Source organism: Heterodontus francisci, chromosome 4 (genome assembly GCF_036365525.1).
Source record: "Heterodontus francisci isolate sHetFra1 chromosome 4, sHetFra1.hap1, whole genome shotgun sequence".
Taxonomy (NCBI): Eukaryota; Metazoa; Chordata; class Chondrichthyes; order Heterodontiformes; family Heterodontidae; genus Heterodontus; species Heterodontus francisci.
Window position 1 is genome coordinate 92,535,323 of NC_090374.1, and position 129,168 is coordinate 92,664,490.

The 129,168-nt window shown below is 44.3% G+C and overlaps 1 protein-coding gene across 1 annotated transcript; it reads left to right on the plus strand.

Moving 5' to 3' along the window:
* Positions 1–6,783: 6,783 nt before the first annotated feature.
* On the plus strand, positions 6,784–73,356 carry LOC137369145 (cysteine dioxygenase type 1-like). Its single transcript, XM_068029868.1, has 5 exons — positions 6,784–7,010; positions 43,613–43,690; positions 44,544–44,698; positions 59,595–59,764; positions 67,773–73,356. Exons 1-5 carry the CDS (start codon positions 6,841–6,843, stop codon positions 67,797–67,799), a joined length of 600 nt encoding a protein of 199 aa, XP_067885969.1. The 5' UTR covers positions 6,784–6,840; the 3' UTR covers positions 67,800–73,356.
* The last annotated feature ends 55,812 nt before the right edge of the window (positions 73,357–129,168 follow it).

Consider the following 129,168-nt stretch of genomic DNA (forward strand, 5'->3'; position numbering starts at 1 on the left):
GGTCTGGTTAAACCAGCTGGTCACATGACTAACTGGCTGGTCCAGAGTTTTTGAACTAGCCACAGGACAGTTTGAATTCAGAAGGCAGTGTGCAACTGAAGCTGGAACAAGGAAGCCTCTCTCTCTCTCTCACTTTCTCCCCAAGCCACCGGATCCACGGAAGACACATAGACCTCAAGAGAGAAAAGACTCCGACATCAAAACAAGTTGAAGCGTGAACTGGGCCCCAACAAATAGCAGGCCTTACCAGCAACTAAAGACTCCACACTGAACTCAAAGGACAGTAACTAACTAGCAGATATTGTCTCAAATGTTTCCCCTTTACTCTTTCTACTTTTCTACTTTCTACTGCATGTGTGTTTATCGCATATGCGTTGTGTCACATATTTGTAGTCGTTGACCGGATTAAGAATAAGATTTCCTCTTGTGGGGCAATCTAGAACAAGAGGTCATAGTTTTAGGATAAGGGGTAGCAGATTTAAAACAGAGGTGAGGAGAAATTACTTCTCTCAAAGGGTCATGAGTCTGTGGAATTCACTACCCCAGAGTGCAGTGGATGCCGGAACATTAAGTAAATTTAAGGAGCAGATAGACAGATTTTTAATTAGTAATAGGTTGAAGGGTTATGGAGAATGGGCAGGAAAGTGGAGTTGAGGCCGAGATGAGATCAGCCATGATCGTATTGAATGGCTGGGCAGGCTCGAGGGGCTGAGTTGCCTACTCTTGCTCCTAGTTCTTATGTTCTTATGTAAAAGAAGCATTTTATCTAAATGTTGAGAGATTGCAGAGTTCTGAGATGCAGAGGGATCGTGGTGTCCTAGTGCATGAATCGCAAAAAGTTAGTATGCAGGTACAGCACATAATTAGGAAAGCTAATAGAATATTAGAATTTTTGCGAGGGGAATTGAATACAGAAGTAGGGAGGTTATGCTTCAGTTATACAGGGCATTGGTGAGACTGGAGTACTGTGTACAGTATTCGTCTCCTTATTTAAGGAAGAATGTAAATGTGTTGGAAGTAGTTCAGCAAAGATTTACTGGACTAATACCTGGAATGGGCGGGTTGTCTTATGAGGAAAGGTTGGACAGGCTAAGCTTATATCGGCTGGAGTTTAGAAGAGTAAGAGGCGACTTCATTGAAACATATAAGATTCTGAGGGCTCTTAACAGGGTGGATGTGGAAAGGATGTTATACTCCTGTTGGAGAATCTAGAATTAAGGGTCACTGTTTAAAAATAAGGGGTCACCCATTGAAGACAGAGATGAGGAGAAATTTTTTCCTTTGGTGGGTCATGAATCTTTGGAATTCCCTTCCTCAAAAGATGGTGGAAGCAGAGTCTTTGAATATTTTTAAGGCAGAAGGAGATAGATTCTTGATAAGCAAGGGGATGAAAGGTTATTGGGGGTAGGTGGGAATGTGGAGTTGAGGTTACAATCAGATCAGCCATGATCTTATTGAATGGTGGAGCAGGCTCCAGGGGACGAGTGGCCTACTCCTTCTCCTAATTCATATGTTCGTATATTAGTATGTAAAGGAAGAGAAAAAGTTTGTTGTTAATGTGTTGGATAAGACGAAGGATGAAGTGAAACTGCACAGCAGGACAACTTTGAGATGGGATGAGTCGGTGCTTCTAGAGAGAGAAGTCGAGTGTATACATATGACGGCGCATGGCACTGAGTGTGGATCTCAGGATGCGGCAAGAACAGCAGTCCAAGGAATGTTGTACATCTCAAAGATACCTGTAATTCTGGGTGGATTCAAAACATGAAGGATGGAACTTCAGTTGGAATCCACATGAAATATGTCGAAGCCGGAGAAAGTTGCTGAGGAAGGAGATGTGGCTGTGGAAACGAGTTTTGGTAGACACCAAACACCAGGAGGGAAATGGAAAGCAATGAAGGTGAACAAGGTGAAAGAGACAATTGGAAATCCAGCCGGAGAAAAGAGCAGACCCACTTCAAGGTAGGCATTCCTGGAAGAGAAGTGGCAGTGAACTAAACACTAAATTAAAAGCAAAATACTGTGGATGCTGGAAATCTGAAATAAAAACAGAAAGTGCTGGAAATACTCAGCAGGTCTGGCAGTATCTGTGGAAAGAGAAGCACTGCCTCCTGCAGTGTTCTAGTGAAGCTCAACCCAAGCTCAAGGGACAGCACCTCATCTTCTGATTAGGCACTCTACAGCCTCTGGACTCAACACTGAGTTCAACAAAGTCAGAGCATGTTTGCCATCGTTATTTTTATTTTTATTTATTTTTATTTTTTAACCAGGTGCCTGTCTTAAACTTGTTTTTCATGTTTTTCTTTCGGACAGAGCTATTCATTATACTGCCATTAACACTCACCCTGGACTAATTCTTGTCTTTTACTACAACTATTAGCACTCCCTTTGTCTTTTATTCTCTGACATCTCTGTCATTTACACTCTCCTGCCATCTTCGCTGTCACATTCCTTTCTTTTTGTTCTTCTCCCATCCCCCCTTCCACTTGCTCAAAGCCTTTTTCAACCTTTGCCAGTTCTGATGAAAGGTTACAGACCTGAAACATTAACTCTGTTTCTTCCTCCACAGATACTGCCAGACCTGCTGACTGTTTCCAGCACTTTCTGTTTTTATTTCCAATTTCCAACAGCCACAGTATTTTGCTTTTTTAAAAGTAGGGACGTTTTGCTACAGTTCTACAGGGCATTGGTGCGACCACATCTGGAGTAATGCATACAGTTTTGGTTTCCTTACTTACGAAAGGATATAATTGCATTCGAAGCAGTTCAGAGAAGGTTCATTCAACTGATTCCTGATATGAAGTGATTATCTTATGAGAAAAGGTTGGACAGGTTGGACCTGTATCCATTGGAGTTTAGAAGAATGAGAGGTGATCTGATTGAAACATATAGGATCCTGAGGGGATTTGATAGGGTGGATGCTGAAAGGATGTTCCCCTTATGGGAAGGACTAGAACCAGAGGACACAGTTTAAGACAGAGATGATGAGAATTTTTTTCTCTCAAGAGGGTTGTTAGTCTGTGGAATTCTCTTCTCCAAGAGCAGTGGAGGCGGGGTCATTGAATATTTTTAAGGCTGAGTTGGATAGATTCTTGATTGACAGGGGAGTCAAACATTATAGCAGGTGGACAGAAAAGTAGAGTTGAGGCTACAATCAGATCAGACATTATCTTATCAAATGCAGAACAAGCTCAAGGGGCCGAATGGCCTACTCCTACTTCTAATTTGTATAGTGGCTGTGCCTTCAGTTGCCTCAGACCTAAGCTGTAGAATACCTTCCCTACACCTCTCTGCCTCGCTTTCCTCCTTTAAAACACTCCATTAATCCTACCTCTTTGACCAAGCTTTTGGTCATCTTACCTAATATCTCCAAGAAATGCTGGAACCACTCAGCAGGTCTGGCAGCATCTGTGGAAAGAGAAGCAGAGCTAACGTTTCGGGTTAGTGACCCTTCTTCGGAACTGACCCGAAACGTTAACTCTGCTTCTCTTTCCACAGATGCTGCCACACCTGCTGAGTGGTTCCAGCATTTCTTGTTTTTATTTCAGATTTCCAGCATCCGCAGTATTTTGCTTTTACCCAATATCTCCTTTTGTGGCTTAGTGTCATACTTAGTTTTATAATGCTTCTGTGAAGCACCTTGGAAAGTTTTATTACATTAATGCAGCTATATAAATCTAAGTTGTTGTTTTAATCATTCCAACATTGGTGGCCGTGCCATCAGCTGCCAGGGCTCTACGTTCTGCAATTCCCTCCCTAAAACTCTCTGTCTCTCTTTCCTCCTTTAAGACACTCTTAAAACATCCTTTTTTCACCAAGCTTTTGATCATCTGTCCTAATATCTCCTTATGTGGCTCGGAGTCAAAATTTTGTTTGATAACATTCCTGTGGAGTGCCTTGAAATATTTTACTCTGTTAAAGATGCTATAGAAATACAAGCTGTTGTTGGTGTACTATAGGGAGACGTGTAACAAAACTCTAAATGATCTCATTACATCGCGAATAAAAATAGAAAGTGCTGGAAAAACTCAGCAGGTCAGGCAGCATCTGTGGAGAAAGAAACAGAGTTAACATTTCAGGTCTGTGACCTTTCATCAGAACTGGCAAAGGTTAGAAAAGAATTAGGTTTTAAGCAAGTGAAGGTGGGGGTGGGGAGGTTGGTGGGGGAAGAGAACTAAAGGGAAGGTGTGTGATAGGGCAGAGGGCAGGAGAGATTAAATAACAAAACTGTCATGGGACAAAGACAAAGAGCATGTTAATGCTTGTGTGAAAGACAAAGCATTAGTCCAGAGAGAGTGTCTGAGAGAGACAGTAGTCTTGACTACACATCCTCACACCCTGTTTCCTGTAAGGACTCCATCCCATTCTCCCAGTTTCTCTGTCTCCGACGCATTTGTTCTGATGATGCAACCTTCCACAACAGCGCTTCTAACACATTGGGATTGGCAAATGGAATTTAACGCAGACAAATGTGAAGGGATGCATTTTGGGAAGTTAAACCAGGGCAGGACATATACAGTGAATGGCAGGGCCCTGGGGAGTGTTATTGAGCAGAGAGACCTTGGGGTGCAAGTACATAGTTCCCTGAAAGTGGCAACACAGGGTGGTGAAGAAGGCGTATGGTATGCTTGCCTTCATCGGCCGAGGCATTGAGTACAAGAGTTGGGACGTCATGTAACAGTTCTACATGATGTTGGTTAGGCCGCATTTGGAGTACTGTGTGCAGTTCTGGTCACTGCACTACAAGAAAGATGTGATTAAGCTAGAGAGGGTGCAGAAAAGATTCACAAGGATGTTGCCTGGTTTGGAGGGCTTGAGTTATAAAGAGAGATTGGATAGGCTGGGTCTGTTTTCCCTGGAGCGAAGGAGACTGAGAGGGGACATGATAGAGGTATATAAAATTATGAGAGGCATAGATAGGGTAGATAGCCAGAGTCTGTTTCCCATGGTAGGGATGACTAAAACTAGAGGGCATAGATTTAAGGTGAGAGGGCGGCACAGTGGCGCTGTGGTTAGCACCGCAGCCTCACAGCTCCAGCGACCCGGGTTCAATTCTGGGTACTGCCTGTGTGGAGTTTGCAAGTTCTCCCTGTGTCTGCGTGGGTTTTCTCCGGGTGCTCCGGTTTCCTCCCACAGTCAAAAGACTTGCAGGTTGATAGGTATATTGGCCATTATAAATTGCCCCTAGTATAGGTAGGTGGTAGGGGAATATAGGGACATGTGAGGATGCAGTAGGAATATGGGATTAGTGTAGGATTAGTATAAATGGGTGGTTTATGATCGGCACAGACTCGGTGGGCCGAAGGGCCTGTTTCAGTGCTGTATCTCTAAATCAAAAATCAAATCAAAAAATCAAAGGGAGGAGGTTTAAAGGGGATCAAAGGTCAATTTTTCAAACAAAGAATAGTGGGTATCTGGAATGAGCTGCCTGAGGAGGTGGTGGAGGCAGGAACAGTAGCGACATTTAAGAGGCATCTGGACAGGTACTTGAATGAGCAAGGCATAGAATTAATGCAGGCAGATGGGATTAGTATAGATAGGCATTATGGTCGGCATGGACGCAGTGGGCCGAAGGGCCTGTTTCTATGCTGTACGACTCTATGACATCTTCCTTTTCCCTCAACCAAGGATTCACCGCACTCTTGTCCTCACTTTCCACCCCATCAGCCTCCATATCCAAAGGATCATCCTCCGTCATTTCCGCCACCTCCAGCGTGATGCCACAACCAAACGCATCTTCCCCTCCCTCCCCCTGTTACCATTCCGAATGGATCGATCCCTCCGCGACACCCTGGTCCACTTCCATTACCCCCACCACCTCGTCCCCGTCCCATGGCACCTTCCCCTGCAATCGCAGGAGGTGTAATACCTGCCCATTTACCTCCTCTCTCCTCACTATCCCAGGCCCCAAACACTCCTTTCAGGTGAAGCAGCGATTTACTTGTACTTCTTTCAATGTAGTATACTGTATTCGCTGCTCACAATGTGGTCTCCTCTACATTAGGGAGACCAAATGCAGACTGGGTGACCACTTTGTGGAACACCTCCGCTCAGTCGCAAGCAGGACGCTGAGCTTCCGGTTGCTTGCCATTTCAACACTCCCCCCTGCTCTCATGCTCACATTTCTGTCCTCGGCCCTGCTGCAGTGTTCCAGTGAACATCAATGCAAACTCGATTAAGCATTCCACAGCCTTGCGGACTCAACCTTGAGTTCAACAATTTAGAGCAATACTGGCCTTTTTTTTTATATTTTTCTATTTTTAAAATTATTTTGTTTCATTTTTTAACCATGTGCCTGTTTTTCCATGTGGACAGCTGTTGCTCATTACTCTGCCATTTACACTCTCTTTTCTAACCTTCGCCACTTCTGATGAAAGGTCACAGACCTGAAACGTTAACTCTGTTTCTCTCTCCACAGATACTGCCTGACCTGCTCAGTATTTCCAGCACTTTCTGTTTTTATTTCAGGTTTCCAGCATCTGCAGTATTTTGCTTTTATTTCATTACATCTCGTCTGGCCATTCGCGGTGAAATCGCTATTCATAAACAAAAGGGGGTAATTGTATGCAGGTTATTCATGAACACAGCCAAGTGAGATGGGTATTTCATTATTTATGGCAATGTGCAATAATATTGTATCATCAGCTTACATCTCTTCCAAATGTTTTATTGAAAAGTTGGAAAGTATAAATTATTCAGCAAACGGAATTTCAAATCCCCCTCGAGTGTTGGTTGGTCCTTCCCCAGCGCTTTGATTGATCCTATAAATAGCAGGAAGCCGGCTGCGAGGTTGGAGTTGGTAAAGGGAACTGTTGCTGTCAGGGAGACGGTTTATTAACAATGGAGCAGACTGAAATGCAGAAGGCTCCAAACTTGGCGGATTTAATTCGGGCTTTGCACCAAATTTTCGCTAATGACAAGATTGATGTGGACGAGGTGCAGAATCTGATGGAATCCTACAAGAGCGACCCTCGCGAATGGCTGAAATACGCCAAGTTTGACCAGTATAGGTGAGGGATTGGGGAGGGGAGAGCTGCATTGTCGCACCAGTAAAAGATTGTGTTCGGGCGAGGGCTGGAAGGATCGTTCACATCCACCCTTTCTTTGTATAAATCTGCAGGGATCCAGCGCTGGTTTACTGCAAAGCGCTGAAAGAATGTTGTAGTTTTAGAAAATTGACATGTATACGGTATTAAGTGGGGGGGTGGGGGGGGTCTGTTTTGTAAACGACTTCTCACTTTTGCAGATTGCTACATTTCACTTCACGTTTTTTTTTTGACCACGGGATGTTGCAGTAGATTGTAATGGGGATTTCATGTCCATGGGTATGATTGTTAAATTCTCCAATTCAGTCTCTGGGCAGAACTGCTAAACTCGAGTTGCTTCTTAAAAAAAGTTCTGCACTGAAGTATTTCTGGAACGTCAGTCTTGAATTGCGAAAGCACTACTGGTAACTGATCGGTATTTGCATTTCGTACTGGAACTCCTGGAAGTACCACTTTCCCTTCAGTCTACCAATACTCTCTGGGAACAGAGTAAGGCCCTCGGTAAATGTTGAACAAGGACCAAAGCAAATCTATACTCGATCAATTTTTAAAATATTGTATTGCATGAAATTCATCAGTTCTGCTGAAAAGTCACAGACCTGAAACGTTAACAACTGTTTCTCCCTCTCAACAAGTGTTGCCAGACCTGCTGAGTATTTCCAGCACTTTTCTGTTTTTACTATTTTATTATGTCAGGGTAAATATTGTGAAATGAGAACTTTACTGTGATATTGGCAGTATCCTCTTTAGTAATGACATACAAAGTGCTCATTCACTACCTCAGCCATATCCTCGTTATGAAATTAAAACTGACTTTTCATCAAAATGGGCAAAAGTTAGAAATGTAACAGTCTTTGAACAAGTGAAAGGTGGGGGGTGGGGAAGAAAGAATAAAATTGAAGGATTGTGATAGGATGGAGGGGAGAGGTTAAATGACAGATATCATGGAACAGAAACCAAATGGAGTGCTAAGTAGTTGTAGGCAAAGACAGCATGAGCCCAAAGAGTGCTAATGGCTGAATAATGAACCGATTTGTATGAAAGTGAAAACATGAAAAATAAGTTTAAGATGAGCATAGTTTAAAAAATAATTACAGAATAATGTATCTTTAAAAAAAAAACTAATGGGGCTTATGGCCTGAAATTATTGAACCCTATGTTGTGTCCAGAAGGCTGTAGAGTGCCTAACTGGAAAATGAGGTGCTGTTCCTCGAGCTTGTGTTGATGTTGACAGGAACACTATAGCAGCTAAGGGCAGAAATGTGTGCATGGGAACAAGATGGAGAATTAAAATGGCAAGCAACTGGAAGCTTGGGATCATGCATGTGGACTAAGCGGAGGTGTTCTGCAAAGCGATCACCCAAACTGTTTTCCTCCCCAATGTAAAGGAGACTGCATTGTGAACAGTGAATACAAGTGTACTAAATTGAAAGTACAAATTGCTGCTTTACCTGGAAAGAGTGTTTGGGGAGGCCTTGAATGCTAAGGAGAGGAAATAAAAGGGCAGGTATTACACCTCCTGCGATTGCATGGGAAGGTGTAGTGGGAAAGGGGAAGAGGTATCGGGGCTGACTGAGGAGGGGACCTGGGTGTCCTGGAGGGAATGGTCCTTTTGGAATGAGTGGAGGGGAAGACTTGTTTGGTGGTGTCATGCTGGAGGTGGTGGAAATGGCAGAGGATGATCCTTTGAATGTGGAGGCTGGTGGAATGGAAGGTGAAGACCAGGGGAACCCTATCATGGTTCTAGGAGGGGAAGGGGTGAGGGCAGAAGTGTGGGAAATGGGTCGGACCCTGTCAACCACTGTGTGGGGACTTCCTCAGTTGAGGAAAAAGGAAGACATTTCAGAGGCACTATTGTGGAAGGTTGCATCATCAGAACAAATCAGTCGGAGATGGAGCAACTGGGACAATGGAATGGAATCCTTGCAGGAGGCTGGGTGTGAGGAGGGGTAGCTGTGGGAGTCAGTGGGTTTATAATAAATACTAGTGGACAGGCTATTCCCCAGAGATGGAAACAGAAGTCGAGGAAGGGAAGTGTTGACAATGGACCATGTGATGGTGAGAGAAGGGTGGAAATTGGAAGTAAAGTTGAAGTTCTCCAGTTTGGGGCAAGAGCAGGAAATCGCACTGATCTACAATCATCAATGTACTGGAAAGAGCTGGGGAAGGGGGCCTGAGTAGGACTAGAACAAGGAATATTTGACATCTCTCAAAGACGGGCATAGCTAGACCCATGTGGGTACCCATAGCAACATCTTTTATTTGAAGGAAGTGAGTGGAGTTGAAGGGGAAGTTGTTCAATGTGAGAACAAGTTCAGCCAGGTGGAGGAGGGTAGTGGTGGATGGGGACTAGTTGGGCTTCTCTTCAAAGAAGTGGAGAGCCCTCACACCATCTTGGGGGAATGGAGGTTTAGAGAGATTGGATGTCCATAGTGAAGAGGAAACAGTGAGTTGTTTCCTGGCCCTAACTGTTTCCTCTTCACTATGGATGTCCAGTTTTGTCCTGAATTCTTGAAGTTTCCCCACCACTGAGGTTAAACTGGCCTGTAGTTGCTATGTTTTATCTTGTTACAAGGTTTTTGTATTTAAAAACTTAGAATGCTGTATTTTTCAAAAAACTGAAAAGGATTTTGCAGTGGATATTGCCACCTGCAAATAAACTTTTGGATGTTTTGAAAGGAAGCTGACTTTGTATAAAAGGACAGGAAATCGTGCAATTTCAAAGAAACCAGCAAGGGTTTTGACCTCCTCAGCAACTTTGAATGACAAGGGAGACTCCATGTCTGGACATGTGACCTCTTTAGAAAGGTTTTGCTTTCACTTTGGACCCTTTAAAAAGCTAGTAAGTTGGACAAAGAGAAGGTATTTGGAATTTGGTTTTGACCTGCCTGGAGATCAGAGGAAGTCCTAGAGAAAGTGTCACCTCTCTGTAAAGGAATCCTGTATTTCAAAGGTGGCAGATTCCTGTTGCCTGTTGTGTTTTAAGAAATCCTGTAATCATCTGCTATCCTGCTGCTATAAAACTGAAGACTTGTTGCTGTACCCCTGATGAAAGACCTATGTGAAGCCTACTGCAGTTGAATTTCCTTGAATGCCTACCCATCAACCTGTTCATCAACCTCGCCTGGAGATACTGAGTGGTAACTGACTATATGACTCTGGGACATCTCACCAAACTGAAGAACTTCCTACCGGAATGTGACAAACCAAGTTATTTTATTCCTTCTATTCCTATGAAACAACTGTAAACAAAAATCTTTTTCCCTAGTTAACTGTTTTTTTTTGTGTGCTTGAGGGCGAGGGAAATGGAGCTTTCCGTAATTGGGATTTACCTGTTGGTTAAGACTTATTTTTATCTATCTATTTGTTTTTTTTTAAAGAAATCTGGTCTTTTATTCTGGGGGGCAAAGTATGCAATTAGCTGTTTCTCAGTAGGTGGGAAAATTTATTCATCTGCTGTGACTTGTGGGGAAGTGGGACTGAATTAACAGTACACTTTTTTTTCCCCCTTCAGTCGTAACAATCTTTACACTTTTTTTTTGAACAAGGGTGTAACGGTTGCAATTCTCCTTTCCTCTGGCACCACCTCCAAGTCTAAGGAAGACTGAAATTATGGCCAGTGCTTCCACAATTTCCACTCTCTTCCTGCTGTATCCTTGGATGCATTTCATCTGGTCCTGGTGACTTATCCATTTTAAGTACTGACAGCCTATCCAATACCTCAATCAGTTTTAAACCCTTCTAGTGTCTGAATTGCCTCCTCATTCACCATTGCCTGGGTTGCATCTCCCTTGGTAAAGACAGATGTAAAATATTCATCTAATACCTCAGCTCCGCCCTCTGCCTCCATGCACAAATCCCTTTTTTTTTTTGTCCCTAATCAGCTGCACTTATTCTTTTTTAATTGCCCTTCTAGTATTATATCTATAGAAAACTTCGGGATTCCCTTAACCATTCAGGTTGATGGCCTGTCTGTGTATAAGTGAATTGGTAACAAGATGTGCACTTAAGACCATCACCAAAAGAGCAAAAGGAGAAATTAAAGCTTTTTTTAAGGTCAGGTCAGAATGTTTGACTAGGAGCAAGTGGTATAAGCAGAATCATGGAGAATAGCTTTTAAAAGGGATAAATGTTAAGATAATTTGAAAGAGCATGGAATAGTGTGAAGATGTTGGCTGAGAACCAATGCAGTTCAGCCTGAACTGCATATTTCAGTGCATCAAAATCCAATTGTAATTTTTGAAGTCTAAGTCCTGATACCTTTTTTGGTCTCAACTGATTTGTGTATTTCCAGTATTTTTCTATTTCTGACATTTTAACATTTGCAGCTTTAATCTTTTTTTTTATTCTAACCTGGATTTCCTATACACTTTAGATTACATGTATGAAAAATTGTGAAGTTTACTGCGAATGAATTACTAGAAGCCAAACTTTTATTGGATGACACTTTTTTGTTCAACTATTTGTATTTGTTTGTCAATGTGGGAATAAACCTTATTCTCACCCAACTAAATTGTAACACTAAACTTTCAAGTGTCTTGTTTCCACACTTGAATGTGTGGAGCTAAATACCAAAAGGGATTCACATGTGGTTTTGCTTTGCATTGAGGCTAAAGTTATACAAACATGAAGTTGGATTGGGCCTTGACTCCAGAATTACATTACAGCTTTTGGCATCATTGCAAAGCAAAACTGATGCTTTAATTTAAAATAGAATGTGGCTTCTGTCCTGCCTTAAATAGTAGCAAACAAAACTCCTTTTGAGACTGCCCAACTGAGGTTCAGTTAACTCCAGATTGAGATCAGTTTGTTGTATGCCTGCTTCCTGATGGGTACTTGCAGTTAAACATGGGGACAGATATGGAGTGTAAGGCTTGTAGTTACTAGCTTCAGGATCTTTTGGCTGCTATTTAAAAACTGCATGCAGGCAGTATCCCTGTATATGACTAACCATGGGGCGGCTGAAAAAGTTGCACTTAATTTTTGGGTCTCCTTTTCCTTGTTAGTTGCACCTCTTCTGATCTGATTCATCTTATAACTTGTATGTTAGTCTTGTTTAGTATGTTAACCCAAAGTGGCTAAATTATTAAAGCATAAAGGCAACTTAAGTTAATTGGACAATGCACTTTTTTTTTTTTGCTGGTCACCTTATGAAATAACCCTGCATTACTGATCCTTGCTGTCCATCTGTTTCCTTTTTGTGGGAGTGGTATATAGGCCACACTGTAGAAAGGGGTATAAAAATAAATAATGGCAGCTTGTCAGAAAAGTACAGCAATAATTAATTATAGGGGATTTTAATCTACATAGACTGAAAAAAATCAAATGAGCAGAAGTAGCCTAGATGAGTACATTAAAAAAAAAAAAAAAAAAAAAATTGTTTTCGGGATAACTTCTTGAACAATATGTTCTGGAGCCAGCCAGAGAGCAGGCCATACTAGACCTGGTATTGTGCAATGAGAGGATTAATTAATGACATCATAGTTAAGATGCCCCCTGGGTAGTAACAATCATATGATTGAATTTTACATTCAGTTTGAGAGGGGGAAGAATGGGCCCCAAGACTAGTATTTTAAACACAAATAATGGCAATTATGAGTGTATGAAAGCAGAGCTAGCTAAAGTGAACTGGCAAATTAGGTTAAGGGATAGGTCAATAGAGATGCAGTGGCAGACATTTAAGGGGATCCTTCAGAATACACAGAATAGATACATTCCAATGAGAGAAATTCCAAAGGTGGGACTGCCATCTGTGGTGAACTAAAACAGCTATAAGCTTTTTAAGTTTGATACTATCTATAATTGCACAAAGATGGGAACAGGTCAGAAGATTGGACAGAATATAAAAAACAGCAAAGAATGGCTAAAAGATTGATAAGGAAGGTAAAATTAGTACAAGAGAAAGCTACCTAGAAATATAAAGACATAGTAAGAGTTTCTATAGATCTTGAAAAAAGAAAAGTTAACAAAGTGAGTGTTCTCCCTATAGAAAGGGAGTCTGGGGAATTAATGATGAATAATGAGATGGAAGATGAATTGAACAGATAATTTGCATCAGTCTTCACTATTGAGGATACAAGCAACATCCCAGTATTAGCTGTAAGTTAGGAAATGGGAGGGAGGAACTCTAGAAAATTATAATCACCAGAGAAATGGTACTGAACAAATTGGTGCTGCAAGCTGACCAGTCCCCAAGTCCTGATGGACTTCATCCTAGGGTGTTAAAAGAAGTGGCTAGTGATAGTTAGTTTTAATTTTCCAAAATTTCCTAGATTCGGGGAAGGTTCCATTAGATCAGAAAATAGCACATGTAACTTATTTCAAAAAGGGAGAGAGACAGGAAACTACAAGCCAGTTAGCTTAACATCTGTCTTGGGGAAAATGTTAGAAGCATTATTAAGATCTTCTTGCAAGGCATTTGGAAGAATTCAAGGTAATCGGGCAGAGTCAACATGGTTTTCTGAAAGGGAAATCATGTTTAGCCAATTTATTGGAGGAGTTTGCTGTGGATAAAGGGGAACTGGTGGATGTATTGTACTTACATTTTCAGAAGGCATTTGATAAGGTGCCACATTAAAGGTTATTGCAAAAAACAAAAGCTCATGGTGTAGGGGGTAACATATTGGCATGGAGAGAAGATTGGCTAGCTAACAGGAAACAGACAGGCATAAATGAGTCATTTTCTGGTTGGCAAGATGTAACAAGTGGTGTGCCACAGGGATCTTTGGGGCCTGAACTTTCTACAATTTATATAAATAACTTGAATGAAGGGACTGAAGGTATGGTTGTTATCTTTGCTGATGACACAAAGATAGGTAGAAAAGAAAGTTGTGAAGAGGACATAAGGGCGCTTGAAAGGGATATAGATGGGTTAAGTGAGTGAGCAAAGACCTGGCAAATGGAGTATAATGTAGGAAAGTGTGAAATTGTCCATTTTGGCAGGAAGAATAAAAAAGAAGCATTATCTAAATAGATTGCAGAGCTCTGAGATGCAGAAGGATCTGTGTCCCAGTGCATGAATCACAAAAGGTTCATATGCACATACAGCACATAATTAGGGAAGCTAATAGAATGTTATTGTTTATCATGAGGGGAATTGAATACAAAAGTAGGGAGATTATGCTTCAGTAATACAGGGCATTGGTGAGACAACTGGAGTACTGTGTACAGTACTCACTCCTTAAGGAATGATGTAAATGCATTGGAGGCAGTACAGAGAAGGTCTACTAGACTAAAGGCTGGTTAGGGTCTGTAAATGAAGCCCAACCTGACCTAGCCCAGGACTTTTTTTTTTTTCTCCCCCCCCCCCCCCACCCCCCCACATCTGACCATCAGTTACCCTACCTTCAGTTTTTCACTTTGTTCTGCACAAACTTAAAATAACTGACCACTTTTCTAGTCCAAAAATTACATGAAGGGGAGGCAGTGGTGTAGTGGTATCACTGGACTAGTAAGCCAGAGACACAGGGTATTGATCTGAAGACATGGGCTTGAATCCCACCACACCAAAAGGTGAAACTTGAATTTAATTAATAAATCTGGATTTAAAAGCTAGTCTAATAGCCATGAAACCATTGTCGATTGTTGTAAAAACCCATCTGGTTCACTCATTTCCTTTTAGGGAAGGAAATCTGCTGTCCTTACCTAGTCTGGCCGACATGTAACTCCAGACCCACAACAATGGTTAACTCTTGCATGCCCTCTGAAATGGCCTAGCAAACTACTCAGTTGCACCTAACTGCTACAAAGTCAATAAAGAATGAAACTGGACGGACCACCCGGCATCAACCTAAGCACTGGAAACTACAACAGCAAACTCAACTGTCGATCCTGCAAAGTCTTCCTTAGTAACATCTGGGGGCTTGTGCCAAAGTTGGGAGAGCTGTCCCACAGACTAGTCAAGCAACAGCCTGACAGTCATACTCATGGAATCATACATTACAGACAATGTCCCAGACACTGCAATCACGATCCCTGGATATGTCCTGTCCCACTGGCAGGACAGACCCAGCAGAGGTGGCAGCACAGTGGTATACAGGAGGGAAGGAGTTGCCCTGGGAGTCCCTAACATCGACTCTAGACCCCATGAAGTCTCATGGCATCAAGTCAAACATGGGCAAGGTAACCTCCTACTGATTACCACCTACCACCCTCCCTCAGCTGATGAGTCAGTACTCCTCCATGTTGAACACCACTTGGAGGAAGCACTGAGGGTGGCAAAGGCACAAAATGTACTCTAGGGTGGGGGACTTCAATGTCCATCACCAAGAGTGGTTCAGTAGCACCACTACTGACTGAGCTGGCCGAATCCTAAAGGACATAGCTGCTAGACTGGGTCTGCGGCAGGTGGTGAGAGAACCAACAAGGGGAAAACATACTTGACCTTGTCCTCACCAATCTGCCTACCGCAGATGCTTCTGTCCATGACTGTATTGATAGGAGTGACCACTGCACAGTCCTTGGCGATAAAATCGTGTCTTCACATTGAGGATACTGTCCATCGTGTTGTGTGGCACCATCACTGGAATAGATCTAGTAGTGCAAAACTGGGCATCCATGAGGCACTGTGGGCCATCAGCAGCAGAATTGTACTCAACCGCGATCTGTAACTTCATAGCCTGGCATATCCCCCACTCTACCATCAAGCCAGGAGACCAACCCTGGTTCAATCAGGAGGGCATGCCAAGAGCAGCACCAGGCATACCTCAATGAGGTGTCAACCTGGTGAAGCTACAACCCAGGACTACTTGCATGTCAAACTGCATAAGCAGCATGCAATAGACCAAGCTAAGCGATCCCATAACCAACGGATCAGATCTAAGCTCTGCAGTCCTGCCATGTCCAGCCGTGAATGGTGGACAATTAAACAACTAACTGGAGGAGGTGGCTCCACAAATATCCCCCATCCTCAATGATTGGGGAGCCCAGCACATCAGTGCAAAAGATAAGGCAGAAGCATTTGCAACAATCTTCAGCCAGAAGTACAGAGTTGATGATCCATCTCTGCTCCTTAAGTCCCCAGCATAACAGATGGCAGACTTCAGCCAATTCAATTCACTCCACATGATATGAAGAAACAACTGAAGGCACTGGATACTGCAAAGGCTATGGGCCCTGACAACATTCCAGCAATAGTACTGAAGACCTGTGCTCCAGAACTTGCTGCACCCCTAGCCAAACTGTTCCAGTATAGCTATAACACTGGCATCTACCCAGCAATGTGGAAAATTGCCCAGGTATGTCCTGCAAACAAAAAGCAGAACCAGTCCAACCTGGCCACTTACCACCCCATCAGTCTACTCTCAATCATCAGCAAAGTGATGGAAGGTGTCATCAACTGTGCCATCAAGCAGCACTTGCTTAGCAATAACCTGCTCAGCGATGCCCAGTTTGGGTTCTGACAGGGCACTCTGCACCTGATCTCATTACAGCCTTGGTTCAAACATGGACAAAAGGGCTGAACTCAAGAGGTGAGGTGAGAGTGACTGCCCTTGACATCAAGGCAACATTTGACTGAGTATGGCATCAAGGAGCCCTAGCAAAACTGAAGTCAATGGGAATCGGGGAAAACTCTCTGCTGGTTAGTCATACCTAGTGCAAAGGAAGATGGCAGTAGTTGTTGGAAGTCAATCATCTGAGCTCCAGGACATCACTGCAGGAGTTCCTCAGGGTAGTGTCCTAGGCCCACCATCTTCAGCTGCTTCATCAATGACCTTCTGACAATCATAAGGTCAGAAGTGGGGATGTTTGCTGATTGTACAATGTTCAGCACCATTAGTGACTCCTCAGATACTGAAGCAGTCCATGTAGAAATGGAGCAAGACCTGGACAATATCCAGGCCTGGGCTGATGTGTGGTGCAAATGTTGCTTGCCACTTAAGTGCCAGGCAATGACCGTCTCCCCTTGATATTCAATGGCATCACCATCACGGAATCCCCCACTATCAACATCCTAGGGGCTCCCATTGGCTACTCCAATTCAGTTTCTGGTCATATAAATACTGTGGCTACAAGAGCAGGTCTGAGGCTAGGAATCCTGCAGCAAGTAACTCCCTTCCTGACTCCCCAAAGCCTGTCCATCTACAAGGCACAAGTCAGGAGTGTGATGGAATACTCTCCACTTGCCTGGATGGGTGCAGCTCCGACAACACAAGAAGCTCGACACTATCCAGGACAAAGCAGTGTGCTTGATTGGCACCCCATCTACAAACATTCACTCCCTACACCACCGACACTGTGGCAGCAGTGTGTACCATCTACAAGATGCACTACAGCAATGCACCAAGGCTCCTTTAGACGGTGCTTTCCAAAGCCGTGACTGCTACCACTTCGAAGGACAAGAGCAGCAGATGCACGGGAACATCACCACCTGCAAGTTCCCATCTAAGACATGCACCATCCTGACTTGGAACTATATCGCTGTTCCTTCACTGTCACTGGGTCAAAATCCTGGAACTCCCTTCCTGACAGCACTGTGGGTGTTCCTACCTCACGTGGACTGCAGCGGTTCAAGAAGGCAGCTGGCCACCTTCTCAAGGGCAGTTAGGGATGGGTAATAAATGCTGACATGGCCAGTGACGCCCACTTCCCATGAATGAATTAAAAATTAACATTGGAGCCACTTACCTGACCCGAACCCAACACGTCGTCGGGTTTGGGTCGTGTTGCTGGCATTTAAGACTAATACTGGGAGTGTGTGGGCTGTCTTCTGATGAAAGATTAGGCAGGCTCAGCTTGTTTCTGTTGGAATTTAGAGTAAGAGGCAACTTGATTGAAACGTTATAAGATCCTGAGGGGCCTTGCCAGTGGATGTGGAAAGGATGTTTCCCCTTGTGGGAGAATCTAGAACTAGGTCACTGTTCTAAAAATAAGGGGTCGTCCTTTTAAGACTGAGAAATTTCTTTGGCATTCTCTTCCTCCAAAAGGTGGTGGAAGCAGAGCCTATGAAATATTTAAGGCAGAGGTAGATCCTTGATAAGGAAGGGGGTAAAATGTTATGAGGTAGGTGGAAATGTGGAGTATTTAGTTCAGCCATGAACTTGTTGAATGGCGGTGCAGGCCCGAAGGGCTGAGTGGCCTGCTCCTAATTCATGTTTTATTTTTTTCTGTTCTCTTGTTTCACTCCCTCCAATTATAAGGGGCTTGCATATTTTCTAGTTCTGACAGTCTGTACCTAAAATGTTAACCTGCCTGTTCTCTTGACCTGATGGGTCAACTTTGCATTTCCAGTAAAATAAAAGCAAAATACTGCAGATGCTGGAAATCTGAAACAAAAAGAAGAAATGCTGGATTCACTCAGCAGGTCTGGCAGCATCTGTGGAAAGAGAAGCAGAGTTAACGTTTCGGGTCAGTGACCCTTCTTTGGAACTGACCCGAAACGTTAACTCTGCTTCTCTTTCCACAGATGCTGCCAGACCTGCTGAGTGAATCCAGCATTTCTTCTTTTTGTTGCATTTCCAGTAGTTGTCTTTAACTCCAGATTTACACTATTTTCATGGTGGGGTTGGACAGCTTTATGTGCAAGCAACGAGCTGCCTTAGGCGAGAGACTTTTTTTTTCTTGCCTCTTATGCTCTTAAACACAGAACAAGATCATGTTTGGGGATCGTTTTTTTTTAATTGATTTTGATTCAAATACCAGTTTGGTTACCTACTGTAATTGGATTTTTTTGAATCTGCCTTCAAACTTGCTTATGACCATCTCTTGCCTTTAATTAGAGACGAGACCCAACCCAATTTAGACTCCAAGGTTGAAAATCTGTGTTGGGATTCCAGTTGACCCCCATGTGCCTTTTTAGTATTTTCTTTTTCCGAAAGAAAACTCTAATGGCCTGTTCTTTTACAAGTTCGGTTCTCTTTGCATTTTAGCTGGCTCTCTGGCTCAAGAATTCAACAAAAGGGTGAGGGGAAAAAAATGCGTGTTTGAGATTTGAGTTGGTGCCTGCCTATATCTGGATCGGTATGAGTAGGAGCATAATATGCTGTGATCAGTGGATCCAGCAAAGGAAATTTTAGTTTTTCAAGCAACCTAAAGCATAAGGAAATGGTCTTCTAAAATGAAATCATAAATGAGCACTGCTGCATTGTGTGGTGGTACGCTTAGGCATCCCACTGTTATATTTACAAATTATGGGAATGATAGTGTAGTGGTGATACAGAACTAGTAAGCTAGAGGCCTGGACTATTGCTGCAGCAAAATGAGTTCAAATCTCACCATGGCAGCTGGTAGGAGTTGAATCACAATTAATTAATCTGGAATAAAAATCTAGTGTCAATGATCATGAAATTACCAGGTTGTCATTAAAAACTCACCTGGTTCCCTAATGTCCTTTTTTTTTTTAGGGAATGAAATCTGCTGTCCTTGCTTGCTCTGACTTAACATGCAACACCAGACCCACTGCAATGTGGTTGACTCTTAACTGCCCTCTGACATGGTCTATCAAACCACCTGTAGAAACACCAAATAAGAGAACTGGATGGATCACCTGACCCTAGGCACTGGAAGCAAAAGACACACCCTGCCCAGTCAATCCTGTAGAGTTCTCCTCATAGCATGTGGTCTGCTAGTTTGGTTCAGGCCTTCTGTGACCAGTGGGCACCATAGGGGCTGGAGTGCATCATTAATGCTGAAAATGCTATTTTAATTTGAGTTGTTTGATTTTAATAAAGCAAGCAAAATAGAAAGGGCCTGGGGTATAAAGGCCACTCTAATTTTTTTAAAAAATTAGATGGAGTGAAGCTCCCTCTACACTGTCCCATCAAACATTCGCTATAACTAATCCAAAGGAAACAAACAGGAGCTGACTCAGTGTTTTTTTTTTCTCAAACGAGTTCTCAACATGAGGATTTGTGCCTAAATTGGGAGAGCTGTCCCACAGTCTAACTGTCATACTGAATAATACCTTTACTGCCAATATCCCAGGCTCCCCTCACACCATCCTGCGTATGTCCTGTCTCAGCAGCAGGACAGACCACCAGAGGTGGTGCCACAGTGGTGTACAGGCCAGAAAGGAATGTCCCTGGGAGCCCTCAACATTGATTTCCAGGCCGCATGAAGTCTTGTGGCATCAGGTCAAACATTTGCAAGGGAAAAGGTCCTGCTATTTATTGCTTACCACCCTCCTTCAGCTGATCAATCAGTACTCTTCCATGTTGAACACTATTTGGAAGAAACCCTGAAGGTAGCAAGACTTCAATGCCTATCACCTAGTCTGGTTTGGTAGCACCACTACTGCCTCTAAGTCCTGAAGAACATACTTGCAAGACTGGGCCTGCAGCAGGTGGTAAGAACCAATAAGAGGGAGAAGTTTACTTGACTTCACCTTCACCAAACTACCTGTTGTAGATGCTTGAGTATTGGAAGGCATAACCACCACACAGTCCTTTATGGAGACAAAGTCCCATCGTCATGCTGAACACACTCCATTGTGTTGTGTGGTACTACCACTGTGCTAAATGGGATAGTGAAAACAGATCTAGCAGCTCCAATCTCCGCATCAATGAGGCACTGAGCCATCAGCAGCAGAATTGTGTTCAACCATGTGCAATCTTCTCACCTGGCATATCCCTCACTTGACAATTACCATCAAGATGAGGATTAACCTGGTTCAATGAGAATGTAGGAGAGCATAGCAGGTGCAGCATCAGGCATACCTAAAAGTGAGGTGCCAACCTGGTGAAGCTATAAACAACACAGGATTACAGGCATGCTAAATAGCAGAAGCAGCATATAGTAGACAGAGCAAAGTGATCTCTAAACCAATGAATCGAATCAAAGCTCTGCAGTCCTGCCACATCCAGTCATGAATGGTGGTGGACAGTTAACCAACCAGAGGAGGAGGCTGCACAAACCTCATCCTCAATGTCTTTTGTCCAAAAGAGAAGGTTGAAGCATTTTCAATCCTCCTTTTTTTAGCTAGAAGTGCCAAGTGTAAATCCATCTCTGTGCCTCCTGAGGTCCCCAGGATCACATGTCTGTCTTCAGCCAATCCAATTCACTCAAGAAATTTCTGAAGGCATCTGATACAGCCAAGGCTATGGGTCCTGTCAACATCTTGACTGTAGTGCTAAAGACTTCTGCTCCAGACTAGTTGTACCCTTAGCCAAGCTGTTCCAGTACAGTGACAGTACTGGCATCTACCTGATGTGGAAAATTGCCCAAGTGTAGCCTGTCCACAAAGCAGGACAAATCAAGTATGGCCAATTACTGCCCGATCAGTCTACTCATCAGCAAAGTGATTGGAAGGTGTATGGACAGTGCTATCGGGCTGGATTTAATTCTCCCCCAGGTGTCTGGGTCCATGGTGGCGGGAGGGGCCTGAAGATGCCTCTGGGAGAGGGCCTGCCATGCACCCCAATGACGGGAGGGCCCGGCCCGATATTACCCAGTGGTGGCGAGGCCTTGGGGTGGCCACCCCCCCCCCCCCCTCCCCCACTGCTTGGTAATGGGACCCCTATTTGCATATTTAAATAAATTAAAATTAATACATTAATGATACTTATGTTGCCGCCTGAGCTCGTGCTCCGATCTTCGGCTCAGTGGCTGGCAGCCCCACGCCTTTGCATCCCCGTCTGGGGAAATGAGGTGCCACACTGGGGAGGGGCAGGAGGTAAGTTTCTCAGTGCGGTGGGTGGGGAGAAGAGGGTCGAAGTGACTTCATTGGTGTAGGGGTGGTGGGAAGGGTTCTAGTTTAAAGTTTATGCAATTTGGGGGAGGGGAAGGTCAGGTGAACAAGTTAAGTGTTTTGTGGGGGGAGGGGAAGAGGGCAAATTAAGTTGTTGTGGGAGGGGCAGAAGAAATGTCACTTTTATTTACTTGTGCTGTAAATATTTACCAGTAGGGCTCAAAACCCTTTCAAAATAGTGTCAGTGCCTGGGCACAGGCAGCTGACGTCATTGCCGTGGACGGGAAGCCTGCCTCCTCCATGTGATTGGGGAGGGGCGGCCCACCCCGGCTACTTAAATGAGCCACTGCACGGAAGATTCAGCTGTTCCGTGACGTGGCCCGCTTGGGCAGGCTGCCGTTCTCTTCCATGACCAATCAGACATTTCAGCCCAGCAAGTGGCACTTACTCACCAGTGCACAGTTTGGGTTCCACCAGGCCACTCTGCTCCATACCTCCAATACAGCCTTGGTCCAAACATGGACACAAGCTGAATTCGAGGTGAGAGTGACTGCCCTTGTTACCTTGATGTCATTTTGACCAAGTGTGGCATTGAGGAACTTTACACAATTGAATTCAATGGGAATGATGAGGTGGGGAGGGAGGAGGACCGAGAAAGAGACAATTCAGTCATACCCATTACAAAGGAAGATGGTTGTGGTTATTGGAGACCAATCCATTTCAGCCACCAAACATAAGGTCAGAAGTGGGCATGTTTGCTAATGATTGGTATAAAGCTTTGCATTCACAATTCTTTAGTTACTACTTTCTTTGGCCTCCTTATCTCGAGATAATGGGTAAGCGCCTGGAGGTGGTCAGTGGTGTGTGGAGCAGCGCCTGGAGTGGCTATAAAGGCCAATTCTAGAGTGACAGACTCTTACACAGGTGCTGCAGAAAAATTTGTTTGTCTGGGCTGTTGCACAGTTGGCTCTCCCCTTACGCCTCTGTCTTTTTTCCTGCCAACTGCTAAGTCTCTTCAACTCACCACACTTTAGCCCCGCCTTTATGGCTGCCCGTCAGCTCTGATTAACGCTGGCAACTGACTCCCACGACTTGTGATCAATGTCACAGGACTTCATGTCGCGTTTGCAGACGTCTTTAAAGCGGAGACCTGGACGGTCGGTGGGTCTGATAACAGTGGCGAGCTCGCTGTACAAGGTGTCTTTGGGGATCCTGCCATCTTCCATGCGCCTCACATGCTCGAGCCATCTCGAGCGCCGCTGACTCAGTAGTGTGTATAAGCTGGGGATGTTGGCTGCCTCGAGGACTTCTGTGTTGGAGATACGGTCCTGCCACCTGATGCCAAGTATTCTCCGGAGGCAGCGAAGATGGAATGAATTGAGACGTCGCTCTTGGCTGACACGTTGTCCAGGTCTCGCTGCCAGAGAGCAAGGTACTGAGGACACAAGCTTGATGCACTCGGACTTTTTTTTTTAAGAATTAGAACATTACAGCGCAGTACAGGCCCTTCGGCCCTCGATGTTGTGCCGACCTGTGAAACCATCTGACCTACACTATTCCATTTTCATCCATATGTCTATCCAATGACCACTTAAATGCCCTGAAAGTTGGCGAGTCTACTACTGTTGCAGGCAGGGCGTTCCACACCCCTACTACTCTGAGTAAAGAAACTACCTCTGACATCTGTCCTATATCTATCACCCCTCAACTTAAAGCTATGTCCCCTCGTGTTTGCCATCACCATCCGAGGAAAAAGACTCACTATCCACCCTATCTAACCCTCTGATTATCTTTATATGTCTCTATTAAGTCACCTCTCCTCCTTCTCTCCAACGAAAACAACCTCAAGTCCCTCAGCCTTTCCTCATAAGACCTTCCCTCCATACCAGGCAACATCCTAGTAAATCTCCTCTGCACCCTTTCCAAAGCTTCCACATCCTTCCTATAATGCGGTGACCAGAACTGCACGCAATACTCTAGGTGCGGTCTCACCAGAGTTTTGTACAGCTGCAGCATGACCTCGTGGCTCCGAAACTCGATCCCCCTACCAATAAAAGCTAACACACCATATGCCTTCCTAATAGCGCTATTAACCTGGGTAGCAACTTTCAGGGATTTATGTACCTGGACACCAAGATTTCTCTGTTCATCTACACTACCAAGAATCTTCCCATTAGCCCAGTACTCTGCATACCTGTTACTCCTTCCAAAGTGAATCACCTCACACTTTTCCGCATTAAACTCCATTTGCCATCTCTCAGCCCAGCTCTGCAGCCTATCTATGTCCCTCTGTACCCTACAACATCCTTCGGCACTATCCACAACTCCACCGACCTTCGTGTCATCCGCAAATTACTAACCCACCCTTCTACACCCTCTTCCAGGTCATTTATAAAAATGACAAACAGCAGTGGCCCCAAAACAGATCCTTGCAGTACACCACTAGTAACTAAACTACAGGATGAACATTTGCCATCAACCACCACTCTCTGTCGTCTTTCAGCTAGCCAATTTCTGATCCAAAGCTCTAAAGCACCTTCAACCCCATACTTCCGTATTTTCTGCAATAGCCTACCGTGGGGAACCTTATCAAACGCCTTACTGAAATCCATATACACCACATCCACTGCTTTGCCCTCATCCACCTGTTTGGTCACCTTCTCGAAAAACTCAATAAGGTTTGTGAGGCACGACCTACCCGTCACAAAACCGTGCTGACTATCGATAATGAACTTATTCTTTTCAAGATGATTATAAATCCTGTCTCTTATAACCTTTTTCCAACATTTTACCCACAACCGAAGTAAGACTCACAGGTCTATAATTACCAGGGCTGTCTCTACTCCCCTTCTTGAACAAGGGGACAACATTTGCTATCCTCCAGTCTTCCGACACTATTCCTGTCGACAATGACGACATAAAGATCAAGGACAAAGGCTCTGCAATCTCCTCCCTGGCTTCCCAGAGAATCCTAGGATAAATCCCATCTGGCCCAGGGGACTTATCTATTTTCACACTTTCCAAAATTGCTAACACCTCCTCCTTGTGAACCCCAATCCCATCTAGCCCAGTAGTCTGAATTTCAGTATTCGCCTCGACAACATTTTCTTTCTCTACTGTAAATATTGACGAAAAATATTCATTTAACGCTTCCCCTATCTCCTCTGATTCCACACACAACTTCCCACTACTATCCTTGATTGGCCCTAATCTAACTCTAGTCATTCTTTTATTCCTGATATATCTATAGAAAGCCTTGGGGTTTTCCTTGATCCTATCTGCCAATGACTTCTCGTGTCCGTGTCAGTGCGCCATTTTCCCACACTCTCTTAGCCATTCTGGACATAGCAGTGGAAGCCTTTCCCATGCGCTTGTTGATTTCTGCATCTAGAGACAGGTTACTGGTGATAGTTGAGCCTAGGTAGGTGAACTCTTGAAGCACTTCCAGAGCTTGGTCGCCAATATTGATGGATGGAGCATTTCTGACGTCCTGCCCCATGATGTTCGTTTTCTTGAGGCTGATGGTTAGGCCAAATTCATTGCAGGCAGCCACAAACCCGCGATGAGATTTTGCAGACACTTTTCAGTGTGAGATGTTAAAGCAACATCGTCAGCAAAGAGGAGTTCCCTGATGAGGACTTTCCGTACTTTGGACTTCGCTCTTAGATGGGCACGGTTAAACAACCTGCCCCCTGATCTTGTGTGGGGGAAAATTCCTTCTTCAGAGGACTTGAATGCATGTGAAAGCAGCAGGGAGAAGAAAATCCCAAACTGAAGCAGTCCATTTCCACATGCATCAAAACTTTCACAATGTTCAGATTTGGGTTGATTAGTGGCAAATAACATTCCTGCCACAAGTGCCTAGCAATAGCCATCTCCACTTGACGTTCATTAGATTCCCCACTATCAACATCCTGGAGGTTACATCCAGAAACTAACTGGACCAGCCATATAACTACTGTGGCGACAAGTGCAGTTCAAAGGCTGGAAATTCTGCAGCAGTAATTTAATCTGATTCCCAAAAGCCTGTCCACCCATCCACAAGGCACAAATCAGGAGTGGAATGGAATACAATCCAGTAGCTTGGATGAGTGCAGCTCCTGCAACATTCAAGACAAAGCAGTCCTGCTTGATTGGCATCCCAACCACCACATTAAACATTTATTCCCTCCAGCCCCTGGTGTACAGTGGTAGCAGCGTGTACCATCTACAAGGTGCACTGCAGCAACTCCTCCAAGGTTCTTTGACAGCACCTTCCCAACCCATGATCTCTACCACCTCGAAAAACAAGGACAGCAGACACATGGGTACACTACCAACTGCAAGTTTTACTTTGTCACACACCATCCTGACTTGGAACCATATCACTGTTCCTTCACTGTTGCTGGGTCAGAATCCTGGAACTCTTTCCGAACAGCACTGAGTGTATCTACACCAAATGGACTGTAGTGGTTTAAGAAAGCAACTCTGCACCACCTTCCCAAGGGCAATTGGGGATGGGAACAAATGCTTGCCTTGCCAGCAATGCGCTCACAATGAAAGATTTTCACCAAATCTGTAAATGACCAGCAAAATACTACAGATGCTGGAAATGTACAGTTTGGCTAGCCACTGGTAGTCGTAGTCATACAGCATAGAAACAGGCCCTTCGGCCCACCGCGTCCATGCCGACCATAATGCCTGTCTATACTAATCCCACCTGCCTGCATTAATTCCATTTCCCTCTATGCCTTGCTCATTCAACTACCTGTCTAGATGCCTTTTAAATGTTGCTACTGTTCCTGCCTCCACCATCTCCTCTGGCAGCTCATTCCAGATACTCATTGTTCTTTGTGAAAAATTTACCCCTTTGATCCCCTTTAAACCTCCTCCCTCTCTCCTTTTTAAATCTATGCCCTCCAGTTTTAGTCACCCCTACCATGGGAAACAGACTCTGGCTATCTACCCTATCTACACCTCTCATAATTTTATATACCTCTATCATGTCCCCTCAGCTTCCTTCGCTCCAAGGAAAACAGACCCAGCCTATCCAATCTGTCTTTATAACTCAAGCCCTGCAAACCAGGCAACATCCTTGTGAATCTTTGCTGCACCCTCTCTAGCTTAATCATATCTTTCTTGTGTGGTGACCAGAACGGCGCACAGTACTCCAAATGCGGCCAAACCAACGTTATGTACAACTGTAATATGACATCCCAATTCTTGGACACGATGCCTCGGCGGATGAAGGCAAGCATGCCATATGCCTTCACCCTGTCTACATGTGTTGCCACTTTCAGGGAATTATGTACTTGCACCCCAAGGTCTCTCTGCTCAATAACACTCCCCAGGGCCCTGCCATTCACTGTATATGTCCTGCCCTGGTTTAACTTCCCAAAATGCATCCCTTCACACTTGTCTGCATTAAATTCCATTTGCCAATTCCTTGCCCACTTTCCCAGTTGATCTATATTCTGTTGTAACCTTAGATAACCACCTTCACTGTCTGCTATACCACCAATTTTGGTGTCATCTGCAAACTTACTAATCATGCCCCCTACATTCACATCCAAGTCATTAATATATATGATAAAACAACAGAGGGCCCAGCACCGATTTCCTGCGGCACACCACTGGTCGCCGGCCTCCAATCTGAAAAACAACCCCCCACTACCACCCTCTGCCTCTTGTCACCAAGCCAATTTTGTATCCACTCTGCTAGCTCACCCTGGATCCCACGTGTTCGAACCTTCTGGACCAGCCGACCATGCGGGACCATGTCAAAGGCCTTGCTAAAGTCCATGTAGACAACATCCACCGCCCTGCCCTCGTCAATCCTCTTGGTCACCTCCTCAAAAAAAAAACTCAATCAAATTCGTGACACATGATTTCCCATGCACAAAGCCATGCTGACTATCCCTAATCAGACCTTGCCTTTCCAAATTCATATAAATCCTGTCTCTCAGAATCCCTTCCAATAACTTTCCTACCACTAATGTAAGGCTCACCGGCCTGTAGTTCCCTGGCTTATCCCTGCTCCCCGTCTTAAATAAAGGCACAACATTAGCTATCCTCCAGTCTTCCGGTACCTCACCCGTGGCTAACAATGATACAAAAATCTCTGCCAGGACCCGAGCAATCTCCTCCCTTGATTCCCATAGCATCCTATAATACACCTGGTCAGGCCCTGGGGATTTATCCACCTTAATGTGCTTCAAAACCTCCAACACCACCACCTTTGTAATGTTAATATGCTCCAGGATATTGCTGTTCCCTCCCTTGAACTCACTAGCTTCTTTGACCTTCTCCACGGTAAATACGGACAAGAAGTATTCATTTAAGACCTCTCCCATTTCCCGTGGCTCCACAGATTACCAGACTGATCCTTAAGGGGACCTACTCTCTCCCTCGCTACCCTTTTACTCTTAATATACTTATAGAATCTTTTAGGATTCTCTAACTGATCTACCAGGAAAATCTCATGGCCCCTTTTCGCCCTCCTAATTTCCTTCTTAAGTGTACTCCTACATCCCTTATACTTCTCGAGGGACTTGCTTGATCCCAGCTGCCTATACCTGACATATGCCTGCTTCTTTGTCCTGACCAGACCCTCCATATCCCTCGTCAACCAAGTTTCCTTAAACTTGCCAGCCTTGCCCTTCAATACAACAGGAATATGCCGGCCCTGAACTCTTCCTATCTCACTTTTAAAAGCCTCCCACTTGCCAGGTGTCCCTTTACCCGTAAATAGCCTCTCCCATTCAACTTTTGAGAGTTCCTGTCTGTCATCGAAATTAGCCTTCCCCAATTTAGGACTTCCACCTGAGGACCAGTCCTATCCTTTTCCATAACTATCTTGAAGCTAATAGTTATGTCAACTGGTCCCAAAGTGCTCCCCCACTGACACATCAACCACCTGCCCAGTCTTCTTTCCTAAGAGGAAGTAGAGTGTAGCCCCTTCTCTAGTAGGGCCGTCCACATACTGCTTCAGAAAACTATCCTGGACGCACTTAACAAATTCTTCCCCATCTGATCCCTTACCACTAAGGCAGTCCCAGTCAATAATAGGGAAGTTAAAATCACCTATTACAACCCTATAATTCCTACACCTATCTCATTTCCCTACATATATGCTCCTCCAATTCCCTCTGACTATTGGGGGGGCCTATAGTATAATCCATCAGTGATCACCCCATTCTTATTTCTAACTTCTACCCGTATGGCCTCGCTGGACGTTTTACCCCCTCCCCCTGGGGATATCCTCTCTAAGTACTGCCTGATGTCTTCCCTAATCAATAGTGCAACTCCCCCTCTCCTCTTACCTCCACCTCTGTCAGGCCAGAAGCATTGGTAGCCTGAAACATTGAGCTGCCAGTCCTGCCCATCTCTCAACCACGTTTCCGTAATAGCTATAATATCACAATCCCATGTACCGATACATGCTCTGAATTCATCTGTCTTACCTGTAAGGCTTCTTGCATTAAAGTAAATGCAGTTCAGCTTACCAGACCTTCCACACTCCCTGGCCTGCCCCTGCCCAGCCTGCCTACTGGACTTGCTTTAACCTTTACATTTGTCTCAACTATCTCATCGGAGAGCCTACTACTTTGGGTCCCACCCCCCTGCCAGACTACTTTAAACTCTCCTGAGTAGTACTAGCAAACCTCCCTGCAAGGATATTGGTCCCCTTCCAGTTCAGATGCAACCTGTCCCTCTTGTACAGGTCACCTTTGCACCAGAAGAGATCCCAATGATCCAAGTAGCTGAAGCCCTCCTGCCTGTGCCAGCTCTTCAGCCACGCATTTATTTGCCTTATCCTCCTATTCCTACCTTCACTAGCACGTGGCACAGGGAGTAATCCTGAGATTACAACCCTAGAGGTCCTGCTTTTTAACGTTCTGCCTAACTCCCTATATTCACTTTGCAGGACCTCATCTCTCTTCCTGCCTATGTCGTTAGTACCAATATAGACCACGACCTCTGGCTGCTCACCCTCCCCTTTCAGAATGTTCTGCAGCCGCTCCGAGACATCCTTGACCCTAGCACCAGGGAGGCAACATACCATCCTGGAGTCTCGTTTTGCGACCACAAACGCTTATCTGCACCCCTTACGATAGAATCCCCTATCACTATAGCTCTTCCACCCCTTTTCCTCCCCTGCTGTGCAGCAGAGCCCTCCTTGGTGCCACGAACTTGTTCGTTGCTCCTTTTGTCTCCCTCCCTCACCACCCCCCACACACAGTATCCAAAGCGGTATGGTTGAGTACCCTAAATTAGAAAATTAGATGGAAAGGCATTTTTTTTTTTTCATTCGTTCATGGGATGTGGGCCTCACTGGCCAGGCCAGTATTTATTGCTCATCCCTAATTGCCCTTGAGAAGGTGGTGGTGAGCTGCCTTCTTGAACTACTGCAGTCCATGTGGGGTAGGTACACCCACAGTGCTGTCAGGAAGAGAGTTCTGTCCTTTTTATTGACTTCGTTGTGGTTGGATACAACTGAGTGGCTTGCTAGGCCATTTCAGAGGGCATGTAAGAGTCAACCACATTGCTGTGGGTCTGGAGTCACATGTAGGCCAGACCAGGTAAGGACAACAGATTTCTTTCCCTAAAGGACATTAGTGAACCAGATGGGTTTTTACAACAATTGACAATGGCTTCATGGCCATCATTAGACTAGCATTTCAATTCCAGATTTATTAATTGAATTAAAATAGCACCTTCTGCTGTGGTGGGATTCGAACCCATGTTCCCAGAGCAATACTCTGGGTTACTAGTCCAGTGACAATACCACTACGCCACTGCTCCTTAGAGCATTAAAATATTGTGTATGAGGAAGCAGCAGTGGAATGAATACATTATCTACCAAGTAATAGTAACACAGAAGAAACAAAGTATGTATGAATATCTAGAAAAGAGTTTCTTTCATGATCAGCATTAAGTTTTACCCCCATTGTGTCTGTTGGTTGTTCTACACTGTTCCAATATATTCTCTGGCCCTAACTGTATCTCCCACCATTCCCAAGCTATGTACTTCCAGACTAACCTCTCCTTTGGCATATTTTCATACTCCCTTACTCCAAGTTTGTTTTCCCTTTTGTATATTTGCTTGCGTTCATCCAGCCCCTAAGAAAGGTGATAAGGTGATGCCTCCTACACTTCAACCTCCCCACTTGGTATCTCTTCCTACATTACAATAGTGACTACACTTCAAAAAGTACTCCATTGGCTGTAAAGCACTGAGATGTCAGGTGGTCATGAAAGGTACTCTATAAATGCAAGTTGTTTTTTTCCTTTAATTTCTCAGTAAAGATAAACTCATGAGCAGAGAAGCTTCATGCAGGGAAAACAATTATGTTTTCTATATGGATTTTAAGAAAGTGTTTGACAAAGTACCACATAAAAGGCTGGTTTAAAAAAAAAAGAGGCTCATGAGATAGTCAGTGCCAGCTTAGTTAAAAAATTGGCTTAAGGACAGAAAACAGCGAATTACCCTTGGAAGTACAGAGGGTCAGAGGGACCTTGATGTACTTGTCCATAGATCACTGAAGGCAGCAGCACAGGTGTAGATAATGTGGTTAGGAAGGCATGTGGGATACTTGCCTTTATTAGCTGAGGCATAGAATGTAAGAGTAGGGAGGTTATGATGGAGCTATATAAAATGCTAGTTAAGCCACAGCTGGAGTACAGTTCTGTTCGCCATACTATAGGATGGATGTGATTGCACTGGAGGGGGCGCAGAGGAGATTCACCAGGATGTTTCCTGGGCTGGAGCATTTCAGCTATGAAGAGACTGGATAGGCTAGGGTTGCTTTCCTTAAAGCAGAGAAGGCTGAGGGGGGCTGATTGAGGGATACTTCAGTATGAAGGGCATAGATAGGAAGAAACCTTTTCCTTAGCCTTAGAGGTGTCAATAACCAAGGTGTATAGATTTAAGGTAAAGAGCAGAGGTTTAGAGGGGATTTGAGGAAAAATGTTTTCAACCAGAGGGTAGTTGGAATCTGGAACACTACCTGAAGAGGTGGTAGAGGCAGGAACACTCATAATATTTAAGAAGTATTTAGATGAGTACTTGAAACGCTATAGCATACAAGGCTATGGGCAAAGTGCTGGAAAATGGGATTAGAATAGATAGGTGCTTGATGGCCGGCATAGACACAATGGGCCTGTTTCTGTGCTGTATGACTGAGGTAAGGTTTAGGTGAGAAATGGCACAGTTGGAGAACCTAGGGTCAAGTATGAAGTTAAAATGGTCTTAAATGAGGATGTAGCTGAAGTCTGAATTTTACAGTAAAAAGTAAATGAACCTAGTTCACTTGAAATTACATACCATACGCTTGTTTGTTATGCTGAAGGGGTGGGCGGGGGGTGTGGAAGTGGGAGACTCATGGATTTTCTTTTCCATCTAGCTGACTAGTGTCAGCAGTCATGTCTCATGAATATGCAGCATTTTTTTTGTTCCAAACCTGGAATCTTCTCAACAAAAACGAGGGCTTCAATCAGAGTCCAAATCATTGTGTAAATAAACTGTGGGATATCACTTTCTGCCAGTTTGAGTAACTATCTCTTAACCCCTACACTCTTTCCTGTTTTGTGGACAGTTTGCTATCCATACTGCTACTTGTTTCTTAACTCTGTGCTCTGACCTTAGTCATGACTCTACTGTGGAAGGCCAAGATGTTGGGGGGTGGGGTGGTGGTAAAACAGGCACAGTATCATGGTGCATGATTAACCCAATTGTATGTCCATTTTATGCTGCCTGCTGTTTAGTGTGCTGCCAATAGTAACCATGCTGTTGTGTGGCTGCACAAATCAACAGGGTATCCAAAATTGAGGGGCTAGCACCACTTTGGGAGAGGTCCATTGTGCCTGGAGCAGGTGTTTGAAGTAGTTCTGCTCCTTCTGACCTGGCAAAGAATGGCACAACATGGGAGATCGTGGGCTTCAAGGCTTTTTGATGCTGCACTGGAGGCCTTGATGGAGATGTGCAGGATGAGGGATGTCCTATATCCACAGGAGGCCCTCAAGATTAAAAACTCAAAAGGTAGTTGACGAAAATGGCTGTGGAGGTTGATGCCAGGAGTCGAGCCACAAGGATCTGGAAGTTCAATGACCTCATGAATGGTTAAGATCAGTGAATGTAGCTTCAAATGCCACATCTTGCCAACTGCACCACTAGCCTTAGCCACTTCTCAATTCACCACACCCCCATCACTCACCTACCAACAATCGGTCACAACTCATACTTCACATTCATACCCTTGCACGCTTGACACTGCTGCAAGCCTCGTATCAATAGCTCTCAGCTTGTGCAAACTGCCAGCTGTTCAACCATGACAGCCACATCAAACGCATTGAAGAGTCAGCAGGTTTTGTGCAATCATTCTTACAGGACAAGGGTGGTGCATAGCTTAAGGCAGAAGGAGCTAACAGGATACAGGTATACCTGCATGTCCTGACCCTGGAGGAAATGGTGCTAGCCATTATTGGGAGGCCCATTGCTGACGCTTGGCCAGCAGAAGCACTGAAACCATGGAAGATGAGGGTATCCTCATACCTAATCCTACTTGCATCCCACCTCCATCTCATCCCACAGAGTTACAAGTTGCAGATGGTGCAAGCATACACTATTTTTTACTTTGTGCTTTTCTCCTTTCAGATACCCAAGTAGTGCAACCTGGCCAGACAATGTGAGAACAAGAAGAAAGTGAAGGCATAGCACCAGGTCAGATACTGGTACTGCATATAATTTAGAGGCTAGCATAGGGGAGGATCTGCACGTGGTGGGACACTGGGCACAAATAGCCTGTAGCCAAGTTAGGGGGAAGGATAGAACAGGTGCTAGCTTGTGGAGGATGAGGTGATACAAATTCTGTAGAGGAGTCAGATGAACACTTTTGGGACAGCGTACAGAGGAAGGCTGATGAGCATGCACAATAAAATGCTTGATGTGTTGGAAGCCTGCCAGAAAGCATATGTTCCATGCCAAAGAGCATAGAGTACCAACTTTGCACAGGGCTTTGTGCAAACCTTTTTGGCATGGAAGTAGTGGCCAACTCCATCTGCATACTTATGGACTCAACCATGATTCAACATAGTTTCCACCAGAAGTTTAAATACTACATGGAAGCTACTGCTGTTGTCATTGCTGTGGATTAGTGTGAAAAGGAGCTTGCATGGTGTTGCAGTAATCCAGCAATCTGTCCTCTGGCAGATTACTCTGATTGCTGAGGCACTGCCCTGGGGAGTAGCAGTAGCTCCAAGTATGAAATTGCTGTTCTCCCTCAGACAGCATTCATCCTTCCACCAGTGCCATTGTTGCTGCCAGTTTTCCTGCAAGCCCATATTGATGCTGCTAATGCCGAGATGGTGCAGTCCACAGCTGCTCAAGGGTTGTCCTACAAGGCCGTCAGCAGCCTTCCACTACACATGCTGCAGCTACTGGTAGCACAGCATAGGATCAGTAGAACAGACAAAGGCACAATGGGTGGCTTGGTTTGTTCATATGCAACATACTTTGATAAACTTGGTTTGAATGTTTATTTTGTGGTGGCATTTATTTTTGCATTGTGGCCAAGGGGAGACTGATGGCCAGTGGAACTGTTTGGGTAAAATGTAGGACTGCTGTTGAATTAGGAATTGGGGTTACTGGTATCGCACTTGAATAAGTTCTTCTTGGACAGCCCAGGCAGAAAGGTCTGTCTAGGTTGCCACCTCCTCATGCTCCTGAGCTGTTTGCTATATAGGTGATGGACCATTTTCTCATGATGAGGACCGGCAACATCCAGCAGGCCACCATGAATCTTGATACCCACTCTGCTGAGTGCTGCAGGGTTCCTCCAGAGTGGTCCAGGTAGTGTAAATGTTTCAGCATGCTACGCACATGTTTATGGATTTTGTCACGTGGTTAGCAGATAGCCCTTGTTGACTAGTAGCCACCCGTTGATTTGCTGTAGTAGCTCAAGTACACTGGTACAGCAGACTGCTGCAGAATGAAGGCATCGTGACTGTTGTCCTGATGCCTTCATGCATCTCCAGATAGCTACACACCAGCTGGGTGTTGGCGTGGAATCCCTTTCAGCTGCAGTAGAGGACAAAGTTGACTTGCGGCATCTACAAAGTGATATGCAGTCAGTGGCACCATGTGCCATGGAGAAGCCTGCAATCTTAGCGAAGCCATGTGCTCACTCCACCTGCTTCTCTGCAAGGTAACCACATTTCATTTTCTCGTCAATGAATAGAGAGCATCGGTGACTTCACTTACACAACAGTGGATAACAAACTGAGAAATGTTGCAAATATCTCCAGCCTGGAAGGAGCCAGATGCATAAAACATTTCTCACCAGTCACCTTGACCGACTGACAGAGTCCTGCTCTGAGGTTGCAGATGGCAGATTTGAGTGAGGAAGTCTTAATGGAAGCACCGAGGTCTCTTACACTGTTCCTGGCTGTGATTGAGGTAGAAGAATGGCTCCCTGAACATCCTAGGTGGATATGAACTCCTGCTGAGAACCCTTCACCCCTCGTCTGCAGTTTGTTCTGTTCATTTTCCAAGTCTTGCTGTATTCCAAGGGGGATGCCCACTAGTGCATCCATGTCTGGGGGGAACTGTTCTGTGTAGAAGCCTTGATCAGTAAGAAGTTCTCTTAGCATCTGCCACATGACCTCTTGTAAACTTTTGCAACTTGAAACAACTATGGAAAGCGCCAAACCTTTTGTAGAATTGAAAAACAGGCAGAAGAAATCAACCATCTACTAACCTGAAAGTAATTAATCCCTTTTAAATAGTGCTGGTGGGGGTCCTTCCTGCTGCTGAACATCTTCAGCTGTGCGAGGTTAAGAGGACTCCAGCTGGAGCTTTGAGCTCCAATATGGCAGCGCTGGTGTCAAATCAGCATTGCATGCTGATTGACGTCATGATCTGCTTACTCTACATACTCCTAGCATTCAGTGCATGCGCACTAACACTCATCAATATGGTGTGCAGCATGACTTGCCCCAGAAATGCCTTTGACCTCAAATGGCAACTGTAGTGCTCAAACGTATGTTACTGCTCTTGCCTTCCGGGAGTGGAGCGGACCTGTGGGGAGAATGCCGAGAGCGGAGCCTATAAATCAAACCCGAGGATTGAGGCCCAGTCTCTTGCCTTCTGGAAACTGAACGGCGAGGAGCTCTTCCAGAGCGCCGGAGTTTTGAAAAAAAAACTAACAGATGTCAGAGGAGAGCTGCAAGGTGATTGGTTGGTGAATCACTGCTGTTAGAGACTAGCTCTAAATAGCTGGGTAAGTATCTCCGGTAAGAAAAGTTTTTAAAGTTTATTTCAAATAAAGTAAGTGTTTTTTTTTTTAAGCGAGTTCTGTAGTAACGAGGACCAGGGAAGAAGGGCCCTAGAGTAACTGATATTATTGGACATGAAGATCTTCCAGAAGGTTTGATTTAATTTAAAGAGTTAAGTCATGGCAGGAGAGCTCAAAGCTGTGGTGTGTTCCTCGTGCTCAATGTCGGAAGCCGGGAACAATCTCAGTGCCTGAGATTAGCATGTGTGCAGGAAGTGTGTCCAGCTGCAGCTCCTGGAAGCCCGGGTTTCAGAGCTGGAGCGGCAGCTGGGGACACTGGAGCATCCACGAGGCGGAGAGTATCGTGGATAGTATGTATAGAGAGATGGTCACACCACAGGCAGGAAGGGAATGGGTGACCACTCGGCAGAGTGAGAGGTTTAGGCAGGCAGTGCAGGAATCTCCTGTGGCAATTCCCCTACAAAACAGATATACTGCTTTGGATACTGTTGGGGGGGAATGGCCTCTCTGGAAAGCATCAATAGCCCAAATTGACGCAATAGTGAGGAAAGATATTGGCTCTGATGTGGAATCTGTATGAGTAGAGCTGAGAAACACTAAGGGGCAAAAAACATTATTGGGGGTTGTATATAGACCCCCAAACTGTAGTGGTGATGTTGGGAATGGCATTAAACAGGAAATTGGGGATGCATGCGATAAAGGAACTTTTGTAATTGTGACTTTAATCTGCATATAGATTGGGCAAATCAAATTAGTCACAAAACCGGAGAGGTGGAATTCTTGGAGTGTATATGGGATGGTTTTCTGGACCAATACGTTGAGGAACCACCTAAAGAACAGGTCATCCTGGACTGGGTATTGTTAATGAGAGGAATAATTGAGTTGGGCAGCACAGTGGCGCAGTGGTTAGCACCGCAGCCTCTCAGCTCCAGCAACCCGGGTTCGGTTCTGGTTACTGCCTGTGTGGAGTCTGCAAGTTCTCCCTGTGACTGTTTCTTTTGGGTGCTCCAGTTTCCTCCCACAGCCAAAGACTTGCAGGTTGATAAGTAAATTGGCCATTGTAAATTGCCCTAGTATAGGTAGGTGGTAGGAGAATTGAGGGAAAGTGGGGATGTGGTAGGGAATATGGGATTAATATAGGATTAGTATAAATGGGTCGGCACAGACTCTGGCCAAAGGGCCTGTTGCAGTGCTGTATCTCTCTGACTCTGACAATCTAGTGGTGCGAGACCCCTTGGGGACGAGCGACCGCAATATGACAGAATTCTTCATCAAGATGAAGAGTGACGTCGTTGATTCTGAGACCAGGGTTCTGAATCTTAGTAAAGGAAACTACGAAGGTATGAGGTGTGAGTTGGCCATGATCGATTGGGAAACGTTACTTAAAGGAATGATGGTGGATAGGTAATGGCAAATGTTTAAACAGTGCATGGATGAACTGCAACAGTTGTTTATCCCTAAAATAAAAGCAAAATACTGCGAATCTGAAATAAAAACACAATGCTGGAAATACTCAGCAGGTCTGGCAGCATCTGTGGAGAGAGAAGCAGAGTTAACGTTTTAGGTCAGTGACTCTTCAGAATTGTTTATCCCTGTCTGGTGCAAAAGTAAAACGGGAAAGGTAGCCAAACCTTGGCTTACAAGGGAAATTAGAGATAGTATTAGATCCAAGGAAGAGGCATATAAATTTACCAGGAAAAACAACACCTGAGGATTGGGGGCAGTTTGGAATTCAGCAAAGAAGAACCAAGGGATTGATTAAGAAGGTGAAAATAGAGTCCGAGAGCAAGCTTGTGGGGAACGTAAAAAGTTTCTATAGGTATGTGAAGAGAAAAAATTGGTAAACACAAATGTAGGCCCCTTTATAGTCAAACAGGGGAATTTATTATGAGGAATAAAGAAATGGCTGACCAACTAAATGTATACTTTGGTTCTGTCTTCACAAGGAGGACACAAATATCATACCAGAAGTGTTGGGGAACACTGGGTTTAGTGACAGAAGAACTGAAATAAATCAGTATTCGTAGAGAAAGGGTGTTGGGGAAATTGATGGGATTGAAGGCTGATAAATCCCCAGGGCCCGATGGTCTGCATCAGAGTACTTAAGAAAGTGGCCCTAGAAATAGTGGATGCATCGGTGGTCATCTTCCAAGATTCTAGAGACTCTGGAACAGTTCCTACAGATTGGAGGGTAGCTAATGTAACCCCACTATTTAAAAAGGGAGGTACAGAGGAAGCAGGGAATTATAGACCAGTCAGCCTGACGTCGGTAGTGGGGAAAATTCTAGAGCCCATTATCAAAGATTTTATAGCAGAGCACTTGGAGAACAGTGGTAGAATCAGACAGAGTCAGCATGGATTTATGAAAGGGAAATCATGCTCGACAAATCTACTAGAATTCTTCAAGGATGTAACTAGTAGAGTTGATGAGGGGCAGCCAGTGGATGTGGTTTATTTGGACTTTCAGAAGGCTTTCGACAAAGTCCCACAAGAGATTAGCATGTAAAATTAAAGCGCATGGGATTGGGGGTAGTGTATTGTGATGTATAGAAAATTGGTTGGCAGACAGGAAACAGAGATAAATGGGTCTTTTTTCCGAATGGCAGGCAGTGACTAGTGGGGTACCGCAGGGATCGGTGCCAGGACCCCAGCTATTCACAATATACATTAATGATTTAGATGAGGGAACTAAATGCAATATCTCCAAATTTGCAGATGATGCAAAACTGGGTGGGAGGGTGAGTTGTGAGGAGGATGCAGAGAGGCTTCAGGGTGATTTGGACAAGTGTGAGTGGGCTAATGCATGGTAGATGCAGTTTAATGTAGATAAATGTGAGGTTATCCACTTTGGTAGCAAAAACAGAAAGGCAGATTATTATCTGGCCATAAACTCAGAGGGGAATATGCAGCGAGACCCTGGTGTTCTCGTACACCAGTTGCTGAAGGTAAGCATGCAGGTGCAACAGGCGGTAAAAAAGGCAAATGGTATGTTGGCCTTCATAGTGTGAGGATTTGAGTACAGAAACAGGGATGTCTTGCTTTAATTATACAGGGCCTTGGTGAGGCCACAGCTGGAATATTGTGTGCAGTTTTGGTCTCCTTATCTGAGGAAGGATGCTGTTGCTATAGAAGGAGTGCAGTGAAGGTTTACCAGACTGATTCCTGGGATGGTAAGACTGACATATAAGGAGAGATTGAGTCATTAGGATTATATTTGCTGGAGTTCAGAAGAGTGGGGGGGTGGTGGAATCTCATAGAAACCTATAAAATTTTAACAGGACTTGACAGGGTAGATGCAGGAAGGATGTTCCCGATGGTGGAGTCCAGAACCAGGGGTCATAGTCTAAGGATACGGGGTAAACATTTCAGGACTGAGATGAGGAGAAATTTCTTCACCCAGAGAGTGGTGAGCCTGTGGAATACGCTACCACAGAAAGCAGTTGAGGCCAAAACATTGTTTTCAAAAAGGAGGGATTCCTGAAGGGATCAAAGGATATGGGACGAAAGTGGGAACAGGCTACTGAGTTGGGTGATCAGCCATGATCATAATGAATGGCTGAGCAGGCTCGAAGGGCCAAATAGCCTACCCCTGCTCCTATTTTCTGTTTCTTTATTACGGACGTGAATTTGTACCATTTGCTGTCTCTGCCATCTGTCTTTCTCTCTTACGCAGTCCCTTGAACGGACATTACTTTCTTCCACTCCAGGGTTGTGGGTTCTTCGGTGAGTGAACCGTCCAATCCTGATACTCCAGGTCCCCAAGTTCATATTGAGAGGGTGGAAGATGTCTGTGCACGGGTTCTTTTAACGTGGGGTGGCTGTTGCACACCGACTACCACATGGTCTGAGCAAAGCAAGGTCTTTGTCCAATGGCAGGGATGGCTGAGATGATTGGAGACCAGGCTCCACTACACAGATGGGGACCAATACATACGCCTGGCGAGCCCGGATGCAGGCCGTGTGGATCTGCATCAGGGTGTTCGTGAAGGGGTAGATGAACGCCTGCTCCAAGGGCTCCCCAGTACTCCCTTTTTGTTAGTGCATATCACTCTGTAAACACTAATGTTTTGTTCTTGCATTGTAATTAGTGTAAAGACCAACTGTTGTAAAGTCATAGAAATAACTTCAATAACATACCAAGGCATTAGATGTATGACTGTCAAAATAACTTCCTCTTAGTAACCTTTTCTGAAAAGCATTCTAATTACTGCAGAAGTTTTTCTGTCATAGATGCTTGTTTTTAAAACTTGAGCATTTTCTGCATTGAGGTAACATTTTTTAAAGATCAAAATTAGATTTTAAAATGTAATCCTGAGAGGGGGGGTAGAAAGAGGTGAATTCTGCACTCTATTGGGTATGGGAGGGAAAGGGTGAACTCTGCGTTATGATGCGCTGTCTGCAGAGCTGGCAGCCTTTTAAAAATGGCGCCAGTACCTGCTCCTTCAACAGGTGACACCGTGAACGGCATTGCCGAGGTCGCCCTACCACATGATTTGGAGGCGGGGGGAAAGTGGCAGCCTCCATGAATATGCTAAGTAGCTGCTCGCCGCATAATCGCGCGCGGCAGCCGCCATTTCTGCACCTGCTGCCCCTCCTGGCAGCGGAACAACAAAATCCAGCTGTACATATGTGGTTCCTCCTGCCTCAAATTCGTGACTTGGCCATTCAGTGTAAACGAGGCATATTACACCGTGTGAAATTCAGGTGATCGGCGAATAGTTTTCTTCCTGGTTTCTAACAGCAAGTCTTGGAATAGCTCATAATGTTGGCTTCCGACTTCATTTATATTGAATGTTTGTATCTTTTCATGTTGATTTTTTAATCTTAATATCTTTGTATTGACTGTAATTAATGTCGCAAAATGGGGAGGTACATGTACTATTTAACTGGATTTTCATCCACTTTAAAAATACTCCATGGTGGAACATCTAATTTACATAATTACATAGTCCACTGCACAAACAGCCCATTCTGTTCAGTCGGTTTATGCTCCATATGAGGGTCCTCCCACCCACTTTATCTAACCCTGTCACCATATCCTTCTGTTCCTTTCCTTCATGTTTATCTAGCTTTCCCCTCAAATGCATCTCTGCTATTTCCCTCAATTGCTTCTTGTGTAGTGAGTTCTGTTTTACCAAACAGAAAATGCTGGAAATACTTAGCAGATAGGTTATTGACCAAAACCGTTTACTGTTCTCTCTCCAAAGATACTGCCTGACCTCAGTATTTCCTGTAATTTCTGGGGGGGTTTTATTTCAGATTTATAGCATCCACAGTATTTTGTTTTTGCCATATTCGTGACACTTTATGGGTAAACGGATTTCTCTTGATTTTTCCCTATTGGATTTATTCGTGACTTTGTTTTTTATTATATTTATGACCTCTAGTTTTAGACTCTCCCATAAATGGAAACTTTTTAAGTCTACCTTTTCAAATTCTTAAATATCTAATCAGGTCACTCTTCAGCCTTCTCTTTTCTAGAGAAAAGAGCCCAAGCCTGTTCAACCATTCCTGATCAGGATGATACCAGAACTGAGAGCATATATTTGTGAATCTTTTCTTGCACCTTTTTCCAGTGCATCTATATCTTTTTTTTTATAATAAGACCAGTACTCAGACTTTTATAATGAGACTTAGTACTAGTCTAACCAAGGTTTTACACAAGTTTAACAAAACCCAGCTTTTTAATTCTATATCTATAGAAATGAATCCCAGTGCTTTCTTTTATTTTTTTTAATGGCTTTATTAACCTGTGTTGCTACATCTTCTTGTATCGTCTGAACCCTTCGACTCCTTTGCTCCTATACCCCATTTTAGTTTTAACATCCAAGTAGTATAATGGCCTCCTTTATTCATCTTACCAAAATGCACCACTTTACACTTTATATTGAAATTAATTTCAATATATGATATATATTAAAGGCCTGCTACCCGACCCAAACCCGACTGGACCTGCCGACGTGTCTGGGTCGGGTCAGGTTGCACTTCTGGGTTCGGCATTCTGGCTTGGGTCGGGCTGGGTCAGACACTCTCTACCACAGGTAAGTGGCTGCACTGTTAGTTTAATTTTTGGACTAAAAAGGTGGTTTGTTTTGTTGCTGATCTGCACAAGCTTAAAATAACTAAGTGAAAAACGGAAGGTAAGTTAACTGACGGTTGGGTTGGGCGCAGGGAAAAATGGAAGGACTTGGGCCAGGTCGGGCTCGGGTCTTTTTTTTTTCGCAGACCCGAGCAGGCGTTTAATATATATATATTTCTGTGCAGTATTGTAGGCAGGTTTGGCACTTGCCAAGTGAGGAATCTGATTCCTGGCACAGGTCTTTGAGGCATCATTATGGAAAATTATGTTGCCTTGTTTGATCTGCATTTCAAGTAAATGCCAAATTCTGTTCATCTGTTTTGGTTGAACCTTGAGACTTAAGCTTTGAATTTCTTTTTTCAGATTTAACATTTTGAATGCCAACATTAACCTCAATTTTCCAGGTTATCTTGTAGATCCAACCCAAAATTAGTACAGTTGAGCTTAACATCAGGTAGTCTTTTCTGGAAATACCTTTTTTTGTGTTTCTGGTTTTAAAATGTGGATTTTTTTAGTTTGGACTTTTTTTGGTTCTGGCACTATAATGTAACTATAATGGTAACATAAGAATTGGGAGCAGGAGTAGGCCACTCGGCCCCTCAAGCTGCTCCGCTGTACAACAAGATCATGGCTGATATAATTGTAACCTCTGCTCCACATTTCTGCCTACCCCGATAACCTTTCACCCCTTTGCTTATCAAGAAACTTTGACTTAAAAATATTCAAATATTTTTGAGGAAGAGAGTTCCAAAGACTCTCAACCCTCCGAGAAACATTTCTCCTCTTCTCTGTCTTAAATGGATGACTCCTTATTTTTAAATAGTGACCCCTAATTCTAGATTCTCCCACAAGGGGAACCATCCTTTCCACATCCACCCTGTCAAGACCCCTCAGGGTTTTGTGTTTCAGTCAAGTCACCGGTGAAAAGAATACAAAAGTAGGGAGGTTATGCTTCAGCAATACAGGGCATTGGTGAGACCACATCTAGAGTACTGTGTACAGTACTGGTATCCTTATTTAAGGAAGGATGTAAATGCGTTGGAAGCAGTACAGAGAAGGTTTACTAGACTGATACCTGGAATGGGTAGGCTATCTTATGAGGAAAGATTGGACGGGCTAGGCTTGTATCTGGTGGAATTTAGAAGAGTAAGAGGCGACTTGATTGAAACATATAAGATCCTGAGGGATCTTGACAGGGTGGATGTGGAAAGGATGTTTCCCCTTGTGGGAGAAGCTGGAACCAGGGGTGACTGTTTAAAAATAAGGGGTTGCCCACTTAAGTCAGAGATTTTTTGAGGGTCGTGAGTCTTTGGAACACACTTCCTCAAAGGGTGGTGGAAGCAGAGTCTTTGAATATGTTTAAGGCAGAGGTAGATAGATTCTTGATGAGCATGGGGGTGAAAGGTTATCGGGGGTAGGTGGGAATGTAGAGTAATCAGTTCAGCCATGGACTTATTGAATGGCAGAGCAGGCTCGAGTGGCCTACTCCTGCTCCTAACTCGTATGTTCATCTGTTACTATTCTAAACTCTAGTGGATACAAGCCTAGCCTGTCCACCTTTTCCTCATAAGTCAACTTTCTTTGTTTACAGGTACACAAGGAATCTTGTTGATGAAGGAAATGGAAAGTTTAATTTGATGATACTGTGCTGGGGTGAAGGCCATGGCAGGTGAGACATTTAATCAAATGATTCAAGAGCCTTTTTTTTGCATTGGCTTAATACTTCACTTGTGGCTTTCCTACATTGTAGGTTTGTTTTCTCAATTTAAATAACAAAAGGAAAGTAACCTTCCAGGGTGTGTTTTATCACTGATCTTTAACAGTAGGGTTAAAGATGAAGTAATTCCAACAATAACTTCTATTATAACTTATGAACAATATTGTTAAATGTCAGATTGTGATTAAAAAATCAAAGGTCACTTGTAAAACAGGAAATTGCATGTAATGCTTAGCTACTTTTGGAGTGTTTTTTCCTCTATTTTGGGGTTGACTTCATTTTTCAAAAGTAATCACTTTTTTCTTCTGTGGCCATAACCAGCGTTGAGCATTAGTGGGCTCGTAATGTGCTGTCCGATTTCTGGCAATATCACTCTCTCGCCTTTCTGGAAAAGGGTATAAGAATGTGAAATGTGCTTGTGTGGGTTTTCTTTTCACCCTTCCCTTCAATGGAATGTGCTTGGCCTCCACTGTACTTCCCTTTAGCGCGTTTTGGGACACTGGCATGATTGCGAATCTGTTGGCTTACTTCATACCACAGTGTAGGTATTCCAATACACTGCATTAATATGCTGTCTGTTCATTGATATATTTTTGATAAATTGTAATGGTTGTAGGGGTGTTAATTTGAAAGCTGTTTGAAGATCCTAATGAAAATGCAACCAGTTTTAAGAAAAAGTAAATTATTTTTGTTACGCCCAGTGTGCATTCATCTTAATGATGTCAAAGGAGTGTTCTTATCAAGCTCAAAATTAAAATAGACCACTTTTTGTAGGTTGACTTTCTTTTTTTTTCACTTTTTATAGCAGTATCCATGATCATGCTGATTCCCACTGCTTCTTAAAAATGCTTCAGGGGCAGTTAAAGGAAACACTCTTTAACTGGCCCGATGGTGAAAAAAAAGAACTGACCAAGATATCTGAGTCAATCCTCCAGGAAAATCAGTGTACCTACATAAGTGGTAAGGCTTTCATATTCAAAGAAATCTCAAAAGGATATATAGCTGCACTGGCTGAAGATGAAACTTATAATTGATCTTGATTTGTTAAGTTTCCTGTGATTTTTTATTTTTTTATTCTCAATCTGTTTGGTTCTTGACATGCAGGAGAGCACACTTCTCGAATTGGTCAGTAGAAATATGGCCTTTACCAGTGTCCTTCAATAACCAGCTGTTAACTGTTGCAAAGCCTATCACTGTTAAATTTAATTGCCTATAAATAATGGAACATTGTATCTTTCTGAATGTGTGCACATCTGTACAAAAGCAAAATACTGCAGATGCTCGAAATCTGAATTAAAAACAGAAAATGCTGGAAATAGTCAGCAGGTCTGCCAGGATCTGTCGAGAGAGAAAGAGTTCATGTTAACTGAGTTTCTCCATAGATGTTGGCAGACCTGCTGAGTATTTTCAACATTTTCTTTTTTCTTCGACAAATCAATAGATGTGTCCAAAGCCATTTATTAACTAATACTGCATGTTGGACTTTATTCTGTGTATTGTAGGAACAGTTTCAAGCACAACAACACATTGCTCCATCTAGATGCCCCCACCCTGCACTCTTTGTACAGTATTTGCTTGCAATACCAAATTACCAGATAACCCCCAAATTACATTTGTTGACGACAATTGTTTAGTCCTTTCTTGAAGCTTTAGGTTTCTGTCCCACCGCTTGTCAGTAATTCTACCACCATTTTAGTGGGGTGGAGGAGGGGAATTTTTCCTGTATTTCTATCTTTGACAATTTCTATATTAAAGTTGCTGTAACTGCAGAAAATGCTGCATCAAAGATTAAAATCTGGATTTTGATACATTGTAAAGGTAAACTATTAACAAGAGCTTTGCTCAGTTCTTGAACTTTGTCTAACTTTTATGGAAGATGAATATGCATGAACAAGCCCATACCACCCATCTTAACTAAAGAATACATAGGACACATGCTGTGATGGGGAAGCTATTAAACTCTACTCCATATCTTCACTCCAAAGAACTTCCTGATAGTTGCCTTTCACTAACCTGAACCTGTGCCTCCTTTATTATACTTTCCTGGGTTAATTTGGAGTATTATGGATATACTGTTTCTATAACACATTAAGTCTCAAGTGTCATGCAGGCCCCCACCTGCCAAGAACGAGGCGCACATATTTTGCCACATGGACATTAAATTTTAAAATTGTTGCTGGGAAGAAAAGAGAGCCTTAAAGGGGTTGCCAAGCCCCTTGCTGGAAAGACATTTTTTGCGTACTAACAGTGTTGGAACAAAGAAACCAGTTCCTGCTTCCAATACACACACGAGACCTGGTCAAACAAGTCAGTCATGTGACCACCTGCTGCCCAACTACGAGTTTTAAATTGGAGAAAGTGTTTGAAGACAAAGCTGTTTGCTCCTGCGCTGGGAAGACCTCTATCCTGTTTGCTCTCATCTCTCTCTCCAGCTTCGGAATCCACTGAAGACACGTGAACCCCCAAGAGAGAAAGGTCTCCTACAGTGAACAAGGTTTAAGAATACTGGGCCCCAACGAAAAGCAAGATCTACCTCCAAGCAAGGACTACAGTGAGCTTGAAGCAGAGTAACAAAAATCCCTCTTCAGAGATTGCCTCAAACTTTTTTCACTTTATTTTTCTTCTCTTTTCTGTCTCTATTTGCATATGCGATAAGCATATTAAATTTGCTGTATACGCATATGCAAATGGCTAGCGTGGGGCATGGCATGTATCCGTAGGCGTTAACCGATTTCACTTTTCTTTAACCAGAAGAAGGCTTGTTTGTGCTCATTTCTTCGCCTTATAATTGGAAAGCGGTGAACAAGGATTCAGCAAGGGGGAGCTGAAACAGTGTGTTGAAAACAAAACCCTGTTACAGTAAGACCAGGTGAAGGCTGAAAGGGAACCCCTAGACCTCTTTCTCACCTAGTCATAACAGAAATTTGGCTGCTAGCATCTGGAGTTTTACCCACTGACAAACGAGAGAAATTGGAAGTGGGAAGCCAAATTGTTCCCAATCAAAAAAGAGCAAGATTTCAATACAGGTTTTCCTGTGGTTGTGTGATTGAATACTAACATGTCTGCAACTGAAGCAAGTAGCTCTCCAAGCCAGAGTGAAGTAACTTGGGATAAGTTTTAAAAACACTGGGAGAGTTTAGAAAAATGGCTGAGCATTGTGGGATCACTGTACATGGTGAGGCTAGGAAGTCTGAACTCCTAAGGCTAGAGGCCAACCATTTTTCCCTTGAATCTGCAGAAGCAGTTTTAGAAGTAGACCCAGACAGGGTATTGTTAGCAAAGATACAACTGGAACAGAGGAAACTTGAATTTGAGGAAAGCGAGAGGGAGAAAGAGAACCTTCCAGAAGGAACATGAAGAGAATGAGAGAGAATATTGCAGAAAGAATGCAAAGAAAGAGCTGAAGCAGCTTGAGTTAACTGGGGTTACTCTGCCACACCCTAGTGAAAGCATGACCAAAATGGAGGAGCATAATTCAGGGCTGGGTACAAAATTGCTAAAACTCACTCAAATAATCCCAAAATTCAGTGAAGATGTGGAAGCATTTTCTGTCTTTTTGAGAAATTGGCAAGGCAGCTAAAATGGCCTGCTGAGACCTGGTCTTCTTTACTACAAAACAAGCTAATTGGAAAAGCCCATGAGGTTTATTCCTTGTTGCCAGATGAGTGTTCATCAAATTATAAACTGACCAAAAATGCTATCCACGAGGGATATGAATTAGTACCTGAAGCCTCTCCAAGTTCAGAACCCTCAAGCAAGCTATTCAAACTTATCTGGAGTTTGAAAGAAGTAAGCAGCTGGCTTTTGACCAGTGGCTGAGGGCTCTTAAAATACAGCTCAGCTATGAGTCTCTCCGAGAAGTAATTCTGTTAGAGGAATTTTTAAAAAAACACTCCCATTCTCAATAAAGGGCGGCACAGTGGCGCAGTGGTTAGCACCGCAGCCTCACAGCTCCAGGGACCCGGGTTCGATTCCGGGTACTGCCTGTGTGGAGTTTGCAAGTTCTCCCTGTGTCTGTGTGGGTTTTCTCCGGGTGCTCCGGTTTCCTCCCACAAGCCAAAAGACTTGCAGGTTGATAGGTAAATTGGCCATTATAAATTGTCACTAGTATAGGTAGGTGGTAGGGAAATATAGGGACAGGTGGGGATGTTTGGTAGGAATTTGGGATTAGTGTAGGATTAGTATAAAAAAAAAATGGGTGGTTGATGTTCGGCACAGACTCGGTGGGCCGAAGGGCCTGTTTCAGTGCTGTAGCTCATCTAAAAAATCTAAAGACCCATGTTGAGGAGCAGCGGGTTCAGGCAGCCTAGCAAGCGGCCATTCTGGCCGATGAGTTTGGTATAATTTATAAGTCAATTTCCCAGGGGAGAACCTTTCCTAATCGCCCCCACAAATCCAAAAAGCACAAAGGGTGGGAAGGTGATCTCCACCCAGGCAGTCCTGGGAGAGAAAAGTAAGCAGGAGACACGGGGCCTTCCTCCAGCCAAAAAGGAAGGTGCTGTGAGCAAGAGTGAGACCCAGAGACCCGTGTGCTTCCATTATAATAAGGCAGGGCATAGCTGACTGCTGGAAACTAAAGGGAAAAGCGGTAGGGTTAATCAGGGCACCAGGGCACACTCGCTCGGTGAAGACAGGACCCTGATGGAAAGCAGAGAACACACTGTGGCTTTAAATGCAGTAAGTGTGCAACCCAGGAAGCTTACTACAGCCAGTGCAGGAAAGGTTAATGGGATTCCTGAAGGTTATTGGTTTAGTGTCTGAAGGGAAGGTAACCCATACCCCTCGAATGGGGCAGGCAAGCCCATCATGATTCTCTGGGATACTGGCCACTAGATTCCTTTTACTGGGAAAAGGCCTGACCTTCCCCAGAGAATGCAGTGAACACCAGAATGGGTGGTGAATGGTATTGGAGGGCAGTGTATGCCTGTACCTGTACACAGGGTGCACCTGGAGTGCAACCTAGTTTCGTGACCGGTGACTGTGGGGATTGTCTCCAGTTTGCCCGTGGACAGGGTTGACCTTGCTCCTAGGTAATGATCTGGTGGGGATGAAGGTGGTAGCCCTGCCAGTAGTGAAAGAAAGACCGCAGGAGGTCAGAGACAAGGCTGTGGTGGGAGACGGTCCCCTGCAGTTTCCCTGAATGTGTAGTGTGCCAGGCCATGATCAAATCAGCTCCCCCAGAGAAGACTGCATTGGCATTGCAGGCAGATGACCATGAGGGCTGCCTGTCTGAGACTTTATGAAAGTTGGGAGACCCAGGGAATGAGTTAAATGGATTTTCCCGAGCAGAGGCTCAGCGAGCCAACCCAGTATTGCGAGAGTTAGCACAGGCTGTCCAGTCTGAAAGTGAAGCAGAGGGAGCCCCTGATTGCTACTATTTAAATAATGAGGTACTGATGAGGAAATGGAGTTCTCCTCACAGACCTGAGCAAGGAGTGGACAGTGGTTCACCAGTTAATGGTGCCGCACAGGTACCGGGGAGAAATATTAAGAAGGGGCCCACAAGACTATAATGACTGAACATGCCGAAAGACCAAAGCATGTATAAGACAGCAGTTTGACTGGCCAAAACTCCATTGAGATGTGGTGAAGTACTGCAGGAGTTGCCACATGTGCCAGGTTGAGGGGAAACGCCAACCTACAGTAAAACCTACATCCTTAAGTCCTGTACCGGTGTTAGAAGGACCCTCCAGCTGAGGGCTGGTGAAATGTAAGGGACCCCTGCTGAGAACAAGGACAGGTGGGCATGTGGCTGGCAGAAGTTTTGAAAAAAGGGGAAAAAATGACCAAGAGGGCAGGTTAAAGGAAGTCCGGTCAGCCAACCCTAAAAAAACATTGTCGACAGGAATAGTGCCGGAAGACTGGAGGATAGCAAATGTTGTCCCCTTCAAGAAGGAGTAGAGACAGCCCTGGTAATTATAGACCTGTGAGCCTTACTTTGGTTGTGGGTAAAATGTTGGAAAAGGTTATAAGAGACAGGATTTATAATCATCTTGAAAAGAATAAGTTCATTAGCGATAGTCAGCACGGTTTTGTGACTGGTAGGTCGTGCCTCACAAACCTTATTGAGTTTTTCGAGAAGGTGACCAAACAGGTGGATGAGGGTAAAGCAGTGGATGTGGTGTATATGGATTTCAGTAAGGCATTTGATAAGGTTCCCCACGGTAGGCTATTGCAGAAAATACGGAAGTATGGGGTTGAAGGTGATGTAGAGCTTTGGATCAGAAATTGGCTAGCTGAAAGAAGACAGAGGGTGGTGGTTGATGGCAAATGTTCATCCTGGAGTTTAGTTACTAGTGGTGTACCGCAAGGATCTGTTTTGGGGCCACTGCTGTTTGTCATTTTTATAAATGACCTGGATGAGGGTGTAGAAGGGTGGGTTAGTAAATTTGCGGATGACACTAAGGTCGGTGGAGTTGTGGATAGTGCCGAAGGATGTTGTAGGGTTCAGAGGGACATAGATAGGCTGCAGAGCTGGGCTGAGAGATGGCAAATGGAGTTTAATGCGGAAAAGTGCGAGGTGATTCACTTTGGAAGGAGTAACAGGAATGCAGAGTACTGGGCTAATGGGAAGATTCTTGGTAGTGTAGATGAACAGAGATCTTGGTGTCCAGGTGCATAAATCCCTGAAGGTTGCTACCCAGGTTAATAGGGCTGTTAAGAAGGCATATGGTGTGTTAGCTTTTATTAGTAGGGGGATCGAGTTTCGGAGCCACGAGGTCATGCTGCAGCTGTACAAAACTCTGGTGAGACCGCACCTGGAGTATTGCGTGCAGTTCTGGTCACCGCATTATAGGAAGGATGTGGAAGCTATGGAAAGGGTGCAGAGGAGATATACTAGGATGTTGCCTGGTATGGAGGGAAGGTCTTACGAGGAAAGGCTGAGGGACGTGAGGTTGTTTTCGTTGGAGAGAAGGAGGAGGAGAGGTGACTTAATAGAGACATAGAAGATAATCAGAGGGTTGGATAGGGTGGATAGTGAGAGCCTTTTTCCTCGGATGGTGATGGCAAACACGAGGGGACATAGCTTTAAGTTGAGGGGTGATAGATATAGGACAGATGTCAGAGGTAGTTTCTTTACACAGAGTAGTAGGGGCGTGGAACGCCCTGCCTGCAACAGTAGTAGACTCGCCAACTTTAAGGGCATTTAAGTGGTCATTGGATAGACATGTGGATGAAAATGGAATAGTGTAGGTCAGATGGTTTCACAGGTCGGCGCAACATCGAGGGCTGAAGGGCCTGTACTGCGCTGTAATGTTCTTAAAAAAAAAAGTTAGACCCACAGCCTCCTATGTAAATGCAGACACTAGAAGCACCCCACCAGAGTTGCTAACAGCATTTACAGGAACCTGCAGAGACAAAGAGAGACCTCTAATGGGTACAGAAACTGAGGGTGATGCCTTCCCTAGTCGACTGCACGCTCCTGTGGCACTTCAAGTCTGCACACACATCTGCAGGCAGTAATATCCCATAGAACAAAGGGTAAATTAACATAGAATCCTCCCCCACAGTCCGAGGAAAAGGGAACCACCCATTCCCTGAAGTCAAAAACCTTTGCATGACTCAGCAAAGCACAGAGTTCAGGATAGACGCACCCACTACTAGCTCTCCAAAAAGGGGAAATTAAAGCAGCACTGGTACCCAGAAAAGACAATTTTAGTAAACTTTAGAGTTAAAAATTAATGAGAAATGCATTTTTTTTTTCCTTTTGTATCTTCTATTTCTCAAACATTTTAATGAAATGTGCCTTTTTCTTCAAATCACATTTCATTCCCCTGGGTGTGGTGGTGTCATGCAGGCCCCCACCTGCCAAGAATGAGGCACATATATTCTGCCACATGGACATTAAATTTTAAAATTGTTGCTGGGAAGAAAGGAAGGCCTATTACAAGGGGTTGCCAAGCCCCTGGTTGGAAAGACATTTTTTTTGCATACTAGCAGTGTTGGAACAAAGAAACCAGTTCCTGCTCACGAGACCTGGTCACATGACCACCTGCTGCCTGACTAGGAGTTTTAAATTGGAGAAAGTGTTTGAAGACAAAGCTGTTTGCTCCTGGGCTGAAGACCTCTATCCTGTTTGCTCTCATCTCTCTCTCTCCAGCTTCGGAATCCATTGAAGACAAATGAACCCTAAGAGAAAAGTCTCGTACAGTAAACCAGGTTTAAGAAGAATACTGGGCCCCAATGAAAAGCAAGATCTACCTACAAACAAGAACTACAGCAAGCTCGAAGCAGAGTAACAAAAACCCCTCTTCAGCGATTGCCTCAAACTTTTTCACTTGATTTTTCTCTTTTGTGTGTCTATTTGTATGTGCGTATCACATATGCATGCTAGTGTGGGGCACAGCATGTGTCTGTAGGCGTTAACTGAATTAGTTTGTTTTTAATAAATTTCACTTTTTTTTTCTTTTAACCTTAAAGCCTGTTTGTGCTCATTTCTTTGCCTTATGTTAGGAAAGCAGTGAACAAGGATTCACCAAGCGGGAGCTAAAACAGTGTGGTTTTTAAATAAAACCCTGTTACAGTAAGACCAGGTGAAGGCTGAAAGGGAACCCTAGACCTCTTTTTCACCTGATCGTAATACAAGTCTCTGCAGTCACCTTCTGGTTTGAAGTTCCCAAGTTGCTCCAGTGACTTAGTCCTCTGCTAAAGCTCTGTCTTGTGACTGTTTTGTGCACTAACTCTAAGGTTTCTCTGCCTCATTGATCAAAACTGGTTGCAGTCCTTAAGGTGTAATCTCCCAGCACACAATATTTTAAGCATGATGTCCTCCAATTTGTAGTTTTTTTTTCTATTAGGTGCAGGTTTTTTTCTAACTATTCATTTCTAGGATGTGGCATCACTGTCAAGGCCAGCATTTATTACCCTCAACTGACTAGCTTGCTAAGCCTTTTCAGAGGGCAGCTAAGAGTCAACCAATTTGTTGGTCTTGAGTGGCATATAGGCCAGACTGGCTAAGGATGGCAGCTTTCCTTCCCTAAAGGGCATTGGTGAACCAGATAGGATTTTATGACGATCCAGAAATTTTGTGGTCACCATTAGTGATACTAGTCTTTTATTCCAGATTTATTTATGAACTGAATTTAAATTCCCCAACTGCTTTTGTTTTTGCCTGGTATTTGCATTGTTTGCATCTCTGCAGTTATTGGACATGGTCGCTGTTGACTCTGCTAAAACTGCTGGATCTTTATCTCCATCTTTGTCTATTTTCTATTCTTGTATACTATACTTTCATATTTCCATATTAAATTTTATTAGCCACTGTCATCCACCTACATAGCTTATCTAAAATCATTTTAGAGATTTTTAGCTGCTGCCTCAAATTCAGCTATCCCCGCCTCCTTTTTTTAACTTCCACCACCCACACACCACTCCCCAGCTTATGATTGACCAGTTTGGACTTCTAAATTCAGAGTGAATGATTTTAACCCCATCTGCCCAGTGGAAACTTTGGGGGAGGTGGTGGCAGGGGTCTGCAAAATGCTCCGAGTTAGTACTTTGCTGTCTTCAATTTTTAACTTGTTCTCCTAAGCAGATACCAACCTAAAACTAGTGAGATACTTTGGCCTTGATTGAGATCATCTGGACCTGACTATAATTTTAACAAAAGCCTGAGTGGAGACACCAAGACAGATTTCCTGCCAGGCCAGTGTGGGACAGAAGAGGATCAGCCTCAGAAGAGCCAAGGAAACTCTTTTTTTTTTTTTTTTGTGGAGCCAGGCAGAGCAGGAATACTCATAGACCCACAATCAAAGCTTGGGTCCACTTAAGGCCTGGGAGTTGAAATAGCACACAAACTTCATATCCATTACTGGCCTGTACCTTGAATACCCCCAATGCTTTAAAAGTTAGTTTTAGCAATTGCCATTTTGCAGCACTCACCCACCCACAGTGAATACTATATTAAAATATAGAAATTCCCCAACCAAAGCCACATCCCTAGAGGTTAAGTGATAGCTCCATGATCTGTATTTAAATTTCCATAGAGCTTTATTTTATTTTTAAAAGTTCCCTGGAAAAAATACAAAGATGAGATCAAATTAATCCCATTGTCCACTTCACCCACCCCCACATCTCTGCTGCTTGGTTTAGATGCAGAGAATTATACCATATTTCCCAACTACAGCCAAATGGATCCTGTCCTAATGCAACACCTAGGACATCCTTGTGTTTCAGTACAGTGCGTGTGAAGAATTCTTTGTCCCTGTCATTCCCCTCTCCCCACCCTTTTCTCTTAAAAGGTAATAATGAAGAACAAGTTCCCCGTCCTGCCCAAATCTAATCATGACATCTGTCATTGTGATTATCACATCCTCCATACCTAATCTCCAGCTTTTTTTTATGGAATGCTTTCTGATCACTCAATTGTGACTGCATTTTCTTCAGTTTAATTTCACATCCCTTGCCCCTTCAAGAATTTTCATCTTGCAACCTAAAAGTGTCTCTTATTCTTTACTTCAGCTAAATTGGTTTCTGTTCCGACAGCTGTTGGAATCCTCCTACAGTATGCAACTTAAACTTTCTCCACCCATGTACCATATTGGTTGAAATACTTTACCAGTGCTCTGTATCTTCTCAAAAACAGTGTTGCTGTTTTTTTTTTTTTGGGCCTTCTCTTCAGCTTTCCCTTAGTCCAAAATTTGTTCCAAGGTCTCTGTGAACCTTTCCTCTTGCATGAGCCCTGTAGGCATTTGTTGGCCATCCTAATCTTGCTAAGTTGTATAGCATGTGGCAGAGGAATCAGTTTGGAGATTACCACCCTTGAGGTCTGATTTTCCTAGCGCTTTACAAAAACAGATTGCATTTATATGGTTTTCTAATGTGGTTAAATGTCCCAAGATCCTTCACAAAAGTATGATCAGGCTTTGGAGTCTCCTCCCAAAACTCCTCAACGTCTCCTCCTGCAAGACCTTCTTTAAAGCGATGGATGTTAATCACCCATCTTCCTATTTCATCCACTTTTGTCTCATGACATCTGTGTGGCTTGGGATGCTTTTCAGCTAAAGGCAGTCTGTAATTTAAGAAAAAAAATCATGTTAGTCTAAACTCCAACTAGCATCTAACTCGCTTCACACGAGTGTTAATTTTAGGGAGGAAAAACCTCCTCTTCCCTTATACCTTGAGAGGCAGAACTGCTGTCAAAGCTTTGTTTGCTGCCATTTGAGATTGTTCCTCAGACCCCAAGTTAAATGCTATCCATTACTGGGGATATTAACGCTTAAAATTCACGAGCCTAGGAGATGTATTCGTTTCCATTTTACATTGCAACATTTCATTTGCATTTTTAAATTGCAAAATTTATCTCGCTTGATTGGCACCCCATCCACAAACATTCACTCCCTCCACCACTGATGCGCAGTGGCAGCAGTGTATTCCATCTGCAAGATGCACTGCAGCAACACCAAGGCTCATTTTAGATGGCATCTTCCAAACCCACGAACTCTACCCCCGACAAGGACAACAGATGCATGGGAACATCACCACCTGCAAGTTTCCCTCCAAGCCACACACCATCCTGACTTGGAACTGTATCACCATTCCTTCACTGTCGCTGGGTCAAAATCCTGGAGCTCCCTTCCTAACAACACTGGTGTACCTACTCCAGATGGACTGCAGCGGTTCAAGAAGGCAGCTCACTACCATCTTCTCTTGGGCAATTAGGGATGGGCAATAAATGCTGTCCTAGCCAGCGATACCCACATCCCATGAATGAATTATAAAAAAAATAAAAAAAATTTTGTCAGGGGCCCATAGCCTTTGCAGTATCCAGTGCCTTCAGCCTTTTCTTGATATCACGTGAAATGAATCGGATTGGCTGAAGAGTGGCATCTGTGATGCTGGGGACTTCAAGATGGATCCTCTACTCGGCACTTCTGGCTGAAGATTGTTGCAAATGGTTCAGTGTTGTCTTTTGCACTGATATTCTAGGCTCCCCCATCATTGAGGATGGGGATTTTTGCGGAGTCACCTCCTCCAGTTGTTTAATTGTCCACCACCATTCATGCCTGGCTGTGGCAGGACTGCAGAGCTTGGATCTGATCCACTGGTTGTGGGATTGCATAGTTCTGTCTATCGCATGTTTACGCTGTTTGGCACGCATGTAGTCCTGCGTTGCAGCTTCCCCAGGTTGATACCTAATTTTTAGGTATGTCTGGTGCTGCTCCTGGCATGTCCTCCTGCACTCTTCATTGAACCAGGGTCGGTTCCCCCAGCTTGATGGTAATGGTAGAACGGGGTAATATGCCAGGCCATGAGGTTGCAGATTGTGGTTGAGTAAAATTCTGCTAATGGCCCACAGCGCCTCATGGATGCCCAGTTTTGCATTGCTAGATCTGTCTGAAATCTGTCCCATTTAGCACTGTGGTAGTGTCACACAACCTGATGGAAGGTATCCTCAATGTGTAGACGGGACTTTGTTTCCACAGGGACTGTGCGGTGGTCACTCCTACCAATACTGTCATGGACCGATGCATCTGTGACTGGCAGATTGGTGAGGACAAGGTCAAGTATGTTCCCTCTTTTTTTTTTTTTTGGTTCCTTCACCACCTGCCGCAGACCCAGTCTAGCTTTAGGGCTTGGTCAGTAATGGTGCTACCGAGCTACTCTTGGTGATGGACGTTGAAATCCCCCACCCAGAGTACATTCTGCACCCTTGCCACTCTCAGCACTTCCTCCACATGGTGTTCAATATGGAGAGGCACTGATTCATCAGCCGAGGGCCGGGGGGTGTGGTAGGTGGTAATCAGCAGGAGGTTTCTTTTCCCATGTTTGACCTGATGCCATGAGACTTCATGTGGTCCGGAGTCGATGTTGAGGACTCCCAGGGCGACTTCCTCCTGACTGTATACCACTTTGCCGCCATCTCTGGTGAGTCTGTCCTGCCGGTGGGACAGGACATGCCTGGGGATGGTGATGGCAGTGTCTGGGACATTGTAAGGTATGATTCCATGAATATGACTAAGTCAGGCTGCTGCTTGACTAGTCTGTGAGACAGCTCTCCCAGCTTTGGCACAAGCTCAGATGTTAATAAGGAGGACTTTGCAGTGTTGACAGGGCTGAGTTTGCTATTGTAGTTTCCAGTGCCTAGGGCGATGCCGAGTGGTCTAACCAGTTTCATTCCTAATTGGCTTTGTAGCAGTTTGATGCAACTGAGTGGCTTGCTAAGCGATTTCAGAGGGCATTTAAGCATCAACCACATTGTAGTGGGTCTGGAGTCACATGTAGGCCAGACCAGATAAGGACAGCAGATTTCCTTCCCTAAAGGACGTTAGTGAGCTAGATGGGTTTTTACGACAATCGACAATGGCTTCTTGGCCATCATTAGACTAGCTTTTAATTTCAGATTTTTATTAATTGAATTCAAATTCCACCTTCTGCCGTGGTGGGATTCGAACTCATGTCCCCAGAGCAATACCCTGGGTCTGAGTTACTATTCCAGTGATAATACCACTACACCGCCTCCATCCTTGAACAGTATTTTAGCATATGTCACAATCCCAAGAGAAGAGGTTATAATTGGTATAGTGGTACACTTGTCTGCTAACCATTAGAAATGCCATGTGATATTCTAAACTGTACCCATTTGTTCACTTATTACAGATCGCAATCTCAAAATCCATTTAGAAGTGAGCCTCAGAATTATTGTTTTAATTGGGATTTGTAGTTAGTCCTACAACCTAGTGTGTATAGAATTATTGATTTTTTTTTTTCCATATGTACCATTAGGACTGAATTAATACCTAGAGTAGATACTCTGATAAGAAAATACTGCTGGCATTAAGGAGGAGGGTGTATGAACAGTATGTACTATTGACCATGACACACAGGGTGGAATCATCGACAACGACAAAACATAGAACAAAAACTGTACAGCTCAGAGCAATGGAAAGGCAAATGTTACACATCTCTATTCGTGATCAAATCAGTGTAATGAAGTATGCCAGAAAATCTGAGTTAAATACATCACTCAGAAGATAAAAGTCAAATGGAGATGGGCTGGGCATGTTGCTTGGAGAAATAATAGGTGTGGACAAAAAAGCTAATGGAGTTACAACCAAGAACAGGAAAAAAGGGGAAATGGAGATGTGATTTATACCTAGGAACCATTTGCGTGAGACCAGCAAAGGATAGAAATAAGTGGAAAAGACATGAGCGTTGCATCCTACAGTGGATGAACACAGCCTGACTTTTGAGCTATTATTTAGGCTCAAAATCAGCTACAGAAAGTTGCTTCTTTACCTTCCTGCAACCCTCCTCCTTTAGGGATTAAAACAGTGAGGTTTTACATCGGTGTAATGTCATTACCAGAACTGACTAATTGAGATAGGCTGAGTGATTGCAGGCTAAGCCCTGACTGCTTCCTTAGCTGAAGTTATAAAACAGCTCATCCTGTCCAGGTCTCTGTTTATACACTTACTAAGCCAAAGATGCTGATTCATGATTGCTTTCTGTTTAATCCATGTGGAATACCTGGTCACAATGGGTAAACTTGTTTTGATTTTGAAATACAACCAGCAGGACTGACATCTTGAGCTGCTTAATTAACTTTTTTGGATCAACATGTTCCTACAAGTTCTCTAAATGTTACTTGTCCCCACACTTGTACCCTTTCACTTATGCTATATTTAACATGAATGGTTAGATGCTTTGTTGAGGGAGGAACAATGTGTTCTTTTAACAATGGTAACAGCATCAAGTTGCATTTATGGAGCACTTAACATGTAAAATGTACAAAGACACTTCATAGCAGCATAATCAGGCTCTAAAAGTTAAACAAAGTGACTATCAGATACTGAGAATGCTCTTTAAGCTTTTGGAGGTAACTGTCATAGTTCCTAATGTCTGAGATAAGTATTAAAGGAAACAAATGTTTGTTCCTGTTTTTAAATTAAGTGGCCAATCCAAAATTCCATGGCAGTCATTGGTCTTCTGATAAGTGGAAAGTTGGTGGCCTCAATTTCATGCTGTGCCTTATTTTGACCAGTGGTAAAACTTACCAATAGATGCGCTTGAATCTTGTTGCAACCTGTTGGGGACAGCTCTAGCATTAGTTGACACACCATTTGAGGTATAAAGTTCGAGTAATCCTCTGCATGAACCTTGTGATCAAGCTATGCAGTAAGGGTGCACTTTTTTGCGGGGTCGGGGGGAGGGAAGGTTACATTTTTAGAGGGCCCAATAGAGAAGCACATTTGCAAAGCCACAATTTGACAATCCCCTGCTACTGTGTCCAACAGATGTGAGAGTCCATTTCCTTATTTGTGAATTTTGGGGTCTTGATTAGAAAATGTTTTCCAGGTAAAGCTACTGGAAGTTCTATAATAAAAGCAAAATACTGCAGATGCTGGAAATCTGAAATATAAACAAAGTGCTGGAAATACTCAGCAGGTCAGGCAGCATCTGAGGAGAGAGAAGCAATTAACATTTCAAGTCTGTGACCTTTCTTCAGAACTGGCAAAGTTTATAAAAGAATTCTAACTCTCCACACCCACTGCTTCTTTCTCCACAGATACTGCCTGACCTGCTGAGTATTTCCAGCACTTTCTGTTTTTAGTGGAAGTTCTAGTTTGTTGCCTACATGGCAATTTTCAGGAAAATCATGGCCACCAGCTTCGTTGAAGTGGAAGAGGTTTACAGAAATGGGTTTCTTCAAGTGAGAGTATCCTTCTAGTTGCTTAAAATGAACATCAATAAGTTTTTTTTGTATTTGATTCTAGGTGTTAAATAAATTGCATGATTGAAGTTCTGAAAAAAGGTCATCGACCTGAAATGTGAACTGTTTCTCTCTGCACTGATGCTGCCTGACTTCTAAGCATTTCCTGTTTTTATCTAAGTCACATGCTGCTTTTGTCTTTAGATTCAGTTGGGTTGCACAGAGTTGAAAATGTGAGTCACACAGAGGTGGCAGTCAGCCTTCACTTGTATAGTCCTCCCTTTGACTCTTGCAACTGCTTTGATCAAAGAACTGGATACAAAAAGAAAGTGAGAGTTACTTTTTCAAGCAAATTTGGAGAAATAATTCCTCTTGTAAGTATTTTGTGCATCTTCCAGTCTATTTGGTAGTGTAACTGGGGACAAAATTGTGCCTCGTCTTAAACAGAATCTTGTGGAATTTTCTGTATTTCCCAATCCTTTCTATTTGAGCTTTTTTAAAATTCATCTTACCACTGTACCCTGTTTATTTGAAAAATGAATGCATGAATTGATGCAACTTCCCCATTACACCCTGACAGGAAATTCCAAGGGGATGCATTCTTTTGGCATTAGCATTGTCGCATCAAAAATTGAAATGATTTCATGACTACAGATTTGGTGCCGAGCTTCTGGATCGATGTGGCACGAGACGTGTGCTGTGCAGCAACGTTGTCCGGTGCCACCACGCACGTGCTGGTGCTATTTTTAAAGGGCTTCATGCCCTTCCGTTAGATTTTAATGTTTAAAGTGACCAGGTTTGAAACATTAAAATAAAATTTTATTCACACATCCAATCTCCCCTCCCACACCTCCAATGTATAATCAGTTTATTATTAATTCCCCACCACCACCCCCCCCCCCCCCCCCCCAAAAAAAAAGTAAGTTTCGGGTCACAACCTTTTTCCCCCTCACTCCCCAAACTTTAGTTACTTTAACCTTCAGCCCCCTTCCCACCATCCTCTTAAATCGTGTTTTTTTTTTTTTTGCTGTTTTTCTCCCCCCCCCCCCCCCCCCCCCAACCCTGAAAATTTCACTCCTTCCCTTCTCCCCACCAGTGTTACACCTCGGATCTCCGAACGGTCATTGCGATGAGGTAAGTGATTATTCTTTAATTATCATTTATTTACTTATGTTAATTAGATTGTTTGTTTTTTGCTGAGAAGCAGGGGTGGGGGGCTGCCTCGAGGCCTCACTGCCACTGACAAAATGGGGTGGGGTCTTCACAGCATCAAGGCCTGTGGTAGGTCTCTCCCAAAAGGATTTTCTGGGCACCCCTGCCATGACCCCCGACGTCTGGGGGCTGGCAAAATTCAGTCCTCTGTCGAATGTGTATAAAGATTTACTGGCTAGAAACTAATTTTCATCCTGATTTAAAAGGAATAAATGGCAAGTTCAGCGCTTTTCCTCGGGGCCCTGATTTTTTTTAATGCTGATTTTCACTTGTTTACACCCATTTTTATGTTTCACTGCGTAAATGAGATTGATAGGATATTTGGTGTAAACCGATATCAGCAAAATGGATGTATGAATTGGTGTAATTTGGGTATAACCCCTCTTCCTTTTTGCTAAGGCAAGGGGATGCATTGTTCTAAGTGAGTTTGGGTTTGAAAGTTTCTTTTAATAGGACTCCTGCTGGGACTCTGACCTAGTCCCAATTCAGAAATAGTGAGACCAAGTTAGAAACCAAGATCCACTGGTTAAAGAGAATTGAACCTTCACTGCATTGAAACAGGATAAAACTACTGCAATATGGTGGAAGAAAATGAATATATTGGAATTGCTATGTAGGGAAGGCAACATCAGAACTTCTTAGTAATTTAACCACTTGATCACAGAGCTCTTTTTAGCTTCTGTGAATATTTTGTCATTTTTAAAAACCCAACATTTACTTAACTTTTGCCAAACATGGGCTGAGTTTTATCAGTCCCTCGGCGAGGTCGTGGTGGGGGTGGCCTGTAAAATCCTGCTGGGAGAGGCCCGCCTAGACCCCCGACTTTGAAAGTCCCACCACATTTTTCCACCAGCGGCGGGCCCTCTGTGGCCCCCCTGCTGCTCAGTGGCAGCACCCCAATTACCATGTGTAAAGCGCCACTTACCTCTCCTGATTATGTATCCCTCCGCCTGTCGCTCCACACTTCCCCATTTTTCGCTGAACAGGGGGCTGTCATGTGCTGTCCCATTCACGAAAATGAAACCCAGATGGGACATCAGATATAGGAGTACTTGATCACAGTGCAGGTAAATCTGGGATGATCGGGGTCTCAACTCTCTCTGAAAGGGAGGTGGGAGGATGTCTGAGATTATTGGAGGAAAAGCTCTGCAGACATGAAGGGAGGTATTGCATTCCCTCCCTCTGTAAACAGTGTATGTTCTGCACCATTGTGTGTGAAGGAGCACTGGCACTCTAGTCACCCTGTATGTGGGGAGGATGCCAGAAAAGGTGGGAGTGTAAAGGTTATCTGGCTGGTAGGGGCAATTGATGCAGCTGGTAGAATCTTTGTGGTCATGCTGTGCCACTCTGAGCTATGATGGGCAATGCCATGCCATGTCACATAGTTGATCCCCATGAAAGCACCTGATGTACCCATCAACACCTGTCCTGTTGGGAACCTTCAAATAAATGAAGGATACAACTTTATTTATCACATGGAAGTGGGTTTGGCTTATCCAAGATTGTGTGATCCGCTTCTCCTGAGGATCCATATGTGCCAAAGGCAAAATCAACAAGCAGGTGCAGCCCACGTAGAGGCCCCCGGTTGTGAGCAGCAGCCCCCAAGGGGAGCTCGCTACTATAGAGCAGAGCATCTACAGGTCCCGCATTAGACTGGTCAGTAAAATGAAAGCCCATGGGATACAGGGAAAGGTGGCAGGTTGGATCTAGAATTGGGTCAGTGACAGGAAACAAAGGGTAGTAATTGACAGATGTTTTTGTGAATAGAAAGTCGTTTCCAGTGGCGTTCCACAGGGTTCAGTGTTCTGTCCCTTGCTGTTTATGGTATATATTAATGACTTGGACTTAAATGTGGGAGGCATGATTGGGAAATTTGCTGATACAAAAACTGGCCGTGTAGTTAATAGGGAGGAGGAGAGTCATCAACTCCAGAATTATATCAATGGTTTGGTTGAGTGGGCAAAAAAGTGGCAAATAGAATTCAATCCTGAGGTGTGAGGTGATGCATTTGTGAGGGCAAACAAAGCGAGGGAATATACAATAACTGGAGGATATTGAGAGGTGTAGAAGAAGTGAGAGACCTTGGAATGCATGTCCACTGGTCCCTGAAGGTGGCAGGACAGGTAGATAGAATGGTGAAGGCATATGGATTGCTTTCCTTGATTGGCTGAGGTATAAGAGTACAGAAGCAGGGATGTGATGCTGAAACTGTATAAAACACTGGTTAGGCTGCAGCTGGAGTATTGCATGCAGTTCTGGTCACCACATTACAGGAAGAACATAATTGCTCTGGAGAGAGTGCAGAGGAGATTTACCAGAATGTTGCCAGGGCTTCAGCATGGCAGCTATGAGGGAAGATTGGATAGGTGGGGTTGTTTTCCCTGGAATTGAGGAGGCTGAGGGGTGACTTAATCAAGTTGTACAAAATTGAGGGGCCTAGATAGAGTAGACAGGACCGGTTTCCTAGCGGGGAGGTCGGTTACCAGGTTTAAGGTGATTGGTAGAAGGATTAGAGGGGACATGAGGAGAAACCTTTTCACCCAGAGGGTGGTGGGTGTCTGGAATGCACTGCCAGGATCGGTGGTGAAGGCAGAAACCCTCTTTTCTTTAAAAAGGTACCTGAACATGCACATAAGGCACTGTAACCTGTGGGGCTATGGACCAGGTTCTGGAAGGTGGAATTAGTTTGGGTGGATAGCTTCTTCAGCTGACGCGGACACGATGGGCTGAATGGCCTCCTGTGCTGTATTATGTTCTATGACCTATCAGTGTATGTCAGAGTGCCAGTGTCAGACGAGAATGCGCATGTACAAAGCGGTGGTGACACATCTGTGCCCTGCTGAACGATGACCTGCACACCATGGGTTTTGGTGGACATTCTATGCCTGTGGTCCTCATAGTGGCTCCTAACCTTGATGCCTACGCAGCATTTAAGGGCCCACCGGATACCTCCTGTGGAGTCAGTCAGCAGTGCACTGCAGCATCAGGGAGGTCACTGATGCCTTGTACCAGAGGGCCAGTAAGTATGTACGCTTCAGGAAGGACCCTACCACCCAAGCCCAGAGGGCCATCAGGCCTCCTACCAGGTTATTACCTGCAGACTTCACCATTAAAGGATTCATCACAATCTAGATACAGCTGGTATGTGATCACCAGAGATGCTTCATGCAGATGCCGGGACGCCTGGATCCTGTGCCAGTCGCAGCTGCCACTGCTGTTCACTGAACTGGCTCAGATGGCGGTGTGGTTTCTTGGAGACAAGGGCTGTCCCTTGCAGACATGGCTCCTGACACCAGAAAGAGACCCCAACACTGCTGCAGAGGAGAGATACAACACCAGCTATGGAGCTACAACAACCGCCTCTGAGCAAACGATCAGCATGCTTAAAGACTGCTCCCACTGCCTGGATTGATCTGGTGGTGCCCCTGTATAATGAGGCGCAAAGGCTAGCTCCTTTATTTGCTGCTTGCTGTGCTCTGTTCTACTACACACCCAATAGGGAGCAGGCCTGGCATAATGAGGAGAGACGTCAGCAGGATCCCTCCTCTGACTTTGACTATGAGGATGCTGAGGACTTGCAAGAGAAAAGCACATGGGAGGGCACCCAAGCTTCGCTTGCAGTGCGGGCAGCGAGCTAGGGATGCACGGCAGTGGCTTATCGGACAAAAACTCTCCACTCCATAGGAACCGACATGAGCCCTGCAAGGCACAGTGTCCTCGCTCACCTGCTATGCAACAGTCCACATCTGCAACATCTTTGTCTCAGTCCCCTAATGGTTTACACATTATCCATGTTACTGCATCCGCGGAGATGCACTTGAGTAATGGTGGCATGGCAATGACATTGGCCTTTAAGGAATGCCAATGTATGCAATGATGGAAAGGGATGAGACATTAGCAGTAAATGCTGGCACACGTCATTCACACTGAAAAAAAGACACATGTTGAACATTTAGTGATAAATGTATTTACTATGCTTTTGACACTCATGCATTCCCTTTTGTGTTATGTTTTGTTTACACGCTTGCGAGTGCCCCTTATTGATACTACCTCAGTGCTAGCAGCTAGTGACTGGAGGAATGCCACTGATCTGATTGCCCTTTGACTGTGGATGACTCTGGTGGCCGTCCTCTGCATGCACGAGGCCTGGTGGTCCCTGGCTAGCTGTGGGAAACCTGCGTCAGCGCAGAATTCTCCTCAGCTGTCACGGCTGCTGGAGCTTGGCTCACGGGCAGAGGGGCCGGCTACCACATTGGAATCACCTGGAGAGGGGACCCCAGATATAGCACACCGGCTCGCTGCCTCCATCTCAGGGCTCGTTCAAACCCCTCTGCTCTCCTGGGAAGGACCGGGGCAGGGACAGTGTCCATGCCCCTGGTCCCCCTCTCTCCTAACAGTCGCTGAATGGGTGCCACAGTAGCGGCAAGGGATTAGAGGTCAGCAAGTATTAATTGATTCTGACTCACCATGAGGGCCGCTGTTGCCTCAATGGATAATGCCAGGTGCTCATGCATGTGACACGGCAGCTATCATGGCCTGGTGGACTCCATCATCCGCTCAAGGCTGCACATGGCCTGTGGCATCTCCACCTGCTGTTGCCAGTACTTATTCATCAGCTCCAGCATGCCCTGTGCTGCTGACAGCAGAGGGTCAGCAGTAGCCTGGGGCTCAGCATGGACCTGGCCACTCTCAGCCCTCTGACTGTCAGGGGTCTCCGCCTCTGTCAGCTGCTCGGGCGCCTGTGTAGTACTTTCACAAGATTGTGACCCATGCTCTAAAGCCGAACGGATACCCACCGGGGTGGCTGTATCTGTGCTGGTGGAAGGTGCGTTAGTGTCATAGGATACTGCTTCCTCAGAGGATGGCTCTTCCTCCTGAGGTGTGCGAGGCTACCTGCGCTGCCGGTGTTGGCTCGTGGTTTGTACTGGAAGACACAATGGGAAGAGGACATTTCAAAATTAGAACAGCATTGCATCACAGAACTGAAATTCAACAATGATCATCGTTCAGATCAATCGGAAGTTTGTTCACCATGGACCCCGATGTCCAAATGAGCACGGCAACTGGCTTGCTGCTATCACCAGGGCTGCCGCCTCAGCATCCATGAGCATTTGCATTTATGGTGTGCCTCCACTGGTGCAGGATGCCTCCCTCAAATGAGTGAGCCATTCATGTAGGTGCTATTCTCAGAACTTACCCTTGTCTGGTGCTCAATCATATGTTGCACCATTCATGTCACTACTTTACTCCCTGCCCAACCTCCATTTCTTCAGCATGGCAATGTCACACGTGCCACTCTGTGGGTACACCCAGTTTGAGGAGCACTGATGTGAATTGGCACTTACTCTTGCAGTTCTTAGGCCGTTCATCCTTTTATGGCACTGTACCCAGTCGTGGCGGATGGCCACACGGCTACTATCCTCCTCTGCCCCCTCCAGCCAGGCTGCCTTGGTCAGGTGGGAGGGTCTCTTCTTGCCATTGCAGGGGAAGAGGACTTCCTGCCTTGCCCGCACAGCCTGGAGGAGAGTGGTCAGGCAGGCATTCTCCATGCAGGTAAAGTTGTCTTGCAAGTAATGGAGTGATCTCTGCAGTGGAACTACTGCTTTGTTCTGTCTTCTGTAGGTGCAGGCATAGCTGCTGTGCCGGCTGCCCTTTAAATAGGCTCCCAGTACATGACCATCAGCTCTGTCAACGTCCATCACGGTGCTGGTAATATTGGGGGGGGGGGGGAGCCGCCATGCATTGCCGCTATGTTAATGAGCCGACCCACACGAAATATTGCGGCACTTCCGTATTGCACGCAATAAAATTCAGCCCAAAATCTTTGTCTTTCAGTAGTAGTCTGAAAATCGAACCAAAGTGGAAGATGCAGTATATGTTCTTGCTCAATTAAATCCCTTTAAAACATTTCACTTTCATAAAGTCCTCTGAGAATTTTATAGTGTTTTTATGCATAAATGGAGATTTTTCTGTCTAAGCTGAGGCTCATTTAACTCTTGAACATTTCATAATCTTGGTATACTATTTTCCGGTTGAGCACACTTGCAGTAATACCTGGAAACCACCTGGCCCAATGAGAAAGTTGGTGGTTCCATTTTTAAAACTTCAGGTATTTGAATTAAATAGAGAGGGGGTGAAATTTTGGGTTTCCCAGTAAATAGATCAAAATGTACACCATGTCTATACCAGAAGTTTTAATTGCTCACCAAAAGGAGGGTCAGAAAAATACAGCTGCTCCAATGACTATTACATTGAGACTGTTTTGAACTCATTCTTATTCAATTATTCCCAATTTGTTTTTCTATGCTCTTGACCAACCTGAATTAGAAAATACTATATTTTTGCTAAAATATGCCATGAATCAAGGACTCCAAGATACCTGATATTTAGAATAGCTTATTCTAACACTTGTTGAATAAATACATAGTCTTGGCCATTTTGTAAAGGAATATTAACATGCAAATAAACTAGAATATTCAAAACTATGAAAACATCAAATTAGCTTTACTAATTGTTTTTCATGTGAGTTTAACTGGCCTCTATAGTCGTCAGACCTTATTGTTTGCTACTAAATCTGTAGCAGTACAATGAAGACATTGTTTCTTCTGCGTTGAGTAATTGGAAAGCATGATGGGTGGGTGAGTGGATCGAGGCAGAAGGAAGGAAGCATTGCACTTCCACAATAAGTCCATAAAACTTTTTTCCCCATTATACCAAAATGGGTTTGCAAAACGTTTAACCCAGTAGTTCAGTTTATTGACTAGCCAGTAAAAATTGTGATTCCGACTGCTATGTTGTGGACCATTCCTGTCTCTAGTGTCCGTGCTGTCAATGCCTTGCATTGTGCCATTAAACTTTAAACATTACCTACAACATGTGTAATGATGCAAAGTCTAACTTCAAATTACCAAACCCCTAAAATTTGGGTTATCAATCAGACTACATGACTATCAAATACCCTTACTTGTTTTCGCTTAATAAAGAATGAACACAGTAACCATGGGTAAGGGACTTTGCTCAGTTTTAGCCTTGTAGTTTTTAGGAAAACTATGGTCTAAACCACTATTGGCTGTTGAACTATTCATTGTAAATGAAAGGGAAAATCTTTAACAATTCGTAATGTATCAGGTTGTCACAGTCTAATTAATTTTTTGTTTTTATGATTTACAGGCAACGACTGTTCAAGAAAACAACTGATCAATTCATTAGAACTACCAGGCCAGCTCAGTGAAATTTCTGAATATGGCAGTGTAATATTGCAATACACATGAAGCTGTACATGACCTCATTTTTGCTTCAGGCTTTTTTTTGAGGAAGAAAGAGAAACATGCAATTCTGATCTGAACGATTTATCTCTTTGTCCAGTGTTGCATTTTTAAACACTTAATCTTTATTTTAGAGTCTGATTAAGCAAACATAACCAGGCTTTTTACACAAGCAGTCTTCATGTTTCATTTTTTGGCTTGGCGGTGGTAGCGTTTAATGTATTATCAAAATAGTTTGACTGTTTCAATAAATCTATCACTTGTTACACTTGTAACAATGTGCCAACGCTCTATGAATCATAGACTTTCTCCTTTTTTAATGCTAACTGAATTTCCTAGTGTTTACCACGTTATCATGGGCTGAAAATGCCAGTATTGTTCCTTCCTTTGGCATTTGGAGAGCAATTATTGTGGTTAGCATACATATTGGTAATAGAACATGGCTACCCGACGCAGACCTGATGACATGGGTCGGGTCTCTCTTCTGGGTCCAAAATTCGGGCTCTGGTTGGGTCAGCATGGACATGGACAGGGATCAGGAAAAACAGAAATCAGAGGTGGGGGGTGGGGAAAGGAGAGGAAAGAAACAGCTACAAGTTCCGACGTAAAGCACCCGAGTGAAATTAACCCAACTCCTTACATTCTGAAATCTATCAAGTCCGGGAGAAACTGACCAGCGCGGGGAAGATACCAGTAACTGCAGTAAGTACATCAACTGAGCTCTTGCTTTAATCTATACTTGGCCCAAGGATTTAAGGTTATCTGGAAATAGGGAGATTAAACTTCCTGACCTGAGTTCTCTGAAGAGATTTTTTTTTTTTTGTTAATGACATCGGAATTTGATACAGTTCAGAAGCTTGTTTGTTACATTGCATGATTTCCTGAAGTGGATACTTTTTTTTCCTGCGAGTGCTCAGGGTTGTGGCGCCTTCGCCTGTTTGAAATCAGTGGGTTTTTTAAAAAAACTTTGACAATTGAACACTGGTACATCAACAACTGGCACCTGTACTCGATCACTGGTCTAAAGTCTGGCTACCCAACCAAATCCGAATACATGGGTCGGGCATTTAAAAAAAATTAAAGGACTCTGGTTTGAGTTGTCTGTTGGCAGGTCGAGTTTTAATTTTATACCCGAGCCAGGCTTTAATTGGTAATGTGATAAAATTATACAATATATTTTCCCGTAACAAGGCTGCTGTAAATGTACTGATTTTATTGCAAACCTGTTGGCTTAAAACCTTCACTTTCACATAACAATGTCTAAAGTAATTAAGTGTGTATATATTTTGAAAAAGCATTATAGTTGTTAGATGTTTTGGTAGTTACTTCAGTAAACTGAACTTTGACATTTCTGTATACAAAGTGCATTTAGTTTGTTCAGGTAACTGACATAAGAGGACAGCTATCCATTTTGGTCTAATTAACTATTGGTAAATAATGGTGTGTGTATATACCTAAATAAACTCCACTAAATAAAAGCTGCCTCCAGACCATCCCCTTTGGTTACCAGAGAGGTTCATTGAAGTAAGTGATGTTTCAAGGAATACGGTGGGTAGGTTGTGTTTCATCTCTTGGCATTGAGGAAAATGGATGCTTTCACAATAATGCATAATCCTAAGTGCATTTTGCTGTTGCTCAAGGGAGAAAAATACTTTCTGTCTGAACATTGTCTTTTGGAGATTAATACTCACATCAATATTAAAGCTTAATTGTATAGAATGCATGCTGACTGATGGAAAATAAACTATAAAATGCAATTTCTAAATCAAACAAAACAACTTGGTTGTTGGTAATGACCTTCTGTTCTAAGAATGCTGCAGTTTAGAATTTGTTTTTTGTACACTATTCCATTGCCTGACATGCAAATTTAACTATTACTATGTTCAATTAGGGTAACAGGATATTGCTATTGAGCAGGGGCCAGTGATCAGCCCCTCCCTCTCCCCATGCTAGCCTCTCCATTTCTTACAATTTCAATTATCAGGTTTTTTAAAGTTTTGGATGAATATGAAATAGGAAAAGGCTTTCAACCGTTTTCTAAAGGTAGGATTGTTGATGGTTAAATTCAGCAAAAATCTGCTCACTGATGCACAATTTGGGTTCTGTCAGGGCCACTCAACTCCTGACCTCATTACAGCTTTGGTCTCAATATGGACAAAAGAGCTGAACTCCAGAGGTGAGGTGAGAGTGACTGCCTTTGACAAAAAGACAGCATTTGACTGAGTATGGCATCAAGGAGCCCTAGCAAAACTGGAATCAAAGGAAATCGGGGGGAAAACTCTCTGGTTAGAGTCATACCTTGCACAAAGGAAGATGGTTGTGGTTGTTGGAGGTCAATCATCTCAGTCCCAGGACATCACTGCAGAAGTTCCTCAGGGTAGTGTCTTAGGCCCAATCATCAGCTGCTTCATCAATAACCTTTCTTTTCCCTACTCCCCCCCCACCCCAAAAATAAGGTCAGAAGTGGGGATGTTCAGTACCATTTGCGACTCCTCAGATACTGAAGCAGCCCATGTCCATATGCAGCGAGACCTGGACAACACCCAGGTTTGGACTGATGAGTAGCAAGTAACATTTGCACCACACAAGTGCCAGGCAATGTCCATCTCGAACAAGAGAGAATCCACCTCCTCTCCCCTTGACATTCAATGGCATTACCATCACTGAATCCCCCACTATCAGCATCCTGGGGGTCAACATTGACCAGAAACTGCATTGGAGTAGCCACACAAATGTTGTGGGTACAAGAGCAGATCAGAGGCTGGGAATTCTGTGGCGAGTTAACTCCCCTCCTGTCTCCCCAATACCTGTCCACCATCTACAACGCACAAGTCAGGGGTGTGATGGAATACTCCACTTGTCTGGATGGGTGCAGCTCCAACAATACTCAAGAAGCTAGACACTTCCCAAGACGAAGCAGCCCACTTGATGGGTACCCTATATATCACCTTCAACATTCACTCCCTCTGCCAGCGATACAGTGGCAGCAGTGTGTACCATCCACAATATGTACTGCAGCAACTCAAGGCTCCTTTGACAGCACCTTCCAAATGCACGACCTTTACCACCTAGAAGGACGAGCAGCAGATGCATGGGAACACCACCACCTAGCAGTTCCCCTCCAAGCCACACACTATCCTGACTTGGAACTATATCACCATTCCTTCACTGTTGCTGGGTCAAAATCCTGGAACTCCCTTCCTAACAGCACTGTAGCAGTTCAAGAAAGCAACTCATGGCCAAATAGGGATGAACAATAAATGCTGGCCTAGCCAGCAACACCCACGAATGAATTAAAAAAAAAAAAAATCCTAAGGATCATATTAACTTGCTCATGAGAAAAGCAAGACAGTGTTCCTAAAAAAGACTGTTAAGTCAGTCTTTGGGTGGAAACATTTTAAGCAGCTTCTAATCTAGAAACATTTTTTGTCATGTGAATGAGCTGGAGCACTGCTATATTAAACCATGGAATAGTTGACACATTAGATTCGTCACTGAGATGAGCTTCCAACTTTAACCATGACATTCAGGACTTAACCAAGTAAAGAGCAGTAAATGGTGTGGAGGGTAAAGTCAAAGCAAATGATAATCCAATCCCTTCAGTGTCTCAAAAGTAGTATTGCCAATGTTCGAGAGCCAGTCTCCTTGTCTGCTGCAATTGTTGCCTGATGAAACCTTTAAAAGGAGAAAATTGGGTAAAGCACCTTTTTAAGTTTTTTTTTTTTTCTCGCTTGATATTTTTCTTGCAAATATGCAACCTTGAAGCACATTTTGGGATTAAGCCACTTGTCTGTGCCTTAAAATACTCAAATGAATTCTCATCCCTTGAAGTGATTGCCTAGCATTTTGTCACTAAGGCCAGTTTGTAACATCTAGTAAATGCAACATAGTCAGTCCAGAAAGCACTTTAATGTGGTTTAACTTTAAACGTAGCAGTGGATAAATTTGAAAATAGTACTTAAACCAGTTAGTGAGTCTGTTAACAACAGGAAATATAGACTGTATCAGATGTTTTTGTCGTTGTACTTTTACACTATCAAGCTGGGGTTGTTCTCAGAGCAGGGAAGGTTAAAGGAAGATTTAAGAGGTATTCAAAGATCATGATGGGTTTTTGATATTTTCTCTAAGTTGCAGAAAGGTCAGTACAAAGAGGACATTTGTTTAAGGTGATTGGTAAGATTCAGAGGCAACAGGAGGGAACACATTATTGCACAGCTAGTTGTGATCTGGATTGCACTGGCTGAAAGGGTGGTTGAAGCAGAGTCAATGGTTACTTTCAAAACAGTTAGATAATTACTTCAAGGGGGGAAAATTGCAGGGCTGTGGGTGGAAAGGCTAGGGAGTGGGACAAATTGGATACCTCTTTCAAAGATTAAGCATGAGTTGAAAGAATGACGCCCAGAAAGAGGCCTATGATTTGTGCACAAACTTGATATCTTAATTACATCACAATCCAGTTGCTTCAAGTTTATTTTGAGATGACTGCTCTGCAAGGGACCACAGCAATCGGTCTTTACAAGAGAGTAAGGTATTGTGCAAAAAAATGAGAAATCTTAACGTGATCGTGCTGCTCTGTGATAAACTGATCAAAAAAGTGGAACTGTTATTGATTCTCTTTTCTCCCTACACCCACATGAAGACCTAAGCATCTAGTTTGTATTTAAGGAATCATTAATTTTGAAAATTCGAGTCAAAAGCTGATGTCACTCAAAGATTAAAATCTAGTTGCTACAATGCTAGAAATGTATTTTTCTTTCCCAAAACTTTTGTGAATTAGCACTGCTTGAAGATGACTGTATTAAGAATGTGGCCCAGCTGGCATGTGCTGCCTTGCTCATTTGTATACAATTAGGTGGAGCAATGAAAGTGGTAAGGAATGTTCATTAAAATTTTCTGAATGTTGCTTTGTTTGTGAGCTATGAATGACTTGTAAGAATTAGTATCTTTATGAATCAGTTCCTTGGATAAACTTTTAATAATCCTTTAAATTGTTAGCCATGATTTACCGCGGAGCAAGATTGTATGCTTTAGTACAAATTGCTGAGTGAGTGGAATGTGCCTTTGGTCACAGACATGCTCTGCAATGTAACAGTCTCTGTAAATAACAGTTAAATGCTGACTCTCTCCTCCCCAATACCAAAGATATTATGACAATAAGAAACTAATCAAGCCTATAACAAAATAATAGCTCTTTGTCCACTTGGTTTGCTAACGGTAACCTAATTAATCACCTTATTTGGGATAAGGTTAAGCCCAGAAAAGGGTATAAAAAGTAGACTCTCGAGACCCTTGGCGCGCATCCCGAAGAGGAGAAAGAGAACTGAGATCAACAGAAAACCTCAACAACCAGCGCCACAGCAACTGGGCTTCGACAGTCCAGGGTTCGACTGAACCAGCTATAACCTATTGCCGATGTTAAGTATTATCATTGTGTGTCTGTATGATTATTAATAAATTTACTCAATTAAAGACAAACTCTTGTACTTGTATTGGGTTGTGAGCAGTCATGATTCCAGGTCCATTTAAGTGCGTTAATTCTAGTAACGATTCTGTTAAGAGGGAGGAGCACAGCCCCAGGAACGGAGGTTCAAAAAGCATGCTAAATCAGTAGTAGACTGAGAGGGGAACACAGCGGGAGCAGCAGGAGTGGAGCTAAGGGGGGAAAAAAAAAATCAGTGTGACATCACGCTGATGTCAATCGAGAGAGAGCAGGGAAGAAGCGACCTATTTGGTGAGTATCTTGAAAGTGATTAAGGTCCATTCTAATCCTAATGTTTAAAACCGTAAAGGAACTAGCGGTAAGCTTAATAAAATATATTAAAGGGAAATAAAATAAATTGAATAAAATAATTTAGTTAATTACAACTTTAGATTGTAGTGGGTAGTGTTTGGAGTAGAACAAGGCCCCTAGCATAATTAGTTTTTAATTAAAGGGAGTAACTAAGTAATCTAAAGATGAGTCATGGCAGGAGATCTCACACTCATGTTCCCTCCTGCGCTATGTGGGAAAGCAGGGACTCTTCCAGTGTCCCTGATGACCATGAGAGCAGGAAGTGTGTCCATCTGCAGCTGCTGACTGCCTGCATTACAGAGCAGGAGCTGCAGGTGGATTCAGTGGAGCATCCACAATGCTGTGATCATCGTGGATAGCACATTTAGCGAGTTGGTCACACTGCAGGCAAATGCTGCAAAGGCAGAAAGGGAATGGATGACCATCAGGCAGAGTAGAGGAAGGCAGGTGGTGCAGGAGTCCCCTGTGGCCATCCCCCTCTCTAACAGATCTACTGCTTTGGATATTGTTGACGATGGCTCAGGGGAAAGCAGCAAGAGCCAAGTTCATGGCACCATGGGTGGCTCTGCTGCACAGAAGGGGAGGAGGAAGAATGGCAGGGCTATAGTGATAGGGGAATCAATTGTAAGGGGAACAGACAGGCGTTTCTGCGGCCGTTGTCTTATTGGTGCTAGGGTCAAGATGTCTCTGAGCGGCTGCAGGGCATTCTGAGGGGGGAGGGTAAGCAGCCAGTTGTCAAGGTACATATCGGTACCAACAACATAGGTTCAAAAGAAAAAGGGATGAGGTCCTACAAGCTGAATACAGTGAGTTAGGACGTGAATTAAAAACAGGACCTCAAAGGTAGTAATCTCAGGATTACGACCAGTGCCACGTGCTAGCGAGAGCAGAAGTAGCAGGAGATATTAGATGAATATGTGGATGGAGAAATGGTGTAGGAGGGAGGGATTCAATCATGGGACACTGAGGAAGGTGGGACCAGTACAAGCTGGACATATTGCATCTGGGTAGGACTGGGATCAATTTCTGTGGGGGTGGGGGGGTGGTGTTTGCTACTGCTGTCAGGGAGGGTTTAAACTAGAATGGCAGGGGATTGGGAATCTGAGCAGGGAGACAGAAGAGGGGGAAACAAAGAAGAAAAAGTGGAAGGCAGAGAAAAGGAGGGCAAGAAACTAAAGGAGCCATAGTGCAAAATAAAGCTAAGATGAATAACAATATTAAAAAGACTAGTCTAAAGGCATTGTGTTATAATGCGCGGAGCATTCACAAGATGGTAGATGAATTAACAGCGCAAATAGATATAAATGGTTATGATATAGTTGCAATTACAGAGACATGGCTGCAGGGTGACTAAGGATGGGAATTGAACATCCAGGAGTATTCAATATTTAGGAAGGACAGGCAAAAAAGGGAAAGAAGGTGGGGGTAGCGTTGTTAGTCAAGGAGGAAAGCAATGCAATAATGAGGGAGGATATTGGCTCAGAAAACCATGATGTGGAATCTTTATGGGTTAAGCTAAGAAACACCAAGGGGCAGAAAACGTTGGTGGGGGTAGTCTAAAGGCCCCCAAACATTAGTGGAGATGTAAGGGATGGCATTAAACAGGAAATTAGAGATGCATGCAATAAGGGTACAACTGTTACAACTTCCAACTAGAATATTGCATGCAATTCTGGTCGCCACACTACCAGAAGGACGTGGAGGCTTTGGAGAGGTTACAGAAGAGGTTGACCAGGATGTTGCCTGGTCTGGAGGGCATTAGCTATGAGGAGAGGTTGGATAAACTGTTTTCACTGGAACGACGGAGGTGGAGGGGCGACATGGTAGAGGTTTACAACGTTATGAGCGGCGTGGATAGTCAGAAGCTTTTTCCCAGGGTGGAAGAGTCAGTTACTAGGGGACATGGGTTTAAGGTGAGAGTGGCAAAGTTTAGAGGGGATGTGCGAGGCAAGTTCTTTACACTGAGGGTGGTGAGTGCCTGGAACTTGCTGCCGGGGGAGATGGTGGAAGCAGGTACGTTAGCGACGTTTAAGAGGCATCTTGACAAATACATGAATAGGATGGGAATAGAGGGATACGGTCCCCGGAAGTGCAGAAGGTTTTAGTTTAGGCAGGCATCAAGATCGGCGCAGGCTTGGAGGGCCGGATTCCTGTGCTGTACTGTTCTTTGTTCTTTATAATCATGAGTGACTTTAATCTGCAAATGGATTGGTCAAACCTAATTAGCAATAATACCGGGGAGGAAGATTTCCTGGAGCGTGTATGTGGCTGTTTTTAGACCAATACGTTGAGGAACCAACTAGATAACAGGCTATCCTAGACTGGGTATTGTGCAATGAGAAAGGATTAATTAACAATCTTGTGTGGGGAGGAGTAACCATAACATGATAGAATTCTTCAAGATGGAGAGTGAAGTAGTTGAATCTGGAACTACAGTCCTTAATCTAAATAAAAGAAACTATGAAGGTATGAGGCGCGAGTTGGCTATGGTAAATTGGGGAACTTCACTAAAAGGGTTGACGGTGGATAGACAACGGATAATATTTAAAGAACATGTGCATGAATTACAACAATTATTCATTCCTGTCTGGCGCAAAAAATAAAACTGGAAAGTTAGCTCAACCGTGGCTTACAAAAGAAATTAGAGATAGTATTAGAGCCAAAGAGGAGGCATATAAAATTGCCAGAAAAAGCAGCAAGTCTAAGGATTGGGAGCAGTTTAGAATTCAGCAAAGGAGGACAAGGAGGTTGATTAAGCAGGGGAAAGTAAAAGTATGAGACTAAACTTGTGGGCAACATAAAAACTGACCGTAAAAGCTTCTGTAAATATGTGAAGAGAAAAAGATTACTGAAGACAAATGTAGGTCCCTTACAGTCAGAAACAGGGAAATTATAATGGGGGAAACAAAGAAATTGCAGAACAATTAAACACATACTTTGATTCTGTCTTCACAAAGGAGGACACAAATAACCTCCCAGAAATATTAGGGAACCAAGGGTCTAATGAAAGGGAGGAACTGAAGGAAATTGGTATTAGTTAAAAAAAATATATAGTTCTAGGGAAATTAATGGGGGTTAAAGGCTGACAAATCCCCAGGGCCTGGTATTCTACATCCCAGAGTACTAAAGGAAGTGGCCCTGAAAATAATGGATGCACTGGTGGTCATCTTCCAAAATTCTATCGACTCTGAAGTAGTTCCCACAGATTGGAGGGTGGCAAATGTAACCCCACTATTTAAAAAAGGAGGGAGAGAAAAAACAGGGAATTAGAGACCAGTTAGCCTTACATCAGTAGTGGGGAAAATGCTAGAGTATTATAAAAGGATGTGATAGCAGAAATGGGATTAGACAAAGTCAGCATAGGTTTACAAAAGGGAATTTGTGCTTAACAAATCTAATGGAGTTTTTTTGAGGATGTAACTAGTAGAATAGATAAAGGCGAACCAGCGGATCTGGTGTATTTGGATTTTCAGAAGGCTTTTGATAAGGTCCCACATAAGAGGTTAGTGTGCTTTAATTTTGCACATGGGATTGGGGGTAATATATACTGGCATGGATTGAGAATTGGTTGACGTTAGGAAACAGAGAGTAGGAATAAACGGATCTTTTTCTGGATGGCAGGCAGTGACAAGTGGGGTACCGCAGGGATCAGTGCTTGGGCCCCAACTATTCACAATATATATTAATGACTTGGGTGAGGGAACGAAATGTAACATTTCCAAGTTTGCAGATGACAGAAAGCTGGGGGAGACTATGAGCTGTGAGGATGCAAAGAGGTTCCAATGTGATTTGGACAAGTTGAGTGAGAGGGCAAATGCATGGCAGATGCAGTATAACATGGATAAATGTGAGGTTATCCACTTTGGTTGTAAAAACAGAAAGGCATATTATTTGAATGGTGATAGATTGGGAAAGGGGGAGGTGCAACAAGCCCTGCGTGTCCTTATACACCACTCACTGAAAGCAAGCATTCAGGTGCAGCAAGCAGTTAGGAAGGTGGATGGTATGTTGGCCTTCAGTGCAAGAGGGTTTGAGTACAGGAGCAAGGATGTCTTACTGCAGTTATACAGGACTTTGGTGAGACCACATCTGGAGTATTGTGTGCAGTTTTGGTCTCATTACCTGAGGAAGGATATTCTTGCCATGGAGGGAGTGCAATGAAGATTTACTCGGCTGTTTCTTGGGATGGCAGGATTAATGTATGAGGAAGAATGAGAGGGGATCTCATAGAAACCTATAAAATTCTAACAGGACTAGACAGGCTAGATGCAGGGAGGATGTTCCCAATGGCTGGGGAGTCCAGAACCAGGGGTCACAGTCTCAGGATACGGGGTATGCCATTTAGAAACGAGATGGAGAAATTTCTTCACTCAGAGGGTGGTGAACCTGTGGAATCCTCTACCGCAGGAAGCAGTGGAGGCCAAGTCATTAAATATATTCAAGAAGGAGATTGATATATTTCTTAATGCCAAAGGGATCAAGGGATATGGGGAGAAAGCAGGAACAGGGTACTGACTTGGAGGACCAGTGGTGATCTTTTTTGAATGGCAGAGCAGGGCCGAATGGCCTACTCCTGCTCCTAGTTTCTATAAGTGGCGACTACAAAGGGACCTTTGCCACCAAATCGCGTGTTCTGTCTAAAAACGAGAAATGCTGGAAATACTCAGCAGGTCTGGCAGCATCTGTGGAGAGAGAAGCAGAGTTTACGTTTCGGGTCAGTGACACTTCTTCGGAACCTTCTTCCAGCATCCGCAGTATTTTGCTTTTATATACGCGTATTCTGTCTACTGATTGCGTAAATGTCCGTAGTATTGTCTGACCAATAGTTACCGTGAACAGCGATAACTTCGAAAGAAGGGCGGCAGTTTTACCGTTATTCAATCAGGATTCTTGATTCAGACACGTAAAGAACACAGTGAGGAAAATGACAAGTGACATAAAGTCAGTCTGAAAATCTTTTCAGAAGACAGCTGATAGTAAGTGTTAGTGGGGTGATACAGACTCTTGAGTGGGTGTCTGAATAAAGAGCCTATTTCCTTGGAAGTAGTAGAGTTAATTAAAGATAGAATTGATGTGAAAAGTGGAAGGCTGTTAAAGTTTTATACTTAGTTGCGTGTGCGGCGACCTTTTGCGCCCAAAGCAATGACGAGCTTTTTAAAAAAAAGACAAATGCAATTACTCCACCAACTCAGCTTGACCTCTTGCATAATCAGCTGGCGGCGTCTACTGCTGCCTTTCAGCAGTCGTTGAAAGCTGTATAAGTGGGCTCCGCTTGTCATGATTTACAAATCGCCAAAAACAAAATTAAAACTTTGGGAAACGGAACGATTTGCAATCTAAATTAGGAACAAACAAAGAACAAAGATAATTACAGCACAGGAACAGGCCCTTCGGCCCTCCAAGCCTGCGCCGATCCAGATCCTCTATCTAAACATGTCGCCTATTTTCTAAGGTTCTGTATCTCTTTTCTTCCTGCCCATTCATGTATCTGTCTAGATACATCTTAAAAGACTCCATCGTGCCCGCGTCTACCACCTCCGCTGGCAATGCGTTCCAGGTGCCCACCACCCTCTGCGTAAAGAACTTTCCACGCATATCCCCCCTAAACATTTCCCCTTTCACTTTGAACTCGTGTCCTCTAGTAATTGAAACCCCCACTCTGGGAAAAAGCCTCTTGCTGTCCACCCTGTCTATACCTCTCATGATTTTGTACACCTCAAATCAGGTCCCCCCTCAACCTCCGTCTTTCTAATGAAAATAATCCTAATCTACTCAACCTCTCTTCATAGCTAGCGCCCTCCATACCAGGCAACATCCTGGTGAACCTCCTCTGCACCCTCTCCAAAGCATCCACATCCTTTTGATAATGTGGCGACCAGAACTGTACGCAGTATTCCAAATGTGGCCGAACCAAAGTCCTATACAACTGTAACATGACCTGCCAACTCTTGTACTCAATGCCCCGTCCGATGAAGGAAAGCATGCCGTATGCCTTCTTGACCACTCTATTTACCTGCGTTGCCACCTTCAGGGAACAGTGGACCTGAACACCCAAATCTCTCTGGACATCAATTTTCCCCAGGACTTTTCCATTTACTGTATAGTTCACTCTTGAATTGGATCTTCCAAAATGCATCACCTCGCATTTGCCCTGATTGAACTCCATCTGCCATTTCTCTGCCCAACTCTCTAATCTATCTATATTCTGCTGTATTCTCTGACAGTCTCCTTCACTATCTGCTACTCCACCAATCTTAGTGTCGTCTGCAAACTTGCTAATCAGTCCACCTATACTTTCCTCCAAATCATTAATGTATATCACAAACAACAGTGGTCCCAGCACGGATCCCTGTGGAACACCACTGGTCACACGTCTCCATTTTGAGAAACTCCCTTCCACTGCTACTCTCTGTCTCCTGTTGCCCAGCCAGTTCTTTATCCATCTAGCTAGTACACCTTGGACCCCAAGCGCCTTCACTTTCTCCATCAGCCTGCCATGGGGAACCTTATCAAACGCCTTACTGAAGTCCATGTATATGACATCGACAGCCCTTCCCTCATCAATCAACTTTGTCACTTCCTCAAAGAATTCTTTGCAACAAGCCCTGGACACTCCACACCGACAAGCTGACTGTGGGCAGTGTAATCAGGAGGTAACCGCTTAAAAAAGGCTTTGGGCAGGCAGTAAGCCATTGTTTGTGCAGTAACCGGTTTGGACGAAGGTAAAGCAGACTCTGATGGTGGAGGTCCAAGTAAAGTCAGCAGGAGTAAATGATATATCTACAGACGACGTTTTAACTGAGGATTTAGGAAGGGATTTCAACATTGAGGAGGTTAGTACGCGATCAGATGAGAGCGACGAAGGAGACTGATAATGAACTATCCAATAGTGATATGCCATCTAATCTTAGTAAATATGATCCACTGGTACATCTGGTAACTCGACAAACCTGGCCGGATTTCTACCTCGCCTACCGTTGTACCCCTATCGCTCTCCGACCTAAGGGTCAATTGGGTCAGGTACCAATAAAGAATTGCCGCTATACTTAGTGAGCTGGTTAGATTATATCCATAGTTGTTATCCTTCGCATTCGGATAATGACATGAAAAGAATCCTTATTTTGACAGATTTCGATAGATGAGGGTAGTGCAGTTGATGTAGTTTACATGGATTTCAGCAAAGCCTTTGACAAGGTACCACATGGGAGACTTATCAAGAAAGCAAATGCACATGGGATACAAGGTAACTTGATAAGGTAGATTCAAAATTGGCTTAGCTGTAGGAGACAGACAGTGATGACAGACGGCTGTTTTAGTGACTGGAAGCCGGTGTTCAGTGGCGTGCCACAGGGATCTGTGCTGTGTCCCCTATTGTTTGGCATTTATATAAACGACATAGATGACTATGTGGGGGTTAGGATCAGTAAGTTCGCGGATGACACAAAGATTGGCCGAGTGGTTAACAGTGAGGTGGAGTGTCTTAGGTTACAGGAAGATATAGACGGGATGGTCAAATTGGCAGAAAAGTGGCAGATGGAATTTAATGCTGAAAAGTGTGAGGCGACACACTTTGGAAGGAGTAATGTGACATGGAAGTATTCAATGAATGGCCTGACACTGGGAAGTTCCGAGGAACAAAGGGACCTTGGCGTGTTTGTCCATAGATCTCTAAGGCAGAAGGGCAGGTTAATAGGGTGGTGAAAAAGGCATATGGGACACTTGCCTTTATTAATCAAGGCATATATTACAAAAGCAGGGAGGTCATGTTGGAGTTGTACAGAACTTTGGTAAGGCCACAGCTGGAGTATTGTGTGCAATTCTGGTCGCCACATTATAGGAAGGATGTGATTGCACTGGAGAGGAGATTCACCAGGATGTTGCCTGGGATCGAACATTTAAGCTATGAAGAGAGGTTGGATAGGCTTGGAGCAGAGAAGACTGATGGGTGACCTGATCGAGGTGTACAAGATTATGAGGGGCATGGACAGGGTGGATAGGGAGCAGCTGTTCCCCTTAGTTGAAGGGTCAGTTACGAGGGGTCACAAGTTTAAGGTGAGGGGCGGGAGGTTTAAGGGGAATTTGAGGAAGAACTTTTTTACCCAGAGGGTGGTGATGGTCTGGAATGCACTGCCTGGGAGGGTGGTAGAGGCGGGTTGCCTCACATCCTTTAAAAAGTACCTGGATGAGCACTTGGCACGTCATAACATTCAAGGCTATGGGCCAAGTGCTGGCGAATAGAATTAGGTAGATAGGTCAGGTATTTTAATGCATCGGTGCAAACTCGATGGGCTGAAGGGCCTCTTCTGCACTATTATTCTGTGATTCTGACATGTTCATCTGAAATTGTTATACAGATTAATCAGGGAAAAACCTGGATTGGAGGTTTGACAACACAGTGTTTGCCGTTCAATATGCCCTGGGAGTAAGATCTCTGAATTTGAATAAGATCTTGCACAACTGCAAACAGAAAGTGGGGAAACACCGGCCGCCTTTGCGGATCAGGTGTTTACAATATATTACCTTTTACAGGGACGAGTCAACAACTCAAAGAAAGACGCTGTGCAACAAATCCTGTTTAAAGACATATTTTTGAATGGAATACTCCCCACTATAAGACATACTTTGGGATATTCCTTCAATAGGATGATTGGGAAGATATTATCCAAGCAGCCATTGCAGCCTTTGAATATACTAAGGGTCATCCGCAAGGTGAACTAAAATTGAGAAGGCCCGTACATGTCGTTGAAGGTCCTAAGATAACTGCTTATGCGCACCCCCACCCCATACAATGCTATAATTATAATAAGCCAGGGTACATCGCCCAAGAATGTAAGGTCTGCAAACGATTAGAACAGGGAATAATGGAGGCAGATGGCGAGAACAGTACAATTATAGTTAATGTACCAGTAACACTCAACCTGTTCTGCCCCTCCTGCCATCACCCCCACCGTACACTCCAGCCCAGCCTGACTGGAAAGGAAGCTGGAGTTGATGATCCCAAATATGGCAAAACTCTCCTCTGTGGTTCAAACAATAACCCATACTCACGGCATAGGCAACTTCGGCCTCCCATAGAATATGACCCTACTTCCCGTTTGCGCCGTGGAGGGAAGCATGCCTCCCAGACCCACAGAGACCTGACAGCGCCAGGCCAGGCTAGCTCTCCTGCGGTGGAGTTCAGGAGAGATCGGCCTTCAGACCGATTGTGATGGCAGTATTGCCTGGGCGGCAGGAAATCATGCTCGTTGATACTGGGTCTGCTGCTACTATTATACACTCGACCACCTCACAAGGGCAAGCCGCCCGGGGGGGGAAATGGGATTTACATCAAAGGGGTAACAGGAGATGAAGCAAACAGTTTCGCAGGCAAGGGATTACTTTTGAAATTATGACAGCAACACCTTCAGGTTGAGGAACCACTCTTCTTCTTCTTTGGCCTCCTTATCTCGAGAGACAATGGGTAAGCGCCTGGAGGTGGTAAGTGGTTTGTGGAGCAGCGCCTGGAGGCTATAAAGGCCAATTATAGAGTGACAGACGCTTCCACTGGTGCTGCAGAAAAATTTGTTTGTCGGGGCTGTTACACAGTTGGCTCTCCTCTTGCGCTGCTGTCTTTTTTCCTGCCAACTGCTAAGTCTCTTCGACTTGCCACACTTTAGCCCCGCTGGGAGATGAAGCAAACAGTTTCGCAGGCAAGGGATTACTTTTGAAATTATGACAGCAACACCTTCAGGTTGAGGAACCACTCTATATGACCGTTAAGGATGGGTGGAGTCTTCAGAGGAGTGATACCCGTGATCACGCTGGAGCCATTGCTGATTATACAAACAGTTGTATTTGGTTAGCGGAAAAGGGATTGAGACCACATCGGGTGTGTGATTACTATATGGTTTGTCCGATTAAAAGAGTGGAGCCTTATCTCTCCCCTCGCACGCTAATCCCCAAGTTGCTGAACTTTTTTCCCCCCAAAATATATTTTATTCATAAAAATCTGTAAAAAATACATGACAAAACAGTTCAAAACAGCACCAAGTTGACATTCCAAAAAGTGCAAAGGAAATCAGTTTTCTTCAATACAGAAGTGAGTTGCCTCACAACCCTTCCATTTTACATGCCATGTATATTTTACAGCAAAACCATATTTGGTGTATACAGCCCAGGGGGGTTTTGCATGGGTCCAGCCCCTCAGTTCACTTTGGTGGGAGGACCTTACACAGTGGTCTTTCCCCATTGAGCCTTTGCTGCGGCTGCCCCAAGCTTTACTGCGTCCCTCAGCACGTAGTCCTGGACCTTGGAATGTGCCAGTCTGCAACACTTGGTCGTGGACAACTCTTTGCGCTGAAAGACCAGCAAGTTTCGGGCAGACCAAAGAGCGTCTTTCACCGAATTGATGGTCCTCCAGCAGCAGTTGATGTTTATCTCGGTGTGCATCCCTGGGAACAGCCCATAGAGCACAGACTCCTGTGTTACAGAGCTGGTTGGGATGAACCTGGACAAAAACCACTGCATCTCTTTCCACACCTGCTTTGCAAAGATACATTCCAGAAAGAGGTGGGCAACTGTCTCTTCCCCACCGCAGCCATCTCGAGGGCAGCATGTGGAGGGGGCGAGACTCTGGGCATGCAGGAAGGATCTGACGGGGAGGGCCTTTCTCACCACCAGCCAAGCTACGTCTTGGTGCTTGTTTGAAAGTTCTGTTGATGAGGCATTCTGCCAAATGACAGTCTGCTCGGGGAACCATCCAACAGGATCAACCATCTCCTTTTCGCGTAGGGCCTTGAGGACATTCCGTGCACACCACTGCCTGATGGATTAGTGGTCAAAGGTGTTTTCCCACAGAAACTTTCCCACGAAGGATAGGCAGTAGGACACAGTCCAACTGGATGGAGCGTTCCGCGGTAATGTGACCAGGCCCATCCTTCGCAACACCGGGGACAGACAGAACCTCAGTACGTAGTGACACTTGATGTTTGCGTACTGGGGCTCTACACACAGCTTGATGCAGCCGCACATGAAGGTGGTCATCAGGATGAGAGCGACGTTGGGTACATTTTTCCCGCTGTTATCCAGAGGTTTGATCATCGTGTCCCCCGGGACGCGGTCCATTTTGGATTCTCTAGATGAAGCGGAAAATGGTTCGGATGACCGCCACGGCACAGGAGTGGGGTATGGGTCAGACCTGCGCCACGGACAGCAACAACATGAGCGCCTCACAACTGATGACCAGATTTTTACCCATCAATGGAGAGACATCGCTGCTCCCACATGCTCAGTTTATGGTGTACCCTGGCTACTCGCTTCTTCCAGGTTTTGGTGCACGCCCCGGCCCTTCCGAACCATATCCCCAGCACCTTCAGGTAGTCTGACCTGACGGTGAAGGGGACAAAGGATCGGTCGGCCCAGTTCCCGAAGAACATGGCCTCACTCTTGCTGTGGTTAACTTTGGCTCCCGAGGCCAGTTCGAACTGGTCGCAGATGCTCATCAGTCTGCGAACGGACAGTGGATCCGAACAGAAGACAGCGACGTCATCCATGTACAGGGAGGCTTTTACCTGAGTGCCTCCGCTGCCTGGGATTGTCACCCCTCTTATGCTCACATCCTTCCTAATGGACTCAGCAAAAGGGTCGATACAGCAAAAAAACAAGACAGGGGATACAGGATCGACCTGTCTGACTCCAGATCGGATCGGGAAACTTTCTGATTCCCACCCATTGATCGAGACTGCACTACTGATGTTTATGAAGAGCAGTTTGATCCAATTTCAGATTCCCTCCCCAAACCCCATTTTGAAGAGCATATCCATCATGTAGGTGTGCGATATCATATCAAAAGCCTTCTGGTACAAGCTGATGAGGCAGGTGTCCACCCTCCTGTCCCGTACATAGGCAATCGTATCCCTGAGTAGCGCAAGACTATTAGAGATGTTCCTGCTGGGTACAGTGCAGGTCTGGTCAGGGTGAATCACCAACTCCAGAGCAGACTTGACCCGACTGGCGATGACTTTGGACAGAATCTTGTAGTCAACATTGAGCAGTGAGATGGGCCGCCAATTTCTGATTTCCGCCCTCTCCCCCTTCCGCTTGTAGATGAGGGTGATGATGCCTTTCATCATGGATTCTGACATGCTGCCGGCCAGAAGCATACTCTCGTATACTTCTTGCAGGTCTGGGCCAACCCAGTCCCACAGAGCTGAATACAACTCAACCGGTAAGCCGTCGCTTCTGGGAGTTTTACTCATCTCGAAGGACCCGACGGCGTTTGTCAGCTCATCCGGAGTTAGTGGTTTGTCCAGTCTCTCCCTCATCACAGAATCACAGAATTGTTACAGCGCAGAAGGAGGCCATTCGACCCATCTTGTCTGCATCAGCTCTCAGAAAGAGCAATTCACTTAATGCCATTCCCTCGCCTTTTCCCCATAGCCCTGCACATTATTTCTTTTCATATAACAGTCTAATTCACTTTCAGGTAGTGCATTCCAGAACTCAACCACTCGCTGCATGAAAAAGCTTTTTCTCAAGTCACTTTTGCTTCTCTTACCCATTACTTTAAATTTGTGCCCTCTCGTTCTCGATCCTTTCAGAGTCAAAACTCACTATGGAAAAAGCAACATAAACCTGCCTATATGTGAAAACAGGCTAGGAATATGCCTACAAGTTTTGTCAAAAGTCCGGCCTTGTAATTGGGAACTGTTTTCTCCTGAGTTGAAAAGCCAGGTTTACATCTGATAGGCTCAATACTATTCGAGGAATAAACACACTAATGTGTGTCCTTAGAGAGAGGATCTGACCTTTGGAGCCTTCCCCTTGCCACTCCTCTCTGCGCCTATAGTTGCCTTGAGGTCTGCACCCACCCTTGTCATAAGTTCTGTACCACTGGTGGGCAATAAATACCACAATCCCGCCTCTGCCACCGCACCCCCCCCACCCCACTACCCCCAATCTCCTTCCTGGATTCATCCAACAGTCCCCATGGTTGCCTTCCTGTGGCCACCTTTAAACAGCTAGGGATCTGAAGGCATGCAATCCCTGTGCGCCATTGAATAAATACGAATCCTCCCATAATATCTGAGTCAGGCCGATGCAAATACATGCTAAATACCTGTTCAGCAATTGTAATTGCAGTCCTGCAACGCCACCTTGGACCTTTCCCGCAGCTGACAAAATCCAGAACTGACATCACAATGTTAGGTTTCCGGGCCAGCACATCCCTCCCAATTTTTGGTCCCCCCACGCCTCCAATCCTGCTCCTACAGGCTGCATAAAATTCAACTCCTTGAGTCTAACCATGTACAGTGGCATGCCCATTGGAGTTAGACTGTGTAGAAACTCTGAAGTATGTAGACTGTTATCATCTTCTTTGTCTATAGAGTCGATACTGACGTATTCTTTTAATTTACCTGACAGCTTTTCTAAAACCTTTTCATTCAAATCTAGTGAATTTTCATTTTTAGCACAAAGATTAATTTTCAAAAAATAACTGTTATCAAATAGAACATAGAACATAGAACAGTACAGCACAGTACAGGCCCTTCGGCCCACGATGTTGTGCCGAACCTTTAACCTACTCTAAGATCAAACTAACTACCTACCCTTCATTCTACTATCATCCATGTACCTATCCAAGAGTCACTTAAATGTCCCTAATGTATCTGCTTCTACTACCACCGCTGGCAGCGCATTCCACGCACCCACCACTCTCTGTGTAAAGAACCTACCTCTGACATCTCCCCGAAACCTTCCTCCAATCACCTTAAAATTATGCCCCCTGGTGATAGCCCTTTCCGCACTGGGAAAAAGTCACTGGCTATCCACTCTATCTATGCCTCTCATCATCTTGTACCCCTCTATCAAGTCACTTCTCATCCTTCTTCGCTCCAATGAGAAAAGCCCTAGCTCCCTCAATCTTTCTTCGTAAGACATGCCCTCCAGTCCAGGCAGCATCCTGGTAAATCTCCTCTGCACCCTCTCTAAAGCTTCCACATCCTTCCTATAATGAGGCGACCAGAACTGAACACAATATTCCAAGTGTGGTCGAACCAGGGCCTTATAGAGCTGCAGTATAACCTCGCGGCTCTTAAACTCAATCCCCCTGTTAATGAAAGCCAACACACCATACGCCTTCTTAACAACCCTATCAACTTGGGTGGCAACTTTGAGCGATCTATGGACATGGATCCCAAGATCCCTCTGTTCCTCCACACTACCAAGAATCCTGTCTTTAAGCCTGTATTCCGCATTCAAATTCGACCTTCCAAAATGAATCACTTCACACTTTTCCAGGTTGAACTCCATCTGCCACTTCTCAGCCCAGCTCTGCATCCTGTCAATGTCCCGTTGCAACCTACAACAGCCTTCCACACTATCCACAACTCCAGCAACCTTCGTGTCATCGGCAAACTTGCTAACCCAGCCTTCCACTTCCTCATCCACGTCATTTATAAAAATCACAAAGAGCAGAGGTCCCAGAACAGATCCCTGCGGAACACCACTGGTCACCGAGCTCCATGCTGAATACTTTCCATCTACTACCACCCTCTGTCTTCTATGGGCCAGCCAATTTTGTATCCAGACAGCCAACTTCCCCTGTATCCCATGCCTCCTCACTTTCTGAATGAGCCTACCGTGGGGAACCTTATCAAACGCCTTGCTAAAATCCATATACACCACATCCACTGCTCTTCCTTCATCAATGTGTTTTGTCATACCTTCAAAGAATTCAATAAGGCTTGTGAGGCATGACCTGCCCCTCACAAAGCCATGCTGACTGTCTCTAATCAAACCATGCTTTTCCAAATAATCATAAATCCTGTCTCTCAGAGTCCTCTCCAATAATTTGCCCACTACCGACGTAAGACTGACTGGTCTATAATTCCCAGGGTTATCCTTATTCCCTTTCTTGAACAAGGGAATAACATTTGCCACCCTCCAATCTTTCACCAATAGGAAATCAACACAGTTTGACACCTCAGAAAAACAATTCTGCTGTTTTCCAAGTGAATCTCTCAATTTTCCATTCCCTAGAGCTTATCCTGAAATGTGCCCCAGGAATCTTCTTTCAAAAGTTAATTGTTTAAAAAAAATGGCCATCCTGTTTGCCTGCACTGTAAACTGAGGACTTTACACCTTACTCCAGGCCTCTAAGACCTCCGTGATAGATGACAGGAAGGACTGGGAAGCCGCGCTGTCTGTGGGCTTCACCTCATACAGCCCAGCATAAAAGGATTTGCTGATTCTTACTATGTTGGACTGCGAAGACATTACTGAGCCATCCTCTTCCTTCAGGCTGCTGATCACAGAGCTTTCTCGGTGTACCTTCTGGAAGAAGTAACGCGAACACATCTCATCCTACTCAACGGAGCGGACTCTGGACCGGAAGATGATCTTGGAGGCCTCTGTGGCAAAGAGTGAGGCCTGCTGTCTCCTCACCTCTTGGAGATCCTCCTTGACCTCGACCTCCAACGACTGCAGCTGGAGCAGATTTTGCATTCTTTTCTGGAGTCGGGACATTTCCCTCTGTCTCTCTATCGCCCTCTGAACACCTTTGAAGACAAAGAACCTCTTGATGTTCTCCTTGATCACCTCCCACCAGTGCACCGGAAACTCAAAGAGGGGTTTCATGGTTCTCCAACCTTTGTAATCCCTTTTGAGTTCCTCAACGTTCTCTGGGGTTAGCAGCATAGCATTGAGCTTCCATGTCCCCCTGCCAACCCACTGGTCACCCTGTAAGTGACAGTCGGCCAGTAAGAGGCAGTGGTCAGAGAAGAACACCGGCTTGATGTCGGTGGATCTGACCATGAAAGCACGGAACACAAACAGGAAGTCAATCCTGGAATGGGCAGACCCGTCCTTGACCAGGTGTATCTACGCTGCGCTCCAGTTTCTGACCTGAGCAACAATCATGAAGGGGTGTTCGCTACCTCTAAGCATGACTGCAGAAGAATGCAGGAGGAGGTCAGTATTAACGGACCACTTCATAGACCGTGTAAGCAGTACCCCCATCCCACATGAGAGCATCCCCTACCTGTGGGGTGTGATTGACCCACTCATCCAACAGGGAGTTCTACGAGCAGGGTCATTCACTACTGTTACGACCAGGTGAGAAAGGGGTCTAGGGTTCCCTCTCAGCCTTCATCTGGCCTTACCGTAACAGAGTTTAATTTTAAACACACAGTTTTTTAGCTCCTCCTTAGTGAATCCTTGTTCATTAACTTCCAATTATAAGATAAAGAAACTAGCAAAAAGGTTTCCTTCGGTTTAAAGATAACGGTTGAACTTTATTAAACTTAAACTCTAATTCGGGTAATGGCTACGAATACGTGACACGACCATCCTAGCATGCATATGCGATACACTCATACAGATAGAGACAGAAAAGAGCAGAAGAAATAAAGTGGAAAGGTTTGTGGAAATATCTGAAGATTTTGGTTACTGTTCTTCGAACTCGCTGTAGAGTCCTTGATTGTAGGTAGTTCTTGCTTTTCGTTGGGGCCCAGTATTCTTCTTCAACCTTGTTCAATGTAGGAGACTTTTCTCTCTTGTGGTTGATGTTTCTTCAGTGGGTCCAGAGGCTTGTGAGAAAGAGATGGGAGCAGACAGGAGAGGTCTTCTCACTCCAGGAGCGAACAGTCTTTCTGAGTTCAAAAACTCTGTGGCTAGTTCAAAAAACCACGGACCAGCCTGTTAGTCATGTGACCAGCTGGTTTAACCAGTCCTGGTTTTTGTGAATTGTATCACCTTAGCAGTCTCTGGAATGCTCTTCCTTACACCTTCAATGTCTGGTGATCAAGATCCATTGTGGGTTGAATGTGTCAGGGAATGGCCCTTTTGTCTCCACAAGCACTGTCTGTTAGTATGCAAATGTTTTTCAGCTACGTGTCTGGCATCCCTTGTAACAGGCCTTCTCTTCTTCCCAGCAAGTTTAAAATCAATGTTCATATGACAAAATTAATATGCCTCATTCTTGGCAGGACTGGTTAAACCAGCTGGTCACATGATTAACTGGTTGGTCCGTGGTTTTTTGAACTAGCCACAAGGTTTTTGAACAATTCACCGATCTGCCCAGTCAGGAAGCCTGACAGTTTGTGGAGGCTTACCATTGACTACCGCACTTTGAATAAGGTTACCCCGAAACAGCGCCCAATAGTGAGCCAAGCACCCTCCCTTTTGAATAGTGTCTCCACCACAACCAGGGTCTTTTCCACAGTGGACATTACTAATAGGTTCTGGAGCATACCTGTAGCCAGAGACAATCAGTACAAATTCACCTTCAAGTATGAAAGACAGGGATACACCTGGAACTGCCTTCCACAGGGGTTTCATAACTCACCTTCAATATTCCATCAACATCTGGCACAAACTATTAATTTCTTCTCTAGTCCCGATCAACTGCTCCAGTACGTAGACAATATCCTGTTGGTATCATAGACGGTGGTGGAACATCTCTCTTTTCTGGACAAACCGATGACACGGTTGGCTAGGGCAGGATTAAAAGTTAACCCCAGGAAAGCACAACTGGTGCAGGAAGAGGTAACGTTCCTGGGTATAAAGATTTCCAAATCAGGGTTTACCCTCGATTAAAAGAGAGTAGCAGTCATTCAGCGGTTACCTCTACCAATAACCAAAACAGCTTTGAGATCATTTCTGGGCCAGGTGGGATTCCAGAGGAATTTTATTCCAAATTTCACTGAGATGGCTGAGCCTCTATATGTCCTCCTGCGCAAGGATGACTTAGAAGATATTGTTGAATACTGGATTTAAACCCACACACGAGCTGTGGATCAGCTGAAGAGGCCACAATAGATGTCACCTCCCTCATCAGCCCTGATCCCACCCAACTCTTCCATTTGGAGGTAGGGTCCACTGGAACCTCACTTACTGCAGTCCTTAGTCAAGAATAAGGGGGCATGTTATGACCTGTAGCTTTCACCTCTCGAATATTACAGGAAGCTGAGTCCATTTACTTTACCTGTGAGAGACACTTACTGGTGACCTTTTGGGGAATTAACCAGTTTACTTTTATCATGGGCCTGCAAACTCTCCACACACGCCCTTAAACTTGTTGATGAGGCCCAATGAAACCGGGTCTCGTCGCAGCGTGTAAGCAAATGGACTTTGGAACTTTTGCAACGGGACTTGGAAATCACTCTGCATCAAACCACCCTTCCACCCCTCATGATTACATATGAAGGAGTCCCACATCAGTGCCCCCTCCCCATATGGAACAACATTCCTAACCTGATATTCCCTTTGCCTTTGGAAAAGGGACAGTAAGTATACGTGGATTGGTCATCTTACTGCCAAGATGGTAAGCAAGTTATGAGATGTGCAGTGGTAAATCCTAAGGACTCAGAGTGGTCAATGGGTTATACTTTAGCCTGCCAGTCATCCCAGCAAGGAGAATTAATCACCATTATTATAAGTTTCTCCCAGACCCGGGAAGAAGAAGTAAATGTGTGGTCAGACAGTGCGTATGTATGCAATACAATAATGGATCTTCCGCTATACATCAAGAACAAATTCTGTTCAGCTGAAGGGAAGCCCTTGGTGCACCGACATATATTATGTATGCAATGGGAGATGCTCCAGAATCGTAAGGCATCATGCCATGTTAGGAATATCCCTGTTCATTGGAAAGGGTCTGATCCCCACATAGTAGGTAATAATTTGGCCGAAACCACTGCTAAAGCAGCCGCCCTGCATAGGTTCCATCTTGGGTTATGGCTAATGGCTCGTCCATGGAGCTAGCTGCGGCTGTTACTAGAGTGAAGCTTATACTGTTCAGTCTCCAAACTGCTTTCCTTCTGTATCAGCAGGTTATAGCCTGGCATCAGGCCGGCCAGCCCCTGCCCAAACCAACCCCTTGGGCTCATGAGACAGTATTGCAACTCCAAGTAAGCGGTCCCATGCTCCAGATAAAATACAATGCTGATCAACAGTTGCTTTTATGCTTACCACCCCAATTATAGGACGAAATGTTAGCCCTTTATCATGTCCATTCCACTGCCAGACATTATTCAGCTCCAACAACCCTGAAAAAGCTATCCAAGGTTTGACGGTGGCCAGACATGGTAGAATTTGTTCACCAGTATGTTAATCAGTGTCTCCCATGTCTCCAGATCTAATAGAGCATTTTTGTGCTCCCAAGCACCCCCGGAAGGGCCGTGAACCCATCTCCAGATTGATTTTGTAGGTCCCTTAACTAGGCCACAAAACAATTCTCAGTATGCGCTGGTGGTTGTAGATCAGTTCACCAAGTGGATTGAGGTGTTTCCACTAAAAATAATGCAGCCAAAACAATGGCAAAAACCCTTTTGAGTGAGGTGTTCTGTAGGTGGGGATTGCCCATCCAAGTAGACAGTGGTCTCATTTTATGAGTGAAATTTTTTCAACACTGCAAGACCTTTTGCACAAGTTGCACATATCCCACCATCCACAATCATCTGGAATAGTGGAACAGAAGAATAGAATGTTGAAAATGCTTTTGACTAAGGTACCCAATGGGCTGTTACGTTACCATTATATTTGATGGCCATCAGATCCACTCCTCATAAGACTACAGAGGTGAGCCCATATGATGCCATGACTGGAAGGTTCATAAGAATATCAGTAGATTTGGCACTGGGAGGGAGCACCCCATTAACAATGCAACCCTGCAGTCAAAAATGGCTCCAGCAGCTGATACAACATGTGTCAGAAATTAATAAACTGGTCGGCCATAATCTGGGAAAATCTAAGAATTAAATCAAAAAGTATTTTGGTAAAAAGGTGAATCCTTTAGAATACAGCATAGGAGACCAAGTTATGTTATGGAATTATTCTCCAAAGAAACATTCCTTTGAGCCAAAATGACTGGGACCTTTATTCTGGATAAAACGAGTCCAGCGGTCTATTTGTTGAAAATTCATTATGGGCCAAAAGGGGAACCAAAATTAAAATGGTTCCATATAAATCGGTTGAAACTGGTAGGGAACAGATGTTAACCTTGATACTTTATATTACAGGGGTGGACATATTCTCATTTTGGATACTCTCCTTGTGTGTTGTAAAGTCCTTCCTGACACCAAGATTCCGAATCGCCCAGTAAGAAGTCAGATCCGGGGATACACACTTTGACTGGACCAAGGATGATGATGTATTTTTCATGAACAAACCCTGGGTGGTCCCTGCTAAGGCAGGATTGGTTGCACCCTGGGAATTCAAGGGTAAAATGATTGGGCCAGATGGACGCACATATTCCAACAAGGGCCCTCGAATTCCGGGATATGAAGTTGAAGAAGGGCATGGGGTTTGTATTATATATGAGTATGAATTTTGGTTATGAGATTCCACCTGTTCCAGAACACCTGTTACAGTTAAGGTCTAGAACTGATCATTCAAATAGGAGTTATTATGTGCTGCAACACCAAAACAAAGATATTAGCAAGGAGATCTCTGAAATTAGGGACGATAGCCATTGGTGAGATATTGGATTAAAATTAGAAGTCCTTCCATGGATTAGGGTTCTGTCACACACTTCAGTTGTGATCCAATTAATAATTCCAGTAGTAATCACTTTTATGCTTTGCCACCTGAGAAAACTAGTGACAAATTTCAGAATGTGTATGTTAATGCCAGAAACTGCTCAGAGTTTATATACCACTATTGGTCAGGTAACCATCACTGGAGATGGCTATGCCAGTCTAATAAGATGATGAATTAATGCCTACGTAAGCAAGTAAGGAGGGTAAGCTTAGGTATAGTTGAGATTTGTCACAGTAAGAGAATCATTGTAATAGTATGGTTTTTTTTGAGGGATCAATAAGGTTACTCCACCCTCAAGGTGGGGAATTGTAAGAATTAGTATTTTATGAATTAATTCCTTGTAATAACTTCTTTCAATAATCCTTTAAATTGTTAGACATGATTTACTAAAGGTCGAGAAGCAAGACTGTGTGCTTAGTACAAATTGCTGACTGAGTGGAATGTGTCTTTGGTCACAGACATGCTCTGTAATGTAATAAGCTCTGTAAATAACAGTTAAATGCTGACTATGACCAGAACTTTACACCCCCCCCCAAAGAATGGGATGGTGGCGGGGGGTGGGGAGGGCGTAAAATGGAGTGGGAGGCTCAGGGTGCCCTTCCCGACCCGCTCCCACCTCCGCCCCTATTTTATGCGAGGTGGCAGCAGCGAAAAACGGCCCACCTGTCTCAGGTAAATTAAGGCCCTTAAGTTGCCAGTTAACGGTCACTTAAGGGCCTACGCCGGCCGCCATGGGGATTTTACCACTGGCAAGCGGGGGCCCAGGCCAGAGAAAAGCTGCCTGTTAAAAGTAGGTGGGTTTCTGATGGTCGGAGGGTGGGGACCTTCCTGATCAGGCACCCTGTGCCCGACAGAGGGCCGCCCCCGATCCCCCAACCAGCCCTAATGCCCAACACGCCTCCCCGCCCCCCCCCCCCCCGCCGTCCCCCCAACCGACCACCATTGCCTTGCTGGGGCCCGACCGATCACCCCCGGCGAGACCCCAAAAGCTTACCTTTCCCTGGGGCCGTCCTTGAAGCTGGATTGCAGTCCCGGCAGTGGCCATCGTTCCCGGTGGCGCTGCTGGGACTAAGACCTGCTGGCTCGCTGATTGGCCAGCAGCTCTATTAGGCGGGACTTCCTGACCAAAGAGAAGAAAGAGAACTTCGGTCAACAGAAAACCTCAAGAACCAGTGCTACAGCAACTCGGCTTCTGCAGTCCAGGGCTCAACTGAACCAGCTCCTATTGCCTATATTAAGTATTATCATTTCAAATGTCTGTATGATTATTACTTAATAAACTTACTGTATTGGATTGTGAGCAGTCATGATTCTGGGTCCATAAAGTGAGTTAATTCTGGTAACAATCTGATAGACTTGACACTGAACACTAGCCAAAATCAACAACCTGTATTTCAGTGCTTTAAAGCAATATGCTGTCCCAATGTACTGCACAGGAGCATCGTGAAGCAAAATTTAACACCAAGCCATGCAAGATGATAGGGCAGTTGGCCAAAAGCTTGGTGAAAAAAGGTGGAGTCTGCATAGAAAAGGGAAGTTAGAGGGGTTTAGGGAGGGAATTCCAGAGTTTAGGACCTTGACAGCTGAAGGCACGATCACCAATGGCGGAGCAATTAAAATTGGGGATGCTCAAGGCCAGAATTAAATGTGAGCAGATATCTTGGTGGGTTGTAGTGCTGGATGAGATAAGAGATGGGAGGGGTAAGGCCATGGAGGGATTTGAAAACTAGGAAGAGAATTTTAAAGTTGGTCTTACTTAACCAGGAGCCAATGTAGGTCAGCGAGTGCAGGGGTGATGGGTGAATGGTTCTTGGTGCGAGTAAGGACACAGGCAGCAGAGCTTTGGATGACCTCACATTTAGAGGATATAATGTGGGAGACTGTCCAGGAGTGCATTGGAAAGTCAAGTTGAGAGGTAACAAAGGTATGGATGAGGGTTTCAAGGGCAAAGTTGAGCAAGGTTAGATGGAAATAGGTAGTCTTTGTGATGGTGTGTGTATGTGTTAGGAAGCTCATCTCGGAGTCAAATATCCTATAGGATTACATAGGATATACAGCACATAAACAGGCCATTCGACCCAACAAGTCCATGCCAGCATTTATGCTCCACTCAAGCCTCCTCCCAGCTTTCCTCATCTAAATCTCATCATAACCCTCTATTCTCTTCTCCCTCATATGCTTGTCTAGCTTCCTGTTAAATGCATCTATACTATTCACTTCAACCATTTCCTGTGATAGCGATTCCATATTCTCACCACTCTGTGTAAAGAAGTATCTTCTGAATTCCCTACTGGATTTCTTGGTGACCATCTTAACTAATGGCCTCTCATCATGCTGTTCCCCACAAGTGCTAACATTTTTTATCCATGCTTTCAAAACCTTTCATAATTTTAAAGACCTCTATTATGTCATCCCTCAGCCTTTCCTTTTTCCAAGAGAAAAGAGACCCAGCCTCTTCATCCTCCTGATATGCAAAGTTGTCCAGGTATTGCGACATACAGGCATGGACTGCTTCATATCTAAGGTGTTGATGAATGGGACTTTCAGTCCCAATCATCAGCAAACATCCCCACTTCTGACTTTACGATGAAGGGAAGATCATTGATGAAGCAGCTGAAGATGTTTGGGCCTAGGACACTACCCTGAGGAACTACTGCAGCGATGTTGTGTGGCTGAGATGACTGGCCTCCAACAACGAAAAACAGCTTCCTTTGTGCTAGTTATGACTGGATTTTCCCCCAATTAGCTCCAGTTCCAAATACCAACATGTGCTCTAAATATGGAGAATCTGCCAAGTGCTACTATTCTGTGTGCTGGATACAATTGAGAGTTCTACATTGAGATGTCTTTTTGTGAAAATTACAGCTGGCCAGGCACTAAATTAAGTGACGGTTAAAAGTGAACTCAGACGGACATAAAAGCAAAATACTGTGGATACTGGAAATCTGAAATAAAAACAAAAAGTGCTGGAAATACTCAGCAGTTCTGTCAGCATCTGTGGAGTGAGAAGCAGAGATAATGGGATGAATTTAGCTCCCCCCAAGGCGTCGAGGCCTGAAGATCCCTCCGGATGAGGCCCAACACTGACTCCGACACAGTGAGGGCCTGACCTGATCCTCAGGGAGGCAGTGAGGCCTTGTGGAGGCAACCCCACTGCATGGTGATGGCCCTCCATTTAAATATGGAAATAAATTTGCGTATCTGCATTAATGGTGAACATGCCGCTGCCTTCCGTCCTGGAGCAATCTTCGTGCTGCTGACCGGCATTCCCACGCCTTATGATCCCTGTCCAGGGAAATGAAGCACCACACTGGTTAGGAGGGGGGAGCAAGTAATTTTTTCTGTGCGAGGATGAGGAGCAGCAGTAACCTGTCCTCATTGGTGGAGGGGATGGTGGGAAGGGGTGAAGTTTATAGTTTATGCACTTTGAGGGGGGGAAAGGTCAAGTGAACCAGGTAGGTGCTTTGGGTGCAGAAGGCAAGTAATAAATTTAATGGTTATTTGGGGGGGGGGGTGGTTTGGGAGAGGGCCAAAAATACTGTGCGTTATTGTTTTTACAAATCTTGCTTCAAATCTTTAAATATACCGGAAGGACTCAAAGCCCTTTAAAAATAGCGTCAGCACTTGCGCACGGGCAGCTGGCGCCATTACCGGGGATGGACAGGCTGCCCCCTCCACGAGATCGGGGGCGGGGGTGGGCCACTCCGTCCATTCAAATCTTCCATGCAGCGGCTCATTAACATGTGGCCGGTGCAGGCCGGGTGCCCCTTCACCCGCCGCCGACCTCAGCAGCAGCAGAAGATTCCAGCCAATGTTTCAAGTCTGTGACCTTTCAGCAGAACTGACAAAGGTTAGAAATGTAATAGATTTTAAGCAAGTGAAGCAGAGGTGGGGTGGGGGAAGAGAACAAAAGGGAAGGTGTATGATAGCGCAGAAGGCAGGAGAGATTAAATGACAAAAACGTCATGGGACAAAGGCAAATGGTGTGGTGAAAGACAAAGCATTAGTCCAGAGAGAGTGTTAATGACAGAATAATGAACGGCTCTGTCCAAAAGCACAAACATGAAAAAAACAAGTTTAAGGTAGGCCCATGATTAAAAAATAATAAAATAAAATATAATTTAAAAAAAAGGTCAGTCATGCTCTGAAATTATTGAACTCAATGTTGAGTCTGGAAGGCTGTAGAGTGCCTATTCGGAAAATGAGGTGCTGTTCCTCAAGTTTGTGTTGATGTTCACTGGAACACTGCAGCAGGCCAAGGACAAAAATGTGGGCATGAGAGCAGGGGTGTGTGTTGAAATGGCAAGCAACTGGAAGCTCAGGGTCATGCTTGACAGCAGTATCAGAGAAAATGCTAGAATCTATTATTAAGGACGTGATAACTGAGCACTTAAAAAAATCATAATATGATTGGGCAGAGTCTACATGGATTTATGAAAGGGAAATTGTGTTTGACAAATCTGTTAAAAGTTTTCTGAGGTTGCAACTAGTAAATTGAACAAGGGGGAGCCAGTGAATGTTATGGATTTGGATTTTGAAACGCATTTGATAAGGTGTCACACAAAAGGCTAATACACAAAATTAGGGCTCATGAGATTTGGGATAATACTTTAGCATGGTTTGAGGATTGGTTAACAGGCAGAAAACAGGGAGTAGGAATAAACGGGTCATTTTTGGGTTGACAGGTTTGAGGGTACTAGTGGGGTACTGCATGGATCGGTGCTTGGGGCTCATCTATTTACAATCTATATGAGTGACTTAGATGAAGGGGCTGAGTGTAACGTATCCAAGTTTGCTGATAATACAAAGCTAGGTGAGAATGTAAGCTGTAAGGAGGATGCAAAGAGGCTGCAAAAGGAGTTAAACAAGTTAAGTGAGTGAGGAAAAAGTGTGGCAAATGGAATATAGTGTGGAAAAATGTGAATTTATCCACTTTTGTAGGAAAAATAGAAAAGTAGAATATTTTTCAAATGATGACAGACTGACTGTGAAATGTTGATATTCAGAAGGATCTGGGTGTTCTTGTACACGATTCATGGAAAGTTAACATGTAGATACAGCAAGCAATTAGGAAAGCAAATGGTATGTTAGCTTTATTACAAATGGACTCGGGTGGCATCCTTCCACCTACGAAAGATCGAAAGATGATGGACGCGCAACAAACAATCCATTTAAGTGGGGTGTCCTCTCTTGGTGCACCTTTGGTTGTGAAGGCCAATCCCTGAGAGGCAGGTTCTGCTACAAGTGCTGCACGTGAGGCTGCCAAGTGATACTGTGAGTTGTTGCTTTTGACATTGATGCCTGTTGTCAAGCTGCTGTCACAACTGGTCATCGTGGTAGTGCACAACAGCCCACAGGATGTGTCACCATTTCCCTCTTTCACCAACTAGTGACACCCAAGTGCAATAGTCGACATTTAACACCTTCACATCACATTTGCAAGCATCCTTGAAGAGGAGCTTTGGGCGCCCCACTGGTCGTCTAGCCCTTCACTGTTCAGAAGGTCCTTGTGTATGCGACCATCTTCCATCTCATGGATGTGTCCGATCCACCAAAGCCACCTCTATTTGGTTAGTGCCAACACACTTGGGAGCTCTGCCTTTGAGAGGACTGCCACATCTGTAATTTTGTCCTGCCAGGATGGACCCATAATGCGTCACAGATAGCCAAGATGGAAATTATAGAGCTTCTTTTCCTGGTAGCTGTAAGTTTCCCATGTTTCACAGCCATGCAGCAAAGTGCTAATTTCACAGGCCCTAAGTTCTAAACTTGGTCCTAAGGGTCAGCTTGGTGTTATTCCATGCGCGTTTTGCAAGTCAGCTAAAGGTGGTAGCTGCTTTCCCTATGCGTGATCGAGCTTTGCATCAAGGGACAGATTGTCTGTCACCATGGACCCAATGTAGCAGAATTTGCTAAAATGGACTAAAGAATAGATTAAAGAAATCTTACTGGAATTGTATCGGGCCCTGGTGAGAACACACCTGGAGTACTGTGTACAGTTTTCGTCTCCTTACCAAAGGAAGGATATACTTATCTTAGAAGGAGTACAATGAAGGTTCATTAGATGGATTCCTGAGATGAGGAGATTGCCCTATCAGGCAAGATTAAGCAGGTTAGGCCTATATTCAATGGAATTTAGAAGGAGAGGTGATCTAATTGAAACTCATAGGTCCTGATTTTGTGATCAGGCAAAGCAAGGGTGCTTGCTGCTGACCTCGAAGAAAGTACTTGGAGGGAGCAGAGGGAGACAGGAAAGGAGAAAAGGGATAGAGAGAAAGGATGGGAGGCAGGCCTTGGAAGAAGATGCAGTATTAAAAACAAAACTGCTGATATTATTGGAGAATGGAGCAAAAGCAATTAACACTGTAAGGGCTGAAACTATGGTGTTCCGTGGATGGGGGGAGAGTAGGTTGGTTCCAGATCACAACCACAAGATGGATAGGAAACTCCAGCTGTCGCTGCGGGTGGGGACAGAGCAGATTGGCTCCCTGCAAATGGATGGTGGGGTGTCATCACTGCACAGGACCTAGGCTGGTTTTTAAGTGGGTTGTCTGAAAATTTCGACTTTATTGAGAACCTAAGTCTCAGCAGTAAGTACAGATCAGGTACTTCAGAGGTTCAGGCATGATCCTAACCATATGTGCTCTAATCTCATTCCTGTCTAGTTTTGGACCATTAGAAGCTTTCTAGATGTAGATTGATTCTATATCCTTTCAGGTGGGAATAGTCTGCTAAAAGAGATCAAGAAAAGTGAAAACAATAATAATTACTATTGTACGATAAAGTGCACACCTGACATCTGCTGGTAGAGAAGATTATGACTTCAACTTGTTTCTGATTGGGGATTTTAGAAAATGATCTATTACATAGTACTGACATCTCCTGGAATGTGTCTTCGCAAAGCAGGTGTGGAAAGAGATGCAGTGGTTTTTGTCGAGGTTCATCCCAAGCAGCTCTGTAACACAGGAGTCTGTGCTCTACGGGCTGTTCCCAGGGACGCACACCGAGACAAACATCGACTGCTGCTGGAGGACTATCAATTCGGTGAAAGACGCCCTTTGGTCTGCCCGAAACTTGCTGGTCTTCCAGCGCAAAGAGTTGTCCACCACCGAATGTTGCAGACTGGCACATTCCAAGGTCCAGGACTACGTGCTGAGGGACGCACTAAAGCTTGGGGCAGCCGCAGCAAAGGCTCAATGGGGAAAGACCACAGTGTAAGGTCTCCCCACCAAGCTGAACTGAGGGGCTGGATCCATGGGAAACCCCTCGAACTGTATCGTTAATATTTTCATTTGCTGTAAATGTAAAACTGTAATTGGCATGACAATTGTGAAATGGAAGGGTTGTGAAGAAACTCATGATAGTATTGAAGGAAAATGATCTCCCTTGCAATGTTTGTATTTTTTGGTGCTGTTTAAACTGTTTGACAATGTAATTTTCACAAAATTTTATGAATAAAGTATATTTTGGAAATAAAAAAAAAACATAGTACTGACATCCTTCACCTTGGTTAGCACAAAAAAACCTCTAAAAAGTATAACAAAATGAGAGTAGCGAAATAGGAGTAGGGGCAAGATAGACTCCATGTTGGAGAAAAAATCTCCACTTCTTTCTGCACCAGGATCAAAAACATTTTACTCTTTGATCAAAGTCAATTGGATCTTCACCTCTTCTAATTTATCCACAAAGGCTGAATTTGTGTTCCTTTCATCCTCTGTAAGTCTCTTGAAATGATTTGCAACATTAAAAGGGCATATATTTATTGTTTTTGATGCATTACAGCCTATATGACAAGAAACTCTTCCCTTGTCTCAGCTATTAAAGTTCATGATTAAACAATTATTGTCAAAGGAAGAAAACCATCTTGAACTGATCTGAAGTTTGTCAGTTTTGCAGATTTTCATACAAAGTTTCTTCCTGCATCAGCCAGGGATGCTGTCAGATGGTGTGTGACTCCGAGTCGCATATTTAAAAATGCTCCCACCAATGTCAGCAGGAGCGTTATTTGTCTTTTTCAGCTTTACCTCAGCACCACCTCTCCCAACTCCTCCACTGTTACTGGATGAGCAGAAATTTCTTCCAATTAAGTATTGGGAAGACGGAAGCCATTGTTTTCAGTTCCTGCTCCAAACTCTATTCCTTAGCTATAACAATAATAATATAGTTCTGATGAAGGGTTACTGACCTGAAACGTTAACTCTGCTTCTCTCTCCACAGATGCTGCCAGACCTGCTGAGTATTTCCAGCATTCCTTGTTTTTATTTCAGATTTCCAGCATCTACAGTATTTTGCTTCTATTCCATAGCTACCAACTCCATCCCTCTCCCTGGCAATAGTCTGAGATTAAACCAATTAGTTTGTAACCTTGGTGTTATATTTGACCCCGAGATAAGCTTCCAACCACCAGCACTAAGATGTCTATTTCTTCCTCTGACTTCACCCCTGTCTCAGCTCACCCGCTGTGAAATCCTCATTCATGCCTTTCCTAGCTCTAGACCTGAATATTCCAACACACTTCTGGTTGGTCTCCCACATTCTACCCTCCACAAAACTAAGGTCAACCAAAACTCTGCTGCGCATGGCCTAACTTGCACCAAGTTCCGTTCCCCTATCACCCGAGTGCTCACTGACCTACATTGGTTCCTGGTGAGGCAACACGTTGATGTAAAAATTCTCATCCTTGTTTTCAAATCTCTCTATGGCCTTTAAACCCACCTCTTTGAGCAAGCTATTGGTCTTCTCACCTAATATCTCCTTATGCGGCTTGATATCATATTTTGATTTGTAATGTCCTGTGAAGAGCCTTTTATTACGTTAACATGCTATATAAATATAAGTTGTTGTTGTTTCCCAGCCTGCTTCAAAATCATGAAGAGCTTGATGCTGGCAGGAGTAGGGTGGTATAAATAACCTGCCATGATTATTGGCCAGTTGCCACCCCATTCCATCTTGAAACCAGGTACAAAAATCAGCCACAGTGTAACTTCCAACTCAATGTAAACCATGCCATGGAAGATCCATAGCATGTTAAAATGATAACTGCTTGCTTTTGGAATATAATTTATAAAATATTTTCTTTACAGAATATAATTTTATGTTTTGTTTTATAAATAGTTATGTTAGCAGTATATGGTATCATTGTTTTGTAGGGTTAAAGATCAGTCAATGAAGTTTCATGATTATGCACAATATGTTTTATGTCAGAAGTTTGATACTAGACCCAAACTATGACAAGCTTTTCCCTAAAAGGAGGACACCACTAGTAAAATGGTTAATGACTGTCCAAACTAAAAATTTATAGCTGGTAAATTTTTTATTCATGGCATTAAATTTAGATCAATGTTCCTGTTGTACTCACGTCTTGGGAACTGTTGGGTGTCATCATACTCTATAGTCACGAGAGCTTTGAATATGTTCCGCAAGTTGGAGAGATCCTGCACAGTTGCTATGTATCCTGGACTAGGGTATGGCTAATTGGATTCCTGGTTGCCCTGAAACAGTAATGATAATTGATCAATGACAAACATAGTTTTGGAAACATGTAACTAGAAGTTAAGAGGCAACTCTTTCCATAATCAAAGCAGGGCTGCCAACTCTAGCATTGCAAGTACATGTGGAAATATATCTTATCCTGGTTGCAAAGTGGATATGTGTCACTAGCATTCATTGAGTCATGGTAGTATTCATTGCATAGCACCACACTATACAATATTCTTTACCCCAGATGCCCAGTGGTGATGAGAGTAAGTATTTTGAGTCCCTGTTGTGTATGGACTGGTAATTGGTGGAACGATTACAGAAAATGCTGTAAATACGCAGAAGGTCAGTCAGCATCTGTAAAGAAGGAAACAGAGTTAACATTTCAGGTTGATGATCTTTTGTCAGAACAGATGAAACATCATCAACCTAAAACACTGGGCTGGATTTTAGCAGCCCTCTGGAAATGGGCTGTGAGGTAGGAGCGCTGGTAAAATGGCAGTGGAAGGCTTCGGGAGGGGAGCCTGACATCTTCCTGCCACCAGGACATTTTACCAGCGGTGGGAACCTCAGTGCCATGGCTGCCCATCAGATGGCCAATTGAGGCAATTGACTGCCCAATGAAGAGCCACGGCCGGCTCCCGCTGGCATTTTCCTGGTGTTGGGAGGGGCCGCCTCCACGTGGGGAGACCACTAGGTAAACCTTGGTGGCCTCCCAGCGGGTTCTGGGATAGAATACCCTCTTTTATGGCTGCTCCATGGCCCATGAAGCGGCCCCCCAGTGGCAATGGCTGCCACCGCTGATAGAAGAAGGACCCCCCCCCCCCCCACAAGTTGCTGCCCTGGCACTGTTAAAGAAAAAAATTACCTGGGCTTCGAGAGTGCTTCAGCATGGAGGTGCCTGTCCTTTATCGTGCAGCCTCAGCAGTGGCGCTGCCAAGGATGCAATACTGCTGGCCCTCTGATTGGGCCGGCAGCTAGCGGAGGCAGGCCACTGTCAAAAATTGGATGGCAGGCCCAGAGGCGGCCATGTAGTTGGCTGCTGCCAATTAATGATGCCCAGGGTCCCGCCACCCACCCGTGCAAGGTGGGGTCCTGGTGGCAGGACTTCATCCCCAGTGGAAAAATTAGGTCTATTAACTCTGTTTAACTTTCCACATGTGCTGCCTGACCTGCAGAGTATTTCCAACATTTTCAGATTCCAGTATCTGCAGTATTTTGTATTTGTATTGTGGTAATTATTTGGCTTGGGGAAAGTTCAGTCCCACCCGAATCAATAAAAAACACATTCTTAATTGTGAAGCTAAACACCAATAAAGTAAACTAATTATCTGTGCAAAAATCGATCTGTTCAAAATCAGGAGGGGTCTCACAGAGTAGATAGGGAAAAATTGTTCCCACTTGTGAAAGGATCAAGAACAAGAGGGCACAGATTTAATGTAATTGGCAAAAGAAGCAATGGTGACACAAGGGAAAACCTTTTCACACAGCGAGTGGTTATGATCTGTAATGCACTGCTAGAGAGTGTGGTGGAGGCAGGATTAATCGAGACATTCAAAAGGGAATTGGATAGTTATCTGAAAAGGATCAATGTGCAGGGTTACAGGGAGAAAGCGGGGGGAGTGACACCAAGTGAATTGCTCATTTCGAGAGCTGATGCAGACACGATGGGCCGAATGGCCTCCTTCTGTGCTATTGCAATTCTGTGATTCTGTGAACTAAAATCAATATAAATTGCCAAATTAGTGTGGATAAGACACTCAATTCTACACAATGTTCACTGGTTACGAATCATTAGTTACATTCCTTAAATATCCAGGTGCATAGTAAAGATCATATGAAGATTTGTGTGCTATCTTCTGCTTCTAAATATTTGTGATGTAAATAAAGCTATTGTAATGTGTGCAACATCCAAAAACACATGCCTTACTCCCTAGCGTAGTATAGTATATGACTTCAAACTTTTTTGCCATTTCTTCAATACGCTAACAGGAATGTAGAATCTTACTCTGCACTTTCTAAAAGCTTGTCTATTAGGAGACACCAAAAAATGCACAACTCAGTGACTAAGTACCTGCAAGAATGCTGCTCAACTAGCCAAGAAGCTACTTATACAGTACACAATATATTATCAGAATCATTCAGTTATAGGTGACTAAATAAGTCAAATTGCACTTTTATTATGTAATGTTTGGGGATTTTCTAACATTATTTCATTGATTAAATAAATTCTATCTGTTTTTCTGTGAAAACCACAAATTAGTGGGCCTATTATTATATGCACTTTTCCCAACTTACTCAATTTTAATCTCTCATACTAGATGTTATAGAGAGAAGCATTTGTACAAAATTAGGCTTGGTGAACTAAAGAATATCATTATACACAAAATAAACTATAAATTGAACTCAGTTTAAGGGGCAGGGAAAGCCACTTAGGGCGTGGGGATGGCCCTCCTGATCAGACACTCTATGGCCCACAGAGGGCACCCCCCAGTGGCAATGGCCACCCCCACGGCACCATCCCCCCCCCACACCCCCTCCCTCATCAAACCACCACCCTCCCCCCACCCCACTCTCTCCCCACCCCAGAACCCTCGCTGCACCAACAAAGTTCAGCCCACTGTTTTTGAAAAGGAATTGATGGAAGCATCCTTTGAAATCTTTTCTGGGGACATTTCTGGCATCTGACAGCATTTCAGTAATGAATCAATTGCAAGATTCCGGAAGAGGATTGTGTAACTAGATAAAACTGTAACATCACATGATTTATTTCACTATTATTTGTTTCATAAAGTAGTTTCCTATTTTAGATTGTAAAATAGGTCTTGTGGTGTTCTACCACTTTTGCAGTTGAAGTTGGATCATATAGAGGCGCAAGCTGATCCAGTATCTACAAGCAATTACCAAACAGGGTCTTCTGTTTGTTTATCTGGACACATCACCGAAAGCTTAACTAGATCTCAAGGCAAGGATGGATATTTTTAAAGATTTGGAGATTTGGAACATGAGTGTAATTTGATACAACAGCTAAGATAATCTAGAGTAACAAGTTAGAAAAGATCACAAATAAAGTAATATGGACGTTCCCACTCATGCTCTTGAAACATTGATAAGGATATCACAGCTGTGCTGAAGGAGGGCACTATGGAGGACTCGAGCAGTGAGGCAATATGGACAGAACTCAGAAATAGGAAGGGTGCGGTAACAATGTTGGGGCTGTACTACAGGCCTCCCAACAGCGAGCGTGAGATAGAGGTACAAATATGTAAACAGATTATGGAAAGATGTAGGAGCAACAGGGTGGTGGTGATAGGAGATTTTAATTTTCCCAACATTGACTGGGATTCGCTTAATGTTAGAGGTCCAGATGGAGCAGAATTTGTAAGGAGCATCCAGGAGGGTTTTCTAGAGCAGTATGTAAATAGTCCAACTCGGGAAGGGGCCATACTGGACCTGGTGTTGGGGAATGAGCCCGGCCAGGTTGTTGAAGTTTCAGTAGGGGACTACTTTGGGAATAGTGATCACAATTCCGTAAGCTTTAAAATACTCATGGACAAAGACGAGAGTGGTCCTAAAGGAAGAGTGCTAAATTGGGGGAAGGCCAACTATACCAAAATTCGGCAGGAGCTGGGAAATGTAGATTGGGAGCAGCTGTTTGAAGGTAAATCCACATGTGATATGTGGGAGGCTTTTAAAGAGAGGTTGATTAGCGTGCAGGAGAGACATGTTCCTGTGAAAATGAGGGATAGAAATGGCAAGATTAGGGAACCATGGATGACAGGTGAAATTGTGAGACTAGCTAAGAGGAAAAAGGAAGCATACATAAGGTCTAGGCGGCTGATGAAAGACGAAGCTTTGAAAGAATATCGGGAATGTAGGACCAATCTGAAACGAGGAATTAAGAGGGCTAAAAGGGGTCATGAAATATCTTTAGCAAACAGGGTTAAGGAAAATCCCAAAGCCTTTTATTCATATATAAGGAGAAAGAGGGTAACTAGAGAAAGGATTGGCCCACTAAAGGACAAAGGAGGAATGTTATGCTTGGACTCAGAGAAAATGGGTGAGATTCTAAACGAGTACTTTGCATCGGTATTCACCGAGGAGAGGGACATGACGGATGTTGAGGTTAGGAACAGATGTTTGATTACTCTAGGTCAAGTCGGCATAAGGAGGGAGGAAGTGTTGGGTATTCTAAAGGGCATTAAGGTGGACAAGTCCCCAGGTCCGGATGGGATCTATCCCAGGTTACTGAGGGAAGCGAGAGAGGAAATAGCTGGGGCCTTAACAGATATCTTTGCAGCATCCTTAAACACGGGTGAGGTCCCGGAGGACTGGAGAATTGCGAATGTTGTCCCCTTGTTTAAGAAGGGTAGCAGGGATAATCCAGGAAATTATAGACCGGTGAGCCTGACGTCAGTGGTAGGGAAGCTGCTGGAGAAGATACTGAGGGATAGGATCTATTCCCATTTGGAAGAAAATGGGCTCATCAGTGATAGGCAACATGGTTTTGTGCAGGGAAGGTCATGTCTAACCAACTTAATAGAATTCTTTGAGGAAGTGACAAAGTTGATTGATGACGGAAGGGCTGTCGATGTCATATACATGGACTTCAGTAAGGCGTTTGATAAGGTTCCCCATGGCAGGCTGATGGAGAAAGTGAAGGCGCTTGGGGTCCAAGGTGTACTAGCTAGATGGATAAAGAACTGGCTGGGCAACAGGAGACAGAGAGTAGCAGTAGAAGGGAGTTTCTCAAAATGGAGACGTGTGACCAGTGGTGTTCCACAGGGATCCGTGCTGGGACCACTGTTGTTTGTGATATACATTAATGATTTGGAGGAAAGTATAGGTGGACTGATTAGCAAATTTGCAGACGACACTAAGATTGGTGGAGTAGCAGATAGTGAAGGGGACTGTCAGAGAATACAGCAGAATATAGATAGATTGGAGAGTTGGGCAGAGAAATGGCAGATGGAGTTCAATCAGGGCAAATGCGAGGTGATGCATTTTGGAAGATCCAATTCAAGAGTGAACTATACAGTAAATAGAAAAGTCCTGGGGAAAATTGATGTCCAGAGAGATTTGGGTGTTCAGGTCCACTGTTCCCTGAAGGTGGCAACGCAGGTAAATAGAGTGGTCAAGAAGGCATACGGCATGCTTTCCTTCATCGGACGGGGCATTGAGTACAAGAGTTGGCAGGTCATGTTACAGTTGTATAGGACTTTGGTTCGGCCACATTTGGAATACTGCGTACAGTTCTGGTCGCCACATTATCAAAAGGATGTGGATGCTTTGGAAAGGGTGCAGAGGAGGTTCACCAGGATGTTGCCTGGTATGGAGGGCGCTAGCTATGAAGAGAGGTTGAGTAGATTAGGATTATTTTCATTAGAAAGACGGAGGTTGAGGGGGGACCTGATTGAGGTGTACAAAATCATGAGAGGTATAGACAGGGTGGATAGCAAGAAGCTTTTTCCCAGAGTGGGGGTTTCAATTACTAGAGGACACGAGTTCAAAGTGAAAGGGGAAAAGTTTAGGGGGGATATGCGTGGAAAGTTCTTTACGCAGAGGGTGGTGGGCACCTGGAACGCATTGCCAGCGGAGGTGGTAGATGCGGGCACGATGGAGTCTTTTAAGATGTATCTAGACAGATACATGAATGGGCAGGAAGAAAAGAGATACAGAAGCTTAGAAAATAGGCGACATGTTTAGAGAGAGGATCTGGATCGGCGCAGGCTTGGAGGGCCGAAGGGCCTGTTCCTGTGCTGTAATTATCTTTGTTCTTTGTTCTTTGTTCTTTTGTAAGTAACCAGTTGAGAGCAGAGCTGCACACACATCGATTGGTATTTCAGCACTGCTAGAATGATATGGCTGTAGCTGGGATGTGACAGAGCCAGTCTCGAACTCATTTTTTTTCCCACCCGAATTACACTGAAAATCAAGAAAGGGATTGTGGGAAATCCTGTCAAATTACTTTATCACTCTGGATCCCATGAAGTCTCATGGCACCAGGTTAAACATGCGCAAGGAAACCTCCTGCTGATTACCACCTACCTCCCTCAGCTGATGAATCAGCGCTTCTCCATGTTGATCACCACTTGGAAGAAGCACTGAGGATGGAAAGGGCGCAGAATGTACTCTGGGTGAGGGACATCAATGTCCATCAGCAAGAGTGGCTCGGTATCACCACTACTGACCGATGGTTGAGTCCTAAAGGACATAACTGCTAGACTGGGTCTGCGGCAGGTGGTGAGAGAACCAACAAGAGGGAATAGCCTACCTAACCTTGTCCTAACCAACCTAACTGTCACAAATGCATCTCTCCATGACAGTATTGGTAGGAGCAACCAACGTTCAGCCCTTGTGGAGACGACGTCCCGTCTACACATTGAGGATATCCTTCATCATGTTGTGTGGGACTAACAACGTGCTAAATGGGATAGATTTCTAACAGATCTAGCAGCTCAAAACTGGTCATCCATGAAAGGAATGCGGGTCATCAGCAGCAGCAGAATTGTATTCAACCACAATCTGTAGCCTCATGGCCCGGCTTAACATGGACTTCAGTAAGGCTTTTGATAAGGTCCCGCATGGGAGATTGGTTAAGAGGGTAAGAGCCCATGGGATCCAGAGCAATTTGGAAGTTGGATCCAAAATTGGTTTAGTGGCAGGAGGCAGAGGGTGATGGTTGAGGGTTGTTTTTGCAATTGGAAGCCTGTGACCAGTGGTGTACCACAGGGATCGGTGCTGGTACCCTTGCTGTTTCTAGTATACATTAATGATTTATATGTGAATAGGAAGTATGATCAGTACGTTCGCAGATGACACGAAAATTGGTGGTGTCGTAAATCGTGAGGAGAAAAGCCTTAGATTACAGGACGATATAGATGGGCTGGTAAGATTGGCGGAGCAGTGGCAATTGGAATTTAATCCTGAGAAGTGTGAGGTGATGCATTTTGGGAGGACTAACAAGCTAATGTAAAATACAATGGATGGTAGGACCCGGGGCAGTACAGAGGGCCAGAGGGATCTTGGTGTACTTGTCCATAGATCACTGAAGGCAGCAGCACAGGTGGATAAAGTGATTAGGACGGCATATGGGATACTTGCCTTTATTAGCCGAGGCATAGAATATAAGAGCAGGGAGGTTATGATGGAGCTGTATAAAACGCTAGTTAGGCCACAGCTGGAGTACTGTGTACAGTTCTGGTCACCACACAATAGGAAGGATGTGATTGCACTGGAGAGGGTGCAGAGGAGATTCACCAGGATGTTGCCCTGGGCTGGAGCATTTCAGCTATGAAGAGAGACTGAAAAGGCTAGGGTTGTTTTTCCTAGAGCAGAGAAGGCTAAGGGGGGACATAATTGAGGTATACAAAATCATGAGGGGTTATAGGTTAGATAGGAAGAAACGTTTTCCCTTAGTGGAGGTATCAATAACCAGGGGGCATAGATTTAAGATAATGGGCAGGAGGTTTAGAGGGAATTTGAGGAATACTTTTTTTCACCCAGAGGGTGGTTGGAATCTGGAACACACTGCCTGAAGGGGTGGTAGAGGCAGGAACCCTCACAACATTTAAGAAGTATTTAGATGAGCACTTGAAATGCCATCACATACAACGCTATTGGCCAAGTGCTGGAAAATGGGATTAGAATAGTTAGGTGCTTGATGGCCGGCACAGACACAATGGGCCGAAGGGCCTGTTTCTGTGTTGTATAACTCTGACTCTGATCCCCCACTCTATCATTACCATCAAGCCAGGGGATCAACCCTGATTCAGTGAAGAGTACAGGACAGCACGCCAGAAGCAGCACCAGGCACACCAAAAAATGCGGTGTCAACCTGGTGAAGCAACAACACAGGACTACATGCATGCTAAGCAGCGGAAGCAGCATCTAATAGACAGAGTTAAGTGACCCTACAACCAATGTATCAGATCAAAGCTTTGCAGTACTGCCACATCCAGCTGTGAATGGTGGTAGACAAATGAACAACCAACCAGAAGAGGAGAAGGCTCCAAAAACATCCGCATCCTCAATGCTGGGATGGGTGGCAGGCATATCAGTGCAAAAGATTAGGCTGAAGCATTTGCAACAATTGCAAATTGCCCAGGTAGGTCCTGTCCACAAAAAGCACAAGTCCAATCCAGCCAATTACTGCCCCATCAGTCTACTCTCGATCTTCAGCAAAGTGAGGGAAGAGGTCATCGACAGTGTTATCAAGCACCACTTACTCAGCAATAACCTGCTCACAAAAGCTTAATTTGGGATCTGCCAGGGCACTCGGCTCCCAACCTCATTACAGCCTTGATCCAAACGTGGACAAAAGAATCACAGAATCACAGATTTGTGAGAGCGCAGAAGGAGGTCAGTCAGTCCATCATGTCTGCACCAGCAATCCCAATGTGCATTTCACCTAGTGCTACTCCCCCGCCTACACCCGTAACCCTCCATATTCTTCCTTTTCATATAACTGTCTAATTCCCTTTTGAATGCTTGAATGCTTCAGTTGAACCTGCCTCCACCACACTCTCAGGCAATGCATTCCAGACCTTAGCCACTTGCTGTACGAAAATGTTTTTCCTCATGTCACTTTTGCTTCTTTTACCAATTACTTTAAATCTGTGCCGTCCCTTTCTCGATCCTTTCATGAATGGGAACAGTTTCACTCTATCTACTCTGTCCAGACCCTTCATGATTTTGAATACCGTTATCAAATCACCTCTCAGCTTTCTCTTCTCCAAGGAAAACAGTCCCAACTTCTCCAATCTATCTTCATAACTGAAGTTCCTCAGCCCTGGAATCATTCTTGTGAATCTTTACTGCACTCTCATAACGGGTTTAACATCTTTCCTAAAGCGCGGCTCCCAGAACTGAATGCAATACTCCAGCTGAGGCCGAACTGGTGTCTTATACAAGTTCAATAAAACCTCCTTGCTCTTGTACCCTATGCCCCTATTAATAAAGCCCAGGGTACGGTATGCTTTGTTAACCGCTCTCACAACTTGTCCTGCCATCTTCAATGACTTATGTACATATACAAACAGGTAATTCTGCTCCCGCACTCTCTTTAGAATTGTACCCTTTATTTTATATTGTCTCTCCATGTTCTTGCTAGCAAAATGTATTACATCACATTTCTGCACATATGTCGTCGGGCCCTGTCGGGTTTGGGTCAGGGAGCAGGCCTTTACATTGAACTTCATCTGTCACTTGTCTGCCCATTCACCAACTTGTCTACGTCCTCACATTTCACAATTCTTCCAAGTTTCGTATGGTCCTCAAACTTTGAAATTGTGCCCTGTACACCAAGGTCTAGGACTTTTATTTTATTCATTCATGGGATGTGGGCATTGCTGGCAAGGACAGCATTTATTGCCCATCCCTAATTGCCCTTGAGAAAGTGGTGGTGAGCTGCCTTCTTGAACCGCTGCAGTCCTTGGGGTGTAGGTACACAGTTAGGAAGGGAGTTTCAGGATTTTGACCCAGCAACAGTGAAGGAATGGTGATATAGTTTCATGTCAGGGTGGTGTGTGGCTTGGAGGGGAACTTGCAGGTGGTGGTATTTCCATGCATCTACTGCCCTTGTCCTCAGAGGTGGTGGAGGTCGAGGGCTTGGAAGGTACTGTCAAAGAAACCTTGGTAAGTTGCTGCAGTGCATCTTGTAGATGGTACACATTGCTGTCACTGTGCATCAGTGGTGGAGGGAGTGAATGTAGAAAGTGGTGGATGGGGTGTCAATCAAGTGGGCTGCATTGTCCTGGATGGTGTTGAGCTTCTTGAGTGTTGTTGGAGCTGCACCCATCCAGGCAAGTGGAGAGTATTCCATCACACTCCTGACTGTGCCTAGTAGATGGTGGACAGGCATTGGGGAGACAGGAAGTGAGTTACTCGCCACAGAATTCCCAGCCTCTGACCTGCTCTTGTAACCACAGTATTTATGTGGCTGGTCCAGTTCAGTTTCTGGTCAATGGTGACCTCCAGGATGTTGATAGTGGGGGATTCAGCAATGGTAATGCCATTAAATGTCAAGGGGAGATGGTTAGATTCTCTCTTGCTTGAGATGATCATTGCCTGGCACTTGTGTGGTCTGAATGTTACTTTCCACTTATCAGCCCAAGCCTGTATGTTGTCCAGGTCTTGCTGCATATGAACATGGGTGCTTCAGTATCTGAGGAGTTGCGAATGGTGCTGAACATTGTGCAATCATCAGCGAACATCCCCACTTCTGACCTTATGATGGAGGGTAGGTCATTGATGAAGCAGCTGAAGATGGTTGGGAGGAGGACATTATCCTGAGGAACTCCTGCAGTGATGTCTTGGGACAGAAGTGATTGATCTCCAGCAACCACAACCATCTTCCTTTGTGCTAGGTATGACTCCAACCAGCAGAGAGCTTTTCCCCTGATTCCCATTGACTCCAGTTTTGCTAGGGCTCCTCGATGCTATACTCGGTCAAATGCTGCCTTGATGTCAAGGGCAGTCACTCTCACCTCACCTCTGGAGTTCAGCTCTTTTGTCAATGTTTGGACCAAGGCTGTAATGAGGTCAGGAGCTGAGTGATCCTGGCGGAACTCAAACTGAGTGTCAGTAAGCAGGTTATTTCTGAGCATGTGCCGCTTGATAGCACTGTCGAAGACCCCTTCCATCACTTTGCTGATGATCTGGAGTAGACTGATAGGGCGGTAATTGGCTGAGTGGGATTTGTCCTGCTTTTTGTACACAGGACATATCTGGGCAATTTTCCACTTGCTGGGTAGATGCCAGTGTCGTAGCTGTACTGAAAAAGCTTGACTAGGGATGTGGCAAGTTCTGGAGCACAAGTCTTCAGTACTATTGCTTGAATGTTGTCAGGGCCCATAGCCTTTGCAGTTTCCAGTGCCTTCAGCTGTTTCTTGATACCATGTGCAGTGAATCGGATTGGCTGAAGACTGGCATCTGTGTTGCTGGGGATCTCAGGAGGAGGCTGAGATGGATCATCCACTTGGCACTTGTGGCTGAAGATGGATGCAAATGCTTCAGCCTTGTCTTTTGCACTGATGTGCTGGGCTCCCCCATCATTGAGAATGGGGATATTTGTGGAGACTCCTCCTCCTGTTAGTTGTTTAATTGGTCACCTCTATTCATTACTGGATGTGACAGGGCTGCAGAGCTTAGATCTGATCTGCTGGTTGTGGGATTGCTTTGCTCTGTCTATTGCAGGCTACTTAAACTGTTTGGCATGCAAGTAGTCCTGTGTTGTAGCTTCACCAGGATGACACCTTATTTTTAGATATGTCTGGCACTGCTCCTACCATGCCCTCCTGCACTCTTCATTGAACAGGGTTGGTCCCGCGGCTTGATGGTAATGGTAGAGTGGGGGATATGCCGGGCCATGAGTTTACAGATTGTGGTTGAATACAATTCTGCTGCTGATGATGACCCACAGCGCCTCATGGATGCCCAGTTTTACATTGCTAGATCTGTTCGAAGTCTATCCCATTTAGCATGGTGGTGGTGGTGCACACAACACGATGGTGGGTACCCTCAATGTGAAGACGGGACTTTGTCTCCACAAGGACTGTGCGGTGGTCACTCCTACCAATACTGTCATGAAGAGATGCATCTGCGACAGGCAGATTAGTGAGGATGAGGTCAAGTATGTTTTTCCCTCTTGTTGGTTCTCTCACCACCTGCCACAGACCCAGTCTAACAGCTATGTCCTTTAGGACTTGGCCAGCTCGGTCAGTAATGGTGCTACCGAGCCACTCTTGGTGATGGACATTGAAGTCGCCCACCCTGAGTACATTCTCTGCAGTTGCGACCATCAGTGCTTCTTCCAATTGGTGTTCAACATGGAAAAGCACTGATTCGTTAGCTGAGTGGGGGTGGGGGGTGGGGGGCAGTAGGTGGTAATCAGCAGGAGGTTTCCTTGCCCATGTTTGACCTGATACCATGAGGACTTCATGGGGTCCGGAGTCAAAGTTGAGGACTCCCAGGGCAACTCCCTCCTGACTGTATACCACTGTTCCGCCACCTCTGGTGGGTCTGTCCTGCTGGTGGGACAGGACATACCCAGGGATGGTGATGGTGATGGTGGTGTCTGGACATTGTCTGCAAGGTATGATTCCATGAGTATTCCTATGTCAGGCTGTTGCTTGACTGGACTATGGGACAGCTCTCCCAATTTTGGCACACGCCCCCAAATGTTAGTAAGGAGGACTTTTGCAGTGTCGACAGGGCTGGGTTTGTCGTTGTCATTTCCAGTGCCTAGGTCGATGCCAGGTGGTCTGTCCAGTTTCATTCCTTTTCTGAGGCTTTATAGCAGTTTGATACAACTGAGTGGCTTGCTAGGCCATTTCAGAGGACATTTAAGAGTCAACCATATTGCTGTGGGTTGGAGTCACTAACATATATCAGGAAAAGCAACGCTTCCAACACTGACCCTGGGGAACTCCACTACAAACCCTCCTCCAGCCCTAAAAACATACATTAACCACTACTCTTTGTTTCCTGTCACTCAACCAATTCCATATCTGTGTTGCTACTGTCCCATTTATTCCATGAGCTATAAGTTTGCTCACAACACTGCATCAAACTCCTTTTGGAAGTCCGTGTACACCACATCAACTGCATTACCCTCATCAATCCTCTCTGTTACCTCTTCAAAAATCTCCAGCAAGTTAGTTAAGCATGCCTTTCCATTAAGAATTCCATGCTGGCTTTCTTTAATAAACCCGCATCTATCCATGTGACTATTCATTTTGTCCTGAATTATTCTTTCTAGGTGTTCCCCCACCACCAAAGTTAAACTGACTGGACTGTAGTTACTGGGCTTATCTTTACACCCTTTTTTGAACAAGCATGTATCATTTGCAATTCTCCAGGCCTCTGGCACTACCTCTGAGTCGAAGGAAGAATGAAAAATTATGGTCAGTGCCTTTGCAATTTCCACTCTCACTTCCCTCAGTATCCTTGGATGCATCTCATCCAGTCCTGGCGCCTTATCCACTTTAGGTACAGACAGCCTATCTAATACCTCTTCCTTATCAATTTTAAACCCTTCTCGTGTCTGAATTACCTCCACTTTTACCATTGCCTGAGTTATAGCTTCTTCCTTTTAAAGACAGATGCAAAGTATTCATTTAATATCTCAGCTACGCTCTCTGCCTCTGTGTGCAAATCCCCTTTTTGGTCCCTAATCGGCCCCACTCCTGCTTTTACCACCCGTTTACTATTTATATGTTTACAGAAAACTTTGGGATTCCCTTGAATGTTAACTGCCAGTCTCTTTTCATTCTCTCTCTTTGTTTCTCTTATTTGCTTTTTCACTTCCCCTTTGAACATTCTATATTCAGCCTGGCTCTCAATTGTATTTTCCATCTGGCATCTGCTGTCATAAACATGTTTTTTCTTCTTTATCTTAATCTCTAACTCATTTGTCATCCAGGGAGCTCTGGATTTGTTTACCCTATCTTTCCCTTTCAAGGGAGCATACCTTGATTGTGCCCGAACTATCTCTTCTTTGAAGGTAGCCCATTGTTCAGCTACCGTTTTTCCTGCCAACATTTGACTCCAGTTTATTTGTCACAGATCTGTTCTTACCCCGGTGAAGTTGGTTTTCCCCCAGTTAATTAATCTTACTCTGGATCATTCTTTGTCCTTTTCCAAAGTCTGCCTCAACCTTATGATACAGTGATCACTGTCCCCTAAATGTTCTTCTACTGACACTTGACCCACTTGGCCCACCTCATTCCCAAGAGCCAGGTCCAGCAGTGCCTCCTTTCTCATTGGACGAGAAACATACTGCTGTAGAAAATTTTTCTGAACACACTCCAGGAACTCTTGCCCCTCACTGCTCTTTACACTACTACTATCCCAGTCTATGTTTGGATAATTAAAGGCCCCCAATATATCTACCCTATAAGATTTGCACGTCTCTGTAATTTCCTTGCAGATTTATTCCTCTACATCCTTCCCACTAGTTGGTGGCCTATAAACAACACCGAGCAATGTAACTGCACCTTTTTTGCTCCTTAGCTCTAGCCAAATAGATTCGGGCCTTGACCCCCCCGGAGCATCATTTTTCTCCAGCACTGCAATGCTCTCCTTCATCCCTCCCCCTTTTTTTCCCTTTCCTATCTTTCCTGAACATGTTTTATTCAGGAATATTTAACACCCAGCCCTGCCCTCCTTTGAGCCAGGTTTCTGTAATAGCCACAACATCTCATTTCCACATGGCAATCTACACCTGTACCTCACCGGTCTTATTAGCAACATGCACATTAATCCAGATTTAGACTTTATTATTCTCTCCCTTACTCTGACCCCACCTAATAACTTACTATTCCCATCTCTAGTGCTATCTATCTCTCCCAATATTCTATGCATCTTGGTATTCCTCCCTGATATTACCTCCTGGTTCCCACATCCCTACCAAGGTAGTTTAAACCCTCCCCAACATCACGAGCCAATCGCCCCACAATGAAATTTGTCCCAGCTCTGTACAGGTGCAACCCAAAGCGATCCCACAATCAACGGATCAGATGTAGGCTCTGTAGTCCTGCCACATCCAGTCGTGAATGGTGGTAGACAATTAAACAACTAACAGGATGAGATGGCTCCACGGATATCCCCATCCTCAATGATGGGGAGCCCAGCAAATCAGTGCAATAGATAAAGCTGAAGCATTTTCAACAACCTTCAGCCAGAAGTACCAAGTGGATGATCCATCTCGGCTTCCTCCTGAAATCCCCAGCATCACAGATGCCAATCTTCAGCCAATTCGATTCACTCCACGTGATATCAAGAAACGACTGAAGGTACTGGATACTGCAAAGGCTATGGGCCCTGACAACATTCCGGAAATAGTACTGAAGATCTGTACTCCAGAACTTGCCGCGCCCCTAGCCAAGCTGTTCAGTACAGCTACAACACTGGCATCTACCCAGCAATGTGGAAAATTACCCAGGTACACAAAAAGCAGGACAAATACAACCCGGCCAATTACCGTCCCATCAGTCTACTCCCGATCATCAGTAAAGTGATGGAAGGTGTTGTCGACAGTGCTATCAAGTGGCACATGCTCAGAAATAACCTGCTGATTGACACTCAGTCTGGGTTCTGCCAGGACCACTCAGCTCCTGACCTCATTGCAGCCTTGGTTCAAACATGGACAAAAGAGCTGAACTCAAGTGGTGAGGTGAGAGTGACTGCCCTTGATATCAAGGCAGCATTTGACCGAGTATGGTATCGAGGAGTCCTAGCAAAACTGAGGTCAATGGGAATCAGGGGGAAAACTTTCAGCTGGTTGGAGTCATACCTAGCACAAAGGAAGATGGTTGTGGTTGTTGGAGGTCAATCATCTCAGCTCCAGGACATCACTGCAGGAGTTCCTCAGGCTAGTGTCCTTGGCCTGACCATCTTCAGCTGCTTCATCAACGCTTCACCTTCCTTCATTCATAAGGTCAGAAGTGGGGATGTTCGCTGATGATTGCACAATGTTCAGCACAATTCACGACTCCTCAGATACTGAAGTGGCCCATGTCCATATGCAGCAAGACCTGGACAACATCCAGGCTTAGGCTGATAAGTGACAAGAAATATTCGTGCCACACAAGTACCAGGCAATGACTATCTCAAGCAAGAGAGAATCTAACCATCTCCCCTTGACATTCAATGGCATTATGATCGCTGAATCCCCCACAATCAACATCCTGGGGGTTAACATTGACGAGAAACTGAACTGGAGTAGGCACATAAATACCATGGCTACAAGAGCAGGTCAGAGGCCAAGAATCCTGTGGCAAGTAACTCACCTCCTGACTTCCCAAAGCCTGTCCACCATCTACAAGGCAGAAATCAGGAGTGTGATGGCATACTCTCCACTTGCCTGGATGGGTGCAGCTCCAACAACACTCAAGAAGCTCGACACCATCCAGGACAAAGCAGCCCGCTTGATTGGCACCCCATCTACAAACATTCACTCCCTCCACCACTGACGCACAGTGGCAGCAGTGTGTACCATCTACAAGATGCACTGCAGCAACACACCAAGGCTCCTTAGACAGCACCTTCAAAACCCAGACCTCCACTACCTCGGAGGACAAGGGCAGCAGTTGCATGGGAACACCACCACCTGCAAGTTCCCCTCCAAGCCACACACCATCCTGACTTGGAACTATATCGCTGTTCCTTCACTGTTGCTGGGTCAAAATCCTGGAACTCCCTTCCCAACAGCACTGTAGGTGTACCTACACCAGATGGACTGCAGCGGTTCAAGAAGGCGGCTCATCACCACCTTCTTAAGGGCAATTAGGGATGGGTAATAAATGCTGTCCTTGCCAGCGAAGCCCACATCCCATGAATAAATTTTTAAAAAACCCCATCCAGCCTGTACAGGTCCCACCTTCTCCAGAACTGGTCCCAGTGAATTCCAGAGTTGAGGTGAGAGTGACTGCCCTTGACATCAAGGCAGCATTTGGCAGAGTGTGGCATCAAGGAGCCCTGGTATAGATGAAGTCAATGGGAATCAGGAGGAAAACTCACACACCATCCTGACTTAGAAAAATATCACTGTCCATTCACTGTTGCTGGAACTCTCTCCTTACGAAACATACAAACATACAAATTAGGAGCAGGAGTAGGCCACTCGGCCACTTGAGCCTGCTCCGCCATTCAATAAGATCATGGCTGATCTGATTGTAACCTTGACTCCACAATCCCGCCTACCCCTGATAACCTTTCACCCCTTGCTAATCAAGAATCTATCTACCTCTGACTTAAAAATTTTCAAAGATTCTGCTTCCACTGCCTTTTGAGGAAGAGAGTTCCAAAGACTCATGACCCTCAGCGAAAAAAACTCTTCTCATCTCTGTCTTAATTGGGCGACCCCTTATTTTTAAACAGCGACCCCTAGTTCTCGATTCTCCCACAAGAGGAAACATCCTTTCCAGATCCACCATATGAAGACCCTCAGGTTCTTATATGTTTCAATCAAGTCGCCTCTTACTCTTCGAAACTCCAGCAGATACAAGCCTAGCCTGTCCAGCCTTTCCTCGTAAGACAACCCGCCCATTCCAGGTATTAGTCTAGTAAACCGTCTCTGAACTGCTTCCAACGCATTTACATCCTTCCTTAAATAAGGAGACCAATACTGTACACAGTACTCCAGATGTGGACTCACCAAGGCCCTGTATAGCTGAAGCATAACCTCCCTACTTTTGTATTCAATTCCCCTCGCAATAAACCATAACATTCTACTAGCTTTTCTAATTACTTGCTGCACCTGCATACTAACCTTTTGTGATTCATGCACTGGGACATCCAGATCCCTCTGCATCTCAGAGCTCTTCAATCTCTCACCATTTAGATAATATGCTTCTTTTTTATTCTTCCTGCCAAAATGGACAATTTCACATTTTCCTACATTGTACTCCATTTGCCAGATCTTTGCCCACTCACTTAACCTATCTATATCCCTTTATAGCCTCCTTATGTCCTCTTCACAACTTACTTTCCTACCTATCTGTGTCATCAGCAAATTTTGCAACCATACCTCCTTAATAGCACTGTGGACGTACTTACAGCAGATGGACTGCAGCGGTTCAAGAAGGCAGCTCACCACCACCTTCTCAAGGGCAATTAGCAATGGGCAATACATGCTGGCCTTGCCAGCAATGCTCACATCCCATGAAAGGATTTAAAAAATGCAGTGAATGGTGATTTTATGGAATGGCTTGCCAAAGGGGGCTGCTAGAACTGATTGTATTTGTAAATCCAAGCTACAGTTGTGTAAATATCTGGAAAAAGTTTGCAGAGAGACATGAGAGATATCATGAGATACGATATTCCCTAGACATTGGGACCAGTTATGACTCCAGCCACTGGATAGTTTCCCTCTTGCTATGCAGGAAAAAATTGTTGTAGCTGGCTGATCTTCTTTGGCCTCCTTATCTCGAGAGACAATGGATACGCGCCTGGAGGTGGTCAGTGGTTTGTGAAGCAGCGCCTGGAGTGGCTATAAAGGCCAATTCTAGAGTGACAGGCTCTTCCACAGGTGCTGCAGAGAAATTTGTTTGTTGGGGCTGTTGCACAGTTGGCTCTCCCCTTGCGCCTCTGTCTTTGCCTCTGCCTCTGGCTGATAGTAAGAGTTTATCAAGGCAATCTTTTTGGTCCAAACATCTTCAGTTGCTTTATCAATGCCCATCACTCAGTCAGGTGAGGAGTGGGACTGCCTACTAACTATTGCATAATGTTCAGTTCCATTCATAACTGTTCTGATAATGAAACATCCCATGCCAACCTACAACATCCAGGCTTGGGCTGACAATTAACAAATAACATTAATGCCATATAAATGGCAGTTCAAAGAAGAGAAAACCCAGTCACTTCACCTGACCCTTCAATGGCACCACTGCGGACTGCTGTTCCTTGGTACCATAGTTGGTTGAATACCATCATGATGTTGAAGGCAGTTATTCTCTGTCTTTTTACATTCAATTCATGTTCATATCTGGATCAAAATCATGATGAGGTCTGAAGCCAAGTGGTTCTGAAGGAATCTGATCTGAGTGTTTGTGAGCAGATGTTCTTTGATCGCACTGTTGATGACTTCTTTAATCACCTTTCGATGATTGGAAGGAGGCTGATAGGGCATTAATTAGCTGTGAGACATTTGTGAATAAGACATACCTAGTTCAGCTTGTCTAGGTGGGAACTGGTCCAGTTGTACATATCTTAAATACTACAGCAGGACATTGTCAGGTCACAGCAGTTTACTCATTGGATTCTTAATATCACATGGAATGAAGTGAATTGGCTGGACACTGGCATCCATAATGATGGGGACCTCAGGAGGAGGCCACGGAGGATCATCCACTCAGCATTTTTAGCTGAATACGCAAGAGCACAAGAACACAAGACTTAGGAGCAGGAGTAGACTATTCAATATTCTTAGGCTTCAACTCCACTTTCCCGCCCGGTCGGCATATCCCTTGATTTCCTCAGAGATCAAAAATTTGTCTATCCCAACCTTAAATGTATTCAATGATGGAACATTCCACAGCTTTCTAGGGTAGAGAATTCCTTTGCAACTCTTTGAGTGCAGTAATTTCTCCTCATCTCAGACCTAAATGATCAGTCCCTTACCCTGAGACTGTGCCCTCGTGTTTTAGATTCCCCGACCAGCAGAAACAATCTCTGTGTCTACCATCCCCTTCAGAATCTTATATGTTTCCATGAGATCGCCTCTCATTCTTCAAAACTCCATTGAGTATAGGCCCAATTTTCTCAACCTCTCATCATAGGACAACACTCTAATCCCAGGGACCGATTTAGTGAACCTTAGCTGTACCGCCTCCAGTGCAATTATATCCTTTCTTAACTGTGGAAACCAAAACTGCACACAGTACTCCAGATGTGATCTCACCAAAACCCTGTACAATTAATTGTAGCAAGATTTCCTTATTCCTGTACTCCAATCCTCTTGCAATAAAGGCCAAATTGCCATTTGCCTTCCTAATTGCTTGCTGTATCTGCATGCTAATTTTCTGCATTCTTGAACAAGCACACCCAAGTCTCTTTGAACATCAACACTTACAAGTTTCAAACCTTTTGAAAAAATTCTGCTTTTCGATTCTTATGACCAACCTGAATAACTTCACACTTCCCTACATTATACTGTTACGACCAAGGCGGGAGTAATGTACTGTTAATTCAGTCCCACGATTCCACAGGTTATAGCATATTGGTAAAGTTCCCCACCTACCAGAAAATAGCCAAATTAAACACTCTATTTGTCCCCCAGAATAAAGCACACCAAACCAGGTTTCTTTAAACAACAACAAAATGAACTATTTATGAATAAACTAAGTCTTAAACAGTAATGTGATAACTCTATATGTGAAAGGATTCCTTTCAAACTTCTTATTCTTCCTAACCCTCATGCACACACACATACATTCAAAAAAAAAGGTAAACCAGTTTTAAAAGGACGTTTTGGATTACAACTGTTTCTTAGGAATAATAAAATAATTAGGCTGTCACGTTCTGGTAGGCTATTTCCAGGTTGGTGAGGTGTCCCAGAGTTGAATAGTCAGATGCCACTTGAAGTCTCTCCATGTAAGGTTGATGAACAATCTGTGATGGGTAGGCATTCAGGGCACTTCGGCTGCAGCAGGCATCACACAGATCCTTCAGCAAAGAGTGTAGCAACAGGTCTACTTGGGTTTTGAAATAGCAGTCTAGCAATAGAAGGTTTTTTGAGCTTTCAGGATCTCCCAAAAGAGGCAACAGGAATCACTCCTGAGGCAGAGATTTTTCAGAGACTGGAGGCAGTAGGAATTTGCTACCTTTTAAAATGCAGGGCTTCCTCTCAGTAAGGGAGCCTTTCTCCACAGAGAGCAGCAATTCTTGTTTTCCTCTCCAGGGGTCATTTCTCTTTCCAGGGAGATCACAGCCACCACCTCAAATGTAGAATTTCTTTTTACAAGAGAGGCAAACCTTCTGTTTCAAGGAGAAGTCTTTTTCTCTGGTCTGCAAAAACAGGTCCCAGCCAGTTTGTTCCACCTCCTGCCTGTTCAGCTTACTAGTCTCCACAATGCAAAAGAGAAACAAAAACTCTTAGCAATCAAGTCATGTGACCTGTCATTTCCCTTGCTGTTGTTTGGAACAGGTATCTTGCAGTCTGTCCCATTCAGTTCAAACACCAAGTTTCAGCAATGTTCACAGATAATCCTCTTTTCTCAGTCTTTTAAAAACACACAGAATTCTAAGCTTTCAAATAAAAAAAACTCGTGACAATACTCCATCTGCCATCTTGTTGCCCACTCACTTAACCTGTCTATATCTCTTTGCAACCTCTCTGTGTCCTCCCCAAAGTTCACCTTTCCACCTATTTTTGTATCATCAGCAAACTTAGATACATCTATTTCCTTCCTGGTGTTTGATAAAGTGTCTACCAAAATCCGTTTTCACAGCCACATCTCCTTCCTCAGTGACAGTCTCTGGCTCCGACTTATTCCACGTGGATTCCAACTGAAGTTTCATCCTTCATGTTTTGAATCCACCCAGGATTATAGGTATCTCTTTGAAATACAACATTCCTCGGACTGCTGTTCTCAGCCGCATCCTGAGATGCACACTCAGTGCCATGCGCCACCACATGCACACACTGGACCTTCTCTCCAGAAGCACTGCCTCCCCTTATCTCAAAAAAGCAGTTCTGAAGAAGGGTCCTGTGTTAACTCTGCTTCTCTCTCCACAGATACAGCCAGACCTGCTGAGTATTTCCAGCATTTCTTGTTTTTATTTTAGATACATTACTCTCTGTCTCTTCATCTAAGTCATTAATATAGATTGTAAAGAGCTGAGGCCCCAGCACTGATCCTTGCAGCACTCCACTATTCACTGCCTGTCAACTTGAAAATACCCCATTTATGCCCACTCATTGCTTCCTGTCCGTTAACCAATCCTCTATCCATGCTAATATATTACCCCCAACTCCACGAGCCCTTATCTTGCCTGTTAACCTTTTGTGTGGCACCTTATCGAATGCCTTTTGGAAATCCAGGTCTACTACATCTCCTGGTTCCCTTTTATCTACCCTACTAGTTACATCCTCAAAGATGCTTTAAAACACTTCAGCCTTGTCTCTTGTACTCACATAAGATTCCACTATGGTTAAAAATGGAAATGTTCATGGAGACACCTTCTCCTATTAATTGCCTGATGTCTATTAACAGTCTCAAGTGAATGTGGTAGGGCTTACATGGTTTTCTTGTGAATCATTGGTTCTGGGGCTGCTTATCTCTGTCTATAGCATGTTGCTTTTAGTTTCTAGCATCCACGTAGCCTTGTGATGTAGCTTTCCTAGGTTGGCACCTAACAAAACTACAACATGCAAGTCCTCTTTCACTACTTACTAATCCAGGGTTGGTCTGCCAGCTTTCTGATGATGAAGGAGTGAGAGGTGTGTAGGGCTGTGAAGTTATATATTACGGTGGCATACAGTTCTGTTGATGATCCAAAGTACCTCATCGATGTCCAGTCTGGGGCTGCTAAATCTGTTATTGGTCTGTCCTACTTAGTATAATGGTACCGCTACAACACAGGATGTAAGGTGGCAGAGTCATAGTCATTACAGCATTGAAGAAGGCCATTCAGCCCATCGAGTCCATACCTGCACTGTAGAGCAATCCAGTCAGTATCATTCCCGCACACTATCCCCGTAGCCCTTCAAGTTTATTTCTTTCAAGTACCCATCCAATTTCCTTTTGAAATCATTGATTATCACTGCTTCCACCACCCTTATAGGCAGCAAGTTCCATGTCATTACGACTCGCTGCATAAAAAAGTTCTTCCTCACAATCCCCACTGCATCTCTTGCCCAAAGCCTTAAATTTGTGTACCCTCGTCCTTGTATCATCAGCTAATGGGAAAAACTTTTCTTTGTCCAATTTAGCACAATAAAACCTGTCTTTACTATGAACTCTCATAAGGTAGCATAGGTAGAAGACAGTAGCATAGTGGTAATGTTACTGAACTAGTAATCCAGAGGCCTGGACCAATGCTCCAGAGACATGAGTTCAAATCCCACCATGGCAACTGGGGTAATTCAAGTTCAATTTATTAATAAATCTGCAATAAAATGCCAGTCTCATTAAAAATAATGAAACTACTGGATTTTGTAAAACCCATCTGGTTCACTAATGTCCTTCAGCAGAGAAAATCTGCATCCTTACCCAGTCTGGCCTACAAGTGACTCCAGACCCACACAACGTGGTTGACGCTTAACTGCCCTCTGAAATGGTCTCACAAGCCACTCAGTTCAAGGGCAATTTGATTAAGTTTTGTCTGCACAAAGACTGTGTGACAGTTGCTCCTTTCAATGCTAACTGGCCACATGTCTGAAGAGGTAAGTTAATGAGGATCAGTCCATTTAGTTTATTTCTTAATAATGGTTCACTCACCATCTGACACAGGCCCAGTCAGACAGCCAAGTCCTTCAATACTAAGCCAGACTGCATAGGTTCTTTTCACTGAAGGACATTAATAATCAGTTGAGGATTACTTAGATGTTACAGACAGGTGATTAAAGGGAGTGGGTGGTTCCCACTGTTCACCTCCCAACTGACCGCAATTGTGTTTTGTTAAAAATGATGCTTTAGCCTCTGAGTGTCTTTAGGGTTAAATAAACAGACAAATGACAGAATTTCTCATAGGTTAAAAAATGCTAACTATTTATTTTTAAACAAATCCCAAAATGATCACAACCTCACTCACACACATTCATCACACATACAGACACAAGAATAGATAGATAGAGAGAAAAGGGTTAAGAGGTGGTTTAAAGTCCCAAGTGAGGTAAGTGTTCATGGTTTATAGAAGGTTATTGAGTGTCCTTGAGATGAAGTCTTTTTTTAAAAAGTTGCAGGCCTGATTATTCACAGTTTTGAACTTACAGAGGTATTGTAGAGCTCTAGTGGTTGTAATACAGCCCATAGCTGGTGGTATGTAGTTTGGTACCTTCACAGTTGGTTAGTCTCAAACTCATTTTGTGATATCTCTGCTGTGGTGGCTGTTCTTGGTAAGCAGGGTTCTTCTCTTGCCTGCTGGATCCTTTGCACAGGCTTTCAGTGATCTTGGCTTGATCTCCTCCCTTTTGCTGCAGAGAGCTATCTATTTAAGGTTAAAATCTATCACACTGGAGTTTCTGTTAGGAGACGCATGGCTCTTTCCCCCCTGTTGTGACTACACAATGGACCAGGATGATAAACATGGCCATCATTTGATGTTTGAATGGAAATCATTCTGTTATGATGTTGCTGCTTCACACCTTATTCATCTTGGTTTGGCTATGAATCCAACTGTCTCCAGCATCCTCTGTTAGTTCATTCATGTCGATCAGAGTCATTAATATACAATAGTTCCTTTAATTTTCAAAAGGGTTCTCCCCAGAGCTATTTCAGACGAGGTTAATGAGCCTCAACTTTGCAGATGAGTTTGTGGATTTCCACTATAGGAGGGGTCACATGGCCATTACTCCATTTTGACAGTGATTCAAGTGTCCAAGTTCTTGTGATTTAGTTTTAACAATTGACTTTTTAACTTTATAATTCCTCCACGTCAATGTATATTTCATCACAGCTCCTTCTGTGCATGACAGATATATGTATTTATATACTGGTCATTTTTTTTCCTCTGTGGTGCTAGCCCTCAACTTATTAAATTCAATTGGTACAAATTGCTGTGGTTGAATTTGAACTCAAAACCTCTGGGTTGTCACCATAACCACTACAACAGTGTATATTTCCATTAGGACAAATTTTTTACTCATAAGCTTTTTGGGGGCTGTGTTAGCTTTTTTGATGCTGCTGGTCACCTTTTGTGAGTTTTGTGTGTTGGCATGTATCATGGTACTACTGCACAGCATCCATTTTCCATATTATTCTTGGAAACTGTCTTGAATGCATTCCTTGAACTCATCCATCAAATTACTTTTGCTGTTTTGATCTGAAGTGAAAAGAACGATGGGAACAGACATTGTAAGGCACTGATAGGGTAAGTGATATACATAACATATTGATATCAAAAATATTAAAATATAATAAAGGGACATGTTCAATCAAATGATCACCCTGGTAATTATTTGTATTACTTCTGGGGGTTGGAGGGCAGTGGACAATAAATTTTTAAAAAGCATTACAACTAGAATACTAAAAATTATGTTTAAATTGTCAGAGATATTATCCTTCACGTAAGACATTAGACCAAACTTTCTACTTGTTCAGGTAAACAAAAAAGATTGCATGACATTATTCAAAGAGCAGTGCAGTGCTTTTGGTGTTTGGATTGCCAACTCTAGTTGGACATTTTCGCGATGGTTTCATTTCATGACTTCCTGCCTACAACTAATTTTTAAACTAATTTGGCAGGGGGATGGGATAAGGACTGGAGGTACAGTGGGGGGGTAATATTGAACAGAAAGTGAGTCTGCCTGGAAGGAAGTGCAAATATAGACCTGGTAAGGCACAAGTGAAAAATGCAAAGTTGGATTGCATCTATTTCAATGCAAGGAGTCTTACTAGCAAGGCAGATGAATTGAGGGTGTTGATTAGCACATGGGATTATGATATTATTGCTATCACAGAGACATGGTTGAGGGAGGGACAGGAGTGGCAGCTCAATATTCCAGGGTATAGAATCTTCAGGCGTGACAGGGGAGAGGATAAAAGAGGAGGTGGCATTGCACTGTTGATCAAGGAGTCAATTACTGCAGTAAGGAGGGATGACATCTTAGAAGGTTCCTCAAATGAGGCCATACGGCAATCACTTGGCTGGGTGTCTACTACAGGCCTCCAAACAGCCAGGGAGAGATAGAGGAGCAGATATGGAGGCAAATCTCTGAGAGGTGTAAAAATAATAAGGTAATAATAGTAGGGGATTTCAATTTCCCCAATATTAATTGGGATAGTCTTAGTGCAAAAGGCTTAAAAGGGGCAGAATTCTTAAAATGCAAGCAGGAGAGCTTTTTGACCCAGTA

Bases quoted from the DNA above. Each gene is read 5' to 3' on its own strand.
- LOC137369145 (XM_068029868.1), top strand. From the start codon at position 6,841: ATGGAGCAGACTGAAATGCAGAAGGCTCCAAACTTGGCGGATTTAATT. The intron at 7,011-43,612 runs GTGAGGGATTGG...CTTTGTTTACAG, and splicing joins GCCAAGTTTGACCAGTATAG to GTACACAAGGAATCTTGTTG. The intron at 59,765-67,772 runs GTAAGTATTTTG...TATGATTTACAG, and splicing joins TTGGAGAAATAATTCCTCTT to GCAACGACTGTTCAAGAAAA.